The sequence below is a fragment of the Procambarus clarkii genome, chromosome 16, assembly GCF_040958095.1.
Source record: "Procambarus clarkii isolate CNS0578487 chromosome 16, FALCON_Pclarkii_2.0, whole genome shotgun sequence".
In the NCBI taxonomy this organism is placed as follows: Eukaryota; Metazoa; Arthropoda; class Malacostraca; order Decapoda; family Cambaridae; genus Procambarus; species Procambarus clarkii.
This window is the reverse complement of record NC_091165.1, coordinates 37,996,443-38,140,621: the sequence shown is the minus strand read 5'-3', so window position 1 is coordinate 38,140,621 and position 144,179 is coordinate 37,996,443. Positions and strand designations below refer to the sequence as shown.

At 45.1% G+C, this 144,179-nt stretch overlaps 3 protein-coding genes across 11 annotated transcripts in view; 2 read left to right on the top strand and 1 right to left on the bottom strand.

The window, feature by feature from the left end:
• LOC123760132 (patched domain-containing protein 3) overlaps positions 1-18,435 on the top strand; it is a 168,210-nt gene extending 149,775 nt beyond the window's left edge. For all 5 annotated transcript variants that reach the window (XM_069325462.1, XM_069325461.1, XM_045745633.2 and 2 more), the window contains 6 exons: positions 2,729-2,860; positions 10,573-10,719; positions 11,513-11,679; positions 11,891-12,103; positions 15,113-15,325; positions 15,683-18,435. In XM_069325462.1, coding sequence (XP_069181563.1) covers positions 2,729-2,860; positions 10,573-10,719; positions 11,513-11,679; positions 11,891-12,103; positions 15,113-15,325; positions 15,683-16,861 — 2,051 coding nt within the window. In that variant the 3' untranslated portion in view covers positions 16,862-18,435. The remainder of the gene's footprint in view (positions 1-2,728; positions 2,861-10,572; positions 10,720-11,512; positions 11,680-11,890; positions 12,104-15,112; positions 15,326-15,682) is intronic.
• A 19,606-nt stretch (positions 18,436-38,041) lies between these two features.
• Arpc1 (Actin-related protein 2/3 complex, subunit 1A) lies at positions 38,042-105,375 on the bottom strand. Of its 4 annotated transcripts, none has more exons than XM_045745638.2 (10): positions 105,326-105,375; positions 101,224-101,322; positions 98,199-98,350; positions 96,024-96,132; positions 90,047-90,219; positions 84,210-84,327; positions 78,596-78,774; positions 78,170-78,273; positions 44,370-44,550; positions 38,042-38,464 (listed from the first exon to the last, which is right to left on the bottom strand). In XM_045745638.2, exons 2-10 carry the CDS (start codon positions 101,288-101,290, stop codon positions 38,426-38,428), a joined length of 1,122 nt encoding a protein of 373 aa, XP_045601594.1. In that variant the 5' UTR covers positions 101,291-101,322; positions 105,326-105,375; the 3' UTR covers positions 38,042-38,425. The 4 variants fall into 4 exon arrangements, with proteins under 4 accessions (XP_045601594.1, XP_045601592.1, XP_045601595.1 ...); XM_045745636.2 differs by having other exon boundaries at positions 105,118-105,372; XM_045745639.2 differs by lacking the exon at positions 105,326-105,375 and adding an exon at positions 104,888-105,022.
• A 34,378-nt stretch (positions 105,376-139,753) lies between these two features.
• tkv (serine/threonine receptor kinase thickveins) overlaps positions 139,754-144,179 on the top strand; it is a 76,722-nt gene continuing 72,296 nt past the window's right edge. For both annotated transcript variants that reach the window (XM_045745641.2, XM_045745640.2), the window contains exon 1: positions 139,754-139,879. In XM_045745641.2, the coding sequence (XP_045601597.1) occupies positions 139,789-139,879 (91 nt within the window). In that variant the 5' untranslated portion in view covers positions 139,754-139,788. The remainder of the gene's footprint in view (positions 139,880-144,179) is intronic.

Here is a 144,179-nt window from a genome sequence, read left to right as displayed (position 1 = left end):
GTACGAGTCTATGATGCTATCTTCAGGTTATCTTGATTATTTCGGGGCTTAGCGTCCCCGCGGCCCGGTCCTCGACCTTGCCTCCTGTATGTTACACACCCCCAGGAAGCAGCCCGTAGCAGCTGTCTAACTCCCAGGTACCTATTTACTGCTAGGTAAATGGGGCATCAGAGTGAAAGAAACTGTCATTTGTTTCCACCTCTACCGGGCATCAGAACATAAGAACAAAGGTAACTGCAGAAGGCCTATTGGCCCATACGAGGCAGCTCCTATCTATAACCACCCAATCCCACTCATATACTTGTCCAACCCGCGCTTGAAACAATCGAGGGACCCTACCTCCTCCACGTTACGCGGCAATTGGTTCCACAAATCAACAACCCTGTTACTGAACCAGTATTTACCCAAGTCTTTCCTAAATCTAAACTTATCCAATTTATACCCATTGTTTCGTGTGACATTGTTCTGTCTTGTGTTGATATTTCTAATACCCTATTAATATCCCCCCTGTTATGTCCATTCATCCACTTGTGAACCTCTATCATGTCACCCCTAACTCTTCGCCTTTCCAGTGAATGCAACTTAAGCTTTGTTAATCTTTCTTCATATGAAAGATTTCTAATTTGGGGAATTAACTTAGTCATCCTACGTTGGACACGTTCAAGTGAATTTATATCCATCGAACCCGGAACCTCAGGACTACTAATCCGAAGCGCTGTCCACTCGGCTGTCGAGCCCCTACTTAGTAAGGGTGCATAAATCAGAGTCCTGGAGGCCCATCTCGGTGCTGGTTAGAACAGTACTTATAATAGTGGTAAACTGTTAAGAGAGCACAACAGTGGTGGCAGCGTCGAGGTGTAGGCGTCTGTCACTTTACCTCACTCCACTGACGATGTTAATTGTTGGTAACATTTACACGGATGTTGACCAGACCACACACTAGAAATTGAAGGGACGACGACGTTTCGACTTGAGAATGGTCCAGGACGGACCGAAACGTCGTCGTCCCTTCAATTTCTAGTGTGTGGTCTGGTCAACATACTTCAGCCACGTTATTGTGACTCATTGCCTGCATTTACACGGATCTTAGTGGAGTGTCTTTACACTGAAGACGGAGGTAGAGCACAGCTGGCAGGGGCGTCATGCCTACAAGAGGACAGTCTAGGATACCGTCTTACAACTTGGGTTATTTTGAATTAAATGTGTAAACATTTCTGATTTGTAGGCGACGAGTCACAATAACGTGGCTGAAGAATGTTGACCAGATTACACATTAGAAGGTGAAGGGACGACGACGTTTCGGTCCGTCCTGGACCATTCTCAAGTAGTTTGTGATTGTACCAGGACGGACCGAAACGTCGTAGTCCCTTCATTTTCTACTTTGTGGTCTGTCAACATTTCTGATTTATAATATGGAGTAAGACAGCTGCACTGCATCTAAGCTATAAAAAAAGGTCATTCTTTAAGAATGAAGTTTGACCAGTAGATAAAAAGCAGCTTTTTGCTATGTAAGATGATAATGGTGTCCTAGTTAAGGCCCCTTAAGCCGCCCCTTGAGGGATGTGGCGAGCCTTGAGGGACATTTTTCTCCATTTTTAATTTCTTTATTGTGCAACCCATACCCATGCCGTGGGCGGTGGTGGAAAGGGTTAGAGGCACATGATGGGTTCAGGAACTGAACCCCAGAGTTCGTTTAGCTCAGCATGTGACAGTTTTGTGAAGCTAGTTATACAATTGTTAATGTTACATGCACATTCATGTACACAAATATATATATATATATATATATATATATATATATATATATATATATATATATATATATATATATATATATATATATATATATATAATAATATATATATAATATATATATAATCTTTGTATATCACAAGTGACTCAACAAGAGGCTCAAGTCACTATACAAGGCAATTTACATTTATGAATCACAAAGTTACTAGTCTTGCTCCACACCCACCCAACTGGGCAGCAGCTGTTGTACTGGCCGCATCTACAGTAAGCAAATATTGGATACTTGGCTAAGATTCCTGACAGTACATCATTATGAATGAAGTACTTACACATTTCTTGGACTCCATTGATGGCGTTAACTCTGAATTCCGCGATTTTTTCCCATTATATAATAGTGAAGGAAGTGTCTGTAAAAGCTGCCACAGTTCCTTAACCACTTGGCAGTTGTTACACTTCAACCATCACATTATTAATGTGTAATATTGTGTGCACGCAACCTGTCCTCTTAAAAAGAACGTCGCTTTTGGCCGTTTGCCCGTATGGCCGAATATGGACGTAATTTGAAACTGAAAAAAAAATGAAAATAAATTTGGGATTTTTTTTTTCAATAACGGTTAGTTAAGGGTCCTCTGATAGGTTAGGTGGGCAGGAAATTCTCATAAAGTTTCAAAACGTTAATGGAAAGTTGCCTCTTCTAACCTTACCGAGTAAGCCGGACGACTCAAACAGAAAACGGAACAGTACGTCACTTTTGTGAGTCGATTTCATTTCAAATTACGTCCAAATTTGGCCATAGCGCGCATAAGAGCCAAAAGTGACGTTATTTTTAAGACGGGTTGATGCACGAGACTTGAAGAAAAAATTCCTTGTATTAAGACATGTACTTGTGAACGCCCCTCTTGTAGAAACACAAATTGTACTGTAGTGTTCTAACCAACTGTGAGTGAGTGGCGACTGACATTACCTATATTTACAGGGACTGCCGTCTTAGTGACCTATGCCTGGCACATTACCTTCTTCGGAGGCTGCTTGGCCTTGTCCGGCTACATGGAGAAGGAACAACGCCACGGACTCACTTGCCGCAAGATCAAGCCCAAGTCTGAAACAAGTCAGTGAACCTTTCAGTAGCATCTTAAGACTTTCAGTAGCATCTTAAGACTTTCAGTAGCATCTTAAGACTTTCAGTAGCATCTTAAGACTTTATTCCTCCCCCCTCGAGTTTTGACACTTATGTTACATAGTAAATGTTGAATAAGCAAGCCTATTTACCAAACCATTATTTACCCAGGTCTTTTATGCATCTTGTCTAATTTGTATTCATTGTTAGGTATTGTTCCTTGTATATTTAGTACTTGGATCTTCTTTATTATACCTTTTCATCCCTTTGCATATTTGAGCCATGGCAATTGTTCTTCACCATTATAGAAATGTAAATGAATCTTAATGTGTGTAAGCTTCTAATCCCCCAGGATTACATTGTCCACCTACTCCCTACAAGCCTACAGGGGATTACATTGTCCACCTACTCCCTACAGGCCTACAGGGGATTACATTGTCCACCTACTCCCTACAAGCCTACAGGGGATTACATTGTCCACCTACTCCCTACAGGCCTACAGGGGATTACATTGTCCACCTACTCCCTACAGGCCTACAGGGGATTACATTGTCCACCTACTCCCTACAAGCCTACAGGGGATTACATTGTCCACCTACTCCCTACAGGCCTACAGGGGATTACATTGTCCACCTACTCCCTACAGGCCTACAGGGGATTACATTGTCCACCTACTCCCTACAGGCCTACAGGGGATTACATTGTCCACCTACTCCCTACAGGCCTACAGGGGATTACATTGTCCACCTACTCCCTACAGGCCTACAGGGGATTACATTGTCCACCTACTCCCTACAGGCCTACAGGGGATTACATTGTCCACCTACTCCCTACAGGCCTACAGGGGATTACATTGTCCACCTACTCCCTACAGGCCTACAGGGGATTACATTGTCCACCTACTCCCTACAGGCCTACAGTGGATTACATTGTCCACCTACAGGCCTACAGGGGATTACATTGTCCACCTACTCCCTACAGGCCTACAGGGGATTACATTGTCCACCTACTCCCTACAGGCCTACAGGGGATTACATTGTCCACCTACAGGCCTACAGGGGATTACATTATCCACCTACAGGCCTACAGGGGATTACATTGTCCACCTACTCCCTACAGGCCTACAGGGGATTACATTGTCCACCTACTCCCTACAGGGGATTACATTGTCCACCTACTCCCTACAGGCCTACAGGGGATTACATTGTCCACCTACTCCCTACAGGCCTACAGGGGATTACATTGTCCACCTACTCCCTACAGGCCTACAGGGGATTACATTTGTACACCTATTCCCTACAGGGGATTAAATGTCCCCCTTTTCCTTGCAGGGGATTAAATGTGTCCACTTACTCCTTGCAGGAGATTACATTGGTTCACCTGCTCCTTGCAGTAGATTACATTTGTTCACCTTCTCCTTACATTTTCCAAAATATGTCCATTCTATAGGAAGGTGTTCAAAACTAAGCTGTATAATACAATCGCAGCCTAACTAGAAGAAAGGAAATTCCTACAAGACCATGTGAATGACCTTTTTAAAATGCACGAAAGATTTTCAAATGCAGTTTAACGCTGAAAACTGTAGGGAACCTGAACTGTGGTTCCTATATGGTAAATATACTATATGGTTCCTATATGGTAAATATAGTTGCCATATATGAGCTGGACAATGAGGGGAAATCTGAAAGTAACGATGAATAGAGATTTTATTGGAAAATACAAATGCATAAATGTAGGTAATAAATTAAGTACAATATTGGGGTGTGTTTCTAGAGTCATTTGTAATAAGACTTGTATCGGTCTTGAGGTTTATCTCGCCCTTGTTAGTGTTTAGATCATGCAGTTAACTCTTGGTCTTGGTGACAGATGGACACGTGGTGTACACGTGCACAGGAGGGTGATGTGTACACGTACACAGGAGGGTGATGTGTACACGTGCACAGGAGGGTGATGTGTACACGTGCACAGGAGGGTGATGTGTACACGTGCACAGGAGGGTGATGTGTACACGTGCACAGGAGGGTGATGTGTACACGTGCACAGGAGGGTGATGTGTACACGTGCACAGGAGGGTGATGTGTACACGTGCACAGGAGGGTGATGTGTACACGTGCACAGGAGGGTGATGTGTACACGTGCACAGGAGGGTGATGTGTACACGTGCACAGGAGGGTGATGTGTACACGTGCACAGGAGGGTGATGTGTACACGTGCACAGGAGGGTGATGTGTACACGTGCACAGGAGGGTGATGTGTACACGTGCACAGGAGGGTGATGTGTACACGTGCACAGGAGGGTGATGTGTACACGTGCACAGGAGGGTGATGTGTACACGTGCACAGGAGGGTGATGTGTACACGTGCACAGGAGGGTGATGTGTACACGTGCACAGGAGGGTGATGTGTACACGTGCACAGGAGGGTGATGTGTACACGTGCACAGGAGGGTGATGTGTACACGTGCACAGGAGGGTGATGTGTACACGTACACAGGAGGGTGATGTGTACACGTACACAGGAGGGTGATGTGTACACGTACACAGGAGGGTGATGTGCACACGTACACAGGAGGGTGATGTGCACATGTTGTCACGTGGGGGGTGGGCCGGGGCTCTGCTAGCACTCGGCTGCTAGGGGCTCAAAAGGCCGAGTACTCAGCCCCTCCGACTCCCGGGATTCACTGGAGTCTCCTTGGTCACACAGGAGAGGACCAACAATGCCCACCTCCGCAGGTCTTTGCTTCCACCACAAAAGGAGGTGCCACTGCAGGCGATGAGTCACAATAACGTGGCTGAAGTATGTTGACCAGACCACACACATGAGGTGCCACTGATTCACCCTGGAAGCCCTTCAGTCAAACACGGGGAAACTGCTGTTAACAGTTCCGGCCTAGACCCGTGGAGGAGTGAAGGAAGACTCAGGCTTACCTTATAACAATAACCTCCCTGAGTCTTGCCTGCCAGACAAAAAGGTTGCAGGAACTCCTTTCCCGCCTGTCTTCTCTATCTTCTTAACAAGGTCGCCAGCTGGGTTATTATATCTGCACCCCAGCAATGCAGTTCAGTGGGTGTATTATATATTGTTTGTAGCCAGAAGATTGCTACTCCCATAGATCTGCTACTAGACTATTGGCCCAGGGTACTCTCCCAGGAAGTCTGTGTGGCTTTACCTCTCTATAGCCACCACGTTAATAGTTGCCACCATTCAGGCACCGATACTGATCGGAGGGCTAAGGGTACACTTTTATGTAAGTCTGTGCTGTCTTTACCACACTCCAGGCAATAAGAACTTCTATAGAGAACGTTGTGTTCCCTAGGTGGTACTATGATAACCTTCGTGTATGCTCATAGAGAAATATCATAATGGAGGCACACTTAAACACAATGATAAAATGTGTGAATTTACTGACGGCAATTACATTTAACACACATACAATCACAAGTAATACATGAATATGGAAATAAGGATAATAAGTCTGGAGATCGTCAGCCTCTTCTTCCACGACCTCCAACACTCCTTCAACTGGGCAGAAAGACAGGAGTCCCCCACTCTCTCACAGGAGGGCCTCTTCACCACGTCGGCGCCTCTCCTTCACTGTCCTGCCATCCATACACATTGTCCCCTCTGACAGTCCTGGACACAAGCTGCCTTGCAGCCTATTCTACTACTAAAGTATTAATGTCCTATTGCCACATACATAAATATTGTGGCCTAACTAGCCTACTCACACAAGGGGTAATGGGAGGGAAAATGATCTACCTTACATTCCTGGCTCACGACGCCTGTCCCTCGATGGTGTGAGGTTCCCACGCTTCCCGAGTCGATCCTCGATGATCCAGGAACGTTCCACAGGTCCTCAGGTGTCGTGGAGCCTTCGCGTCGTCGCCGTTCCAATCCCTGAGATTCAGCTACCCCAATCCTGGTTCATCGATGGGCGCTGAGCTAATCACTATTTTCCCACACTCGCCCCTTCCACAAGGCGTTGCTCCTTGTCCTAGGCACGGTGTCGTCCTTCCAAAATCCTCAGTGGATGTGACCCGGTCACAGCTAGGCTTGCCCGCCACACCTTTCCAGGCCCTCAACGCCTAGCGTCGTCGCCGAATATTTTCCAAGTTTGGCACTCTTTCGCTCAATAAACTTGGTTCCTTTTTGCTTCCCAGAAGCGCGGGGTCTCCAATACGTCAGATGAGCTGCGATAGCCTGCACTAATCCACTAAGAATGGCTTGTAGAGCCTCTAATCCTTGAGAGCTGACCAAGGTGCGTCCGCTCGCTTCCAAGGTCAAGTCAACTCTGACGTTGGCGCCGCCCGGGGCACTCGGTGACGTCACGGCGGGCCCTGATTGGTCGCCCTCGACCTAAGTCGGCCAATCCGCGATCGGCTAGTGTCCCTTCCAAAAGGTCATATCTGCATGAGGGGATACTCTTTCATTTTATATCAGGGCGCCAATTTCCCCTTATTTACAACTTATAATGTAACGTTCTCCCTTAACTGGCAGCTGGTCTGGTCGCCACATATATCATTAGACTCCCTGAACCTCAGAGAATCAATAGGGAGAGCTGATATGACTCTTTAAGCCGGCAAACGAAAGAAATAGGAGAGGGCACCATAACAATGTATACACAGTAGGGTGACAAAGGAACAAGTAACCCACTATGAAGGAGGATTAAAAACGCTTAATTTACATAATACAAAAAGGAAGAGTGTGTAGTAATATGAATTTACTAGAGGCTATTATTTCTACCGACCTTGACAGGGACAGGCAGCCGGCAGCTTGTCAATGGTCTCCATCTTCAAGTCCTGAGGATTTCCTCAAAGTGGATTTTGAACTGAAGTACTTGTAATGTCTTGGTATTTACGGCTCCGGCGGGTAGGCGGTTCCGTGGGTTCACAACCTGTGGGTGAAAAAGCGTGTCTTGTTTTCTGTCCAACATTGTGGCTTGTGGAGCTTGTAGCTGTTGCTCCTTGTTTGGGTTACATCTGAGCACTTATAGAAGTTGTTTGGAATTATATCCTTCAACTTGTTCAGTATGTTAAAGGTGTTGAGGAGATCAGCCTTGTCATGTCTGGTTTGCTGTGGTGGTAGTGTGGGCCTTCGGCCGTGTCTGGAATTAGAGGTTGTTTAGTACTTGGATTTCTGTCGCTGTTGTATGTTCTTCACAGAAAATAATGTTCTTTTGAAAGCGAGGTGTTCTTGCTTGTATGCAGTAGTCCAGGTGGGGGAGGGGGGGGGGGACACCACAGACTTGACAGTTGAATAACCATTTCCTATGATCTGAAGTCAATGATTTGTTTGTCTAAATGTTTGATTCGCCATTTATCCTGCAGCTTCCACTTGTGCAATGTTCGGACGGGTAGATCAACACTCCTAAATTTTGTAATGAGTGTGCTGTGCTGTGTGGTGGTGTGCTGTGTGGTGGTGTGCTGTGTGGTGGTGTGCTGTGTGGTGGTGTGCTGTGTGGTGGTGTGCTGTGTGGTGGTGTGCTGTGTGGTGCTGTGGTGGTGGTGTTATGATAGTTGCAATGTGTGTAGTTATGCCCTACATGCAAGGTCTTGCATTTTTCAATATTGAAAAGTATTTGCCAGTCTTCTGACCATTCGTGGAGTTAATGTAGATCTCTTGGTAAGGCCTCGGTATTTGGTTTTCCTACTTTACCATAGATCTTGGTGTCCTCTGCAAGTTTGATGATGTGGTTTGCGATATTCTTAGCTGTTTTTGATGTAGATGACAAACTAAGGGTTGTGGCCCCCAAGATGTAGCCTTGAGGTGCTCCACTCGTCACATTATCCACTCGTATTCCATTTAGAACAACCTTTTGCTTTCGTTGTTTTAACCACTGTTTTAGCCATTGCAGTTTTTTACAATTTTTTCCGTGTTTGTAATTTCTTTGCCAGCCTTTTTATGTGGTACCTTGCCAAATGTTTTAGCAAAATCCATATTTACTATATCTACCGGAAGTTCTTTCTCTAAGTAGCTGGTTACCGTTTCCAAAAAATGTGAGCAGGTTTGTAAGGCGGGATTTATTTTAACAAACCAATGTTGCGTTGATTTTACAAGATTGAGATTTTGGACGATTCCTTCCCTTGGGACTCTCACCATGAGCTTGCAGATGTGTGATGTCAAGCTGATCGCACCGTAGTCTTCTGCCGAGTTGTTTCTACCTTGTTTGAAAATGGGTTTAATACTTGCATATTTCCAATTAATGGGAACTATCCCCAAGTCGAGAGAGTTTCTGAAAAGCAGTTTCAGCTGTAGACAGTTCCTCTGCCAGTTCCTTTGACTTTGGATTGAATTCCATCCATAGCTGGGCCTTTTGAGTCTGCCTATGGTCGTCTTGATTATGTCGCAAGTTGTGGGTATAATATCCCTTAATTAGTTAACTTTTTTTCTAGTGTGAAGACTAATGTGAAATATTCCTTGAGTGTGTTTACTGCCCCTTTATCGTCCATTATAACTTGGTTAGTCTCATCATTTAAGGGTCCTATAGAGCCATTTGTTTTGGTTTTACTTCTTGTATAGGCATAGAACGACTTTGGATTTTAGTTTTTGGAAGTTTTCTTGCGTAGTTTCGTCTGGCTGTTCTGATTTCCTGGGTGGCAGAGTTGAGTCCTTTATATATATATCATCAATGATGTCCATCATAGATTTACACCTTTCCCAGAGGGTCTGCTTAGTTGTCAATGCTCTTCTTACTACCCGTGTCATCCATCTAGTTCCCTTTCTTTTCTTTCTCTGTTATAGCGGACATTATTGAAAGAGTTCAATAATGAGCTTGAAATTTTTGTTCCCAGGCCAGGATTATATATTGGCTCCCTCCTGATTGTTTTTTTCAGTTGCTCTTTCCTTGAGAGTCTCCTGGAGGGTGATCTAGAAATTCAACACTGCTGCCATACAGCAAGTGGACGAAGGAAAGGACTTAGACGTTTTGATCCCCAAGTCATTGAGAGTTGCCGGACAAGTGGGAGCTGCAGTTCAAATACACATGCCAACCACGCTCTAGTAGTAATAGTCAAATTGAACCTTCAACGTAATGGAAAAGGTAGCAGGCGCACCCACATTTGGACTCGTGTCCAAGCCTGGAGATCGCCTCTTCAAATGAACGCGTCTGTTTTGGAGAAAGTTCAACACCGGGAGACAAAAATGATTCCAGAACCAAGTGAGCATTCATACCAGTAACAGTTGAAGGCCGCAAGGGCTAACCACACCAGGAACCAGACATGATGGGACTGACCTCAAAGAAACTTGATATACTGAACAAGTCGGAGGATATTAATCCAGATCACTTCTATAAAATGTCACAAGTAACACACACAAGGAGTAATGGCTTTAAGCTCAACAAGCCACAATGTACGTTGGAAAACTCCTATTTTTTCACTCTTATTAATAAACCTATGGAACTGCCTACCCGCAGAAGTCACAAGTACAAACACATCACTTTAGCTCAAAATACACTTTGGACAAAAACCCGAGAACAGAGATCGTTTGACAAGTCACAGGCTTCCTGCCCGTATAGTTCACTCAAGATAGTGGCGCTCAGGTAAATCCAGGTAATCACTGTTCATGATACTGGATTTGTATCATTTACACAGAAAAACTTGCACTAAAGTATAATATTAGTACATATTATCTTTCAGATTATCTTTCGAATGTATAAAAGAACTGTACAGAATGCAGTGTTGCTAACTGTTGCTTCTGCCCCGTAGTGGACGAGGGCTGCTGTTACCGCACCTTCTGCACGGGCGGCGTGAGCGCGACCGACCCCTGGAACCCTGAGGACAACCAGAACCACGCCCTCATGGTCTTCTTCAGAGACTACGTCGCGCGCTTCCTCAACATCCCCGCCATCAAAGGTGACCACCTGCTGCTGCTGCTGCCTTTGGCACCTGTACACGACAATGGTAGCATTCACACAGGGATCACCATAGCCTGGTATATCGGTGGAGACATTCACAAGGGTCTTGATGAGGGTTCGAACCTGAGCGTTGAGCGTTCCCAGACGAGCTCTAGTACAGTGGACTAGAGCGCGTCTGGGGACATCCAGGGCATAAGTTCGAATCCTCTCTCAAGGTCATTGTGTATTTATTATAGGATTGTTGTCTACAGGATTTAGGGCCTTCCCAATAACTTTATAGGTTAAATTGTACAGTATACTGCATGTGTGTGTATTACACTTTAGTTTATACGTCGTATACCACTTGTGGAGGTTTGTAGTAAGTCACACAAGGTAACACCTAGGAGCTTAAGCATGACGAGCACAGGAATATCCTCTTGATCACATACTTCAAATTAGGGAGATGCCCAATTACACCAATTTCTTGGTATAATTGGGCATTAATATTTAAAAAAAAACTATTTGTCGTACATTAGGCCATTACTCTTAAAAAAAAAAGTATACTATGTATGCAGTATGTTATATCTAAACTATTTCGACCTGGCTGTAGAGTAATTTTGATTCACTTCGAAAGGTAGGTAGTCAGTAAGACATTAGAGGTGTAGAGTACATGTACAGTGATTTAAGTGTTTGGACTAAATAAGATTGTTTTTTTTTTTAGGGATAATGTGTCTAAAGTTATATTTTGACAATTTGAGGCCGAGGTTGGAGAAGGAATGTTTATAACATAAGGTTGCTTCTGTGTTTGTTAGCTCTGGTGATCATGGTGTTTGTGGTGTACCTTATGGTGGCGTGCTGGGGCTGCACCATGGTCAAGGAGGGACTCGAACGCCGCAGATTATCACGTGACGACTCCTACTCCGTTGAATTCTACGATAGCGAAGACAAATATTTCCGGGATTACCCATATAGGATTCAGGTGAGTAAAACCTTTCAAGATCACCGTCTGGCAACAGTCTCTCTTGTACCACCTTCATACTAAGAAATAACTTGCAGAAAGCTTTGAAAATTGTCTTGACAATAATCTGTTGATTACCTTATACAGCACTGGTAATTTTATAATGCAATATATGTAATTAAGATGAGGTGCGGCTCGTATCCTTGTGTAATGTTAGGAATGTTGTCCGTAGGTGGCCATAACTGGCGACGTGGACTACAGCGACCCCGTCACCCAGAAGGAGCTCATGGCCCTACACAAGCAGTTTGAAGGCTTATCATTCAGCGGTGGACCCCTCTACACGGAGTCTTGGCTCAGGGCGTGGCTTGGCTTCCTTGAGAGAAACCAAGACTACTTAGGAATAAATATCACAAATGAAGAAGAATTCTGTTCACATCTAAAAGAGGTAAGTAACTTGTTCAACAAGTTATGACATTGCAGACGATGAGTCACAGTAACGTGGTTGAAGATATGACCACCAAACATCAGAAGATGAGGCGAATTGTCAGGGAGAAAGAGACAAGCCATTACAACTATATAGCACTGAGAAGGGATCAGGATAAGGATTTGGGATGGGACGGGGGAAAGAAATGGTGCCCAATCACTTGGACGGTCGAGGGATTGAAAGCCGACTTGCACGACGCGAGACCGTCGCTCTACCGTCCAGCCCAAGTGATTGGGCCAGAAGATAAGACGACGACGTAGTTTTGGTCGTTCCTAGACCATTATAAGGTTGATTGTAACAATGGTTGTGGTGTGACAGGTGATGGTCCATGTAGCGGGCGGGGAGAGATGAACACTAGTTCATCCAGTCTTCAATTTTTCCCATTCTGCTGAATAAGACGCCAGTTAAGGGATTTGAATAATTCGCAGAGGTTCACAGATAATTAATTTGTAGAAACTCTTAATAATGATTAAATCCTTGAGTACTAAATTGTTGTCCGGTATCTTCAAGAGTACTTGGTGGTGACAGGTGTGAAGGGGAAGGATGTGGGTGGATGTGTTGGCTGTAGTTTGACTTCTTCTAAATCTTCAGGAGTAAATTGTTACTTTTACTGTTTCCATATGCTTCATAGTTCCCTTTAGGTACGTTCCCTTTGTAATAGGGTGACCACTTAAATTTTTTTATCAGGTATAAAGGTCTTCTATATTACAGCAAAAAAAAAAACTTTTTTTTCATAGGGAAAGACATATATTTGTTGGAGACAGGAAGCCTGTTAACCTTAGAGGTTCCTGCAAGGCTGGTCAGGTGGTCATCCATTTAGGTACTGGCCAGACTACATTGTGCATTTGAGGCTTCAGGAGAATGACCCCCACTTAAAGCCCAACAAGGTCACGAGAGTAAATATGAGAGTAGGAATGTCGAGCTACTGAGGTGCCCCTCCAGAGTACTGTTGTATTAAATTGTATTTAATACTGTACTCATCTCTGAGCACGTCTCTGTAGCTCTCCAAGCTTTACTGCTCTTGGTACAAATGGAACTAAATGTGCACAATTTTAAAAGAACGAGTATGCGCCTTAAAAAGTGGCAGCTCCTAGACACACGGGCTGAAGCAAGGTATTCCAAACGCAGTACATCGCCAATGAGGATGTGGAATGTCGAGGAAATGCCCGGCAACGTTAATTCTATTGGAGCTCTTTGGGTTAGGAATATGGGCAGGTGGTGAGCCGTAGGTTGGCAAAGGTTTGTCTCCCGGTGAAAAATTTGTGAAAGAGGCATCGTACATGGTGTTTGGGTGTGAGGGTTAACAAATGGGCTCAAGAACTGAAAACTCCAAAATAGCCTGTAAATAACATTTCAGGGTTATAAACCCATGGAACTGCCTACCCGCCAAAGGCATAACTGCCAGTATGACCTCATAGACACGGCTAGCGAGTGTGACCATCGGGTACATTCAGATAGCAGTGAATGGCCTGTCCACAAGGTGTAGAGGGGGACAGAGCACACCTTGGCTAGAATAGGGTCCCTACAGAATCTCTCAAACTCGTTCTTAGCCAAGATTAAGAGTGGAGGCACCAACTAAAATACTGATCCCCGGGCTCAAACAAGGTCCCCCCAGGCTCAAACAAGGTCCCCCTGGGCTCAAACACTACCTGGCACGGAACATGCAGCTTACCCACGTAGCTCCCTGATGCCAAAACTAAGACGACGGCTGCTATAAATGTGACACTAAAGGACAGCCACAATAACAGGGAGAGAATAAAGCATGGAAAACCAGATCCTTGGACTATACCTGCTGCTACGGGAAGTCTGCCGGATGAAAGTGATCGAATCTCTCCAAATTGCCTGAATGTTACCTGATTAGAGAGATGCTGGGGAATGAGAATTGTAAATGAAAACTGAACGGCATCCACAGGCATATATGTGAGCAATGTTGTTAGGAACGAGGCAGCACTTCTCAAGATCCATGATAGTAATGATAACGAGAGCAGATAACGTTACAGTATAGTAAGACTGGCATTTGTGACAGTGTAGAAACTTGTATGGGATAATATTAGTGCTTCAGAATGATCAGGGTGGTGTACCTGGCACCCAGACCTTGCTGGGTGTAGTTAAACCTTAAACAACGGGGGCTAGATTCACGAAAGCACTTACGCAAGCACTTACGAAAGTGTACATCTTTCCTCAATCTTTGACGGCTTTCGTCACATTTATTAAACAGTTTACAAGCATGAAAACTTCCCATTCAATTGTTGTTATTGTTATGAACAGCCTCCTGGTGCTTCGGAGCTCATTAACTGTTTAATAATTGGAAACAAAGCCGCTAAAGATTGAGAAAAGATGAACAGATTCGTAAGTGTTTGCGTAAGTGCTTTCGTGAATCTGACCCCTGGATCAGTGCATTGGTTTCAAACTTGAATCGACATGAAAATTACCCCAAGTAAACATAACATTGAGGGAGATGGTAGATGGAAGGAGAGAGAGAGAGACTGTAGAGTACTGAAGGAGACTGTACGGACACGTGTAGGTGGGTCTGACACGAGGCAGGGAATTGTCAGGGAAAAGCGCCAAGCCATTACGACTATATAGCACTGGGAAGGGGTTAGGATAAGGATTTGGGATGGGACGGCGGGAAGGAATGGTGCCTAACCACTTGTGGACGATCAGGGTTTGAACACCGACCTGCATGAAGCGAGACCGTCGCTCTACCGTCCACCTCAACTGGTTGGAGACTGACAAGAGTCACAGTATAAAATGAACAAATGTGCTCGCAATATAAATATTATCATTTATCAACAATAACAAAGCTTTCATAATTTATATATTGGATTTAAGAAGAGTATAAAATTGAAGATGTTTATACTGTTACTTTTATACTACTGTAGTACTGTGCAGATGACTTGTTTTATTTGACTTTTATAAACATTCCTCAGACGTAAATATTGTCCTAATAATTTTTTGTTTTGTTTACAGCTGTACCTATCAGGCCCAGCCAATCCATTCGCTCAGGACGTCAGATTTAATGAAAACAATACTCGCATTTTAGCGTCCAGGTTCATTGTCCAGACTTATAAGATACTGGATGCCAACGCCGACAAGGACATGATGGAAGCATTCCGTAAAGTCGCTGCGGATTCAAAATTCAACGTTACAGTCTTCAATCCATTTTTCATCTATTTTGATCAGGTTAGTGCAACGGCGTTTGTTTACATTTGCTAGTAAAAATGAATTACATGAATAGTCGGTATCATGTGTCTATATCGTTACCTTGAGGTGAGGTGATTTCGGGGCTTAGCGACCCCGCGGTCCGGTCGTCGACCAGGTCTCGAACTAAATTGAAATTGAAATGAGTTTATTGAGGTAAAATGCACACAAAGGGATGAGGTAGCTCAAGCTATTCTCACCCCGTTCAGTACATCGTGTTAATACATACATAGACACACATCACAAACAATAAACATTACCAAACATTGAGAGATAAACATATACATTTCCTCCTTTACACAAGTAACAGCGTGAACTAAACATTTTTCTTGTTTACAGTACGTGTTGGTGAGGACGACGAGCATACAAGCCATCTGTCTGGCTGCCGGCATCATGATGATAGTCTCCCTCATATTTATACCAAACCCTTTGTGTTCTCTCTGGGTCGCCTTCTCTATTGTCTCGATAGAAATAGGTGTTGTGGGTTATATGACGTTGTGGGGAGTTAATCTAGATTCTATTTCGATGATAAATCTAATCATGTGTATTGGTTTTAGTGTTGACTTCTCGGCTCACATATCATATGCCTATTTGGCAGCTAAAGTGGACACCCCAGACGAGCGGGTGCAGGAGTGCCTGTATGCTCTTGGTGTGCCCATAATACAAGGTGGCCTCTCCACTATTTTAGGCATTACGGCACTAATTTTAGCTCCTTCCTATATATTCATCACTTTCTTCAAGACTGTGTTTCTTGTAATCTTTTTTGGAGCTTTGCATGGAATCTTACTTTTGCCAGTTCTTCTTTCGCTCCTTGGTCCCGGGTCTTGCAGTAAAAAGAAAGAGAGAGAGAGTCCACCTCCATCTAAGACTCATGGCCACCCATTCTTCGTTCATGGCCAAGAAATTTCTCCTGCAGGACACATCGATGCCAACAGTCTAAAGATTCCACGGCCACATAGTTTAACTTCCGCACACAATGGTGCAGTAGCTTCACAAGTGGCACCCGTTGTATTGGCCCGCTCGGCATCGTATCTTACTAAAGGCGCTAATTCCATGTTAGCATCCAGTAAAGAGGATGGCAATAGTCTAGAAAAAGACTTAGGTCTTGGAACTTCAGGTGAAGAGTCAAGTGAATCAAGCCTGAGTAAGGGAGTTACAACACGGCGCGGAGGTTCAGATATTGTTACTAGTGCTGTAGGACGTCACGGACTTCCTATTCGAGAAGTGTACAGTAATAACGGTTACATTAGCGATGACATGGAAGCTGAAGAACGGCGAGCACAGGAACGTCGTGTTGATAGATATGGTGAGTGGGAAGATCCACGTCAAAGTTATAATGTGCAACGTTCATCTGCCGATTATTCGCCTGCTCAACAAGGCTCTTCTCGTGCACTTGACCAAGAACAGCCCCGCCACTCCAGCTCTCGAGAGAGGAGTGCGCACCAAAATGGCTCGGTAGTTCAATATGGTCTACGTACATCTTCAGAACCCAGGGGACGATACCGTGATCGAAAATAACAGTGTCGCGCTTAGGTGACTGTGTGCCATGGCCAAGTGTACAGTGTACATAGTTTAGTGTGAATGGATAGGCCCAGCACAGCTAGTCACTGGGCAGAGCCTTCCCTTTTCCTCTTCCCAGGGTACCATATAACCCCGTGGGTATGTGCCATTCCATCCACGTCATGACTGCCAGTATCCTCCAGTCCTCTTGTTTTCATCCTTTATTCCTCTTAGTGGATGTAATCATTTAGAAATTGTTATATGCAGGGGGAGTTGCTGAAAGGAGCTTGGCAGTGTTTTAGACCAATTTTTACTGCAATTTTTTTACAATTTTACAAACATTTGTTGATCTATCATTGTGTTTGGTTTGTTTTAATTTAAAAATAGACCACATCTAACAATTGTCTTTAATTTTAAAATAAAAACAAAATTGAGGATGATGGACTGAACATTTGTGTTGGCAGTGTCAGTACACAAGGAAAAAATTAATGAAATGCCAAAAAAGTTCGTCTTGGGGATTAAAAAAAAATTCTTCAGACTAAAAAATGTGAATGTTGTGTGAACGTTTTGATAAATGTGTGTAGTGTAGTGCCTGAAAGTTGGTTAAGTATTGTGATTGGATATTTGTTTAATTATGTAAATGAGTTCCTCATTGATATCCTCACTGAAGATTATCTACTTAATTATACATTTCCATTTTTATTTCATTATCTTCAAAGTATTTTTCAAAGAGGATTTGGGCACTGGCAAGCTCCAGCTGGCTAAGGCTCGAAACCATCCCAAGTTTTTAGTGCATTATAAAGTAAACTGTATCAGTTACCACGCATGTGGCCGATTACATTACTGTGCTGTCAAAATTACTGTTCTATAGACAGAATTCCTCTTAAGAACGATCGTTTTTTCACTTTTGCAAGTTTTTTTAACTGGAGCAAATGTAATTTAAATATTTTGATACTCTTATTTTATCAATGTTTTGTTTTTAGCTTTAAGATCATCAATAATGAATAGACTTGTTTTGATACTGTAAAATTATGAAATATGGTTCAGTTGTGTCAATGAACAGCCAAGTTGCACAGTTCATCTCTGTGCTTCCATGTTGTGCAGCGAGGCTGGTATGGACACAACTGTTGCCCAGGCATGATTGCTGCTTCATAGTGGCGAACATGCAAGTACAAAGTACTGATCACGGTAATAGAAATTCAGTGAAATTATGAAATTCTTATGCAATATTAAATATTGACTATATTGCTTTAAATATTAAATGGCAATATGGCAGAATTAATTTTTTGCTATTAAAAATGTACAGGATGTAATCTTTTGTTCATCTAAATATTGGTTTACTCAAACATATGTGAAAAGAGCACAAAATTTAATTTTTAAAACAATTTTTTTAATACTGTGATAATGTTTTCAAGTTTCGCTAGGTTTGTATTTATTTCCATCTGAAACTCTTCAGATATTACACCAAAATTTTGTAAAATGTTAAAATTAAATGAACGGTATCCTCACCAAATTCAGTATTACTGTATTAAACTTTTCTACATTTTTCATGTAGTATTAATATCGCTAATAAAATAAAATGTCGAAGAATTGCTGGAATCTCGTAACCCCATTTTCAAGTTTGTCCTGTAGTGGTTATCGCCATGATCATGTATATTTCCTATTTCACTTGCTCGATTCACCGTGGCAAAGGAATTGAGCAGCTAAAAATCGATCTTGTGTACATAGATCATGAGGCGTCTAGTATCGTCATTAATGAGACAAAAAAAATTATCAAAAGAAGGCACCAAGCCGGGGATACTGTGTAGCACCATCAAATGTGCGGGATATTAAAAAGGCGCTAAATATCGTTAAGGATGCCATTACGAGAACAAAAGCGCATAAGGCAAACGATATCAAAGGTATCAGATTCACCTAGGATTCTATCGAGGGACAAGTGACCGCGAGGGACGGTCAGGAAGCACATCCTGGAAGCCAGGACATTCAACAAGGATATGCACGACTGTAAGGAACAATGCTGTTTAGACAATAAGGCGCAGGGAGGCACTCCATTAAGTGTCCGTGAGTTAAGCGTGTATGCCCAATACATGACCTTGCTAGAGCCGTTTCTCACCGCCGGTTACGGTGGTAGGAGGAAGGCCATGGGGACACGCTACCCTTAACAGCACAGTTTACCAGTAACAGAAGACCAACGACCCTACCAACGGGCAAGGATGGAGGAATTAAGAACTGAGTGGGAGTCGGAATACGGAATACCTTTATGGGAGATGGAACAGCTGCCGATAGCTTCCTTACCTTATTTGTTAAACATATAGTTCAGGGATTTATTGAACAATCGACTACAGAAGGTGATTCGGTGCTTTTAAAATGTTAAGCTAACCTACATACGTAAATACATAGATACACAGATTTACGTATCCCCATTAAGTGTTCCATCCCCTACATAGTGTTCAATGTGTCTTTTACATAGTGCCATTAATGTGCATTTACAAAGTGTCATTAATGTGCCATAAAAAGTATCACCGTGGATACTAAAAGAGGCAGTGCAGGCCCTCAGCGTGCCTCTGGCAAGGATCTTTAATGAATCACTTGTCGGGAGAATTGCCCAGTTGCTGGAAGAGGGTAAATGTACCAATTTTCAAGAAAGGCAGTAGGGAGGAGGCACTTAACTAAAGATCTGTATCATTGACAAGCATCCCCTGTGAAATACTTGAAAGAATATTTAGTCTACGACCGGTTGCACACCTGGAGAACGTTAGGTTTGTGAACAAACATCAACATGGGTTCTGGAAAGGGAAATCGTGCCTAACAAACCTTCTGGAATTCTATGATAAAATAACGAGGATAAGACAGGACAGAGAAGGTTGGGCAGACTGCATATTTCTGGACTGCCAAAAAGCCTTTGATACAGTACTGCACATGAGACTGCTGTTCAAACTCGAGAGGCAGGTGGGGGTGGGAGGAAAGGCCCCAGCATGGATAAGGAACTACCTAACAGGAAGGAGCCAAAGAGATACGGTAAGGTGCGAGAAGTCGGACTGGCTAACAGTAATGAGTGGAGTACCTCAAGGATCGGTGCTGAGACCAATGCTATTTCTAGTATATATTAACGACATGTATACAGGAGTAGAGTCCTACATGTCGATGTTCGCGGATGACGCAAAGTTGATGAGAAGAGTTGTGACGGATGAGGATTGCAGGATCCTCCAAGAGGACCTGAACAGGTTGCAGAGATGGTCAGAGAAATGGCTACTGGAGTTCAATACGAGCAAATGTAAAGTTATGGAAATGGGATGTATTTAACTAGCAGTAAAATAGGTACCTGGGTGTTAGTCAGCTGTCACGGGCTGCTTCCTGGGGGTGGAGGCCTGGTCGAGGACCGGGCCGCGGGGACACTAAAGCCCCGAAATCATCTTAAGACGATAGCCTAGCATTTTAAAAGCTCTACAATCACCTTCTGTGGTTGATTGTTCGATAAACCCCTGAACTATATGTTTAACAAATCTCTAACCCTGTCCATGGAGGACAGAAGAAAATGTATATATGCTGGTTAGCATTTTTAATGTGTGGCCACGTCTGTGGTAGAAAATAATAATAAAAACTGCTTCTGAGTTAGAGTTATAACAAGTTTTAGATATAGAGAATTTGAAGCCATGATTGGTGGCCCAGGACGACACGGCATCAATAGCAAGTTGAAGTAAGTAATTATCAAAAGAAGGCACCAAACCGGGAAGGCTATGTAGCACCATCAAATACGCAAAATAATCAGAGGGCGCTAAATATCACCAAGGATGCCAATACGAGAACAAAAACGCATAAGGCGAACGATATCAAAAGTATCCGAGTCACCAAGAATTCTATCGAGGGACAGGTGACCGCGAGGGGCGGTCGGAAAGCAAGACATACGCTCGTCCTGGAAGTCAGGACATTCAAGAAGGACATGCACGACCGTAAGAGGGACAATGCAACTAGGACAATAAGGAGCAGGGCGGCGCTCCATCAAGTGACCATGGGTTAAGCGAGTATGGCCAATACGCAACCTCGCCAGAGCTGTTTCCCACCGCCGGTTACGGTGGAAGGAGGACTGCCACGAGGAAACACAACATTTAAGAGTACGTAGCTTGTTACCAGTAACAGACAACCAAGAAGCCTGCCAACGGGTAAGGACTGAGGAATGGATAACCGGGTAAAAGTCGGAATACGGAATGCCCTTACGAGAGATGGGACAAGAGCGGACAGCTTCCTTGGCGGCAGCATCCGCACGCTCATTTAAAGACACACCAATATGGCTGGGAACCCAACAAAACTCAACCGACTTAAATTTACTATGAACGAGAAACAGCCAATGCTGGACCTCGACAACCACTGGATGAACTGGATTAAAGGACCCGAGAGCCATGAGGGCACTACGAGAGTCAACAACAACTACAAAGGAAGACTGACAACGAGAAAGTAGGAGACGAAGAGCATAGAGAATAGCATAAAGTTCCGCTGTAAAGATGCTAGTCTCCGGAGGCAAGCGACACATATAAGTGCGATCAGGAAAAACAACAGAGTAGCCAACACCGTCCGCTGACTTAGACCCATCGGTGAAGACAGAAACGGAGCGGGAGTGAGAAGAAAAGTGCTCGAGGAAAAGGCGTTTGAGAACTGTAGGAGGGGTAAAAGCTTTAGTGATGCGAGTCAAGGATGTACAAAACCGCGGAAGAGGGACCCTCCACGGGGGCAAAGAAGGAACAACACGAGGAGAAACATCAGAAATACGAACGGAAAGAGAATCCTGCAGGCGAGATAACCGGACAGAAAGAGGGAGGTGGTGAAGAGGAACAGGAACCGCAGGAGGGGTAAAAGTTAAAGCACGACAGAGACGAGAGGAAGGATGTTGCAAGGACCGCGCAAGATACCGAAGACAGTAGCGATCACGGCGGTCCTGGAGAGACAGGAAGCCAGTGTCAACATACAAGCTAAGGACGGGAGTCGAACGAAAGGCACCAGAACTGAGGCGCAACCCAGTATGGTGCAAAGCATCAAGACGGCGAAGAGTAGAAGGAGAAGCAGACGAGTAAGCAGGGCAACCATAATCGAGCTTAGACAGGACGAGAGAGGAATGTAAAGCAAGGAGAGTGCGCCTATCTGCCCCCCAAGAAGTATGGGACAAGACCCGAAGGAGGGTAAGGGACTTAGAGCACTCAACACGGAGGTAAGAGATATGGGGAGACCAAGACAAACGAGTGTCAAGGAATAACCCCAAAAGCTTCGCGGAATCTTTGTATTCAAGGGGATGACCATAAAGTGACAAAGAGGGACGAAGAACAACCCGTTTCCGCGTAAAAGTCATGGCACAAGTCTTAGAAGTAGAGAACTTGAAGCCATGACCTGTGGCCCAAGACGACACGGCATCAATCGCAAGTTGAAGCCGGCGTTGAAGGAGAGGCGAATCATCACCCTGACAACAAAGGGTAAGATCATCGACATAGAGAGCGGAGAAGACACCAGAAGGAAGAGAGGAAAGAAGACCATTGAGGGACCAGAAAAAGAGTAGTGCTCAGAACACTACCCTGGGGCACACCTTCGTATTGCTGAAAAGGGGGAGAGAGAGCGGTACCAAGGCGCACCCGAAAGGAACGACGAGAGAGGAAGCTGCGGAGAAAGAGAGGGAGATGACCACGAAGGCCAAAAGAATGAAGTTGAGATAGGATATGATAACGCCAAGTGGTGTCGTAAGCCTTTTCTAGGTCAAAAAGGACGGCAACAACGGAGGTCTTCGCAGCAAAAGCAGTACGTATATAGACCTCCAAGTTCACCAGGACATCTGTCGTGCTGCGGCACTTGCGGAAACCAAATTGAGAAGGGGAGAGGAGGTGATGGTGTTCCAGGAACCACATCAGACGAACGTTAACCATACGTTCAAAGAGTTTGCAGACACAACTTGTGAGAGCAATAGGGCGAAAGTCCTTAGGGGAAGTACCCAGAGACCCTGGTTTGCGAACAGGGAGGACAACGGCATCGAGCCAGTCCTCAGGGACTGACGACGACTCCCAGATCCGATTATACAGACTCAGTAAATACTGAGACGTGCTCGGAGGGAGATGGCGAAGCATCTCATAATGAATACCATCGGAGCCCGCCGCCGTAGAACCGCAGAGGGCCAGGGCAGAACGAAGTTCAGAGAGAGAGAAGGGATCATTATAGGGAAGCTGAAGATGAGTGCAGAAATCTAAAGGACGAGACTCAAGGACAGGTTTACGAAGAAGGAAAGATTGGGGAAGATGAAGGCCAGAGCTAACAGAAGAAAAGTGGGAACCCAGTTCGGAAGCGACCTGCAACGGGTCCGCCACAAGAGTATCATGGAGGTGAAGGACCGGTGAAACATCGGGAACGAACTTACCCGCTATCTTGCGGATACGCTTCCAGATCTGGGCCAGAGGGGTTTCGGACGTAATTGTCGAGACATAAGAAGCCCAACATTCACGTTTAGCCGTACGGATGGCCCTACGGGCCACCGCACTCGCTTTCCGAAAGAAAAGAAAAGAATCGGTCGTCTGCCTACGGCGGTGCTTCTTCCAGGCTGCACGCTTACAGCGGACAGCCCGAGCACAGTCCGCATTCCACCAGGGAACGCACTTCCGTGGACCCCGAGAGGAAGAGCGAGGAATAGAGCGGAGGGCAGCGTCGAAGACAGTGTCATGAAAAAGGAGGAGAGCGCGAGAGAGGGGCAGAAGGGAGAGGTCAGAGAGAGTAGCACTGAGGGAAAACAGGGTCCAGTCCGCCTTAGCAAACTGCCATCTAGGGAAAGAGAGGGAAGGGCGAAAAGAGAAAAAGGAAACAAGGATGGGGAAATGATCACTTCCATGGAGGTCATCAAGAACCTGCCATGTGAAATCTAAGTAAAGAGAAGAAGAGCAGAGAGAAAGATCAAGACAAGAAAGGGTGCGAGTTCGAGAGTCCAAATGAGTGGGCTCACCAGAATTCAGAAGAGACAGGGAAGAAGAGAGGAGAAACGGCTCAAGGAGGCGACCCCGGGTATTCGTCAGAACGTCACCCCAAAGAGAATGACGACAATTGAAGTCACCCAGCAGGAGCACAGGCTCCGGCAAGGAGTCTAGGAGGTGTTTCAAATCAGGAAGAGAGAGCGGGACACTCGGGGGGAGATAAATGGAACAAACTGTGTACCATTTCCCCACAAAGATACGAGCAGCAGAACAATGGAGAGGCGAAGGAAAAAGTAAAGGAACAAAGGGAACATCAGCCCGAATCAAGAGAGCAGAAGAATTAGAAGCCCCAGCAATGGCTGGGGGGGGGGAGAGAAAGGAATAGCCACGAAAACGACCAGGACGAGCACCAAGCATCGGCTCCTGGAGACAGACACAAAGGGGCGAAAACCGCGAAACCAGAAGTTGGAGTTCGAGGAAATTGGCGTAATAACCTCGAACGTTCCATTGAAGAATGGACAACGACGAGAAGAGAAAGGACAAAAACAGAGAACAAGGAAGAAACAAAGGCGAAAGACCAACAGAGCACGTTAAAGAATATCAGGGTCGGGATCAGGGTCAGCAAAGTCAGGGTTAGGGGGCATGGGTAAACTGAGCAAAGACGGAGGGAAGGAAACGGGAGAACAGATCAGAGGTGGGCGGGCAGGGTCCGGAGGAGGAGGAGGAGGAGGAGGAGACAACGGAGAGGAGCAGTCAAGGACAGCAGCAGGAAGAGGGGGAGTAGAAAGAGAGGAGAGCACCCCAGCAAGAGCAGCAACCGAAAGGGAAGCAGGGGCCAAAGAAACCTCCATAGCAGGAACAGGGGGCGCAAGCACTGAAACGGGAGTGGAAGGAGCAACAGAGCCAGAAGGAGGAGCTGAGGAAGAAAGCGAAGCCTTCTTACCCGCCGGGGAAGAGGAAGGAGAGGAGCCAGGCTTACGCTTCTGACTTAAAGAGACCGGTGTCCCAGCAACTACGTACCGGGCAACGGATTCCAGTGTCTCAACAGGAGAAGCCGAACGAGAGCACACACGACGGCCGTTAGGAGAGCGATGGACATCCGCCCGCACCGACAGGCGGCGGGGAGAGCCGATAGATGGAGGAAGAGGATGGGAAGGAGGATCGGAGGGGGACGAGGAAGGAGACACAGAAGACACGACAGACCGGGTAGAAGGAAGGGGAACCCCAGACAGAGGACCAGGAGGAGGATCCTTCGGGAGAGAACCCAAAGGGACAGAGGAGGGGGCAGTGGGCGCATCAGGGTCCAAGGCCTGGAAACGGTTGTGAGTCTGAGGAAGGCGGGAAGGACGAGGAGAGGAAGAGCGCAACACGCGAGCATAAGAGATATTAGCATAAGGCGGGAGCCGGCGAACCTGGCGCCTCGCCTCAGGAAAAGATAAACGCTCCCGGTGCTTCAAGTTGAGGACGGCTGCCTCAAGCTTGTAATGGACACACGCACGGGAGAAGGTAGGATGGGCCTCACCGCAGTTGAGGCAACGAGCCTGGGGAGAAGCGCACTCCGACTTAGAGTGACCTTCGCCACCACACAAAGGACAGAGAGAGACAGTCCCGGAGCAGCGGAGGGCACCATGCCCAAACCTCCAGCACTTGTTGCAGAGCCGAGGAGAAGGAATGTACTCCTGGACAGAGCACCTGGCACCAGCAAGAATGACAGAGGGTGGAAGGGTCCTACCATCAAAGGTAATCTTCACAACCCGGAGGGGTTGACGGCGACTACCACGAGGGGGACGAGTAAACGTGTCCACCTGGAGAATAGAATGGCCCTGGGCAGCGAGGATATGTCGAATATCGTCGTGGCAGTCGCGTAGGTCCCGAACACCGGTCGCAACATGGGGCGGGAGCAAAATAGTGCCAACACTGGCATTCAACTGGACGTTCTTCGAGACCCGAACGGGGGTCTCGCCAAGGCAGGATAAGGCAGCCAAGCGGGAAGCAGCATCCTGAGAAGGAGCAGCAACGACACGCGTACCGAGACGAGTGGGGTTAAAAGTAATGGAGGCATCCACGGAATCAATGAGATGTCGATGAAGGGAGAAATCGTCAGGAGGCGCAGAATCAAGAGGGAGGAGATCAAAATATTTGGCCCACGAAGCGGGACCAAACAAGGCTTGATAGGTAGCAGAACTGGAAGGAATCGAGCGAGGGCGGCCGTGACGAGAACGGCGGTGAGAACCCCCAGAGAGAGAGGGGTTAAAAGGCGCAGTAGTAACAACGAGAGAAGGAGCCGCGCCAGGGGACGAGGTAGTCACCACTGGGGGCTTGGGGCTCGACCCAACCACAGAGGAGGGAGGGGAGCCAGGGGAAGGAGTCAGAGAGGCCAAAGGAGGAGCAAGGTCGGGGCCCAATGCAGCGGAGGCTACAGAGCCCGGTCTTCCAATACGGACCGACTCGGGGGCTTGGTCGCCCACCCCACGAGCCTGAGAAGGTAAACCAGAAGAAGCCGAAGCAGGGGTAATCATCTTGACGAAAGAAGAATTCACTCACGAATGTGCCCCCACACCCACCATGGAGCCACAATTAGAGGCAGGACACCCAACAAGAAGCTATCGCCGATCTTGTCGGGGCCTCCTAGGGGTGCGTCGTGAGTATACGCCCCACAAACGCCACCTTAAGAAACCGACAGTCCGTCGAGATCGGGTTCAGTGACGAAGTGGGGATTGACAATAAAAGGTTCCCCTCGCTCTCGACGTCGGGTACTGCAGTTCTACGGGTGCAAGAGTATGCCTCCTCAAGCACCCGGGCGTCAAAATAGAAGAAGTCCAAGGGAAGAACCAGAACGAGCAAAAGGTCGGCAGGAAACGGCAAGCAGATAGGAGAAGAGGGGGGAGAAAAACGAAACAGAAGGAAAAGGAAAAGATGCCCAGCAGAATTGGAGAGGACGGCAGCAGGAGCACAAGGCTAGAAAAGGACAGGACTGTCCCAAGGAGCATCACACTCCGGCAGCCGCCCACCAAGCCCCCACACGGCGACAACGAGCTGAGCGGGGAGGGGGTAGCAAGTTGAAGCCGCCGTTGAAGGAAAGGCCAGTCATCACCTTGACAGCAATGAGTAAGATCGTCGACATAGAGAGCTGAGAAAATGCCAGAAGGAAGGGAGAAAAGAAAACCATTGAGGACTACCAGGAAAAAAAATAGTGCTCAGAACACCTAGGGGTATACCTTCGTATTGCTGAAAAAGAGACAGGGGGGGGGGGGGGGGTACCAAGTCTCATTCTAAAGAAGCGACTAGAGACGAAGCTTTGTAGGAAGAGAGAGATTACCACGAAGGCCAAAAGAACGGAGTTGGGACATAATATGGTATCTCCAGGTGGTGTCATATGCCTTTTCCGGGTTAAAAAAAAAAAGAGAGCAACAACGGAGGTCTTGGCAGCACAGGCAGTACGAATATAAACCTCCAAGTTCACGAGGACATCAGTCGTGCTGCGACACTTGCGAAAGCCAAATTGAGAAGGGAAGAGATAACATTCCACTAACCAGATAACATTCCACTAACCACATCAGACGGACATTGACTATACGTTTAAAAAAAATTGCAGACGCAACTTGTGAGGGCAGTGGAGCGGAAGTCTTTGGCGATGACCTTAGAGAACCAGGTTTCCGAATAGGAAGAGCAACCGTCTCAAGCCAGTCTTCATGCAGGGACTAACGATGAGTCTCAGATATGGTTATAAATATTCAGTAAATACTTTACTCAAACGTGGAAAGAGGAAGATGGCAAAGCATCTCATAATGAATGTCATCTGAGACTTTTTTTTTGGGGGGAGGGGGAGTAAAGAGGAAGGAGAGGCATAGGTGAAGGGAAGTATAGAAGTGGGAAATACAGTGAGAGGTATGAAAGCAGGCGGGCTGTCCGCCTTGCTGACACGATGTGTGGGTGTTGGCAGCTAAGCTAAGCTGGCTCCCTCTTGTCAGGGAGCTGTGAGTGTGTGAGAGGTTCTTCACGTGTTTCACCATATATGGATGTCCATAGATGAATACTGTGTAGCATTCATATATACACACTCCGATACTTCCACACACGTTATTCTGTTTAAGGCTCTTTATTTTATTATTATTATTTATCGAGTTGCCATACATATTATTTATCGAGTTGTTCATACATACACATATATGAACTGTTCATATATATACATATATAACTCATCTGGGGATTATATACTATGGGGCGGGGTTTTCGTCCAGAGAATCGAGGCTCTTGGGCCACCAGCTGTGGGAGCGGGGCGTCTCATCTTGGAGTAATCTTTCAAACATTGGGTCCTCTAACATTTCGATGGTGTTCCATACCCTGATGGCTTGGTGCTGCAGTCTGATGTTTAGTGGCTGTATGTTCAGGAGCTCGTGGAGCTCCTGGATTGTCTGATCATATGGTGGATGGTGTTTTGCTGCTCTCCTTAGCGCCTTATTTTGTACTGCTTGCAGTTTCTGCATGTTAGTTTTCTTTATGGTGTGTAGTGGTACTGGGGGATATTCTAGATGCGGCCGAACTAGAGCCTTATATAGGTGGATCTGAATGTTAGTACTGAGGCTTCGGAATCTTCTCAGTTTTCCTAATGCTGCTTTGGCTTTGTTTAGTCGGTCCCTTACATGAATTTGTATCCCTGTTCTATTTATCATAAGTCCCAGTATTCTGCCTACCTCCGCATATTGGATCGGCTGGTTATCAAGGATGATGGGGTCCGGATTTCTTTTCGCAATGTGTATTATTTGGAACTTTTGTTTGTTGGTGCTAATTTTCCATTGCTTCTCAAAGTTGTTTATGAGTTCAATTGCTGCCTTGGTCTTGTCGGCTAGTAGCGGCTTTGATGGGCCCGGTTGGCATATTATTTGGGTAACATCATCAGCGTATGTGATGTATTCTCCATGTTGGGGTTGGGGTAGGTCAGCTGTATATATGTTGAATAGAGTGGGGGAGAGGCAGCTTCCTTGTGGTACTCCACTTTTCAGTTCTATTACGTCACCCAAGTAGCTGCCGATATTAAGCCTAGCAGTTCTATTGTCTATAAAGCTGCAGAGAGTAGCAGTAAATCTCTCAGGAAGCCCTAGTTCAGATATGTTATATTTTAGGCCTGTGTGCCACACTTTGTCGAAGGCTTTCGAGACGTCCCTAAGCACTATATTACACTGATCTTTTTTTCGATCTGAGACCGCTGCCGTAGACCCGCAGAGGGCCAGGAGAGAAGAAGGCAACAATGAGGGGCAGTCAAGGGAGGGTGGGTGACCGACAGAAACAGCAGTGCGCACTGCATCAGGGACAGTACCAGAGGCAGAATCTAGGGCTATGGAAACTGACATAGTTAGATCAGCCGACTCCGCTACAGAGACTGGAGGAGAGGCAGACACCAAGATGGAAGAGGAAATTGGGTAGGGACTGAAGCCTTCTTACATGCTGGAGAAAAAGAGGGAGAGGAACCAGGTTTCCATTTCTGAGACAAGAATGCCATGTAGCATTAGCAATGTACTGTGCAACAGCCTCAAGCGGAGAGATTAAACAAGAATGGACAACACGAAGATGACTGTGATGGCCTAGATGGACAGTTGTGTGGAGGGCCAGGGACGAGGACGTTCCTGGCCCCTGGATAGAGAGGATGTGAATAAGAAGAAAGATGGAGTTGAAAAGTGGAGGAGGGCACAGAGGAAAGCAGAGGAGGAAGTAGAGAAGTGGCATTAATCTGGTGGGAAGGTTAATAATACCAGTCGGTGATCCATGAGGAACAATTGTAGCCAGAGATAGGAGAGGAGTGGAAGAAGTTGAGCTGGTAGAAGCGTTAGGGTTTAAGGATTGGAAACGGTTGCGGAACTGAGGACGGGGAGAAGGGTGGGGAAAGAATAGTGATGCAACACACGAACACAAGTAATGTTAAGAGAAAGAATCAAGATGGCGGACCTAGCATTGAGCCTCGGGGAAAGATATATGATCGTGATGCTTCAAAGCGAGGATGGCCTATTCGGACTTATAATCCATGCACGTGGGAAAAGGCAGAGTGGGCCTCACCCCAGTTGATGCAGCGAGCTTGAAAAGAAGAGAAGTCAGCATAAGAATACCCAACATCACCACACAAGAGACATCTCACTGGAGTGCACCTTGAAGAGGCACGACCAAATTCAAACACCTTGCAGAAGCATGGAGATGGTTTGTACTCCTAAACGGAGCCTCTGGCACCACAACCTGTCCTCTTTAAAATGACGTCGCTTTTGGCCGTTTGCCCGTATGGCCGAAAGTGGACGTAATTTGAAAATGAAAAAATAAAATGAAAATAAATTTGGGATTTTTGTTTTCAACAACAGTAAGAGTCCTCTGGTAAGTTAGGTGGGCAGGAAATTCTCAAAGTTTCAAATTTTTATGAAAAATGTTAATGGAAAGTTTCCTCTCCTAACCTTTCCGAGTAGGCTGGACGACTCAAACAGAAAACGGGACAGTACGTCACTTTTGTGAGTCGATTTAATTTCAAATTACGTCCACTTTTGGCCATAGCGCGCATACGAGCGAAAAGTGACGTTATTTTTAAAGACGGGTTGGGCACCAATGAGAATGACGGAAGACAGAAGGCTCCTACCATATAAAGTGATCTTAACAACTAGAGGAGGTTGACACCAATGACCACGTGGAAGACAGAGTGAACGTGCCAATCTGGAGTATAGAAAAGTCACGAGGATATATTTAATATCCTTATGGCAGTCTCTGAGGTCTGTATCTTCAGTTGTTATATGGTGTAGAAGAATGACTATGTCAATGCTGGCATTCAACAGGGTATTTTTGGTCACCAGAACTGGCGTCTCATAAGATAGACAAAATAGCTAGGTAGACAGCTGCCTCCTGAGAAGGGGCCACAACTACACATGTTTTATTTATATTTTATTTATTTATATTCAAGAAGGTACATTGGGGGCTAAGAGAGTACATAACAGTGAAGATTTTACATTCTTGTAAAGCCACTAGCATGCATAGCATTTTGGGCAGGTCCTTAATCTAACATAATTTTAAGTAGGTAATTTCCAGCAAAATTGATAAAAAATGTTTACAGGTCTGTTCCCGTCTGGGTGGAGTTAAATGTAACATGAGAATCTACAGTGTCAATAAGATGCTTATGGATGTGTATGCCCATTGTGGCAAAGATCAAAATACTTGGGCCACATAGCAGAGCCAAACACATCCCGGAACGAACAAATCCACAAGGGATGAGGGTTCGAAGTTCGAACCGAGCTCTTCAACAGAAAACAAGGAAACTAGTATGACGTCATACGTCACCGCGCCGCTGTCTGCGCAGCTCCCCCCTCCCCGGGAGGGGGACGGGGGAGCCCCAGACCTCCCACGCCGGCTATCCACCCATCAGTTCTGAGGCTGGATGTCAAAACACGCGAAAAACGCCGACCGGAGGGAGGGAGGGTTGCCGGGGAGCCTCCGGGTCTCACCCAGAAAATGGCGTTTCATTACATTGAACACTGGTTTTCTGGGGGGAGCTCCGTCGGCTCCCCGGAGCTAACTACCCACAGAGGAAGGTCTAAAGGGACAAAACCGGGAGGCGGACACCACGCACCCCCCAAGGAGGCGAGAAAACCGGCAGCAAACGCCAACCCAAGGCGCCACAGCCCCGAAAATCCCGGGAACAATACGAGAACCACGAGCAGCAAGGCCCCTGCACGAACACCAAAAATCCATGCCCGAAAGACTGCAAGGCCACGTCGCCCAGACGGCAGCGAGAGCAGCGAAGCCACGAACGCCACAGGCATGAGGGAAGAACACAGGCAGCGTAGCCGCAAGAACACGGCTGACCACCCGGGACACTATCACCCGCGAACCGGGAAGAACAGAACTGGATCAACGCAAAACGCGCTCCGGACCCAAACGCCGTGGCACGCAAACAACAGCGGAGGGCCGCCACTGAACACAAAAACGACACACCCCCGGCCCGACCAACAAAGCACCAACAAACCCTGGACCCCTCCAGAATGCAGCAGCCCCACCCCGCGCCAGAAAAGATGGAGACTGCTGCCATCAAACAACCAAAACGCTAAAACCGAAGGAGCAAGAAAACACAGCGACTCGACCCCCAGAGGCAAAGGCCCAAAGGAAAGAGCCGACGAAAAAACACACCGGAACCGAAGGGGCACTACCAACCGAGGAGAAGACAGAGCACGCTGACCACAGACCAGGATGGTGCAAGCGGCGCACGAACAGGCCGGAGGTGAAACGACGCACAAGACAGCTGACTAACGGTGCAGAAGCAACACCAAGACCGAAAGCAAGCTGAAGCGGCTCCGCCTGCGCCGCACGAAAAGAGGCGACAGTATGTGGCAAGACGACGGCCTCCAACCCCCCACTAGAAAACCAAGCCGAGAGGAAACCAAGCGAACAAGAGTATTAACCACCTAAGAAGGGACAGGAAAAGGAAGGACCGCCAAAATACCCCATACTGCCGCCAAGAGAAGCACGCAGGTGGGACACTTACCACGAAGCCACCCGACCACCAACCGGAGGCGAGACCGCGAGGCAGAACATAAGCAGCCCCGACAAGGCCCCCCCCCGAGCCCAGGAAAAGGCGGAGCCGCGAGAAGATCTCGGGCGCGACCACCGAAACCCAGGCGGCACAAGGAGATGGAACGTCTGCCGAACAGAAAAACTCCCCAAAGCATGCAAGCCCGCCAGGAGTTCAGAAACGACAGGTCCGACGCGAGACATCGCAAGACCCCCCCCCCCCCCCCCCCCAAAAAAAAAAAAAAAAAAAAACCGGCAGGGCAAGCTAGGAAAACCAAAGAAGGCGGAAGGGTCGCCGCCAGAACAGGACCCGAACCAAGGGGCACGAACAACTGCAATAGACCGAGACAAAGAAGCACATCACAGGACACAGGCTGACCAACGCCTAATAACACACGCAGAACATCCCTGCTGCAGAGGAGGCAGGAAGAAAGAGCAGAAGCACAAAAAAAAACCAGGAGAACAACCAGGGGTGGACAATCAGGCAGGGACAAAATCCCCACGCAATCCCCAGGCACAAAACGGCAGCAAAGTGCCACTCCACAACCGGACACAGGAACAAGGACACGCCACCGTGAAACACGGTACCAATGCACATGTGCAGCAGCCGCAACAGGCACCGCTGCAACATACAACATGTAAATAGCAACTCCCCTCTGCAAAGGCAGAGAACGGAGCAGGCCGACCCCAGACAGGGCCAACGGAGACAGGGCCAACGGAGACACGACAAAAGCCCTGCAGGTTCAGAAACCTGCACCAGGCGACCGACGGCGGAGAAAACCCCGCTCGATACCTGCTGGATGAAGTACTGGGAGCTCTTTTACACCTGAAGCCCGGCCCAAGGTCAGGCCAGACCGGCCAGAGGATGGCCCACCAGGCAGCTGCTAGGAGCAGTCCACCGGCCCACATACCCCCACAACCAGGACGGGCCGGAACTGCCATATGAAAACAGGCCAGTGCGCCCTGGAAGCCCACGGACGAACCAGCAAGAAGGCTTATGCTCGCAAGTAGGTCGTGTAACAAGCACAGACCACTGATGGTAATACAGTGTTCCCCAAAAGTGCCAACAGCACCACTGCACTCCACTGGTACTATCTCGCAAGTTCTACCAGATAGGCGGGACCCAAGAGCCAAAGCTCAAATCCTGCAAGCACAGCCAGGAGCCTTACCAGGTGAGTACAGAACCAACCCTACAACCCCCACACCTCACAACATTAAAAAGGGAGGGTCCCCTGAATGACTCCAGCATGGGTTGGACATGCACATGAGGGGGACAGGAAGGGGTGATAAAGGGACAGTCACTGGTGTGCGAACGGTCTCAGTCGTACAAAAATATACCTAAATAAAGACAGGTATATAAACACCGCCGCATCCAGCGCCCGGCCAAAAGACGCCAGCCGCAGAAACTCACCTGGCGAATGGTGGCACGAACTTGACACGACTCAACCGTGCCCAGAAGAACTTGGGAGCACCGCCAGGTGAAGACGCCAGAGCCGGATCCTGCCGGACCCGCAGGAGAACAGGGAGAGGCGAAGGAGGCGGTCCACACCCATGACAGGGAAAACCGCGGTGTCCTCCCCACAACTGGGAACCAGGACACCCCCGGCGCGAAGGGGCACATACCGCAGCCAGGGAGAAGAACGAGAGGCGAAGCACTGTAGCAAAAAAGGGCGCAAAACCCCAGCACTGAAACACCGCCCAGACCAAAACAAACTCCACGGCGCATGCGCATAACACGCTGGCCGAACCGCACACCCTCCCTGCGGGAAGGCGCCAGCCAGGACTACTGTACGAGAAAAGGAGCCAAAAGAGGAAGCAGGAACAAGAAAACCGGCCAAAGAAGCAAAGAGCCCAAAAAGGAACCCAACCAGGCGACAAGTAGCCCAACCGGGCGACAAGTAGCCCAACCGGGCGACAAGTAGCCCAACAGGGCGACAAGTAGCCCAACAGGGCGACAAGTAGCCCAACAGGGCGACAAGTACGAGGAGCCGACAGACGTTCCAATAATGCGGGAAGTAGCGAAAAACCTCCCCGTACCCTCGAGAACACAGAAGCCAACACTAGTCCCGAAGGCACACGAAGGCGCAGGCGCACCCGAGATCAGAAGTCACGCAGAACCCCATCGAACGGGGAAACATGACAAAAACACCGTCCCAAAAAGGGGGGGGGGAGGAAACATCCACCCACCACAGGACGGAACCAACCGACTCAAAGGCCAAGGAACCGAGCCCGGGGAGGGGCCGACGTCCAACAGCACGTACGGCGAGTGGGGAGGAAAGACCCCACTCCGCGTAACCACAAGCCCCGCCTAGAGGGGGATAAAAACCCCCACGGGGTCTAACGGGGCCAAGGCCCCCCCCCCCCAAGTCAGCCCCGGGAACCTACACGACAGGCCCCTGGGCCGAGCCGTTCCCCCAAAGCCCCGGCCGTACCAGAAAACCGGGGCAGCCGTGAAAACACTAAGGAAGGGAGCCCACTGGCAGACTCATACAACACGGCTGGAGGAACAAGCCCAAATGCCCCCGTCACTACCCCGGAAGGGGAATTCCCCGAGACTGCCCGAGTCTCAACACCACCAAAAACCCCGCCCCGAACCTACAGACGGTAAGGAACCGGATGCAGGCAGGAAGGGTGAACCAGGGGAAAGACAAGGGGGCGTGGATGGAACCGAAGCAACCAACACCCCCAAGTCCCAAAACGAACTACAACGGGGCAGCCCCAGGGCTCCCGGGGAGGAAACCACGAGAACGTTGCCACCACCAAGGCTCAAGTGCAACGCCCCTGCTGCCCGCACCTGCTTTGTTAGCACAACTGGGTAACCGAGCCACAACGAGCAACCAAACTCGCAGGACTCCGGGTCGAAGGTGTCACCGACCCCACAGGCAGCAGACGGAGGCAAAACAGAGTCACCCAGAGACAAAAGGTGAGAGCAACCCTCAAACTCGCTGGAAGCGAGGGGGGGGGGGACTCTGGGGTCACATCCATCGGACCCGCGCGCCCCCAGGGGTTTCCCAGGGTCCCGAGCGTTTACTTTAAGAGGACTCGCGCTCAGGTAATCCCAGGCAGGGTACTGCTAACCGGCACCCAAAGCTACCAAACAACTTTCTAAGAGCTGAACCCCCGGGACGTGTACACTCACGGGGACCTAGCAGGGGTACCACCAGAAAATACTCAGAACACAAGGGACACAAGGGGCAAAAACGAAGGCAGACCCCCCCACCAGGTAGATAAACAAAAAGAAAAAGAAAACCCCGCAAGAGGACAGCGTACCCAAGCGGAACAGAGCCGGCCGCTATGATTGGTAAAGACAAGCTGCACAGTACCCCGCGCCCCACCAGTGCAAACACTGCCCCTTACTCTAAGGCGAACAAGGGAGACAGAACACCCGAGCACACAAAGAGCGGCCGAAAACCAAGCAGTAAACGGCCAAGCAGGGAAAGGACCCAAGGAACTTGTGGAAGGTGGCCCCAAGGGCAGTACTTACAGGGCACCTAGGGAAGGGAACCCTAGGCGCATGCAGCCCGAGTACTGGAGAATCACTCCCGGCTCACGCACCACCTAGAAAACAGACACCACACTCTAGGTACAGTGCTGAAACAACCACTGGAGCCGGAGCACATAACCATTGCCTATAGCATCAGCCGAAGAACTGATGGGTGGATAGCCGGCGTGGGAGGTCTGGGGCTCCCCCTTCCCCCTCCCGGGGAGGGGGGAGCTGCGCAGACAGCGGCGCGGTGACGTATGACGTCATACTAGTTTCCTTGTTTTCTGTTGAAGAGTTCTATCCACTAGTTCGGCTTAGGTAGCAATTTTCACCAGAATAGGGGTTTGTTTTGGAATGCTTACCTTTCTGGATGCTTGACCCGGTCGATGGCAGACAGAATGCTTCCAACCACACGGGGGTTTCTATAGGCCATTGCTCCCCTTGCCTCTCTGAGGGGGCCAGGTTCTGGCTCGTGGTCCCCGGTAGGCCCTAGAACTCCATACACATGACTGATGCCAAAGTCTGACATTAGTATATCAGCCGGTAAAGCTCCGGGGAGCCGACGGGGCTCCTCCCAGAAAAGCACAACATTTATCATAAAATAGCATTAAGCAGGCAAGTGCCCTCCAGTTGAAGCTGAAGGGCACGACACAAACTTGTCTGTTAACCCAGGCACTGTGCACTGTTTACACGCGACAATTCTGTGCTGCATGAAAGCATTTCCAAGCTTTGTTTTCTAATATTGTTAAAATGTGTTCACTGATCATGGGAAAGCAAAAATAAATTCAATATCATACTTGGACTATAGTGACATGAAGAAATGTTGCGATGAGGTCACGTATAGCTTGGTGCTCGTGGAGCCATTGTCCCAGGCTGGTCAAGCAAGCCATTTAAGCAACAAGGATTGCAGCGAAGATTTATTTTTTAATTTATATTTGACTCATACATTTTTTTTATTTTTTTTTTTTTTGCACAGATCTTGTGCATTATGTAATAATGTGTACTGATCTGCTAGAGTACAGAGCATTGATACACACAAATATATGCATGCCACTAGTATATGCACCAGTATAGTTTATTTCACACACATCTTCACCAGTACTGTATAAGGGAAAATGTTAGTAGCACCTACATCTGTATCATCAAATGTAGGTATTTGTGGAACAAAGTCAGTACAGTACCATCATTCTACAGGAGTACACCCCCATCCTGCTAGAGGAACCACCACCACCTACACTACCACAGGCATGAATCTCAACTCCAACAAAACTACATTGGCTTGGAGATGAAGATGTTCTAATATGCACAGGGTAGGCATGAAAAGTTGAACTTGAGGTGTATCTTCCCTCAGTTTTCCCATGTGACATCACACAGCATTTCCCTGTGCCAGTTGAAAGGAGGGACCAAAGAGCCGAAGTTCAAGCCCCGCAAGCCCAATGAGGTGAGTACGGCGTCATTTAGCAGGGTTAGGTGCTGACACAGTAACCACTGCCTAGTAACAACACGAAATCCACTACGATTGTCCACAGCACAGCTATTAGTATCGAGATCCTGTTCACTAAATCCAGAAAATGAGTCTTCAGGAGCAGCACATGGCACAGCTGCTGTAATAATCCACTGTAGGAGTGGAGGAGTTGTTGGCCGGGGCAGCGGTGGTTGTGGAGTAGGCCTCGCCTTCGAAATGCTCACTGGTTCATCAGTTTCACTTGTATCTGATTTTTGTGTTAAATCCCTACCACAATCAGGATCATCGACATCACATTCAAGCAGTTCTTGGCGAACTTCCTCCTCTGTGAGTGATGCCGTGGTGCAAACTATATGGTGACACTCTTACCCAAAGGTTAGTGCATCACACATGATTGCTGAATACAAACTGGAGCCTACCTGCTAACATGAGGAAGCCCACAATTTTGTTCAAGATGGTGGCTGTTTGCTGGAGGCCTGAAGCATCGCATGGATGCCCCGTTTATTGTGAGCAAGTTTCAAATCTTATGCTAGACCTAAAGAGTACCCTAGTTGTGGTGCGCAGTTGAAGGGTTAAGCCGAAGAATGGTTGGGTGGGGTGGGGGTAGGGACTGTACAGTTCTTCTGATAATCTAGCCTCCAAGGTATATCATGCAGAAATAAAGTAACCTAAAAAGAAAATTAGCAAAGCCTTGTGAACCCTTGTCAATTGGGATGCCTTATAAGTAGTGCACAGAATGCCAATGTTGTATTAATTTAGTTTTTAAGGAAAATAAAACGATGGTCTTTCCTCTTTTTTTTATTTGTTTTTTATTATTTTGGAATGCCTCTGTGAACTCTCTTAAATATTGGAAGATTAATTAATCAATATATCCAGTGTTCAACTGCTTGGAATCAGCGATAATATAACTTTCCAAATTAATCATTGTGGGAAAATTCTAAAACAAAGTGTACAATAAATTGCCAACAACAATGAACTGTAAAAATAGAACAAACATACGGACAAATCTTTAGAAATCACAAAAGAAATTCATCAAAGGATAAGATCAAAATAAAAATAGGTTTCAACATCAAACTTTCTTTGTGCACCATTTGTAGTTTTCAGACACGGAAATATTTTAACCAACAAAAGATATTAATGCACGTTAATATGGCACATGAAGTAGTGGCTTAGCTCAGGCGGAGGTCTGACACTGACTGCTCCAGTGACTGCAAAAAAAAAAAGAGAACAAACAATTTAGTACAATTAGGGAAGACTTAATTAATGTGTGATAACCATAGTTCCTCACCTATGACTTAAAACAATACCGTGGTGTGTGATGTCTTTAATGTTCTCCTTAAGCTAAATACAGTATTTTACTGTATATCCTTAAACTATCAGTAAACTGTAAGTGACAAAAATTAGTCTGGCAAGTGGGAAACCTCTTAAGATTATACTTAAATGTGGCATAAATGTACTAAATTTTAACTACACAAGTAAACCTGGATGGGTATCTAGTGACCAAGATAATGACATTTAACAGCAAGTGTTATCAAGATAAACATACAGCAAAGAAACATTGTTTATAGTAAAAGCTTGTCGTTGTTTAGCGATGTTCTTCACATCCGTGTTGATAACCCCCTGCCCAGCTTCACAGGTGTCTCAAGAACACTCCTCTCTGTATGAATGACTTGGTGCATGTGATGATGACATACATACTGTAGGTGTATTCTAGCTGTATGTAGTATGAACTTATGTTTGAATATACAGTATGGAAGTTGAAAATACTGGATACAAATGTAATAAGTTATTATTGATCCATTTCACTTTAGATGGAAAAGCAGGTACTAGTAATGTACAGTAGACAATTTTCTTTTTAACAAAACCTTGAGCCTAATAAAAGTAGAAAATGACGTACAGAAATTATAATGTTGTAAAAGAAATCACCAAAAATATAAAACAAAGCAAATTATACTTCACACTTAAATGAAAGAATATGTATACAAATGTATATGCTTGACTTCAATACTTTTATTATTGAATAAATAATTCTGCATTCCAAAATTTCTTATTTTGGTAAAATTCCACGTTTTATCGTTCTTGTTAACTTGCATTTTTAATTTAGCACTAAAAACCAGTGTTGAATGTAATGAAATGACTCTTTTTCTGGTAGAGCCCCAGTGGCTTCCTGAAGTTACCTCACTGAGCCGCCTCCTCACTACTGCCTCACATCAAAAATTTCACATCAGAAACTGAGTGTCCAAATGAGCCACAGAGACATTAGAAATAATTTTTTCAGTGTCAGAGTAGTTGACAAATGGAATGTATTAGGAAGTGATGTGGTGGAGGCTGACTCCATACACGGTTTCAAGTGTAGATATGATACAGCCCAATAGGTTTAGGAACCTGTACTTCAGTTGATTGACAGTTGAGAGGCAGGACCAAAGAGCCAAAGCTCAACCCCAGCAAGCATAACTAGGTAAGTACATCAGTCACAGGAGTTCTGTTTGCCCTACTGGAGACCAGAGCCAGAATCTGGCGACCCCCTCAGAGAGCCACAAGGAGCACTTCAAGAGTTCTGTGGTGGCTGCCCATGTAACAAGGGCAAGCACCCTGTGAGACCCTTATATGAAAACTCCAACTGCCTCTATCCACAATCTCTTAGATGAATGAAAGACCTTTGCATTGCTGCTAGCGAGGCACCTTCCTTAGGAAGCTGGCCTCTCTGAGAAAGCCACCAATTCCACCAAGGAAGGCAACCCTGGCTGAGCAGAAGCAACACCAGTGAAAACCTAGAAATGATCACTCTATGCAGAAGCAGTTTTAGGTGAACAGTTCATCAGTCCACAAAAGAAGTAAGGTATAAACATGCATCATGAAGCAAATACTAAATTACAGAACAAATACACATGCAAACGACCCCCCATAGGACAAAAAACAGTGTCCAGGACAGTCAATACTTATTTCAAAAACTGGGATTAAATGAATGCTAACCTCGAAGCCTGTGTGTGTGGCACGCCAGGCTAAATGACTGATGTGTCAAGGCAAGGGAATCGAGAAGGAATGGGCACAGTTCTTTGGTGATGCACAGGTAACCTAGTGAGTGAAGTGCTTCACAACCAGGCGTGTTCATTTCAGGAGTTCGTCTCATTTTCTATGCTTTGTATACTTTGTTGATTGTATATTTTGGCTTGCCCACCTTTCTGGTGATCTTTTCTTGAGGTTAGAGTGTTCTAGTATACACCTGCACCTTGTGACTTTGTAGAGGGAGACAGGTTTTGGCCTCTGGTCCCGATAAGCTTACAATGCCTTGCACGGATCTGGGGCCAGATTCACGAAGCAGTTATGCAATACTTACGAACGTGTACATCTTTCCTCAATCTTTGACGGCTTTGGTTACATTTATTAAAGAATTTACAATCGTGAAAACTTCCCAATCAACTGTTGTTATTGTTATAAACAGCCTCCTGGTGCTTCGGAGCTCATTAACTGTTTAATAATTGTAAACAAAGCTGCCAAAGATTGAGGAAAGATGTACAGGTTCGTAAGTGTTTGGGTAACTGCTTCGTGAATTGATTGAACTGGGTGGAGCTATCTAGGTTGCTAGGTTCAGGAGCCACTATCGGAACTCTACCAGAGAATTTAACATAATACAATAGATGGAAATTTTTTTATTCCTAAGTCAATTCAAAGATATTTAATACAGTACTAGATAGGTAACTTTACCTGTCTTGTTGCCTATTCTATAAAAGTAAAGGCATAACAAATTGGTAATATTAATAAACATTGTTTCTGCCCAAATATTTGTGCAAACATTTTGATGATATTATTTGCATTATCAATCTACCCAGTTATTGGAGCACTATTATTATGCAATACTACAATTATTATTTCCTTTTATATATGACTGGCCAATCATTAGCAGACATTTACATGTGGAGGAAACCAAAACACCTCCAGCTGTTTATAGGCATTGCAACCCGTTCTCGCACGTGCTTACCGTCAATATTGGCTTATTTAATAAGTGCATATGTGACATACTAATTGATTGTGAATATTTTAGTTTACCTTGAAAAGCTTCATAGAAAACACCGACCTCACCTAACCTTCTTAGTATGTTAAGATAAGCATCTTATTGCTTCTTATTTACAAGTATTACTTAACCTATCAACGGTATAGGTTAAGTAATAATTGTAATTATTACTTAAATAATTGTAATCAATAATTGTAATCAACGGTATAGGTTAAGTAATAATTGTAATTAAGAAGCAATAAGATGCTTATCTTAACATACTAAGAAGGTTAGGTGAGGTCGGTGTTTTCTATGAAGCTTTTCAAGGTAAACTAAAATATTAACAATCAATTAATATGCCACATATGCACTTATTAAATAAGCCAATATTGAATATAAGCAAAGTGCGAGAACGGGTTGAGGCATTACAAGGTTGGTTAACCCTCAAACCGCTAGGGGCCCAAATGGAATTCACACCCACAGGCGCAACAAAAAAAAAAATACAAAATATTCTTTCGTCTTATAGAAGTGTTCATTTTTGTTCCCTGATCACGGAAAAAATAACAAAAAAATCGTAGGTGGCACATTTTAGCCACAATAGGGTAGGGAAGTGTGGCAAAAAAGGGGCGTTGGCAGGGCCTTCGCCAGACGAGGTCTACTCCGCCCGAGCTGTCAGACGGCAGTTGCCACAAATATATTATTACCTAATTATTTCAATGTCTCTGATTGATTTTTTCTTAGTTTTTTTGCAGTAATATTATTCCATACTGTGAATTATGGTATATTTATATTATAAAATGTGTGAACCATCGCTGTACTCAAAATTATGGTGTGCATATTAGTGATTCAATTATTATGTTCATAAAACAATAAACAAATAGTTTTGCTGTTGTTACACTATATACACAGGTTATATATAAGTATTTGCATGTTTTGTACACCATAACGAACTACTAAGTTGGTCTTGTGAGTCAAAAAGCAACGAGGAGTGATCACCAAACACCAGCGAGCCACTCACTGCCACTCCCTCCCTCAACACCACCTCACTCGCCCTCATTCACCTCCCACAATACTCTTTCTGTATTTATTCACTATACACAGACGTTATATATACGTATTTACATGTTTTGTTCACCATAACTGTACATCTAAGCTTGTATGGTGAGTAAAGGCCATAAGACGTAGCTACTCACACAGTCAGCTGATCGGTGGCCGCCCTCAAGGCCAGACGCACTAATATTTGTCCTCCAACAATATTATTTGTGGTGTTATTACGCTATATACACACATTATATATAAGTATCTACCTGTTTTACTCACCACACCTGAACAAATAAGCTGGTATGGTGCCCAAAGATCATAGTGGCCATCAGTAAACAACATGCCAAGTCGTGCAGACGACGCTCCTCCCTCACCAAAATGGCAGCTCCCAACCTACTCCTCTCGCTGTTATCTCACAAATATCACCACAATCCTGCTATTATCAAAATCCTGGTCAGTTTTATCACAGTCAGGGGGATTCAGTAATACTATCACTGCTAAATAATAGCAGTATCATTTATATTATGGTATTTGTAGGCGATGCTGTGGGCACAAGCTGAACAGCGGTGCTGTGAGCTCGTGCTGCGTACACCAGCCTTGGTGGCTTGCTCAATACTGACGCTGTAACACCCAAGAATGTTGGCCTGGATATTTTTTCTAGGTGGCATCTGGCAACTATCGGTCGTGGCTGTACTATAGCTGCCCCTATCCCAGGTGGGGCGTTTAAATTATAGCGCTAGACACGAAATCATATACAGTATAAATGATGTGCGCAGTTTCGGTTTTGTCACTGATATCATTTATATATGATATGCGCGGTTTGAGGGTTAACTTGCTGCTCAGCAGAAAAAATATATTTATCATTATTATATAGAAATATACAGTATTATGCTATCCTTTTTCTTGTTATCTTATGACAGAGGATAATAGTGTATTGGGAAATAAGTTGAGAACATTTACATGTAAAACAAAAATTATATGTTAATAAATAGCATTACAAAATTGAAAATGTGTGAAAATATTCCTGATTTCCATTGTGGGTTGAGAATATATTGTACAGACTTCCACTAGGAAAGCATATATATACTAATTATAGTGAATATTAATGTCTACTTTACATACATGTACATACTTGTACTCATAACAACATACGAATATGTAATGAAGCTACAGAGGCAAACTGGCCTATGCTAAGCAGCTCCTATTTTCCATAACCAAACTCATTGGATATGTCTAATCTTCACGTGAAACAATCTAGTGACCCCACATCTAGTACGTGATTTGATTTTTTACACAAGTCAACTACCCTTATTGTGTACACACGATCCATTGTTTTTACTGTAAGCTTATCCAATTGGTGTACTGGTATATTATTTTGTGTTCTATTATCCACTGATATATTTAACATCCTATTAACATCCACTCTGTTATTACCTTCACGCATCTGTATACTGCAATCACGTCACCCTTTACCTCTGTTTTTTTATATGCAAATAAACCTTTCTTAATCTCTCTTTATTACAAAACATTAGAATAGTAAAATCTGCCGAAAGCATATTGACCCATACCTGGCAGCTCTTAACTTATATCCAACCACACTGCCACACTTGGGCTGGACGGTAGAGCGACGGTCTCGCTTCATGCAGGTCGGCGTTCAATTCCCAACTGTCCAAGTGCTTGGGTACCATTCATTCCCCCCGTCCCATCCCAAATCCTTATCCTGACCCCCCCTTCCAAGTGCTATATAGTGGTAATGGCTTGGTGCTTTCTCATGATAGTTCCCATCCCCTTCTTGTGTATTTGCTGTACCTATAGTTGAAACAATCATGCGACCTTACATGTAGTATAGCCCCCTGACAACGTGTTCTGTAAATCTATAACCATGTTTCCAAACCGGTATTTTATCAGGCCTTCCCTGAATGTAAACTTAGCTAATTAGAAAATAATGAATCTTACTGCGTTGGAAAAAATTTGTGAAACTTCTAATTACACCTTACAAGCCCAGTTAAACAATACTTAACCAATGTATTAGAGCAATAGAACAACAGTCTACTGTATTATTAAAACCCTCAGCCACCAACCTTAAAGTTCCATATAACCAGCTGTGAATCTGCTCCGCATGTTGAGATGGCAGTACAGCCGGATTTGTCGCCTGTGTGTATGGCGATGCCCGTGATGGTGTTCTGGTGAACAGTAGCCAGTGTTGTGTCCGACTGATCTGAGCGTGCGGTGCGGTCAAGAGACTGGAACTTCTTCATAGCACTGCAATCAAAATGTATTATGTCTTTAATCTCAAATTCAAGCAATGTAAAAATTATATTGATAAAATAATATTTACAGCTCAAAACAAATCTGATCCAAAGATTTTATAATTTATAATTAGAAATGAATCTAACCATATGAAGATTAATTTAAATTAGCATTTAGCCAGCCATCAAATCCAGAGAGAATTAAAGTTATAAATAGTTAATATTCTAATTAATCCAGCATTTAATTTTTATTGCTCAGATTTTTTAACTTTATACCAAGAAATCTATTTCTTCTTAATTAATAAAACTGTTGTCTCAGCTTAGCAACAAAAGACCAATACAAAATCTACACCAGGTGAAGTAATTCATTTCATGCAAAGATATAAAATGGAATCTTGAGTAGTACAAGTTATTCTTCTATTTAAAAATGTTCAACAGGGATTTATATTCATAAAGTGAAAATGTCACAAAGTGTTGGAACAAGTGTTTAATGTATTTAATAAGTTGGTTATGAAAATCAGATGCAAGATGGAGTACTCTACACCAGCTGTTGTCACACAAGAGCAGCCAAATTAATTTAAAGGACAGATGTTCCAAATTTACTACAGTCTCTTAGGGGCTGGGAAACAAAAAATATTGACTAAAAATAGAATATTTAAAAAAAAAAGTCCAGTAAAATTGGGTGTTATGTGGCATCATAGTCGTGAGAAGTAATCATAGTCGTGGATGCAACATCACAGTTGCATCGTTCTTATACACACTGCCCTACATGTCTAAGAGGAAGATGAAGGAACGGCCACCTCATGCCGTTCACCTCATCAGCACAAGTGATGCTGCCCCTCGCAGCATCCCACACCCATCCCATCCCTCCCCCTCCTCCTGCACACTGCTCCCTCACTACCACAATGGGGAGTAGACTAGATGAGGGCCTATCATACATAAGCAAGAAAGTTAATGAAATATATTAGTTTTTTACCACTAACACAAGCACTACTGCAATGCATGTTTAAATATACAGTAGTGACATTCATCTGAACACAAGTAAATATGCAATACAGATGATAAAAAAGACAATGGCAATCAATTCATACCCTGTGAAATGTTGTAAATATATATTATACTATTAGTTTTATGTACGTACAAAGTACATCTGTGAATGTATTTGTTTTCATAATTTTTCTTAACTTCATTTCAAAACATATTGACCTACAACTTTCACATTTTAGTATACGAATGCCCAGCATTATTAAAACATACACATAAATAAATAAATTAGAACTACCATATTCAGTGTCGATAACTTTACCTTGAATTATCTCAAAAAAAAAAAAAAAAAAAAAAAAAAAAAAAAAAAAAAAAAAAAAAAAAAAAACAGAATTTCAACTTTGAGTCAGCTTCAAAAAATCTAGTTTCTGACCAATTCTCACCATTTTTACATATACTAGTAGTGTGCACAACTGTCTGCTTTACATTCCCCATAGATTGGATTTGTTCATAAACCCTAAACGTTTGGAGTTATAATTATTTTTTTCAAAATTTGGCGCATATTTCAAATGCCATATTGACGATTTTTTTTTTTACAGTAAACTATACGGAAAACCTATACAGTACAGTATTCTAAATCTATGAAAATGAGGATCATATGCTTTTCTGAGAACATAATAATACCAAATGAACAATTGGTGATATTTTATATTTTTGAAGCTGACTTCAAATTCTGGATTTTTCGAGATTCAATTTTATAATTATTTTTGATTCTCTTGTTTTTCCATGTTACGTTGTTGATCATTTAGACAAAGTTTGAGCATTTGCCTAGTAGATTATGCACAAAAAATTTGAAACTGTTTGAGCAACTTTGAGAAAATCGTTTCCCGGCCCCTAAATGTTTATTGCACATATGAAGTATTGAAAATAATGCAACATCCTTTCCTTGTGGGCCCCTACCCACTCCCTAAGCTTAACTCTGGACCATTGAGAAATACTGAGCAATACTCTCTGAAGTGAGTATTGAGCAGTACAGGACAGCACAAGTGATTTGAAAAGTACAACCATTGTGATGAGATCCTGAGATTTGAAGGTTATTGTATTCCATCCTATCATTTTTCTGGCTGATGCTATACAGTAGCACAGTATTTGCTTGGTTATGCTCCCTTAACGTTAGGTTGTCAGACATCATTATTCCCAGATATTCTTTTGGCCCCTTTTGACACATTGTGTTAAATCCTGGGATTTGAACATTTTCATAATCCTATCATTTTCTTGGCTAAAGCTATATTTGCTTGGTTATGTTCACTAAATGTCAGGTTGTTACACATTGTAACTAGAGAAATATGAGCCTTGGAACAGGGAAGAAAGGAGAAAGAGTCAACTAAAAAGGTGTCCACAGATGCAGAACTGGGAGCACGCAGATAGCGCCGAAGAACCACCACTAGACACAACAAATGATGCACCCCCTCTCTCCCTTGCTGGACCACCAAGCATCAATCACCAAAGGACCCCTCCAGAAACCAGCTGGTTTTTTGGCCAGAATAAAAGAAGGTTGCAGACGAACAAACTGGCCACTTGGGCTGAAAGTCTCCAGAGAAGAGCATAAATCTCCCTAACTCTGCAGCTAGAGGTCAGAGCCTACAAAAACACAGCTTTGAGAAAAATATCCGACAGAAGGGGAAATTGTGAATGTGGAGAAGAAAGAAACGCCAAGACCTTGTCAAGAGACCAAGATGGCTCAGAGCAGCATGAGCTGACTGAAGGTGAAAAATCACACAAGACAACTTGTGGGACAGCAATGAAGTCATAGTGATGCCAAACACAAGCAACAGAGGCTCTGCTAATGCCAAACAATGAGAAGCAATAGCATTAGGCATAAGATGCTGATCTTATGAACATCCACGACAAGGAGGACCGCTTCAAGCAACAGTCTGTTGGACCAAGCTCTCAATAGTCAAGCCTGGGCCCCAGGCCGGGCTTATGGAGTAGAACTCTCAGAACCCCATCCAGGTACAAGAACAGGACAACCTGAATGGATACTGAAGGAAAATAATGAATAGGCACAAAGAAGCACCAGGCAACTTCATACCACCGCTGTGAAGATACGCAAGTTGGACACCAACAACCCAGCCATCTGCTTGCCACACAGATGGAGATAAACCTGCATCAGAAACACTAGACATGTAGAGCAGAGGAGAAATTCGAATGAGTGAGATACATTGCCAGGATGATCTACTGATAGAGGCAGAGCTGCAAAAAAATGCCCAGGTTTGGACAGAAGAGCCAAGAGAGCCAGAAACCAAGGCCGAGTCGACTGCCAAGGGCCCAGAGGGATCATCCTCCCCGAGTACAACTCTAGTCTGGACAACACTTGGAGAAAAAACTGAATGTGGAAAAAGAGGTATATGCACCCCCCAACTTGATCAGTCCAAGTGAAAGGTATCCACCTTGAGAGCCTCCCGATCAGGAAATAAGAACATAAGAACAAAGGTAACCGCAGAAGGCCTATTGGCCCATACTAGGCAGCTCCTATATATAACCACCCAAATCTCAAATGAAGCCATGTTAGAGGGAAGATGCCAGTTCCATGCCAAAACAAAGTTCACCTTGGGGGTGACCAAATGCCTTAATTACCCAGAAGAAGGACATGTGTTGATGGTCCACTGTGTGGAAATGGGGCGGAAGAGAGAGAACGTGTTCCCCAAGAACACTGGACATCCGCACATGAGCTGTACAGAAAACCAAACCCTGAGATTCCAGAAGCCAAGCTACACAAAACGTTCAGCTCCAAGGGGAAAGGGCTGAAGCAAACCTCCACAGTTCAGGAAATGAACAGCTGGGTAGATGTCAGAAAGGAACCAGAGAGCAGAGCCTGGAAGAAACTGAATCCTTAGTAGGACCTAACACACGGCCACAAATTCAGCACCATGCTGTTCGCCCGATAGAGCGGCCCCGGCCACTAACCCTGGAAGGCCTAGCAAGTGCTGGTCACGAAGCCTCACCCCAGAAGCAGCTGTCTGTAAACACATCAAGTGAATGGGGGAAGATGGCACCACAGGACTGAACCCTGAAAAGTCCAAAGAAGCAGCAGATGAAGCAAGAGCTGATTAAAGGCAGGTGAGGCTTGAACCCAATGGTCTTGGCAGCAGCAAAAGGACAGAACCAGAGGAACCAGTACAGCACCCAGAGCTACATCCTGTCCAGGGGGTTCAGACAGGGATTGCCAGGCAAAATTCAGGCTCTTGCACAACTACTTGATCTACCAACAAGTCGCCCAGGGTTGATCAACACCAGATGGTGAAGCTGCTACAGGTGGAGCAGAGCCACAGGGGGCAGTGACAGAGATGCTGACCCAGAGTCCCAACATGGCCCAGCCAAGTTCAAACCTGGAGCAGATCCAACTGGAACTTCCACCAGATTACCAGGAACCTGAACCTAGTATGATGGGGAAGAACCAGATCCCTGGGCCCCCATACTGACTGGAGACCCAAACCAGCCAGTCGTCGAGGTAAGCAAACATATGAACCTTCAAAAGATGGAGCCAGGTCACCACTACCTCATGCTAACCTGGTAAAAATGTGGGGAGCCAGATTCAAGCCAAAGGGCAGAACCTTGAAGTGGTAAGCTTGACGACCTGCGATGAAACCTAACCCGTCCCTGAAAGTTAGATCAACTGGGATGTGCCAATATGCATCTTTGAGGTCCAGACGACACCATCCAAGAATCCTCTAAGACCATGGCAAACTTAAGCAAAGGCAGTCATGCAAAAGGTCTGACAGTGAATGAAGCTGTTCAAATCTGACAGCTTGAGTATGTACGGTATTGGAGTTCCACAGAGTCCCACTTTGAAACCAGGAACAACCAGAACACCCACCGAATACATGAGGTCCTTTCAACTATGCCCAAGCCCAACCACACTGCAATGATCTGCTGTAGTTGTGGGGGAGGACTTCTGATCCATGAGCCCTGGCTCATGGAGAGAGGAGAGAGACTCATGGAGAGAGACTGACTAATTCCACCAAAAGCCAACGGAAGATGACCCAAAAGAGTAGTGGGACGGGAGTTGGGAAAATTAGCTCCCCCCCTCCCCATGGCAACGACAAAGGGGTGAACTATGAAAGAACAAACTTGAATGACAATCGGCGCCATCCTTCTGTGATGCACAATGGCACCGACAAGCAGAAGAGTTAACAGCAAAGGGAAAAGCAGTGGCTTGGGCATCTGGCTCCACCAAGGACCTACCCCAACCAACAGCAGGCAAGGGCCCAACCTTATTGGACCTATCTCAACAGTGGGCCACAACCAGGTCCTAGTGGTATGCCTGCAAAATGTAACAAAGAGAGTACCCCAGAAATGTCATCACTGCTGTTATAATGGAAGGGGACTCTCCTTCCAAGCACTAACACCTCTTCTTCTCCCCCTCCAAGGTGAAACCAAGGTGAGACTCCATCTGGGCCAACTGCTTTGTTGCTAGTTAGCTCCTAGAGTATTTTGTCTACTTCACCTCTAGACAATTCTATGTGTTTTATGTTGTTCTCTGAAATCTGCATTGTGTCTGGTTCTCTGAAAACCTCCTTTTGCACAAAGACACTTTAGAACTGTTTAGTGTTTCACACATTTTCCCTTCATCTTTGTGAATCTGTTTCCCACTCTCAACCTCTGAATTTTATCCTTTACCTACAATTTGCTTTTAATAAATTTATAAAATAGACTTGGTTCTGTCTTACATTTGTCCACTATCCTTTTCTCAAAGTTTTCTCCGTCTCTCTCCTCACTGACGTGCTATTATTTCTTGCTTGTCCGAATTACAGGTACAGTATGTTTGAATGTTAGGCCTCTTCCTATAATAAACCCATTTTTTGTGTTTAATTACCTAAGTGTAGTTACAGGATGAGAGCTACCCTCGTGGTATCCCGTCTTCCTAGAACTCTGTCGTGTAATGCTTTGAAACTACTGATGGTTTTGGCCTCCACCACCACCTCACTTAGCTTGTTCCAACCATCTACCACTCTGTTTGCAAAAAAAAAAAAAAAAAAAAAAAAAAAAAAAAAACTTTCTAATATTTTTTTGGCACCTTTGTTTCCATAGCTTGAATCTCTGTGCATGTTTACTCACCTATTTGTTCTCACCTATTTGTGCTTGTGGGGGTTGAGCTCTGGCTCTTTGGTCCCGCCTCTCAATTGTCACTCAACTGGTGTACAGGTTCCTGAGCCTATTGGGCTCTATCATACCTACACTTGAAACTGTGTATGGAGTCAGCCTCCACCACATCACTGCCTAATGCATTCCATTTGTCAACCACTTTGATACTAAAAAAGTTCTTTCTAATATCTCTGTGGCTCATTTGGGCACTCAGTTTCCACCTGTCCCCTAGTGCATGTGCCCCTTGTGTTAAATAGCCTGTCTTTATCTACCCTGTCAATTCCTCTGAGAATCTTGTACATGGTGATCATGTCCCCCCCCCCCTGACTCTTCTGTCTTCCAGCAACGTGGAAGTGTGTATTTGTGTCTGTGTGAACATGTGCATGCAAACCTTTCTGAATCATTAGGAACAAATTACTACAGTATAGCCAAAAGGAAGGAATTATCAGGGATAGAAAGCGCCAAACCATTACGGCTAGATAGCACTTGGAAGGGGTCAGGATAAGGATTTGGGATGGGACGGGGGAAAGAAATGGTGCCCAACCACTTGTGGACGGTCGGGGATTGAACGCCGATCTGCATGAAGCAAGACTGTCGCTCTACCGTCCACCCCAAGTGGTTGGGCCAGTATAGCCAAAAGTACATGAAAATTCATTGCCAGGTTTGTCCAACATGAAATTAGACTAAATTTGTAGAAAATTCAACCATTTCCATCAAAATCCTTAAATTTACTCTACTAGTTTTGGTTTGTCACTGGTGAGTGCAGATGGTCGATTAGTTAATATATATATTTCTTGTATTAATTGGTATAGTATTGTATTAACTTTAAGCTAATTACCAGAACAACATTCACACTACAGACTGCTGGAAATGGAAGTGGAAACACGTGTAAAGTGATGAATAAATTCGACAGAGTAAATATAATAACAGATCACCATGGTGGGTGGGTCACTGTGCCGGGTGACACACTACTGCAACAACTTTAACATTACCTTATTTTATTCAAGGAAATTGTCCTGAGGTAACAGCATTATTACAAAATTTAGTATAGTACAGCAGTTGAGATGGATATTCTCTAGTCAAGATGCTTCAAGAAGACAGGAGTAGAAATGCATCTTCTTAAAAGTGAAGATGCTTCAAGAAGACAGAGATGAAATGCATTTTCTCAAAAGTAAAGATGCTACGAGAAGACAGTAGTTGAAATGCATCTTCTCAAAAGTCAAGATGTTTCAAGAAGACAGTAGTTGAAAAGTTGAAATGCATCTTCTCAACAGTGAAGATGCTATGAGAAGACAGTAGTTGAAATGCATCTTCTCAAAAGTCAAGATACTTCAAGAAGAACATAAGGTTAAGGCTCCTTCTTGGGACCAGTACAGTACCAGCTTATAGAGAATATAGTTGATAAAACAGGCATCACTTTTATCAGGGAAGTTACTTTGGACTGGAAAAATAAGTCAGATGAAATCTAAGTATAAACAAGAATCAGGCAGATAAAATCTTGCAACATTGACAAACAGGTATGCAAAGAAAGCTTTAATTAATTCACCAATTATCAAGTCAAACAGTTAATTTGAATACCATTTCTAGCTACAATCAAATAAAAAATATAAATTCCATTCATTATAACAGTGTCTTGACAAAGTCACCTCATTTCTCATACTATAGGAACAAATGAAGTCAAACCACTGATTACAGCTTATAGAATACAACATTTAATCAAACAAATAACAATAACCACTGCCTCCCACATGAACAATCAGCCTCTAATGTGGCTTCTCGTCCACACAAGCTAATTTTTTTTGTGTTTAATTATACTGTACAAGTATAATTACCCAAGTGTGTTACAGGACATAACCTCAGATCATCATGTCCATACTCTTTGTCATTTATGAAAGAGAATGTCTAGACACTTGAGGCTAATCTCGCCCAATTTTTCAAGATGATACATGGGTGGTATGGGAGTTTCATAGACCAACTGGGGTCGGACTAGTGACCCGCTTAACCCTTCGACTGCGCACGTCAACCGGGGTCGTTTTACCTGTGGTGCATGTGTCAATCAGGGTTCAGTTTTAGGTCTAGCATAGGACTGATGTAGGATAACTCCTGAGAGAACATGAGGCTCACATCCACTTCCTCAGGTCGCTAGTAAACAGATGCACACAGACAGCATCACTTATTGATGGTGAAATAAATATCTGCAATGATTTATCAATGATAGTGTCATAGTAGTCCCTGACAGTGATAAAGATTATGTACAAGGTTCAGATATCAGTGAACCTGATGCTGGTTACAATGTTGCTAAGTGTGACAGCACACAGCCGGGGTTTGGCACCCTTATGCCTCCTGCAATGAGGACCTCAAGTTCCTTTACAAAATAAACACATGAAAAACGATTAATATTCCGGATTTAGTGACCAGGATTCTTATAATAATAGAAGTGTTTTGGCTAAAGATAAAGATGTGTGTGTAATATATTGGGCGACACTGTGCTGTCAGGTGTCATTGGCAACTGGAGAGCACTGTGGCTATGCTCTTCATGAATCAACGCTTACGAGGTTATCACACTCACCAGAAGTGCTTAGTGGTTCACAATGATGCATAAATGTGCAGTTATATATGTAACCTGTGAATACAGTGTGATAATAGCAAAAACTGTGTGTTTTATTGTTCTAATATTATATTGTGGTGCGCATCTTAGTTACACGAACATAGCTGTTTATATTGATGTTCTATACGTTCTGTCATCTGTCATATAAATAACTTTATTGACAGCTTAATGCATCATTCCACTTGATAAACACCATAATAAAAACAATAAAAAACCAGCATTGAATGTAATGAAATGCCATTTTCTGGGCGAGACCCGGTGGCTCCCCAGAGCTATCTAGGCTGATATGTATATCATTAGACTTTGGCATCAGTCAGTGTGAATGGAGTTCTAGGCATCAAGGGACCATGAGCCAGAAACTGGCCCCCTCAGAAAGGCACGAAGAGCAATGGCCCATAGAAATGCACATGGGATTAGGAGCATTCTATGTCTGCCATCGACCAGGCCAGGCACCCAGAAAGGTAACAGGGACGAAGGGAACCAGGTCAACCCAAAGCGCATCCTGGGCCACAGAGGCCACAGCACAAAGGCAACGGCCGAGAGCCACAACTGGGCACAAGAAGATGCACCCCCGGCCAACCAACCAAGAATCAACAATCCCAGGGACCCCTCCGGAAAACAGCCGTTCCAACCTCACCAGAAAAGAAGAAACGACTGCAAACGAATAAACCAATCACCAGAACCCAAAGGAGCAGAAACCACAGAGAAACAAACCTGAACTGAAGGGGCCAGAACAAAGAGGGGGAGAGAGAAAAAGAGCACCCTGTCCAAGACCAGGACGGCTCAGGCGGCGCAAGAGCAGGCCGGAGGTGAAACAATGCCTGAGACAGCTGGCAAAATGGTGCAGAAGGAACATCAAAACCGAAACCAAACCGTAATCGAGTGGCTCTGCCAGCGCCACACGAGACAAGGCGACAGCATGCGGCAAGATAACGGTCCTGAACCTCCACGAGAGAAGGACAAGACCATTTCAACAAAAAGCACAGTAGAACTACGAAGAGACAAAAATAAAAGGAAGGACCGCCAGGAACCCCATACCGGCACCGAGACGAAGCATGCTGGTGGGATACCATCGACTAAGCCACCTGATCATCAAACAGATGGTGATTGATTCGAGTCAAAAGTACCGGATGCGAAGACTCGAGAAGACCGAACCAGCCCCGTATCGGGACCTGACCGGGCATCGGAAAGAGGCGGAGTCGTGGGAAAAACCCCAGGACAACCCCTTGGTGCGGACACCAAGCAAGCAGCACCTGAAACCAAGGCCGTCAGGGAACCAGATGGAACGACCACCAGGACACCAGGAACCCGAACCTGGCAAGCCGGGAAAGAACCAACCCGGACGAGCAGACACACCCCGTCCGGGAGGAACCCATCCGGGACCCCCTAAAAGACCAACAAGTCTGATAACGGATGACAACGAGAAGAGGCCACTTGCAGAAACTGCCCAACTGCAGACCCCGCAAACAGCAAGGACAAAATGGCGATGAAAACCTAAGAGCCAGAGCCCAGGCAGAGGCCAACGAGGAAGCGAGCACCACGAGCCGACACGCGAGATGTGAAGCGAAAACAGTGATACTGCATCCCACAGGATTGGTGCAACAAGCTCCAGCAGGCCAGAATGACACACACCCCGCCGATTAACCCTTAAACCGCTAACTGTTAAATAGCTGATGTCCCCAGGGCGCTCAAGGAAAAAAAATTCTGAAAAATTATTTTTTCTTGTGATATTGTTAATTAGCCTTCAGGAAGCACAAAAATCCAAATAAAAATTCTCTAGCTCCTGTGGTTTAGCTGTAGTGGCCTGGAAGGGAAGGGAACTATCAGCAGAAGCGCCAAGCCATTACAACTATATAGCACTGGGAAGGGGTCAAGATTAAGATTTGGGATGGGATGGAGGGAAGGAATGGTGCCCAACCACTTGGACGGTTGTCGAGGAGAGGAGGAGAGGGAAGAGGGGGGAGTGTAGAGAGAGGGACGAGGGGGAGGGAAGAAGAGGAGGGAAGAGGGAGAGGGGAGGGGAAGAGAGACCCATACAGAGCCTGACACCCCCATTTAGTACTGCATACAATGTTGATACTTTCCATTGTGTTGGGATACACAAACTTCACATTTCATGTATTCCATCCATCTACCACAGTGCTTGCAAAAGAAAATATTCCTGTGAGTTTCTTTGTAATGTGTATTTAGTACTGTACATCCTGCTTGATGGGTTCTGGGGGTTCTTCTACTCCCGAAGCCTGGCCTGAGGCTAGGCTTGACTTGTGAGAGCTTGGTCCACCAGGCTGTTGCTTGGAGAGGCCCGCAGGCCCGCATATCCACCACAGCCCGGTTGGTCCGGCACTCCTTGGAGAAAATGATCGAATTTTCTCTTGAAGATGTCCACTGTGGGAAATTTTTACCCACCATATCTAATAATCATCTAAGAAATGTATAATTTCTATATCATATCTAAATCATATCAAAATCATATCTAAATCGTATCAAAATCATATTAGAATCATTAAAGATTCATTTTATAGTTTGATCCTGGATGACAATGGCACCATGAACACGTACGCAACAGGGGCCCTTTTGATGCCTACGTGACTTTGTACATGATCTTTCAAGGATCCAGAAGCTTCTAGAAGGACTTCTTAATTAAAAAACTATTGGAACATTGATTCAACATCCGGTAGGATTAAAAATCAAATCCTTAATAAGAAACAGTGGTACTTTCAAATACTACTTATAATCTTTATATCCTATATCTAATTATATTATAATCACATCTTATCTTAATCATAAGTCTAGACTGTAAAAATAATCAATCAATATTCATTGAAGGCTACCGTGCTCAGAGAGCATGGCAGGGCGATGGGGGGAGTGAAGCGCCCACCGACAAAGCCCGAGGCACTCCGCGTTTGTTTACAAATGAGTGAACAAGTGACTGATCCTTAGCGAACATTACCAGCTCAAGGACTCCTTATCTAATATTTTTTATCGCCAGTGAATACTCTCTAGAACTGGGGGAGTACCTGGACAATATCTACAAGGAAAATCCTGGAACATTACATAAAATAAGAGTGTATAGTGGAGATCACGGTGACACGGTTTCCTCCACCTTCATTCTTTATCTTTATCAACTCATTCTTCTGCAACAGCAGGGACAATCACGTAGCAACGCTACCAGATCATCATACAGCAACGCTGTAGCAAAATATCGTGCCTAAACTCGACAAGAGAGTTAATCAGTCTGGCAAACTTGTCAGACAGGCACCCCGACTGGCAGAGAAGTATATTGAAGGTTATTTGGTGTATGATTGGCCAATTGTATGCTTGTGTAACTTTAATATCCTATAAATCTGTCTGTTGGTTAAAAAGCGAGGCTAAGCCTCACATTTCAGTAAGTTTATTAAAATTGTAGTGTAGCTGTGAATCTTATCCAAGCACTGAACCTCATGAGTGTCCATTGTGCCAGAAAAGAATTCAGCCTCAATAAGTAAAAACCTCACAAGTGTCCATAGTTTTGGAAAAGATTCAGTCAAGCTAACTGTATCATATAAATTGAATATGTCTGCATATATATTTGAATATATAAATTAAGTTATCAATTGCTTGCTTAGTTATTTTTAAGTTATCATATAAGTTCATTTAATTGAATATAATATCTAGTACTTAGTTAAGTGTTTAGACTACATTTAAGGTCATTTATTATACTTTTACAATTTAATTTGTTGTTTATAGTATAAGAATCTATTGGCTGTAAGTTATGGTGCTAGGTTAGACTATGTATGTTTAAATCCCTGATTTAAACAGAGCCAGTGTTCAGTCAGATAACTGAATTTATGAAATCTTATCCTTGTATAAAATACAAGCTGATGTGAGATCCCTGTCTACAGGTGGACTGGAACTTCTATCAACAAGTCATTCACCCCACCTGTCCCTTACAGCCCACAGTTTGTCATTAGGAAAAGAGGATCTAGGATTTACAACCCTAGCTAGAGATTTTAGTTGAATTAATTTGCAGACAGTAAATTTTTAATTTAGTTCAGTACAAGTCCCTGGTAGTCTCCTCTTATATCAATCCCAACAGGTTTTTCCCACATTAATGGTCCTTCGAACCTAGATAATAATGGTCTTTTGTACCTAGATATTTATGATCATTCGTTTACCGAATATTTCAATGCCAAATACATAAGAAACTTCTTGATTTTGCATTGGAATAATTCTTACATATTCTAGCCTAACCTAGCTATCAGCCAATATTTATCATAGCTATATATCTAAGTAAACATATTGTTTGCAGTGGCTTAAGCCACCATATCCATTAACTAGTAAGCATTCATAGTATTCATAGCATACTGATATTGTTTTGTGTTAAGAAACAACAGTACTTAAGTATATCAGTGTCACAGACACAACTGCATCTTAATCATAAATTACAAATTATCTACCTCATTGTGGTAACATTACATATATATTTAAGTGTAATATCTAGCATTATCTCTAATCTACTGATTTTCAGAGCTGCTCATTACATAATATTCTTTAAAAAAGTGTTATCATCACTGTAAGAGCATTTCATTACAATCTATCTATAATCAACTATATCATACCCTATATTACAGGTAAAACCAGTAGACATTCTACTGTATTTTATCTAACTATTATTATGGTAACAGATTTTGTAATAACTTTGCAAAAATAGTGCCATTTACTATTTTTAAAAAAATTATTACAAGATTTACCAACTTGGTGCATTCGTGCATTCGGGTCACAAATCAAATTATTACAGTACTTTTGATAATGAACACCTGCTACAACCAGATTCCAGGGAGGAAATGAAGGACGATCTTTGGAATCATTACCTAAGTAGACAGGAAAGCTCATTTATCAAAATACATTAACATCATACATATTTATCAGAAAAAAGAGAAAAATCTCGGAATCTCCAAAACTCGGAAAAGGTCAAAATGGCTGACAGTGTTCCACCAGCAGCTGAAACAGGAAATAGGAGGACACTTAATGGTCTGCAAAATCACCTAACTCAACTGATTGACAAATGTCAAAAGTTGGCTAGGCAACCATCTCCTGATTTAATAATTCTGAATACCAGAGTAAAAGCAGCTGTGGATAAGTATGAACAAATCAAACGCCATGCAGAGATTTATCTAACAGAAATGGCTAATGCAGATTTAACCCGAAAGGAACTTCAGGAAATTGTCGTTGAAATGACAATGTATGAAGATAAAATCCAAGATCAACTTGATCCTTTAATCAAACAAATATCTCAAGCAGGAACCCAATCCAATGTGAGCTCATCCACTCAACAGAGCAATGCAACTATCACACATATAGCCGCAGAGCTCCCAAAGGTACAATTACCATATTTTGAGGGCAAGGATGAAGACGATTGGGATACCTTCTGGAGACACTTTGATTCTATAATAAATTCCAAGCCCTCTCTCAAAAAGGCGACAAAGTTTCAATATTTGCAAGGCCAGTTACGGGGAGAGGCAAGGCAGGTCATTGCTAATTTGTCATTAACAGATGATGATTACGACCATGCCTTACAGTTGTTACAAGATAACTACAGTGATAAGGAGACTGCAATTGCACGTCTCTCATACAAATTATTGGATTTACCCTCTCCAAATAAAAGTTATGAGTCACTACAATCATTTCGATTGTCTATAGAATCAATCATCAAAGCCCTCAGTACAAAAGTACCTGTAGGTGATGCAGAGTGGCTTATAAAGTTAATCATTCAAAGGAAACTTCCAAATGAGGTCATAGACAGCCTATGCACTCATTATAACACCAACATCTTATCACAAAGCCAAATCATTGATGGACTTCGAGCTTACGTACAAAGATTACGAAGCCGAGGAAAACTTAGATCTCAAGAAAAAATCCCCAAAGGTGAATCCACGGACAAAAGCAAAAATGTCCAGAATGGCAGTCAAAAATCAAGGCAACAAAACTCCTCTTCTGCAAAGTGGAAACAGAATAATGTTGGCTCTTATGCTATATCCCCCACAGTTAACAGAACTGTAGGAAACCAAGCTCCTAAGACAGATAAGACAAAAGGAGCTACAAGTGCCCCAAAATGTTTATTCTGTCAAGAAGCACATACCATTTATCAATGCACAGTTTATGTAGGCCGTGCCAGTCGAATCGATCGACTGAAATCTCTGAACAGGTGCATCCGTTGTCTACGGAAGCACGATACTAGTGAGTGTATCACTCAATTGCAGAACTGCCAATATTGTCATAAAAGTGTACATCACACAGCACTCTGTAGTGATATTAACACTCAATCCAGATCACAGACTTCCAATAATCAACCTGCATCTCAGGCAAAGCCCAAAGATGATAATACCACAACAGCCGTACAATTCTGTACAGTAATGAGCAATGTCAACGACTTGGATACAGAAATTGTTACAACAGCCATATTGCCTACTGCACAGCTAGAACTATGCAATCAAGGAATTTGTATTCCAACTAGAGGCTTTTTTGATCAAGGGTCACAGAAAACCTTTATCAGTAAAAAGATGGCAGAAGATTTACAACTTAAATCTTCAAAGCAAGTATCTACCTCCTTATCAGGGTTTTTTACTAATTCTGGTCGTAGAACCTTTCCAGTAGTAAAACTCAATGTCTGTCTAGGTACATCCCAAAGGACAGTAGAAGCCATAGTAGTTGATAAAATTCCTACTGAAATGGAAGTGACTGGTCTGACAGCCACAATTAAATTCCTAAAAGAAAAAGGAATCCAATTAGCAGATCCTCTACTTGATTCTGACTACATAGGGGATATCGGAATCCTGATTGGAGCTGACTACTATCATCGATTCATTCTGGGATCAGAAGAATCTATGGGTATGAATATACTCAAATCAGCAGGAGGCATATTGATGACAGGACCTATACTAGATCTTGAACCTTCAACTCCTGAAAAATCACATCATACAGAAACTGTAATAGTGGCATGACTAGGCAAAGAACAGTCACCACTTAAAATCCCCCACATGATTGATGATGGATTGGAATCTGTACCTCAATTGTGGGAACTTGATGCCATAGGAATAATTCCTGAACAACCAAGTCCTGATGATGTCTGTGCATACAATCAGTACTTAGAAACAGTACAGTACCATGATGGACAGTACTGGGTAAGGCTACCATGGAAAATCAACCATAAAACCTTACCTACCAATTATTACATGGCTTATAGTCAATTTAAATCTCAATTAGCAAAGCTAAGAAAAAGGCCTGAGCATTTAAAACTCTATCATGAGATTATTGCTCAACAATTAAAGAATAAATTCATCGAAGTCGTGAAACATGACAATACGCAAATAGGCCATTTTTTACCACACATGGCTGTAATGAGAGAATCAAAAACGACTCCTTTACGGATAGTTTTTAATTGTAGCTCTAAATCTGGACCCCAAGGAACCAGTCTAAATGATTGTTTGCAAACAGGTCCAAGTCTAACTCAGAAATTGTATGACATACTGTTGAAGTTTAGACTTAACAAATATGCGTGTTCAGCAGATATAAGTAAGGCCTTTCTAAGAGTTGGCTTACAGGAAGAAGATAGAGACTTCACTAAGTTTCTATGGGTAGAGAACCCAGAAGATGTCAATAGTCCTGTAGTGACTTTCAGATTCTCTTCAGTTCTTTTCGGCGCGACAAGCAGTCCATTTCTATTGCAAGCAACTCTAGATACTCATCTGAAGAAATCATCAAGTCCCTGTAAGACTGAAATCAGTCAAAATCTATATGTAGATAATTTTCAAGGGACAGTTAACAGTACTACTGAACTGTTACAATTATATCAAGAGGCCAACAAGGAGCTACAAGGTGCCAACATGCCACTACAATCTTGGGCCTCTAATAATGCAACATTGAATAATCAAATAGCAAGAGATTACCCTGAATATCACGTACCAGAATCACAAAAGGTGTTAGGTATGGATTGGGATTTAATCTCGGACACAATATCGATCAAATCTGTGCCAGTAAATTACAACATCACTACAAAAAGGGATTTGCTTTCACAAGTTAGCAAAGTATTCGACCCACTTGGTCTACTAAATCCTTTGACTATCAAGTGGCGTTTATTGGTGCAACAAGCATGGAAGGCTAAGGTTGGTTGGGATGATCCACTACCAATCCAGTTACAAAAAGCTTGGATGGAAGTGGCTCAAGAACAAACTTTAGTTGAAAAGATAATCTTTCCGAGACACATAGTCGAGGAAAATGAGGAAGTATCACTACATGTATTCGCAGACTCGTCAGCCAAAGCTTTTGGAGCTTGTGCTTACTTAGTGACTTCTAATCAATCATATCTTATCACCTCTAAGGCCAGAGTCGCTCCATTAAAAAAGAGGACTTTGCCTCAGATGGAACTAACAGCACTGTTAACTGGCACACGCTTAGCAGTGCATATCAAACAAGTCTTGTCTAACATGAACATCAAAGATGTCATTATATGGTCTGACAATGAAGCTGTCTTACAATGGGTACGAAACGACAACTGTCCAACTCCATATGTAAAAAATCGCGTCTCGGAAATTAAAGAAATTTCCGCAGGCTTTCAATTGTTGCATGTACCAACAAAGGATAATCCAGCTGATCTCTTATCAAGAGGTATGACATTTAAACAGTTTGCAAAGGCAGATATTTGGTTTCATGGGCCTCGATGGTTAGTGAATGGTAGTTGGCCTGAACAAAAGCCACACGTCATTACGACACAAACCATAACTACCACCAGGCAGCAAGCTCAAATATCAGTCTTGGATTGTACTCGTTACTCCTCGCTCATCAAATTAATCAATGTAACACTGAACGTGTTTCATTATCTCAGGAAAAAAGGTATAAAATACACTTTTCCTGATGCACTTATCTATTGGGTAAGACAAGCCCAGAGAGAAACTTATGGGAATAACGATGAAAATCTTCCACATAAGTTAAAACACAATCTCGGTCTGTGGATAGACCAAGAAAATCACAACATTCTGCGTTGTGGAGGGAGACTTAAACACGCAGATATCAATCTAGATACCGTGCATCCATGGCTTTTACCAAAAAATCATTGGATCACAAGGTTGATTGTGTTGCATACACATCAACAAATCATCAAACATGGAGGAGTGTTAGACACACTCACACAAATCAGACAGCAGTACTGGATTCCTCAGGGAAGACAGTCAGTCAAATCAATCTTGAAGAATTGCATGATATGCCGAAGGTACGATGCAAGAACTTGCTCTTATCCAGGGCCACCACCCCTACCAAAGGAACGAGTGGTCCATCTACAACCTTTCGAAACGTCAGGAGTAGATTATACAGGAGCAATATATCTAACAGGGACTGCAGATAAGCAACCTATCAAGGCATACATCTGTCTGTTCACCTGTGCTACCACCAGGGCAGTACATCTAGAGGTAACACCCGATATGACTGCTCAATCATTTATTCAAGCTTTCCGCAGATTCGCAGCACGCCGATCATGCCCCAAGCTGATGATTTCAGATAACGGAGCAAACTTGGTAGCTGGAGAAGCATGTCTACGGGAAATCTGTTCCCATCCTGCAGTTACTTCCACACTGGAACAGCGTCATTGCAGATGGAAATTTATCCCTCCGAGAGCCCCATGGCACGGAGGATTTTATGAACGGTTAATAGGAACTGTAAAAAGATCCTTGAGAAAATCTCTACACCGTCAGAAAATCAATCTTCAAGAGCTCCAGACAGTAATCACGGAAATAGAATCAAAGGTGAATAACCGGCCGTTGACTTACTTGTCTGAGGATCCTACTCAACATGAGCCATTAAGTCCTGCCCACCTAATGTATGGAAGACTTCTGACTCCAGTACCATCTCTAGTGGATGATGAGATCAGAGATCCCTCATATGTGGGTCAGAGCGAGTTGGTTCAGGGGTATAAACATCTGTCCAGCATAATCCAAAAATGGAATGATGTTTGGACAAAAGAATATCTTACATCTCTACGAGAACATCACTATGGGGCCAATGTCCCCCATAATATAGCTAATCTCCAACCTGGCGATATTGTCTTGGTAGACAGTGATGGCCCTAGGGCTGACTGGCCATTAGGTAAAGTTGTCTCAGTCCATCCAGATAGTCAGGGGATTTTGAGAATAGTCAAAATCCTGTCCAAAGGAACAACTTCCCTGAAGACATTGGACAAACTCATCCACATGGAATCAGTGAGCCAGCTGCAGTTAGATCCTGAGAGACCTCAAGACACTCTAACTCCACAAGACCCACTGACTCCTAACAGACACAATCGTCCACAACGGACAGCAGCAGAAAAGTGCAAGCAAAATCTGCACTTGTATTATCAATCCAATGGAGAGTAAATAAATACATATGGTTACTATTGTCCTAAGTATTGGACTCTGTGCCAGTTCTCTCCCTCTGGAAGATGTGGGAAATTTTTACCCACCATATCTAATAATCATCTAAGAAATGTATAATTTCTATATCATATCTAAATCATATCAAAATCATATCTAAATCGTATCAAAATCATATTAGAATCATTAAAGATTCATTTTATAGTTTGATCCTGGATGACAATGGCACCATGAACACGTACGCAACAGGGGCCCTTTTGATGCCTACGTGACTTTGTACATGATCTTTCAAGGATCCAGAAGCTTCTAGAAGGACTTCTTAATTAAAAAACTATTGGAACATTGATTCAACATCCGGTAGGATTAAAAATCAAATCCTTAATAAGAAACAGTGGTACTTTCAAATACTACTTATAATCTTTATATCCTATATCTAATTATATTATAATCACATCTTATCTTAATCATAAGTCTAGACTGTAAAAATAATCAATCAATATTCATTGAAGGCTACCGTGCTCAGAGAGCATGGCAGGGCGATGGGGGGAGTGAAGCGCCCACCGACAAAGCCCGAGGCACTCCGCGTTTGTTTACAAATGAGTGAACAAGTGACTGATCCTTAGCGAACATTACCAGCTCAAGGACTCCTTATCTAATATTTTTTATCGCCAGTGAATACTCTCTAGAACTGGGGGAGTACCTGGACAATATCTACAAGGAAAATCCTGGAACATTACATAAAATAAGAGTGTATAGTGGAGATCACGGTGACACGGTTTCCTCCACCTTCATTCTTTATCTTTATCAACTCATTCTTCTGCAACAGCAGGGACAATCACGTAGCAACGCTACCAGATCATCATACAGCAACGCTGTAGCAAAATATCGTGCCTAAACTCGACAAGAGAGTTAATCAGTCTGGCAAACTTGTCAGACAGGCACCCCGACTGGCAGAGAAGTATATTGAAGGTTATTTGGTGTATGATTGGCCAATTGTATGCTTGTGTAACTTTAATATCCTATAAATCTGTCTGTTGGTTAAAAAGCGAGGCTAAGCCTCACATTTCAGTAAGTTTATTAAAATTGTAGTGTAGCTGTGAATCTTATCCAAGCACTGAACCTCATGAGTGTCCATTGTGCCAGAAAAGAATTCAGCCTCAATAAGTAAAAACCTCACAAGTGTCCATAGTTTTGGAAAAGATTCAGTCAAGCTAACTGTATCATATAAATTGAATATGTCTGCATATATATTTGAATATATAAATTAAGTTATCAATTGCTTGCTTAGTTATTTTTAAGTTATCATATAAGTTCATTTAATTGAATATAATATCTAGTACTTAGTTAAGTGTTTAGACTACATTTAAGGTCATTTATTATACTTTTACAATTTAATTTGTTGTTTATAGTATAAGAATCTATTGGCTGTAAGTTATGGTGCTAGGTTAGACTATGTATGTTTAAATCCCTGATTTAAACAGAGCCAGTGTTCAGTCAGATAACTGAATTTATCAAATCTTATCCTTGTATAAAATACAAGCTGATGTGAGATCCCTGTCTACAGGTGGACTGGAACTTCTATCAACAAGTCATTCACCCCACCTGTCCCTTACAGCCCACAGTTTGTCATTAGGAAAAGAGGATCTAGGATTTACAACCCTAGCTAGAGATTTTAGTTGAATTAATTTGCAGACAGTAAATTTTTAATTTAGTTCAGTACAAGTCCCTGGTAGTCTCCTCTTATATCAATCCCAACAGGTTTTTCCCACATCCACAGTTGTTCCGGCAATATTTCTTATGCTAGCTGGATGGACGTTGAACAACCGCAGACCTCTGATGTTTATACAGTGTTCTCTGATTGTGCCTATGGCACCTCTACTCTTCACTGGTTCTATCCTGCATTTTCTTCCATACTGTTCACTCCAGTATGTTGTTATTTTACTGTAGATTTGGTACTTGGCCCAATTGGCATCAGGTGATTATATATCACCCCTTTTTACTTCTGTTTGCCAGTTTTCGAATATTTGACATTTTCGCATTCTTCTTTCATAGCCTTTGAATTTAGGTATGTGATCTAATTTGTCTTGGAGACTTTTCTGGGAGTGTCCCCTCAGTACAGTAGCTCCCCCAGTGCTATAACCTAGAAGCATCCAAGTCTTGGGAAGCACACCAGGACTACACCAGGACGAGTATCTACCGGAGACGTGGGCACCTCTTGCCCTGGTGCACAAATGTCCAGGCACCATTTGTTAGCCTGGACATCTACGCTAACAAATGGTAAGCTGGTGAGGGTGACTGGTGGAATGTGGTGGTGTTTGTTTATTAGTGCTGCTATACTGTATATTGTAATGTATACCTGAAGTGTAACTGGAGTTGGTTCAGGGAGTTCATCTACTCCCCAAGCCCTGCCTGAGGCCAGACTTGAATTGTGATAACCTGGTCCAGTAGGCTGATGCTTGAAGCGGTCCACAGGTCCACATATCCACTATGACCCCATTGGTGTGGCAATTCTTGCAGGAAAATGATAATTTTATCTTGAACATTCCTACTTATGTTTGTTGGAAGGATTTGGAATAGCTATGGACCTCTGATGTTTGTAGTGCTCTCTGATTGTATCTATGGCACCTCTACACTTCAGTGGGTCTATTTGTTACGAACCCGGATCCAGCGTCCGAGCCTGGAGCAGTGACAACCACGCCATCTGTGGGTCAGCTCCCGAAACCCCCGCCAAACGGACGACGACACCTAGTGAGGACAGCGTGTACTGGCCTCGAGGACCAGTTTCCAGTCTGGTTCAGCGCTCAACACCGCCGCTCCTGACCTCTGGTGAGGTGGTGCTCCGACGACAGCGCCATCTATGGACTGGATACGTCAGGTGTTTGTGTCTGAGCCTGTAAGTGTGGTGTTTTAGTGTCCCTGTTATTGATGACGTGTCTGCTTACAGAGCCGACCTGGGACCACTGTGTTGAAGGTGGAGTCAGTCTATCCGAGGCAGCCAGTCTCCATACTGTGAAGTTTGCTGCAGCTGTTGTGACGTCGTCCCCCCCGGAAGAACACTGTGGTGTGTTAAGCCTGCCAGTGGAGTGGCAGTGAAAGGATTTACCCGGGACCGACGGTTGGAGACGATAATCCACTGGGGTATTGAGGACAGGAGGGTGATTGGTGATATCACACGAGACTCCTGTCTAGGGCGTACCTCTTATATCGTTCGTGGAGTGGCCGTACCAGCCTTGGTGGCTCAGTACCTGCCAGCAGACCTGCTGGACGTGTGGTTGACGGCCTCCACGACGGTGCCCCCAGTGGACCTGTGTTTTGGCTGACCTGTGGCCAGGGTAGGCTCGGCATTCTCAGAAGACACGTCTTGAGGCCACGAAGAAAGCACCGCGGACTCAGCACCTAGCTTCTTGATCAAGAGTCTTCAGCAGAAGACTAGATTGTGCACGATCCCCTTGTAAAGTGTTAATACCCCTCCCCCTTGTGTACTCTTTTATTCTATATATTTAATCGGTGATGGTGAACATTATATTATATTAAGTTCTTAGCTTTCTTTCCCTACTCCCTTTAAGTTACTTGCGTCATGGATCTCATCCCTTGATAGCCACTACTGGCTCGGGAACGGATACATATATCTTCCTCTAACAACATCAGAGCAAGAACCCCGTTGCGTCCCGAGAGGGCCGTAACATAATTGGCATCCCCAGCGGGATCCGTCCCCTTGTTAAGTATGTTTGACAGGGGTGGTGAAGTGGCGTAATCCCTGTAAATAATTCCCCCTGTGTGTGACGATTGTGACGTTATACGTCCTGTGCGGTGCTCAGAGTAACTAAGTGCGATATTGTGCAGTGCGGTGCTCGCTGTGATTAAGCGATTAAGTGCAATATTGACTAGTGCGGTGCTCGGTGATTCAGTGCAATATTGTAGAGCGAAGTGTTCGCTTGGACTCAGTGCAATATTGGGTAGTGTGGTGCCCGAAGTGATTACGTGCAATATTGGCAAGTGCAGTGTTTGGTGCGATAAAGTGCAATATTGGCGTAGAACAGTGCTCGGTGTGTTATGTGCTAACATGTAAGCAGTGTGTTAAGTGCAAAGTGTTCCATCTGTGACAATGGCAGACAAAGCTACCATCGATGATCTGGACGAGGTTCAGGCTTTTCTGAACAGAGAGGACTGTCTTGCCAGATTAAAATATCTGAGCAAACCAGAGCTTGTACTAGTGAGCGCCTACCTGGAGATCAAGATCCGTGCCAGTGATTCCCGTGTGGAAATATTGTCCAAGGTTCACCGGCACTTGAAGGCAGAAGAGAAACAGGAAGGCGAGACTCCTAGTACAAAGGAAAGTGCAGACATAGCTTCCACGGAAAAGGAAGATAAGGGCAGCGACGTTGACAGTGATGCAGGCGAGCTTAATATCAGCTTCCTAACAGTCAAGATGCGTGCCCTAGAGATCAATCGTGAAATAGAATGGAAGAAATTAGAAATGGAAAGAGAGAGACAAGATAAAGAATTAGAGATGAGGCGTTTAGAATTAGAAAGAGAAGAAAGAAGAGAAGAACGAGAAAGAGAAGAAAAAGAAAGACAGAGACAACATGAACTAGAAGTATTACGATTAGGCGCTGGACAGAGACAAACTGGAGCAAGCGGTTTCGATCCGGTAAGGAATATCAAAATGGTCCCCAAATTCAACGAGAGAGAAGTTTCGAAGTTCTTCGCAGCCTTCGAGAAAGTCGCTGCCTCTTTGGAGTGGCCAAGGGAGAATTGGGCCATCATGATACAGTCAGTCCTGACTGGGAAGGCCCAAATCGCCTACTCTACGTTATCCCTTGACGACTCCGGCGATTACGATATGGTGAAGAAAGTAGTGCTCATGGCGTACCAATTGGTACCTGAGGCGTACAGGCAGAAGTTCAGAAACCTGAAGAAGACCTCAGAGCACACTTTCACCGAATTCGCCACGATCAAGGAGCGACTTTTCCAGGAATGGTGTGCCTCTCGGAAGGTGGAGACCAGGGAAGACCTCGAACAGCTGATTCTGCTCGAGGACTTCAAGGATTGTTTGTCTGGAGACCTCAAGACGTACTTAGAGGAACAGCAGGTGGAGACCTTGAGTGCAGCAGCCACTATGGCTGAAGAGTATATCCTGACTCATAGGCCGTCTGCTAAGTACGTCCCGAGGAATTACCAGCGCCGGTTTGACAGACCTCACGACGAAGAAGAAGAAAGACCCGTCCCACAAAGTGCTAAGAAGACTCCCCCAAGTAGCCCTCGAAGAACAAGTCCTAGTAGTCCGAAACACCGTAGTCCGAGGAGGAACATGGTGTGCTGGACTTGTGGGCAAAAGGGGCATATAGCTGCTAGGTGCCGAGGCAGAAGAGGTGGCAGCGCACGTAGGGAGGTGATGATGATGAGCTGTGTTACACCACCAGTAGGAAACCAGTCTACGACGACGCAGGAAGGACCAAGTTTGTTGGCCCCTCACACTTCAACCGGGTATGTAACGAGTGATCATACTGGTAGATCAATTGTAGTGCTCAGAGATAGTGGAGCAGCCCAGTCCCTGATCGTGAAGAGCTCGTTACCCGAGGGAGTAAGTGTGGACGGGAGACGAGAGGTTGTCCTGGTTGGGTTTCCAAGGACGCAGTACATCGCCCCCTTAGTGCCAGTACATCTCGACTCGCCTTATTTTAGCGGCACATGTGCGTTGGCAGTAGTCGATACCCTCCCTGTGGCTGGGATTGACGTGGTACTAGCCAATGACTTGGTGACCGATTGGATCACCAATCATCCCAAGGTTGCGGACGAGTCTACCAGAACAGCACGGTCTGAGGTAACAGGCAATGGTAATGTCCAGGTAAAGACAGACCCGGATTTAAACATATTTAATTTGTTTTCTCACCCGCAGATCGACGATATTCTAGCAGAGACTTCTAATTCTTCTCTCGACGAGGAACATGAGGTTAAGAAGGCAGAGGTACCGGAGCTAGAAGAGAGGCCTCGTGTGCAGGCACCCACGGATACCAACGAGTCTGGAGCGAAGGCGGATGTGTGCTTGCGGTATGGCAAGTTACAGCATGTAGTGAACCAGTCAGAGATTCCCCAGACGTCAGAGGTATGTGGGGTGTGTTCAAAAGGTCTAGTGCCCTCTTCGGTCCAAGCCAAGCTTGTGGATGTTGCTGGCTATGGACATGACAAGTTCAGGAAGCTTATCCCTCAGATGACCAAATGTTTCCTAGCAGTATTTTGTTTGATTCTCGTATGTGTTCTCGTTTGTGCTCTCGGTGAGGACCGGTGGACGACCCGACGAATGATGGCTCCCTTGAACATCGTGACGAGGTCCCAGGGATTGGAGATTTGTACTGCAAGGGTTGCAGTTGAAGAAGGGACCTGGGAGGTAATAGATGATACAGGAGGTACGACATGTGATAATATGAGTGACTGTTTCCGACAGGTTGACACCCCCCGCGTGACAGCTGAGCCTCAACACAGCGTTATGCGGAACGTTGGTCGACCTGACGGTGGCAGAGTGAATGCCATCTGCGACGTACAAGCAGCCCTGTTGGGACTAGGTGTGAACCTAGTAGGGTATGCTGTAAATATTGACTTACCCACTGTCGCGATCACTCTGAATTATCAGACCCCTGTATTCCAGGTTCCTGTCTCCCTGAAGGACCATCGGACCGGCACCAGAAATGCCGTCTGTGGTCAGCCATCATCGGTGCCACGACATAAGGAAGTGTCGAGTCACCCCAAATCGTGTCGAAACCAATCCTTACTTGGGAGATGTGAGATGAAGCCCCTGTTTGCCATCACAGAGGAGGCATGGAAGGTTACGCCAGGCAGGACATCGCCTTCAATCTTAAAGTTCCCGTTGTGCCGGAATTGCCCAGTAGGACAGTTTTGTGGACGAGACAGCCTCGTCATTCCAGATTATAAAGCATGTGAGTCCATTTGGAGCAGTGTCGCCGTACTAATTTGGTTTGTGTTTCTTTTTATAGAACCCCAAACCAAATTCTTTTTGGTGGGGAGGTGTTACGAACCCGGATCCAGCGTCCGAGCCTGGAGCAGTGACAACCACGCCATCTGTGGGTCAGCTCCCGAAACCCCCGCCAAACGGACGACGACACCTAGTGAGGACAGCGTGTACTGGCCTAGAGGACCAGTTTCCAGTCTGGTTCAGCGCTCAACACCGCCGCTCCTGACCTCTGGTGAGGTGGTGCTCCGACGACAGCGCCATCTATGGACTGGATACGTCAGGTGTTTGTGTCTGAGCCTGTAAGTGTGGTGTTTTAGTGTCCCTGTTATTGATGACGTGTCTGCTTACAGAGCCGACCTGGGACCACTGTGTTGAAGGTGGAGTCAGTCTATCCGAGGCAGCCAGTCTCCATACTGTGAAGTTTGCTGCAGCTGTTGTGACGTCGTCCCCCCCGGAAGAACACTGTGGTGTGTTAAGCCTGCCAGTGGAGTGGCAGTGAAAGGATTTACCCGGGACCGACGGTTGGAGACGATAATCCACTGGGGTATTGAGGACAGGAGGGTGATTGGTGATATCACACGAGACTCCTGTCTAGGGCGTACCTCTTATATCGTTCGTGGAGTGGCCGTACCAGCCTTGGTGGCTCAGTACCTGCCAGCAGACCTGCTGGACGTGTGGTTGACGGCCTCCACGACGGTGCCCCCAGTGGACCTGTGTTTTGGCTGACCTGTGGCCAGGGTAGGCTCGGCATTCTCAGAAGACACGTCTTGAGGCCACGAAGAAAGCACCGCGGACTCAGCACCTAGCTTCTTGATCAAGAGTCTTCAGCAGAAGACTAGATTGTGCACGATCCCCTTGTAAAGTGTTAATACCCCTCCCCCTTGTGTACTCTTTTATTCTATATATTTAATCGGTGATGGTGAACATTATATTATATTAAGTTCTTAGCTTTCTTTCCCTACTCCCTTTAAGTTACTTGCGTCATGGATCTCATCCCTTGATAGCCACTACTGGCTCGGGAACGGATACATATATCTTCCTCTAACAACATCAGAGCAAGAACCCCGTTGCGTCCCGAGAGGGCCGTAACACTATTATATCAGATTAATGCTCACTTGAGAATTGATAAAGGGCTACATTTATGCAAAAGTATGAGTTAAGTAATAGCCACCCAAAAGAATATAAAGTGGATTCAATAAAAATAAAACCTTTGCACTTGCAAAGTTAAGGGACATGTATAATTACTGCAAAGTCCTCCATAAAGTGAATAACATTAAGGTAATCAGTGGTTTGACAAGACACTAAATTCAAGTAGTGACTTTACTGAGAATGTGGGAGATAAGGTGGTCAATAAACACTAGTTAAGATGCCTCACATACACACTACCATCACTTACATCTTGGCTTGGACAACCACTATAACAATATCTTGGCCATTTGACAATACTGATAGTGATGTCAAACTGTTTATTCAACTGTGTACGTTATGCAAAGCCTTCTCTCTACAGGTGGTAATAACCATGTGTAGCTTAGCCAGCAAACTAAACACAACATCTCTACCAATCTTAATCTGCCCAAACAATACTCTTTCATCCACACAACATATACAGTATAATATACAGTAATTTAGAAACTGGACTTTTCTATCTGGTTGTGACTAAGTGAGCTGGTTATTTACAATTAGCTTACCAATCTCTTACCTTTCAATCGGATTCACTTCTCTGAACATTAAGGAAAAATTCAAGAGCTCAGTATACATGTTTTGTTAATTACAGTACAAGTAGAAAAAACAATGTGAAATTTTGTTTTATGCAACAAATAATTAGTTTATAATTAATCAGCAAAAACAAGAAACCATCTGTCCAATTTCTTATAAAAGAATAACCAATTTTTTATAAAAAATATAACCCCAGGATTGACTGACAATGCCATATAAATTTGCCTAAACATAAATAGAAAAAGACAAGCATTGAACGTAATGAAACGCCAATTTCTAGGTGAGCCCTGGTGGCTCCCTGAAGCTACTATCTCGAATGTAGGTACCAACTACTAGGTGCCATCAGTTGCGGAGTTCTTTGGCCTACGGTGACCCAGAGCCAGAACCCGGTCCCCTCACAGAGGCGAAGGAAGCTGTTGCATTTATACACTGTATTAAGTTATTCATTTATGCCACCACTGAGGAAGGCACCCAGAAAGTCAGCGAATCGAAATGAACCACATCTGGCTGCCTCCAAGACCTGCAGGCATGAAACCAGCCATAGAACTTCCAAAAATATGTAAACAAATGATTGAAAACCTTATAAGCCAAGCACCTGTTCTTTTGCTTCCCCCCCAAACCCCATTGTTTGGGGGGAGGAGGGAACCAGGCCACAGCTCACAGGCCACTTTACCTGCTTGATGGGATTCTGGAAATTCTTCTACTCCTCAAGCCCAGCCCAAGGCCAGGCTAGACTTGTGAGAGCTTGGTCCACCAGGCTGTTACTTGGAGCGGCCCGCAGGCCCACATACCCACCACAGCGCAGTTGGTGTGGCAATCCTTGAAGAAAACTATCTAGTTTCCTCTTGAAGATGTCCACGGTTGTTCCGGCAATATTTCTTATACTCGCTGGGAGGATGTTGAACAGCCGCAGACCTCTGATATTTATACAGTGTTCTCTGTTTGTGCCTATGGCACCTCTGCTCTTCACTGGCTCTATTCTGCATTTTCTTCCATATCGTTCACTCCAGTATGTTGTTATTTTACTGTGTAGATTTGGGACCTGGCCCTCCAGTATTTTCCATGTCTATATTATTTGATATCTCTCTCATCTCCTTTCTAGTGAGTATATTTGCAGAGCTCTGAGACAATCCCAATAATTTATGTGCTTTATCTCGTCAATGTTTGCAGTAAATGTTCTCTGTACAGTATTCCTTCTATTAGGGAATACATATATAGACTATATGTAGACTCTATAGACTCGACAGGACAGCACAAGTGATTTGAATAGCCATGCCACTCAAGCGAGCGGGACCAGCAAAACAGCGCCAAGGAACAGGAGAAAATAAAGGAAGGTCTGTTAGCCAGGAAGACTCCGGAACCTTGCAACACACCCAACAGGGTAAGAGGATCTGAAAACAAAGGTTGGGTCTAACTGGGCCATGCAAGACTCAAAAATGCCCCATGACCTCTGAAAGGAGAACCCGTGTGCAAGGAAACCTCCAGAAGGACGACCTGGCATACCCAAAGCCCAAAAGCAAACACAGGTGAACTGAGGAAAAAGCTGCACGCAAGCCAACTCATACAGGTAAGGGGGTAAGAAAACTTTACTCTGTGTACCAAAGATGTTAGGAACCACAGTGTCAAAGGGGACCATGGCCCCAACTCCGACACTCCCCAAGCTTGGAAATTGCAATGGAGGGCCCTGGGGCAGAGCCATCGTCCACACGCACTGCCCAGAAAGACCAGCAGAGTCAAGGGAAGAGGCCTCGAAGGACGAGGCCAACTGAAAAAAAATGCCCAGAAGCCTCGGCAGGACCAAGAGGCTCAACTGCCTTCCCACCCAAATCTGAAGGGGCAACCCCTAAAGCCACCCAAGCAAAACCCCATTCCAAACCTGAAACAACCAGAAGGTTGTTTCAGGTTTGGGGTGGGGTTTGAACAACCTTGAAGGTTGTTCAAGGTTGTCTCGGGACCAGAAGCGATGTTGGAGGACAGGAAGGAGAGCGAACCATGCCAAAAGAAGGAAAGAGGTGGTGCGGTCAGAGCCAAGGTCAAGGAGACCAACACCTTCAAGACCAGGACACAAAAAACTACCTGGGGCAGCTCTAGGGCTTCCAAATGGGCATATAACCTAGACTGCTGTAACAAAGAACCTAAAACGAAGAGCAGTCACTGCCTGATAGGCTCAAGCATCAACATGAAGGCCAATAAGGAGAGTAACCTGATGGAAACCACATCCCACTGGACAGAGCAAAGGTGTCACCGACTCAACAAAACGAAACTGCTCGAAACGCTTTGCGTAATAGTGGCTTTAGGCATTGTATGTACTAGCTCTATCTATAAATCCATCAATGTTTGTATCTCACCTTGTATGTATGTACTTTACCTGAATAAACATTTGATTTGAACAAGCAGCAAGACAGAGGCAGGCAGAATGAATGTTGCCTTGTGGCTCAGACAAAGCACAACCCTCCTCTCGCCAGAAGCGAGGACAGGGTCGAGGGCACCCCAGAGGCCCCCCCCTAACTCGCTGGGAATTACCAGGACCTAAAGGGTACAATCCAAGCAAGATAACCAGGTACTAGGATGCAACACCAGTACTCTTTAAAGTTCCAGGTAAATTAACCCAGTCTGGCTAAGACAGCTGGAAAAACCCTACCTTGGTGTGCTGAAGTGCAGCATGCGTGTAACCAGTGTACCTCACCAGCCAAGGCACTCCAATCGAGAAAAAGACGGAAGCGAAAAACCCAAGGCTCACTCCAACGTGAAGGCTACCGTAAGTGAAGTGGACCCCTAAAGGAATGCCACCTGAACTCTCTAGGGAAAAATACCCTGGCAACGTAAGGGAAGCACTACGGAATGTCCCAGGAAGGTAACCATGAATACATGCAGCTCCAAGTGCACTAAACTCTTGGCTCACATGCACAAAAATGCAAGGAACAACCACCAAGGCAAAAGAAAACCCAAGGAAGACACTGGGGCTACAGCAACTGTGTTAGGCACGGCACACATCAGAGGATCACTGAAGGTATAGTGCCTGTGAGTCATGGCCATGCTACCTCTTCCCCCCCCCCCCCCCTCATTTGGGGGAAGGTGGTGTGAATGAGTGAGTGCTATCTTATAACGTTTTTTATAATTTGCTTACATTGTTTGGGAAGTTCTATGGCCAGATTTGAGCCTCCAAGTCTGGGAGGTAGCCAGATTTAGTTTGTTTTGACTCGCTAACTTTCTCGGTGGTGGTATAAATAATTTACGGTAATACTGTATATAAATGACACAGCTCCCTTCGCTTCTGTCAGGTGACCAGAGAACTCCATGACTGATGGCACCAAGTAGTTGGCACCTACATTGGAGATGGTAACTTCAGGGAGCCACAATGGGCTCCCACCAGAAAAATAAATTATTTATATAAAAAGCATAAACCATACTATTAAATACCCATGCACACACTCTCCCGCTTATTAGACCCAGGCAGATAAATCAAACCAAATACACTGAGATACGTAAGCCTGAGTCTGTTCATGAGCCTAACAAACGGAAGTGGTTGAGAAAGCAACCGAGAGAGCCTGGCTTAGAAATAGGGCATCAAATAAAATTAAATACTCTGTCCTATGCAGGTACTTCAGTTGTTCCCTTTTAGTCAAGGATTCCCTGAGCATGCTTTTAGTAGCTTAGACTACAACTGCAGCTTGCCTATAACTCAGACTATTATGGTGGCCAGTGTTGCTATCTGGTGGTGCTGCAGAGTGGTCAGATGGGGTGGCAGCCTCACTTGGTCAAGAACTCAACGGATTCTTACCCATTTTACCTACTGTTGTCACGCACATTGCAAACACCTATGGCATAATACACTAAAAATGGTATACCAAAGTTAAATTGCCCCACATTTATTTTGTATTAATGTTATACATTACTCCAGTCCTGTCTCCCTGTCAGATATTGGACATTTGTAACTACTTCAAGAGACTGCCCCTACCAGTCAGAGCCCTGCTCAGTTGTACAGTCCAACATAAGTGTGCATGTTTCAAGTCAATACAATGAGAAATACAAACTTTTCTCACAATCAAGAAATAAACAAGTAACTACTGAAATACAATATACAAATACTGTAGCTGCCACGGGGGTCAAACGATTCAGTTTCAACAGACAGCAAAACTTCTTTACTCAAACTTAAGCAAATATATATCAATATAATCAAGCAGTGTCCAGATGTTTAACACTATCGGTCGCTTTGGACATCGATCACATCCATTTTTTTTCTCTCGAGTCCTAGCCGTGGACAGGACTCGCGTCCACTACAAAAATATTTGTATAAAATTCATTTTTTATCCGATTGACCTCGGGATAATTTCAAAATAAGCGCCTTTAAAATGTGCACAATTTGATACCAAAATGAAAGATGTAACACGAACCTTGATGTCAGAACACTTGAAAGATTATAAATATGTTTTTGGGTCTAAATTGTAAATTTTAAAATATTTGTTAAAATTCTATTTATTGTGCTATTATTATGGGACTAGTTTTAAAATGCACTCCTTTATATTGTGAATAATTTGATACCAAAATGAACGATGTAACATGAAAATTTATGTCAGAACACTGGAAATATATAAATAATTTTGATGATGAGCGTCCAAAATTAAAATATGTTAAAATTCCAGTTAATGCTCTATTATTATGGGACTAGTTTTAAAATGCGCGCCTTTATTTTGCGAACAATTTGATACCAAAATGAGCGATGTAACATGAAAATTGATGTTATCAAACTGAACGAGTATACACATTAGGTTGTGGTGTGCAAATTGGTGCTCGTTCACGGGTAACTTTAGGCTTTGCTGCGGGGAGTCTTGCCAGGCTTTTGGACATTATATGCATATACATCTGCAGGGAATTTAATTGCGAACACAATGATACCAAAACAAACGATGTAGCACAAGAATTAAGGTGAGAAAACTGAAACGAGTATACACATTAAGGCGTTGCCGCACACTCGCCCGCACCATTGGCCCCATGACGTCAATGTCTGCGGTGCGCGGGTGGCGCTGGCGATAGTGTTAATAAAACTCCTTAGAAACATGAACAACATGGAGCAACTTAAAAAGAAACACTGAATTGAAATCTGGCAAACAGGCACCTTTCTTTAACCATCATTCTTAATACTTTAAGGTCTCAAGCAATTCCCAATGACATATTCAGGGTAACTAACAGGAAATGATATTTCAAATCTACGATAGATTGTATCTCTACCAGGGGAATCTAATGAAGGCTGACATTGCCTAATGATATGTCCATAAAGAGAGGACATGTCATCATGATAATTAGGAGTGGTGTTGAGTGAGGTGATGAAGAGACCTGAAAGGACACCAAAAGGAAGATGGAAACACAGGATAGTAAATATGAGAGTGGTATTGAGTAGGGTGATGAAGAGACCTGAAAGGACACCAAAGGGAAGATGGAAACACAGGAAGGTAAACATGAGAGTAGTGTGCCATGAAAGATTGAGGCAAGAAACTCTGCTGGATGGTGAGGTGCAGCACTCTGCTCAGCATACTTGATTTACAACTGAACGCTCCCAGGTTCTATTACTGGGCAAGAAGTAACATGTGCGCAAAGTTTTTTTCATCTCATGCCTCTGTTCACCCTGCAGTAAATAGATACCTGGAAATTTGGCAACTATTTTGGCTTCTGTCCTGGGACTGCTGTTGGTCAAGAGGGACCTTGATAAGCCAAAAAAAAGGCTTCCTGTCCCTGATAATGGGATGCCATATTACTGCATAAGCAAAATAAAGGTAAGTCCAAGAAAATTAAACAAAATAATATACAGTATGACAAAAAAGCAGTGTCGGCATACCTCAGACTGCCAGTTTCCTTTCTTTGGGCCACGTCAAGCTTGGTGACAAACGTCAGCTTCCCGGTGTCATCCACGGAGTACAGCATAGGACAACATCCATGACCCTGAAAAATTCATGTAATGTGCATTGCAAAAATGCAGGTGTTTGAGGTACAGAATTTTGAACTGAATAAAAATTTCTCTCATTTCTTTTATTAGAAGAATCTTTACTTTGTAATGACAATGAGTAACTTACCAGCAAAATAACCATAGGCCTTATTTAACAAAAAAAATTCTACAAAAAAAAGACAGCAAATCATTTAAAAATCAAAAAATATTAAAACCAAAGCTGATTAATAAGTTGACATCAATTATGAGTCAATGTAATAGACATGAGTAAGATTACAATGATTCTACTGTATCTGGTCGAGTGTTGACAGTACTTACCACAGCAACCAGAGAGTTGAGCGAGACCCATGTCACAGAAGTAAAGGGTAAATACTCAGTTTTCAGCTGGGATTTAGCCATTTCCTTGCCAGCATCAGCCACAGTGAGGCTAGAATCATGGCCAACCCAACAAACACGGTTACCATCACCAGAAAAACTCACACTGTGCACCCATCCACCTAACCACAAATAAATATATGTTACTTGTTATACCTCAAAAATTTACTATAAAGATTCTTTAAAAACTGGACAGCCTGGAGCTATCTTTAATATTAGATACTTTCAGTAAATACAGCAGATCAAACATGAATTAAAAAGAAGCTACACTAAAAACAGTAAAAAAATTTACATTTAATGAAAAACTAAATTTCAGGAAAAAACCAGCATTGAATGTAATGAAAGGCCAATTTTTGAGTGAGCCCCAGTAGCTCCCTGAAGCTATCTCACTGAGATGACCCCAACTACTAGATCATATCAGGTGTGGAGATGAGATGGGTCTTCCAGGGACCAGAGCCCTGGGGCCAAATTCACGAAGCAGTTACGCAAGCACTTACGAACCTGTACATCTTTTCTCAAACTTTGGCGGCTTTGTTTACAATTATTAAACAGTTAATGAGCTCCGAAGCACCAGGAGGCTGTTTATAACAATAACGACAATTGAGTGAGAAGTTTCCATGCTTGTAAACTGTTTAATAATCGTAACCAAAGCCGTCCAAGGTTGAGGAAAGATGTATAGGTTCGTAAGTACTTGCGTAACTGCTTCGTGAATCTGGCCCCTGGCCCCTGGTTTCCTGACCCTCTCAATGAGGTGCAGGAAGCAAGAGACACTGTCACCTCACTAGGGAAGGCACCCAGAAAGGCAGCAAACCAATACAGACCACTGCTGGGTTCAAAGAGACCAAAGCCTCACAACCCATCGAACAAATTCCCCCAACCAAGTAAGCAAACAATTGAAAATTTCTCAAAACAAGCATGCACTCATTTGCCTCGTCCCTTCCACTTGTTTGGGGGAGGGAGGGGAGGGGAGCTAGAGCTTATGCTATCCTCTGGCTCAAGCCTCAGTTTCTAAACAAATGAATTCAGAGCAACCCCAACTGACGACCTGGAAAGGAAGGGATGGGGGGAAACCAGGGAGTCACCGGGGCTCACCCATAAATTGGCATTTTATTACATTCAATGCTGATTTTCTGGGGGAAGGGGGAGCCCCCTTGTTGCTCCCTGAAGCTAACTACTCACAGAGAAGAAAACAAAGGGACTCACAAGGGGAAAAAGGAGGAACTGCAGGCAGTCAGCAAAAAGATGAGACACCAGGCCAAGAGACCTGGTGTCTCATCTTTTCATCATCTCATCTCATCATCTTGTCTCATCGACGAGACAAGCGTGGTGTCTCGTCACGCTTGTATTTCTCTGGACACCGGTCCAGAGAAATACAAGCGTGACGAGGCCCAGGAGCATTAACCAAGGTACCAGGCTACTAGTACCTTGTTCAAATGCCAGAACCCTCTCATGCCTGAATATCAACCCAGGGCATATTGGCTAAATCAGTTGCAAGAATGAAATATTTACAAACAGCATGGGCATGAGGATAGACCACAGGTTGGCTAGACGATGCCACTGCGGACAACCTGAGAAACATGAGCCTTGGAACGAGGAACCAAGGAAACAGAATCGACTCAAAAAGGATCCATCAGGAAATGCAGGAGATACTTAAAACTGATCCTGAAGAGTTACCGATGGAGGGACTCATGAGAAAGGAAACATTCAGGTCAGTTCCAATAGGTACAAAAAAACCCTCTCCTTGGAGCAAAATTCCATCATCTGAAGTGACGAAGACCCACATGAGGTCTACGGGAATCGAAGAGCCTCTACTTGACTTCCCCCCCATGCCCTGGGAACCAACCAGGAAGGTCCTGGGTCAGAGCATGTGTCCTCGTCCACTGCCTGGGGTAGAAAAGTGGAGTCCAGGGGAGAGGTTACAGAAGAAGGGGCTGGCTGGAAATAAACCTCAAATCCTCGGCAAAATCACCAGGCTCAACTGCCTCTGTGCCTGAATTGGAAGGAACCATTTCCAGACGTGGCTGAGCCACATTCCAAGCTAAACCCCTGCCCCAACCCGGAAACCCTCAGACGCTTCGAGGCCGGAAGCAGGAGGGAAAGAAGAAAGGCAGGATGAACTAAGCCAGAAGGGTAAGGAAGTGGTGGTGCAGATGGAGCTAAGGTAGGGTTCACCAACACCTCCAGTTCCGAGTCCCTAAACACAAGACAAGCCAACTCCGAGGCATCCAACCGAGCACACAAACTTAGATCACTGCACGCAGCAAAATGAACCCGCAAAGCAGTAGCCACCAGACATGCACTAACTTCATTAGGAGGGTCAGATTAAAAGAGCCAAATGGGAAGCACAACACTCACAGGACTCAGGGTCACAGGTGTCTCTGACCCAACAGATGGCATGAGGGAGGCAGAATGAATGATCGTTATCCCATGGCACAGATGACGAGCAACCCTCAAATTTGCACGAGGCAAGAATTGGTTTGGAGGAATACCCTAAAGCCCGACGGATCCACAGGGGATTTCCAGGGCCTGAAAGGTAAACCTAGTACTGAGATACTACACCAGACCTAAAAGTGAGCCAACACAGCCTAGGTTACATGGCTGTGAAGGGTGACCTCAGCGAACCATACATAGAAGCTTGCAAGCCACCAGTGCACTCCACCAGCCAATGCCTGCTCCCAACCCAGGTCAAAACAGGAAGGCGCTCTAAGGAAGCAACCCCACAAACACACCAGGGAAAAGAACCCTGTCAGTGCAGGGGCAACGCTAGAGAGCACTCAGGGAAGGGAACACCTGAGTTCATGCAGTTCTAAGCACACCAAAAGTTAGGCTCATGCTACACACAGTTTACAAAACGAAGTACAGAGGACCAAGTCCAGAGAAGCATCCTGGAGTCCTAGTGTAGATGTCTGGAATGCATCACATCCACTTGGGTACTGAGGGCTTGGGCCAATGGACAGCATGAGTCATGGTCATTCCCCTTCTTCCCCATATGAATAGCAGGTGTGGGGCAAGCGAGCGCACACAGATTTAACAAAACTTTATATTATTTGTTTACATTGTTACCTACGGAGGGTTCTGGGAGTTCTTCTACTCCCCGAACCCGGCCCGAGGCCAGGCTCAATAGGGGAGTTTGTCTGGCAGGTTGTAAGACTTTGGTACCTCCAAACCCAGCAGTGGTCTGTATTGGTTTGCTGACTTTCTGGGTGCCTTCCCTAGTGAGGTGGTGGAATGTTACCTGCTTCCTGAGTCTCTGTGAGAGGGCCAGGTTTTAGCTCTGGTTGCAGGTAAGACAAACTCATCTCCACAGCTGATGCATTCTAGTTGGGGCCATCTCAGCAAGATAACTCCAGGGAGCCACAAGGGGCTCCCTCAGAAATGCACCAGATCATATGACTGTGATTGAAGAATGATTTCATGGTCTCATATAATAGCATATCTCATGTTACAAATATTGTAATATATACAAATATAAGCTTTATTATTATTAAAACTAGCATAAAAGGCCTGCAAGACTGGTAAGATATAGTACAGCATATAATATCAATAACGTACAACACTATTCAAACACGACATAACTCGGGCATTCATCATTATTATATAGCCATGTTTCCAACTTCTATGGAGTTCCTGTACTTCCTGTACAGAATTTAACAACTTTCTTAACTTTGGCAGTTAACTTCCAAATTTAAGGAAGATGTATAGGAAAAGGATAAAGATATTACAGAATGACTTCAGTCCATTCACTATACATTACATGGCACCACAAAGAGCCAGAATAACCTCCCCCCCATCCCTGGTATTCAAAGGTATGCTACCAGACTATTCCCGGAAGTGAGAGGTATGATCTACGAGGAAAGGCTAAGAGAGCTGAACCTCACGTCCCAGGAAAACAGAAGAGAAAGGGGAGACGTGATAACCACCTACAAAATTCTCAGGGGAATTGACAGGGTGAACAAAGACACTCTTTAGCACGGGTGGAACACGAACAAAAGGACACAGGTGGAAACTTAGTACCCAAATGAGCCAAAGAAACATTAGAAATAATTTGTTCAGTGTCAGAGTAGTTAACAAATGGACTGCATTAAGCAGTGATGTGGTGGAGGCTGACTCCATACACAGTTTCAAATGTAGATTTGATAGGGCCCAGTAAGCTCAAGAATTTGTACACCAGTTGATTGACAGTTGAGAGGCGGGACCAAAGAGCCAAAGCTCAACCCTTGCAAGCAAAACTGAGTGAGTACAGCTAGGTGAGTACACAACAATCTACAGCAGCCCCCTTGTAAAGCTCCTTGTGAGCTTTATAGAATGGATCCATTCACCCACTTGGCCGAACACTTGTTGGGCGAGGTGGAGGATGTGCTGATTTGCTTAGAAATCAGGCCCAGAGATCCTGTGGGAAAGTTGTCCATTATTTGATAGGTGAAAATTAGTGAAGTTAACCAACAGGACATATTAGGGTATGAATTGTGACACTTAATATGGCTCCAATTCCATTTTAATGATATTTACTGATGTTTTGGCCCCCAGCCAAAGGTCCAAATAGAGGAATCAAGGATTCGAGATAAACCCAAGGTGAAGCTCTCCCCTCCGATGACCAGGTCTCTCAGGGGCAAAGTTCTGAAAACACCGGAGAAGATAAATCTGACTCTGCAACAACAGTGCTATTGGACACCCAGGGAAATAAGCCCTGAGCTCATTCAGCCCAAATCACAACCAAAGGCAAGCAAACACAACAAACCAGAGAGAAAACACATATGGCAAGCTTACACTAAAATAAAGGAAGACAACAAGAACAAGAAAATGGCCCCTGCAGGAGGAACAAAGTCCAAGGATGAGGAGCACTTAGCTTAAAGCATTAGGGCTTGCCCACCACTGGCAAAGGCACTACGGGCTCGCCATAGCCCGTGCTACTTGGAACTTTGTTCCAGGTAGCAAATCTTTAACAACAACAACACCACTGGCAGACCAGTGTACTACAGGTGCAACCTTCCACTTTAACATCCAGCAACACAACTGGCTGGTTAGGAGAGCCAGTTGCAGGCTAGAGATAGGCTGCCTGGTGGAGGTAATCAGTACTAATGAGTTTTGAGCTAGTTTCAGCGACTCCCTTATTCTGTGTAAATCATTTACAGAGTTATTTGACACTTTCAAGGCTTCATTTCCTGTGAACCCTACAGTTACCTGTAAAGCTCTGCCAACTTTTTGGAGGCTTTTTCCGGTTGGGTGGTGAACTGCCACCCACTTCCTGTGCCTCTGTGAGGGGGGGGGGGGGCCCAGGTACTAGCTCTAGGCCCCAGTAGTCCAAATACAACCTCCATGACTGTTGTGACTGAGTATGGAGCCTTCTTGGAGCCTTGGAGCCACCAAGATAACTTCAGGGAGCCACTAGGGGACTCCCCCAAGAAATCTGACTTTTCTAAATATTTTAAAGTTATAGAAATATCTATATAGATATTATAGAAAAAAAATTCTACAATAAGTGTTAAATTTACTTGTGAAAATCCTAGAGATTTTCAATTAGAGATAGGTTAAATCCTAGAGATAAAATCCTACTTACCTCCTCCAGTAGAATTAGAAAACTCCGTCATTAATTGGCCTAGAGGCATCTTTGCTCCCCAGGGCGTTGGTGTTGGTTTTGGCTCAATATCTTTAATCCATGCCGAAAATATACGCACCTGTCGGAGAATAAACACATTAAAATGTCTAGAATATATAGAATATATAGTCTAGAATAGAATATACATAGATATATATCTCTCTATATATCTAATGCCTCGCTCTATTCATAAGTACCCCAATAGCAGACTGAGGCAGTTCATCAAGGCTACTAGCATAGACTGGTCCACTTTCTCTGACACTTCCATAAAACCATTCTTTGTGTACACCCTCACCAAACCATTCTTTGTGTACACCCTCACCAAACCATTCTCTATACACACCCTCACCAAACCATTCTCTATACACACCCTCACCAAACCATTCTCTATAGACACCCTCACCAAACCATTCTCTGTAGACACCCTCACCAAACCATTCTCAATACACACCCTCACCAAACCATCCTCTATACACATCCTCACCAAACCATTCACTATACACACCCTCACCAAACCATTCTCTATAGACATCCTCACCAAACCATTCTCTATAGACACCCCTCACCAAACCATTCTCTATAGACACCCCTCACCAAACCATTCACTATACACACCCTCACCAAACCATTCTCTATAGACATCCTCACCAAACCATTCTCTATAGACACCCCTCACCAAACCATTCTCTATAGACACCCCTCACCAAACCATTCACTATACACACCCTCACCAAACCATTCTCTATAGACATCCTCACCAAACCATTCTCTATAGACACCCCTCACCAAACCATTCTCTATAGACACCCCTCACCAAACCATTCTCTATACACACCCTCACCAAACCATCCTCTATACACATCCTCACCAAACCATCCTCTATACACATCCTCACCAAACCATTCTCTATACACATAACTTCCTTGGCAGCACTCAGTAGCTCCCTGGGGTTTAAAGCTTTGGCGCCACATTGCTTCCCATCCAAATCGGATGTCTGGTCTATTGAAAACCAGGACCATAATGAATCACTGCAAAGCAGATGAGGTGGAGCCAGACTACAGAGCCTGGAGGAAGGCAAAAGCACTACAAGGCATGCCAAAATGACAAACTCGTGAAAAATAGTGTGCGTCCAAGGTAACAAAAAAGTCACATAGAGAGGCTTGACAAGCAAATGCTGCTCACAAAGCCTAAACCAGGGCCAAGCCATACAGAAATAGATTAAGTGCTAGAGAGAGATCACAAGAACAATACACGAAAAGCCCTGAGATGAAACTGGTAAACCAGAAGCCGTTGAAGGGCCCATGAAGCATGCAACTGAGTCCCAGCAGTGAGAAAAGGGATGAAACCAGAAAAACTACTAGAGAGCCCAAGGTCAAACCCTGCTCAGAAGATAAACTACATCAACTCAAAGATGAGACAACTGGCTGCAACCTGTGACTCAAAGCCACACAAGAGCTGCTGGGACCAGGAACATTCACCAAATACCGAGCGCCAAGGACCCTGTTCAGCCTCAAAAACCCCCATGCCCGAATCTCAGCCAAAGACATGTTCCCAAATGCGGCAGCCAAAGCAGCATACCTAAGAACATCATGGACATGAGGGTAGACTGCAAGCTGGCGATATTTAATAATCCTGCGGATGACCTGAGACACCCGAGCCCTGGTACAGGGAAAGAGGAAAAACAGGTCAACTTAAAGCGTGTCCATAGCCACAGAAACCGAGGCGAGCAGGTAACGGTGCAGAGCCGCAATCGGGCACAACACATGATGCACTTCCAGCCTGACTAACCAAGCATCAAGAAACCAAGGGCTCCTCCGGAAGCCCATCGTCTCGTTCTGTGGCAGAAAAGGAGGAGACGGCCGCATCCGAACAAAACGGCCACCAGGATTGCAAGAGCAAAACATCTGTGTGGGAGGAGAGCATGAAGCTCACCGACCCGACCCCCAGAGGCCAATGCCAACAGAAACAGAGCCTTCTGTAAACATTCTTGAACCGAAAGGGTCACCCCAAACTGAGGAGAAGAGAGAAAGAAGAGCCCCGGTCCAAGGACCAAGGCAGCTCAGGTGGCACATGAGCAGGCCAGAAGTGAAACAAAACATGAGAAAACATACGGAACGGGAAGAAAGGGACAGCCACCCTGAACGCAAGCTAGAGTGGCTCCGCCAGTGCCGCACGATAAGAGGCAACAGAATTCGGCAGAAAATGCCGGTCCTGAAAGAGCCAAGAAAGAAAGGACAAGACAACCCGCACAGAAAGAGAAGACAACGGACAAAGAGAAAGGAAATGGCAAAAAGAACGCCAAGAAACTACATACAGTCGCCGAGACGACGACTGCAGGTGGGACACCTTCAATGAAGTCTCCTGACCACCACACAAGTGGTGATACACCTGCGTCAAAAATACCAGACATGAAGAGCAGAGGAGTAGATGGAAAGAGCCTTATACCGGACTGGCCACCACGGGGCCACAAGGAGGACACTCCTGCAGGAAGACTCCAACCAAGTCAGAACCCGAAGCAACAGCTGGACCGGGGGGAAGAGGTACAGGTAAATCCCAATGCAACCAGCCCTACCAAAAATTGTTCACCCCAATGACTCAGCGGCCGGGTAAGGGCGCCACATATCTCAGGAGATGCCGGAACCACGCCGGCACGAAGAGGTCCACCTCCAGGGAGCCTGTGCGACCGGCAGAGCAACTGAAGGAGTCGACGTTGATTGTCCATGCCGTGGGCAGGGGGAGGAACCGGGACAGGTCGTCCGTAAGGACATCGGACACACCCCAGATGTGAACTGCAGGGATAGCTAAACCCCGAGAACCAGCAGATGAGTCACTCGAAGCGTCTAACCCCAAAGAGTCAAGTACAAAAGAGTACGCCCGCAGTTCAGACAATGAACCACCGGAGCACAGTCCGAAGGGAGCCTGATTGTAGAGCTCTGAGCGACCCAGACCCAACGCAGCGAAAGCCAGACCACCATAAACTCTTGCACCATGCTGAGAGCCTGACAGAAGGACAGAGCCCACCGCCCCAGGCTGGCCTAGTGAGTACTGGTCACAAAACCCTAGCCGAGAGCTGAGGTATCCGTTAACACAACGAGCGAGGGCTCGGGAAGGCGCCAAGCCACTGAACCACAAAAAAAAAAAACAGAAAGGAAGCCCACGGGGATAGAACCAGGCAGCTGTGAGAGAGGCGGAAGGGATGCCCTCGAAGGAACCAGACAGGCACTGAAGCCAAACTCAAACCGGTGGGTAAACTAGCACAGAGAAATTCAGACTTCAATACAGCTGCTCGAGCAAATGCCAAGTGACCCTGGACCCCCCCTCCCCCCAGGAACAGCAGGAGGTGGGACTGCAGCTGCAGCAATGCTGCAGGAGGGAGACAGAAGCGGTCCGAGAGTCCCACACAAGGCCCAGCCAGGTCCGAACCTGGGACGGAAACCAAATGGGACTTCCTCCAGTTCACCCTAACCTCCACAAAGAAAACCCTGAGAAGAAGAAAACCTTTGGAATGAAACCGAAGAAGCCAAAGGAACCCAGAAATGAACCCGAGGGAAAGCCCAAACCACCAGATTTGCTGGCGGAAAATGCACCACGGAAAGGAAGGGCCTGACACATGACCCTGACAGAACCCCTCGGGAAAACGGCAAAAAAGCAAACTGAAAACCTATGGCCGAAGGTGTGGGAGCCAGCAGAACATACAGGGCACAGACTCTGGGCCCAAAATCAGGGCCCCTGAAGACAAACACAGACAGAAAATACATGATTGCACGAAAAGACCAATAACCAACTGGTCCCATGGAACATACAGGGCAGGAAGCCCTGAAAGAAAGAACAAAACAGAGACAGCAATGGGAGGATAAAAAAAACTCCAGACGGAGGCAAAAAAAAATGCCCCAAAACATGAACTCACATGCCCAGCAGTCACATGTAAACAAACAAGCCGCAGCACCACCCTGGTAGCAAGGCAGGGAAGAGCCCATGGTAAAGCAAAATGGCCACCAAAACAAAAATAGAAGCGTCCGACATAAGGGAGCCCAAATCACGCCAATAAATGGGGAAAAACCAAAGCAGATGGGACGGAGGGACAAAAATAAAACCCACCCAGAAGGCACAAGGCCAAAGCAGGGACAAACAGCCCTAGAACTGCTAATGGGCTCCCCTCCCCCCACAACCCCGGGAACCCCCAACAGAGGCCCCGGGGGCAGAGCCACCTTCCACGCCCATTACCCTACAAGAAAGGCAGAGTCCAAGGGAAAGGCAACAAGAAGGGGGCCTGCTGGTAAGGCCCAGAAGCCTCGGTGGGAGGAGCAGGCTCAAAGGCTTCCATCTCTGCACGAAAGCTCCGAAACCCCAGCTGGCACCAAGGGAGGGGTAAATGCCGAGTAGCAGGAACCCCTTACTGAAGTGAAGGCATGAAAGCTCTAGGAAGGGCAACCCTATAACCCAAGGGTTGTATTTAGAGGATGCTTAGGGAAAGCAGTCCTAAGTACATGCAGTTCCAGTACACTACGTTATTCCTGGCCAACATGCCACAAACAGCGGGAAATACCACAAGGGCACAAAATCCTGCAGGAAACTGAGGCCAGAGTTGACAAGCACCCCAGAGCGCTTCAGCCTGCGAACCGAGGAGCTGGGCAGCCTGTGTAGGGGCCTGGGGCTCCCCCCTCCCCCTCCCCTGAGTGGACAAGCAATGCGGCGGCAGTGGTTAATGTTTGCTTGTTTTCCTAGTTTTCTTTTGGGAGTTCTGTTTCTCTGATCGGTCTTGTTTTTTTGGCAATTTCCTACCATGTGTGGTAGGAAAAAGCCCCAGTCGATGGCGGACAACGAATACCCCAAATACAAGGGGGGTTTCCCTAGGCCATTGCTCCCTGCGCCTCTCTAAGGGGGCCAGGCTTTCTCTCATGGTCCCCGGTAGGCAGAACTCCACTGACTGAAGCCCCAGATTAATATAGCGTATATCAGTCCTATATAGCTCCAGGGAGCTGAAGGGGCTCCCCACAGAAAAACTACTTTAGTTTGTTTCATCATACATTTATTGAAATATATTTTTAATGTGTTTTTTTGTACCCTCAACTCTTACCACCTTTAAGATCCACTGTATAGTTGTTTATATTTTGGGCAAGAGAATTGCTATACAGGATGTGAAACTTGTATTTCTGGATGTGATGTTTTGTGTTGCCACATCAGGCCACCAGGGCTGCACACCCGGCGGTGGCGCACCACCATAGCACTCTGGTTCTGTTGTCATCTACTCATTGCATATAGCTGACAGGGGGATGAAAGTTTAACATTCCTTTCAAATGTCTTCATTTTCATTTATATAATAAATAAATGTTTCTTAGAGGTAACACAGTCGTTAAATAATGTATGACATATTAGGCGTGGGTTATGTATGCTGGGTAAGGTGGCGAGATGTGAGCTTCCTTCATAACTGTCAACGTATCGTAAGCAATTTATCAAAGTTTGTGATAACAGACCGTGATAACTCAGCTAGTTTTCAATATTTTATTATTAGCAACGATTTATGTGCCTAGAGAACTTAGCCAGTACGCTCATCGGGCTCCCTAGCCTATGGCGCTCGGTCTCACATCCGTACTATGGCCACATTAGATGCAGGGCAATTTTTTTTATACATTTAAAAATAAAAAACATGCATCTTATACACTAACAAATATGGTATGTTAGGTAGGTAGCTTGCAAAGATACGAAGGGGTACCTCCCAGAAAAAAAAATTAAAAAGAATATTGTACAAAACTTTTAATGTAATATACTGTACAGTACAGTACATACAAAATTTCTACCTTAAAATCAGCAGCTCCTGCAGCTAGAAGAATGTTATTGGGATGCCAGTCCAAAGTAGTGATGGTGGACCGGATGGGCTTCTTGATGTGTTTAGATACCCACCAGTTATTTTCCTGCTCAAAGTAACACACCGATATCAGCCGTGCTCCTGATCCTACAGCAAATTTGTTTTCTGCGGAATGTTAAATCTTTTAACTCGCTCAAAACATGGCAAGGAAAAAACAGACAAATATATAAGTTCTGCACATTTCTATTCACATCTAGCAACCTATTACTTCTTTATTTGCACAAATGTTTAACCCACCAACTTTCCCCAGTAACAATAACGACAAACTGAAACTGGCAAAATTTGTAACTTTTTTCAGATACAGCACCATTAATCAATTCTCTGGGCTGCTGTGACCCATACCACCAAGATTGCACTACTACCCATTAGCTACTCTGGAGCATGCATTTTAATTTTTGCCCTTAAACCCTTCCACCGAGTGACATGACTGGGGTTGATCTCGGTAACTCTCCGTAACCTGCACATCACAGCTGGGGCATTTTTAAAGTACAGAATAAGATTTAAAATCCCACAGGTACACGGAGCTCACATCTGCATCATCAGGTCTCCAGTAAACAGATTCCATCTTATAAAAATAAAATGTGAAGACCACTAGGGGCCTGGCGGTTGAGTAGCCAGCGCTCAGAATTCACATTTCTAAGGTTCTGGGTTCGATCCCCGGTGGAGGCGGAAACAAATGGGCAGGGTTTCTTTCATCCTGATGCTCCTGTTCCCCTAGCTGTAAATTATGGTACCTGGGAGTTAGATAGCTGCTACGGGCTGCTTCCTGAGGATGTGTAAAAAAAAGAAGGCCTGGTCGAGGACCGGGCCGCGGGAACGTTAAGCTCCGAAATCATCTCAAGATAACCCCTCCTGGATGTGAGAGCCTCAGTGCCATACTAAGAGGGCATCCTGAATAGTGCATACTGCAGCAGCTGACTCCATTGACATACACCTTGTACTCATAGCCCAAGGCGATAATCTCATAGATCTGGACTGGAATAAGAATTATGTACAATAATCAGTTATCAGTTAACCCATTGCTGGTTATGATGTTCAGAGCACAAGACAAACATCCATAGCGCACATAGAATACTCAGGGCTTAGGACCAGGATTTCGATAATAGCAGTGACGGGGCTAGAGTTAGCAATGTGCAAAGTATATTGGAAGGTATTTTGCTGTCAGGTGGCATCAGCAACTGAAAAGCATGTGGTGCCATGTTATGCTTTGATTATCAGATTACCACACCCACCAAAATTGCTTGTTGTTCTGTTATGGTGCATATGTAGATACTGTAGTAACATACAATGTATGTAACATACAGTGTAATAAAAGCAAAAACAATATGTTTTACTGTTCTAAGGATATAATATCGTGTGCACATTAGTGACATGAATTTATCATTATGTAACAGTGTTTAACATGTTTTGTGATGCAAGTACTGTAACATTAAGAGCCCATTGCATCATTGCACTTAAAAAACAGCGTTGAATGTACTGTAATGAAATGCCACTTTCTGGGTGAGCTCTGGAGGCTTCCTGAAGCAATGGGGCTAATATGCGATACATTAGACTAGGGCTTTAGTCAATGGAGTTCTGCCTACCAGGAACATGGAGCCAGAACCTGGCCCCACTCAGAGAGGCACAGGGAGCAATGGCCCTGGAAACCCCCCTAGTTGGGGGTTTCCCTTATCTGCCATCGACCAGGGTTAGGCACCCAGAACAGTAGGCATAACAAAACAGACCCCACACGGTAAGAAAATTGCAACCAAAAACCGAACAGAGAGGCAGAACTCCCTCCAATCCCAAGGAAACAAACAAATGTCACACTATCGCCATGTCGCTCGTCCTTGCAGCCCCCCCCCCCCTTTTGAGGGGGAGAGGGAGTCCCAGACCCTCCCTTGCTGGCAACCCAGCCACTCCAGTTTGGAGGCCAAGTATCAACCACGTGAAAACCACCGACTGGAGGGAGGGAGGGTTGCCAGGGGGGGCTCCGGGGCTCACCCAGAAAATGGCATTTTATTACACTCAATGGTGGTTTTCTGTGGGAAGCCCCCTTTGGCTTCCTGGAGCTACATAACCAAAGATAGGGAAAAGAGGGACTTACCCGGGAGGTGGCCGCAAAACACTCCTCGACGCGAAGTCGAGATAACTGGCTGCAACCTGTGGCCCAAAACAACACAAGAACGCCCAAGCCCAGGAATGTTAACCAAATATCGGGCAGCCAGGACCCTGTTCGACCTCCAAAGTCCTTATGCCCGAATATCAGCCCAAGACATGTTGCCAAAAACAGCAGCCAACGCACCAAACTTCCTAACATCATGGGCACGAGGATAGACCGCAAGCTGGTTAGACTTAATAACTCTGTGGACAACCTGGGAGACCCGAGCCCTGGAACAGGGAAGGAGGGAAACCAGATCAACCCAAAGCGCATCCCCATCCACAGAAGCCGAAGCGCACAAGTAATGGCGAAGAGCCGCAACCGGACACAAGACATGATGCACCCCCAACCCCCTGACCTGACCAAGCATCAAGAACCCAAGGACCCCTCCAGAAAGCAGCCATCTCATTCTTCGCCAGAAAAAAAGGCGAAGGCTGCAACCGAACAAACTGACTACCAGGACTGAAGGAGCAGAAACCCCTGCGCCGGAGAAGAGCACGAAACTCACCGACCCAACACCCAGAGGCTAAAGCCAACAGAAACAGAGCCTTGGAAAAACAATCTTGAGCTGAAAAGGCCACCTCGAATCAAAGAGAAGAAAGATAGGAGAGCATCCTGTCCAAGGACCAGGATGGCTCAGGCGACGCATGAGCAGGCCGAAGGTGATATAAAGCACGAGAAAGCTTACGGAACAGGACAGAAGCAACATCCACCCCGAAGCAAGCTGAAATCCAGAGCATCCCAGACCCTGCCTTAATCGACTGAGCTACGACATGGAAAAGGAGTTGAAACCGAAGTTCTACTGAAATTACTGGATCCTGCAGCCTCCGAGGTTTCAACTCCTTTTCCATGTCGTAGCTCCGTCGATTAAGGCAGCGTCTGGGATGCTCTCGGACGCAGGTTCGAATCCTCGTCACAGCCTTTGTGGATTTGTTCAAGCTTGCTATATCGTCCTCATCGGTGCTGTATCACTAGCATCTAACCCTTGTGATAGGTCCTTATTGTGCCTAGCTTCATCAATATCATGACCCTTATGTTCTTCAAACAATAAGGTGTGAATTTCACCGACAGAGAGCGATTTTTCAACACCGCGTCAGACAGGTTTTTAGAGCCAGAGGTGCGTGCGCCACCCATGGTTGTTCACTTGGAACTGAGCCAGCCAGCAGTCCTAGGAATATTTTCCAAGATGGCTTCCTCTTACTGGAGGTCCCAAGAGTCCACTTCATACACAACCTACCGTGCGTATTTTGAATGGGTAGAAATATTAAAAAGGTGTTTTCTCGGTTGGTGCAGTTTCCCACCGACTGAGTTTTCTCGGTTGGCACAGCACAATGGTTAAGACGCTTAAACTTGCCCCCCCTCCCCCCAGGTAAACCTGCAGAACGGTAGAAATTTCTCAAGCGTGCGAGTCCGACGGAACCCATGCCACGCCCCAAACAAAAAGAATGGGCAGTCTGCCAGCCAGGAAGACTCCAGAACCTCCAAACACACCCAATGCAGGGAAGAAGAACCGAACTCAAATGAGGATGTCTCCATCACGGAGACAGAAGCTGGGTCTCGCAGGAGGTACGCAGCAAGAACCTCCCGAACCTCCTTAGGTGATATTTGAGAGGCAGAAAACCTCTGGAAAGACAGAGAAGAGGAACCCAAGGAAGCCCAGAACCAAACCTGGAAAAGAGTCGACCCCTAATCATACTCGTACAGGGAAGGGAGGGGGGGTTAAGAAAGCCCTTCCCCCCCTGCAACAGCAAGCCCCACAATGATGGCACCAACACCCAAGCGGGGTCAAAGGTGGCCCAAAGCCCCCCAGGTCAACTCCTCCCCAGCCCCAGGATCCCCCAAATTGGGACCCGGGGCAGAGCCGTCCTCCATACCTTCTACCCCTGCAGAAAAGGCAGTGTCCAGGGAAAAGGCTGAAAAAAAGGGGGGGCCTGCTGGTGGGACCCAGAAACCTTGGAAGGAGGAACCAGCTCAAATGCCTCCATCCCCAACATGAACGGGGCAGCCCCCGAAGCTGCTCAAGTCTCATTACCAACTAAACCCTGCCCCGACCCTGAAACCCTTAGACATTTGAGAGTTGGAAGTAGGGGGGGAGGTGCAGGATGAACAACAGGGAAGGACCAGGGAGCATGGACTGAACCAGAGTCAAAGCGACTAACGTCCCCAGATTCGGCTCCCTATAACCAAAGCAGGGCAGCCGCGGGGCATCTGGGTGGGAAACCAACCTTGCGCTTTGCAGCAACCTAAACCTAGCATGCAATGCAGATGATGCCTGTACCATAATAGTAATGTCATCAGAATAGTACTTAAGAACAAGCAGAGAACACAACTTTTAAGACTCCAGGTCAAAGGTGTCGTTGACCCAACGGGCAGCATAACGGAGGCAAAAGTGGTGACTGTCACCCTGAGACAAGGGCAGACAGCAACCTTCAAACCTTCACGAGGCAGGCTGGAACTCGGGCCCTGATAGTGTTTTCCAGGGCCCTTAGGCTGACTGCTACGAGAAGCCCGGGCCAGGTGTTCCTAACCGGTTAAGACCCAAAGCTGACAAAGGGGGCATGGGGAGATCAAATTTCTGAAACCCCTGTAACATGTACAATCACAGGGGCCTAGCAAAGGGCCACCAATATATTATAAGTGGAACTATAGCCACACCAGGCAGACCCCCCAGGCAAGGAAAACAAAAACTAAAGAAAACCCTGCAAAAGTACGTCCCCAAAGGATACAGGAACCGGCCGCTGTGTAGGTAGACAGGTTGCACAACACCTTGATGCCCCAACCAGCATGATACCAATCCCTACCCAAGGCCAAACAAGGGCCATGAAGCCCAAGCTGGCCCCAAGGGCGAGGTAAGTGCCAAGCAGCAAAAACCCCTACGGAATTGGTTCTTGAACGCATTAGGAAAGAAAACCCTAACATGCAAAGGTTATGGTTTTAGGGAAGGCATCCTTACCTAAGCACTCACAGGGCACTTAGGGAAGGATGCCCTTAAGCGCATACAGCACTGGTACTCTTGAGGACACCTGGCCACCACACACAACAACATCGCAGAGGACACCACAAAGGTCGACACTGCTTGGAAAGCGGGGCCAGAGAAGACGTCTGCCCCGGTTCGCATTAGCTAATGAACTAGAGTGGCTGGGTCGCTGGCATGGGAGGGGAGGGGGGGGCGGCGGCTGTGCAGACGAGCAACGCAGCAATGTAGTGTGACATTTGCTTGTTTCCCTGGGATTGGAGGGAGTTCTGCCTCTCTGTTCTGTTTTTGGTTGCAATTTTCTTACCATGTGGGGTCTGTTTTGTTATGCCTACCATTCTGGGAACGGTAGGTATAACATCCCATTCAAGTCTACTGGCACTATTGCTTTAGTAGCTTTTCTGGGTACTGGGTATTGCCTTGGCACTGTTGCTTACACCTAGAAGTTGCTTGTTTTGGTACATTCTTCCTTTCTGGTAGAAAACCCCTAGCCACAGGGGGGTTTCCAGGGCCACTGCTCCCTGCGCCTCTCTGAGGGGGCCAGGTTCTGGCTCATGGTCCCCGGTATACTGAACTCCATTGACTAATGTCCCGGTTTAATGATTCGCAAATTAGCCCAGGGAGCCGAAGGGGCTCCCCACAGAAAAATGTTATATTTTTGTATATTATCCTGTACAGTGTTATCAGTCAATGCTATAATCTTGGGCTATACACAATACATATTTTTCTCATACAAAGCTGTACAGCAAAAATGTAAAATATATGTTTTCTTTAACAACAATAATAAATACTGACCATTTGGGGACCACTTGACACATGTGGCAGCTCGGTTGATACGTAGAAGTACAAGGGTAGGACTCCACTTGCCATCAGTTCCACATGTCCACACATAAGCATTTCGGTCCTACAAAAACACAAATAACAACTTGTAATTTCTGCATTATAGTCCTAGAAGTTTTATAATCACACCTATCTTTAAGATATATTGCAATGAAATACTATGAACTAACATATCCAACAGTCACTGGTACAAACCAAGCACTGAATATAATGAAGTGCCTATTTCTGGTGGGTTCCCTCTGTATGTTCCTGAGCTACCCATCTGCAGTTCTCAAAACCCTAGTACCACACCTGGCCCTAATGACTCATTACTGCCTACCAGACACCACCACTACTACCAGGATCTGGCCCCTCCCCTCCCCCTCAATATAGGCATAAGGAAGAGAGGATGCTTGATCAACCACATTACCATCAGAAAGGTAGACCACACCAAAACAAGTACAGTGGTACCTCGGAATGCGAGTGTCCCTGTATGCGAGTTTTTCGGAAGACGAGCAGGATTTCCTCAGAAAATATGTCTCGGAAGGCGAGGGTTACCTCGGAACGCGAGTTTGTTCATACATGTACAGGCCGACTGGCGCGTGGTGGCATGGCGATCGCGCCTCAGTTTACCAGTGTCTCGTGTCCAGTGACTATCCCACCTGAATTCTTCACAAGGATTTACAGTTTTTTATCGGTTTTTTGGCCATTTGAGCATAAAAGTTGCCATTATATATCTTGCCATGGGTCTCAAGAAAGCCATTGGTAAGGTTCAACCTAAGAAAATAGCTGTGAGTAGAGGCAGTAGAGGATGTCCCTTCTTGATTAAGAAAATGTGTGAAGTATGGGAAGAACTGCAAAGTTTTGTTGAAAAAACTCACCCAGATAAAGCTGTAGCAGGCCGTTGCATTGACCTTTTAAATGATAATGTGATGTCTTACTACAGACAAGTGTTAAAATGTAGGGAAAAACAAGTGTCATTAAACAAATTCTTAGTAAAACAAGCAAGTCCTAGTGGTATGCAGGCAAAATGTGCCAGTGTGTGCATACCAGTGAAGTCCTCACTGCCTGATGTGATAATGGAAGGGGACTCCCCTTCCAAACAGTAACTCCTCTCTTCCTCCCACCTCCTCACCATCTTCCATACGCCTACAGCATTCAACAGCAAGGTAAGTAATAGCTTGAACATAGTTTTGTAGGTTTATTTAGATGAATTAGGTATAAAAATTTAGTTTGATGTGGGGTTTTTGGGGTAGTCAGGAACGGATTAATTCATTTCCCTTTATTTCTTATGGGGAAATTAGCTTCGGAATGCGAGTTTTCGGAATACGAGGCGTCTCCAGGAACCAATTAAACTCTTAAACTGAGGTATGCCTGTACCTGCTAGCACAACATTTGCCACCCTGATTCAAACTATTTACACTCTCACTGTTAAGGTCCAGCAACTAGCTAGTTCCACACCCTTATCACCCGACGACAACCCAATGACAACCCATAAGGTTGTCAACCTGATGACAACCCACCCTTTTGGCAACCCAAAAGGCAGGGTCAGCTATCCCTGTTATTCACGCACTTGGTGTGCTACAGTATGGTCCTCATGTCTCGCAGTTTCGCAGCTCTCTGTCAGAGAATGGTGTGAGTTTTGCACATATTCCCAGGTACCTGGCCTACCTAATATGTTACTTATTGAATGTCGGTAGTTACCCCTCAGGACTTACTTTGGGGACTGTCTTGCTATCCCTTTCAAGTCTGCTGGCACTATTACTTTCGTAGGTTTTCTGGGTACTGGGTATTTCCTTGGCATTGTTGCTTGCACCTAGCAGTTGCTTCTTTTGGTACATTCTACCTTCCTGGTGGTTTCCACTTTGGTAATGTCATGGATCAAGTATCCCCCTTCCCCTATGCCTTTATTGAGGGGGCCAGATTCTGGTGCAGGTATTCCATAGTTGCTTGTCACTCATTAGAGCTTGTGAGGTACTAGAGTTTACAGGATTCCAGGTGGGTAGCTCAGGGATAAAAAGGAAACCTCTCACTCCTCCCCCTTCCCTCCCCTAAAAAAAATATTTGTGTGCTTTAGTTTCATACATTTGTTCAACTCTAACTGGTCAAGATGGAGTTAAAGCCAAGAAAAGCAGTCAACAACTGGCTTACCGCTCCACAGGTCACAATTCGGTTGGTAGTAGGAGCCCAGTCAATTCCAGTGACACGCAGGTCATGGCCTTGAAGTGTCTCTTGCAGCTTCCACTCTGATCCACACCGACCATATATGTTCACTTCGTTATTGTTGAGGCTTAGAGCAACTTCTGAAGTATAGAGAAAGCTAGTCTAATTAGAAGAAAACAAATTTAAGCTGTTGTTTACAGAGAAATAAAATAAAATTATGAAAATATCATTTACGGTAAGATATGTAAAATATATTAGATGTACAATGGGTCCTTGCTCTTCTGAACCTTGCTCTATAGTATTCCTGGATGGTCCGAACAGTTTATGTTCGGTGCATGTTATTCTGTAGAACAAACAAATATTGGTTTAAATGAGTATTGTTGGCCAAAAACCACTGACAAGCCCAGCTGTGGGACGCAGTTGTATCAACAGCCAGCCTAATCCAATTGTAAACTTGTACAGTAAATCTTTCAACCCTTAACCACTGCACTGCTCCAAACAACAAATGTCGTTTTGAGAGTTGTGCGTTTTTTTTTAATTAGGCTATATTTTAATGTTTTTTAATGTTTTCATCAGTGTTTGTTTTTTGAAATGAAAATAGTCGAGTTTGAAAACATTTTGACATTAACATCATAATCTGTTTGACATCTGAACATATATAAAAATAACAAAAATATGTCCTTAACAATTGTACTATGAAGTTTTTGCCAAAAACAGGTGTGCAGTGCAGGGGTTAAAGGTTAGTTATCATCATTTACCAATTTAAGTTATTTCAAAGTTTTTATACAAATGATCTAAATACTGCACTACACAATCGAGTGATCCCGTGTCTATGATGTTACTGTACTTGGTAATTTGTTCCCAAGGATAGCCACCATGTTTTGAACTAGCATTTACCCAAGTCTTTCCTGAATCTAAACTTATCCAATCCAATTTTGTATGTTTATAGTTCACCTATATGCATGTAATGACTTGACCAAGAACCAGGAAAAAACTCTATCATTATGAATTGATTACTATATGATGTGGCTACCATCTAATAATAGCCTGAGATAATCATTAAACCATAATTTGGCATTTCCTGCTGGTGTTTGAATCTATTTCTGGACAACATTACCGGATAGAATAACAGTAAAGGGATTGGGTTGCTAGATACTTTCTTAGAGCTGTGCCTGGAATAGGTTTAATGCAAGGCTGTGAAACTAGTGGCCTGCCACTCTTCAACACGCAGCCCACAACTCACTTGCTGCTTCAATCACCCCCCAGATGTTAAGAGTCCTATCTTGAGATTCTTCAGATGATTTTGGGGCTTTTTTTTAGTGTCCCCTCGGCCCGGTCCTCGACCAGGCCTCCTGAATATATATATTAGAATATTTAAGTGTTTTTGTTTGTTAGGTGCCTGTATGTCCCATAGCATAAAATGTGAATAAGAAATCATTTCCAGTAGAAATCAATTATATGTAGTTTTAAGTATGTACAGTATACCGCTGAACCAGGTTTATGTGTGTTTCAGACGTGACAGCTCTCAACTTTTGCTGAGGCAGGTGGTGTCACTGTCACCAGCCAAGCCATTATTTGAAGCAGTTATAACATCATAATAATCAGAAGCACTTTTCAGCTTTATTTACTTTTTTCTCTTTCTTTTTTTACATGAGCCTATAATCATGTTACCAAAGACATTAATGAAGAGCTTCGGGTTGTACAGGAAAAGTGATTGAGTTTTCATGGTTAATATCACAAAACACTTAAATTACTTGTACACAAACATGAAAGAATGTAATAAATTTATTTACCTGAATTTACCTGAGAGCCACCATCTCACTACCTGCTTGATGGGGTTCTGAGTGTTGTTTTACTTCCCAAGCCCGGCCCGAGGCCAGGCTTGACTTGTGAGAGATTGGTCCACCAGGCTGTTGCTTGGAGCAGCCCGCAGACTCACATATCCACCGCAGCCCGGTTGGTCCGGCACTTCCTGAAGAAAACTATCTAGTTTTCTCTTGAAGATGTCCACTAGAGGCCTTGATGAGGACATGAAGTCAGTTGCTTGTCAAAGGTCCCCCAATTGGTGCTGAGGATTTAATCCAGCTGGATTTTGAATGGCAGCAATGTTCTGGTATTTACAGCTTCAGTGGGTAGGCAGTTGCATGGGTTTATAACCCTACGGGTGAAAAAGCATCTCCTGTTTTCTGTCCCGCATTGACTTGAGCCTGAAACCATTGCTCCTTGTATGTGTTACATCTGACTTTTTGAAGGAATTGCTTGGATCAACATCCTCCGAACTGTTCTGTATTTTAAAAGTTTTCCTGGTTCTTGGTCAAGTCATTACATGCATATAAGTGTATTATAAACATACAAAATTGGATTGGATAAGTTGAGATTCAGGAAAGACTCAGTAAAGATTCAGTAAATGCTACTTTAAAGATGGGATCAGCTCTGTCATGTCCAGTTTGTAGTGTAGTTAATCCTGTGGCCCTCTACCATTTCTGGTATAAGTCGGCTTAGTTCTGGGACACTTTTTGTCGCCCGGTGTTGAACTTTCTCCAAAGCAGCTATGTCCTTCAGAAGATGAGGTCTCCGTGCAGATGACAGACAGTAAAGTGAATTGAAAGGGATGCCAGTTATCAATTTATGACTTTTTATTTCTTATTTTTTTTTTTGCAGGGATATTCAATTTTTAAATTGATAACACTTGCCACAAAACTAAAATTCAAAAGGTTACATTATGCAAAATTAACCCTTAAACTGCACACCACAACAAGGGTTGTTTTAGGCCTATCATAAAAAAAACTCCCATACATACATGGGGCTCACATTTGCTTCCCCAAGGCCTCCAGTAACCCATGATTTAACCTGATGATAGGATGTCCTTAGGGGCATTTTGCCATACAAGACAAGACATTTAAAAAATGACAAAAGTTATTTGTATCAAAAAATAGAAATACTGTACAGTAATGTACTTATAATAATAAAATGTGATACAAGTTATATTATAAGTTATAGAGCGAGTACTTACGGGTTCGGTCAGTATTCCAGGCATGGCAGGTGATAGGCACAAGACCGAACTGAAACACTTCTGTCATGATGTGTCACTTGGAGCAGGTACACTGCAACACTGATGAAAACATCCTCCAATTATTATATGTACTGGTATTTATATATTAATCACTCATCATCAAATCTACGTCAACACAGACTTCCGAAAAATTGTAAATTAAATAAATCATGAAAGATTATAGAAGTTACATATCTAAGTACAAATCAGATGTCTAGTTTATGAATCAACACTTTTCTTGCCTATTCACTCTCCTATAACCCTTAAAGTGCTCAATACATTGAAGGGATGATCTCGCTAATTATCCTAAAGCTACACGGCACACTCAAAGAGATGTTTTAAAGATTGTATTGACATGATATGTTTGCTGATCATCACAAGCTACTATGAGAGAGATATGACGCTAAAGATGACTGTCATGCCCTTCAAGATGACCTGGACAAAACAAATGTATGGAGCAACATTTGGCTGATCTAATTTAATGTGAATAAATACAACATTATGAAATGTGGAACAGGAAATAAAAAGTCACACACAAGTCACATCTTTTTGGCATTTCTGGCAAAAGCCCAAAATGCTTTGTATAACAGTGACTTCATTAGTATGTGTCACTCCTGTCCCTATAATTCTACATTACTCTTGTATTCTTAGTACACACATTCTTTTGAACAAACATTATCATTATCAAAGAACTCTGATAAAGAAAAAAAACATATGGGCAGTCCTTGATAGAAAGCTGTCATCTGAGGAATACATTGTGCAAGAAGCCTAGGCTACTCTTTCAAACTTCAGAATCACTATTAACTACATGGATGGCAATATTTTGAAGAATTTTGTCACAACCTGTTTGAGACCAAAACTGGAGTATACAGCGGTTATATGGAGCCTGTATCTCAAGAAGTGCATAAATAAACTGAAAAAATGAAGACATTCAACTAAATGGCTTTCAGAACTGAAAATCAAGAGCTATAAGGAGAGGCTAGAGATATTAAAGTACCAAAGCTAGAAGATAGAAGAAAAAGAGGCGATACAAATATTGCACTTTAAACAAAATATTAACAAAAATCAATATAAATAACAAAGAAGAATTCTTGAAACATACATCTTCAAGACCAAGAGATCATGAAGATCATGGACCAAAAAGACCAGCTAAGGAAACAAAGCTGCCATAAACAAATTTGAAAGTTCTCTTTTGCAAGCAGAGTGGTAGAGGGTTGGAACAGTGAGAAGATGGTGGAGGCCAAAACCATCAGTAGCTTTAAGGGGTCATATGACAGCGTACCTGGATGATGAGACATGAGGAGCACAGACATATTTATATTTATCCTGTGACAACACTTACGTAATGACGTGCACGTCACATCCAGAGATGTATTAAGGCACCATGTAAGATTTCAAACCTCCGCAAATACACAGGGCTCATATCCGCTACCTCAGGCCTCTGGTAAACAGATACCAGCTTTGAAAACATATGTGGGCACCACTTCTGGGTGTGAGGGGCTTCAATACTAAGTCAGCAACTATGAGCAATGCATGCAGCAGTAACTTATGTTAGCAGCAGTAACATCACCGCCACGCAGCTCATGCCTACAGCATCACATAACAATGATGAAAGGAATGCTATAGTGCTTTTAATTCAGAAGGGGGCCCCACCTTCAGTAGCAAATGACACAGGGACACCCAGGGACTGGAATACAATTAATATCAAAAGAGAATTTGATAAAATACCTCCAAAGGATACATGATCAACCAGGCTGTGATTCACATATCAGGCTGCAACCAGCTACATCCAAAATCCTGGTTGCCCAGACCATTAACCAGAGGCCTGATCAGAGACTGGGCCTCGGGAATGTTCATCTTCGGGACCATTGCAAGGTAACCCCGCGGATCAAATCCTTATCTACCCCCACTAATGCCAGTATGTGTATACTGAAGTACACCGGACAACAAAAATCACTCCAGAACTAAGTCAACTTACGTATCAGGAACGGTTGAGAGCCATAAGGCTAACAACACTACAAACCAGGCATGACAGGGTGGATCTTATTGAAATGCTTTTAAAATACTGAACATATTGGAGGATGTTAATCCGGAAAATTTCTTCAAAAGTTCATGTGTCACACAAACAAGGAGTAACAGTTTTAAGCTCAACAAGCCACAATGTAGGAATCAGAACAGGAGATGCTTTATCAATCACAGGGTTATTAACCCAAGGAACCGTCTACCCGCCGAAGCCGTTAATGCCAAAACTCTGGTGGGTTTTAAAGTACAGCTGAAAAAGATCAAGTCAGATGGGGGGACCTTCGACAAGCCGCCGGTTTCCTGTCCTCATCGAAGCCAATAGTGTTAGTGGCTCTCAGGTAAACTCTCAGGTAAACTCGGGTTTTAATGTGGTCAACACTTGCCTGTAATCATTAAATTTATATTATCAATATAACAGGGTATGTCCTATGCTGTTACGGTTTTATCTGGAAATAAGGTTTATATATATGGTAAGAACACTCTTAGCTGGGTACTTGACATTATTAAGTAATTGTTATATTTACTACAGTACTATATATAGAAATCTTATCTTTTTAATTTTATTACCTTAATATTTTTCTTTATTTGCCATTTCATGTCTCCTCTTTTTCAAGCATTGTTATTAAATTTAGGTCTCTTAAATAAAAAGCTTCATAATTAACTGTTATTATATAAGGCAGATTACTATAAACTGTCACCTGTCTGTTTTATGTAATGCACAGACAGATGTAAAGTATACCTGTTGACCAGTAGGCTCCACACGAGCTTACTGGCCAACAGATATACTGGTACTTTATTCCTTACTGGCCAATAGGTGTACTTTATTCCTTACTGGCCAATAGGTATACTTTATTCCTGAACATAATTTTGAGGTAAAATAATCTATCTGTAGACCAGGAGCATCGAGAAGTGAGGTAAACCTCTTGGTGAACATGTAAACTGATTATGTCGACATACATCAGGTGATATAAAATTAATGTGATTGGACTTTTGTCCAGCTGAACCAGCAATATGATTGACTAAACGACAAGATGAAAAATTTTCCCATCAATCTGACTGGTCAAATGAATTATAGCAGTGACTATCAAGAAGCAGGTGAACCAGAACCAAATCCCCGAATACCTTCGTACCAACACCTCCCCGACTCGTGTGTTGGGGTCGTCTTACACAACATCTTAAAGCCTCCATGACACACTGATTTAAGAAGATATACACGATGCTTAGGGTCGTCTTACACAACGTCTTAAAACCTCCATGACACACTGATTTAAGAAGATATACACGATGCTTAGGGTCGTCTTACACAACGTCTTAAAGCCTCCATGACGCACTGATTTAAGAAGAAATACACGATGCTTAGTGAATCTACATCCTGGTGGCCAGGCACCAGTCACCTTACCTTAACAAAACATATGGAATTTGCTAGAGCCTTAATCAAGATACACATTAATGATGGTGGAGCTTAGGTAAATATATCAAAGTCTTAGGATTAAAATCTGTGAACCCTAAGCTGTACGAAATGGTAAATATCCACTCTTTAAAATCATTTAATAAGAATCACAGGGAATACAAAAATTGTCTGAGAAGCCTTGCTGGACACCACCTCGCAAAATCCAGTAAAAACACAGAATATAATCCACAGATGTAGAGAAAAAGAAATACGGTGAGGCGAGGAGCATTGAGAGCCTCGCCGGATGTGCGGCCCCGCCTCTCTCTCTTATCTCCTGGCCCTCCTCTCACCTCCTATAACACTCTCCAACATCTCTCACGCCCACCAACCGCCCCTACGGCACCCACTCACCCCCTACGGCACCCATACCAACCCCTACTTACCTATATATCGAGGGGATATTAGCGGACTCTGGTCAGTCTACGCTAACACCTGGAGCCTATGACAACACGCCGTGTCCGGACCCCTGCACGCGGCTTCCAACACTCCCCCTATCATGGCCTGCCTCCGCCCGCTACATCTCTCCGCTACACAAAAATACAGAGTTAACGGCATCAATTATTATAATAATATAGGACAGAAATAGCTTACAGCGCGAGAAGCTTGGAACACTCCGAGGGCTGGCTCTTAGTTGCAGGGAATGAGACAAGGGCGGGACCCCCGCAGGGCCGAGTGGAGGGCCGTCCACACCCTTATCAGTACACGGGGTGACTGTCCACACCCTTATCAGTACACGGGGTGACTGTCCACACCCTTATCAGTACACGGGGTGACTGTCCACACCCTTATCAGTATACGGGGTGACTGTCCACACCCTTATCAGTACACGGGGTGACTGTCCACACCCTTATCAGTACACTGGGTGACTGTCCACACCCTTATCAGTACACGGGGTGACTGTCCACACCCTTATCAGTACACGGGGTGACTGTCCACACCCTTATCAGTATACGGGGTGACTGTCCACAGCCTTATCAGTACACGGGGTGACTGTCCACACCCTTATCAGTACACGGGGTGACTGTCCACGCCCTTATCAGTACACGGGGTGACTGTCCACACCCTTATCAGTACACGGGGTGACTGTCCACACCCTTATCAGTACACGGGGTGACTGTCCACTCCCTTATCAGTACACGGGGTGACTGTCCACACCCTTATCAGTACACGGGGTGACTGTCCACACCCTTATCAGTACACTGGGTGACTGTCCACACCCTTATCAGTACACGGGGTGACTGTCCACACCCTTATCAGTACACGGGGTGACTGTCCACACCCTTATCAGTATACGGGGTGACTGTCCACAGCCTTATCAGTACACGGGGTGACTGTCCACACCCTTATCAGTACACGGGGTGACTGTCCACGCCCTTATCAGTACACGGGGTGACTGTCCACACCCTTATCAGTACACGGGGTGACTGTCCACACCCTTATCAGTACACGGGGTGACTGTCCACTCCCTTATCAGTACACGGGGTGACTGTCCACACCCTTATCAGTACACGCGGTGACTATCCACTCCCTTATCAGTACACGGGGTGACTCCACTCCCTTATCAGTACACGGAGTGACTGTCCACACCCTTATCAGTACACGGGGTGACTGTCCACACCCTTAACAGTACACGGGGTGACCGTCCACGGCCTTATCAGTACACGGAGTGACCGTCCACGCCCTTATCAGTGCACGAGGTGACCGTCCACGGCCTTATCGGTACACGGAGTGACCGTCCACGGCCTTATCAGTACACGGAGTGACCGTCCACGGCCTTATCAGTACACGGAGTGACCGTCCACGCCCTTATCAGTATACGGGCTGACCGTCCACGCCCTTATCAGTGCACGGGGTGACCGTCCACGCCCTTATCAGTACACGGGGTGACCGTCCACGCCCTTATCAGTACACGGGGTGACCGTCCACACCCTTATCAGTACACGGGGTGACCGTCCACACCCTTATCAGTACACGGGCTGACTGTCCACACCCTTATCAGTACACGGGGTGACTGTCCACACCCTTATCAGTACACGGGGTGACTGTCCACACCCTTATCAGTACACGGGGTGACTGTCCACACCCTTATCAGTACACGGGGTGACTATCCACACCCTTATCAGTACACGGGGTGACTGTCCACACCCTTATCAGTACACGGGGTGACTGGACCACCCTGCCACCCAGAGCGACTTAATATTCAAAGACTTCAGTAAGGGAGCAGAGTGGTGTCTTGAATTGGAGTTTGTTATTGTTCTAATTGGTGATTTATGTTGGGTAGTTAGTGGTCGGAAGGAATTTTGGGTTGTAGATCCCCAGGCACAGATATCTTAGGTGAGATATGAATAAATGGGAGAATAATATAGAATTGAGGCAGGCTGAGGTATGTTGTATCTGATCTTTGAGAGAAGGCCTACTGTTTTATAGACTTTCTTGTTATTTTTGTACATGGTAATGGAAGTTCAGCTTGTAGTCATTGTGATAACCAAGGAATTTACCTTCTATTCTGTATATTATTTGGGAAGTGTTAATTCTTAGGTTAATATGATCGGGGGACTTGTTACCAAACAATATTCCATTTCCAAACTATGATCTCCTCTCACTATATTACGCACTAATCTATCCTTATGTTACATACGGTATCTGTGCATGGGGCTCAACCTCTGCAAACTACCTGAAGCCCATCATCACCCAAGACAAATCTGCTATCAGAGCAGACAAACTCTACTTTCAGACAACACTCAGCCCCCCCCCCCTGTTGAAATCTCTAAACATGTAAAACATCAATGCTTTGTACTCTCATAAACCCAATGTGCCTTCTTGTATACATGTATATGTAAATAAATAAATAAATAAATGTGTAAAATGTTTTGTCAACGTTCAGGTTAAGTTTGTTGGCAATCAGCCAATGAGGAACTTTTTCTTAGTTCAGTATTCAATGTGTCATTTAGAATAAGTGGGTTAGCATTGAAGAAAATGAAAGTTATGTCATTAGCAAATAGAATTGGCTTCAAGTGTTGAGTGGCATTAGGAAGATCATTGATGTAAATGAGAAAGAGGAGCGGACCAAGAATACTAGGCTATGGAACGCCAGTGTTTATTGGCAAGGGTGGGAGAGATAGCATCATTCACAGAAATATACTGCAGGGTTATCTTAACAGCATTATGGGCCCCTGGGCACACCAGTGTGCTGGGGCCCCTACGACCAGGGTTATCTTAACAGCACTATGGGCCCCTGGGCACACCAGTGTGCTGGGGCCCCTACGACCAGGGTTATCTTAACAGCACTATGGGCCCCTGGGCACACCAGTGTGCTGGGGCCCCTACGACCAGGGTTATCTTAACAGCATTATGGGCCCCTGGGCACACCAGTGTGCTGGGGCCCCTACGACAACCACTCACGGGAATAAAATGTAAATGGTCGATAATATTAAACATATATATAAATATATATATATATATATATGTATATATATATATATATATATATATATATATATATATATATATATATATATATATATATAATGAAATGATGTATATATTATTGGCACATCAACAAAACTGATGCTTAATCATACTCCTCTACAGATATACCATTGATGGTATATCTGCTGAAACTGGATGATTGCTGGCAGGAGTGGATGCTGACGTGGATGCTATATATGAAGAAATGGTATGAGTGGCTGTCGTTGCACTGTGTTGAGCCACAATGTTAATTTTGGAAGATGTCCTGTTTTCTCCTCCTCCTCTACAGCTCTCTTTCCCTTCTCTGCTCCGCTCAAAACATTACGTAAGAAATGATGTTACAAAACATCATATCTGCTGAAAGGGTTATTCACCTGGAAATACATATCTGAAATATTTAGTATTCAGTCACACACCAGGATGTAGGGTTTTATTAGCCCAAAACGCTATGCGTGTTAGTGGCTTTACAAGAATGTAAACACATCAATGTTATGTATTCTCATGAACACAATGTACCTTCTTGTATATAAATAAATAAATAAATAAATAAATAAATAAAATTCTGCTTCCATAATGAACATATCCTATGCTCGTGTGGCCCCTATGCTCGTGTGGCCCCTATGCTCGTGTGGCCCCTATGCTCGTGGGACCCCTATGCTCGTGGGACCCCTATGCTCGTGGGACCCCTATGTTCGTGGGACCCCTATGCTCGTGGGACCCCTATGCTCGTGTGGCCCCTATGCTGGTGGGACCCCTATGCTCGTGTGGCCCCTATGCTCGTGGGACCCCTATGCTCGTGTGGCCCCTATGCTCGTGGGACCCCTATGCTCGTGGGACCCCTATGCTCGTGGGACCAATATGCTCGTGTGGCCCCTATGCTCGTGTGGCCCCTATGCTCGTGGGACCCCTATGCTCGTGTGGCCCCTATGCTCGTGGGACCCATATGCTCGTGGGACCCTTATGCTCGTGTGGCCCCTATGCTCGTGTGGCCCCTATGCTCGTGGGACCCCTATGCTCGTGTGGCCCCTATGCTCGTGGGACACCTATGCTCGTGTGGCCCCTATGCTCGTGGGACCCCTATGCTCGTGGGACCCCTATGATCGTGGGACCCCTATGCTCGTGTGGCCCCTATGCTCGTGGGACCCCTATGCTCGTGTGGCCCCTATGCTCGTGTGGTCCCTATGCTCGTGGGACCCCTATGCTCGTGGGACCCCTATGCTCGTGTGACCCCTATGCTCGTGGGACCCCTATGCTCGTGTGGCCCCTATGCTCGTGGGACCCCTATGCTCGTGTGGCCCCTATGCTCGTGTGGCCCCTATGCTCGTGTGGCCCCTATGCTCGTGGGACCCCTATGCTCGTGGGACCCCTATGCTCGTGTGGCCCCTATGCTCGTGTGGTCCCTATGCTCGTGGGACCCCTATGCTCGTGGGACCCCTATGCCCGTGTGACCCCTATGCTCGTGGGACCCCTATGCTCGTGTGGCCCCTATGCTCGTGGGACCCCTATGCTCGTGTGGCCCCTATGCTCGTGTGGCCCCTATGCTCGTGGGACCCCTATGCTCGTGTGGCCCCTATGCTCGTGGGACCCCTATGCTCATGTGGCCCCTATGCTCGTGTGGCCCCTATGCTCGTGGGACCCCTATGCTCGTGTGGCCCCTATGCTCGTGGGACCCCTATGCTCGTGAGGCCCCTATGCTCGTGGGGCCCCTATGCTCGTGGGGCCCCTATGCTGGTGGGGGCCCCTATGCTCGTGGGGCTCCTATGCTCGTGGGGCCCCTATGCTGGTGGGGCCCCTATGCTCGTGGGGCCCCTATGCTCGTGGGGCCCCCTATGCTGGTGGGGCCCCTATGCTCGTGGGGCCCCTATGCTCGTGGGACCCCTATGCTCGTGGGGCCCCTATGCTTGTGTGGCCCCTATGCTCGTGGGACCCTATGGTGGTGGGGCCCCTTTGCTCGTGGGGCCCCCTATGCTCGTGGGGCCCCTATGCTCGTGTGGCCCCTATGCTCGTTGGGCCCTATGCTGGTGGGGCCCCTATGCTCGTGGGACCCCTATGCTCGTGTGGCCCCTATGCTCGTGGGACCCCTATGCTCGGGGGGCCCCTATGCTCGTGGGGCCCCTATGCTCGTGTGGCCCCTATGCTCGTGGGACCCCTATGCTCGTGTGGCCCCTATGCTCGTGTGGCCCCTATGCTCGTGGGACCCCTATGCTCGTGTGGCCCCTATGCTCGTGTGGCCCCTATGCTCGTGTGGCCCCTATGCTCGTGGGACCCCTATGCTCGTGTGGCCCCTATGCTCGTGGGACCCCTATGCTCATGTGGCCCCTATGCTCGTGTGGCCCCTATGCTCGTGTGGCCCCTATACTCGTGGGACCCCTATGCTCGTGTGGCCCCTATGCTCGTGGGACCCCTATGCTCGTGAGGCCCCTATGCTCGTGGGGCCCCTATGCTCGTGGGGCCCCTATGCTGGTGGGGGCCCCTATGCTCGTGGGGCTCCTATGCTCGTGGGGCCCCTATGCTCGTGGGGCCCCTATACTCGTGGGGCCCCTATGCTCGTGGGGCCCCCTATGCTAGTGGGGCCCCTATGCTCGTGGGGCCCCTATGCTCGTGGGACCCCTATGCTCGTGGGGCCCCTATGCTTGTGTGGCCCCTATGCTCGTGGGACCCTACGCTGGTGGGGCCCCTATGCTCGTGGGGCCCCCTATGCTCGTGGGGCCCCTATGCTCGTGTGGCCCCTATGCTCGTTGGGCCCTATGCTGGTGGGGCCCCTATGCTCGTGGGACCCCTATGCTCGTGTGGCCCCTATGCTCGTGGGACCCCTATGCTCGTGGGGCCCCTATGCTCGTGGGACCCCTATGCTCGTGGGGCCCCCTATGCTCGTGTGGCCCCTATGCTCGTGTGGCCCCTATGCTCGTGGGACCCCTATGCTCGTGTGGCCCCTATGCTCGTGGGGCCCCTATGCTCGTGAGGCCCCTATGCTCGTGGGGCCCCTATGCTCGTGTGGCCCCTATGCTCGTGGGACCCCTATGCTCGTGTGGCCCCTATGCTCGTGTGGCCCCTATGCTCGTGGGACCCCTATGCTCGTGTGGCCCCCTATGCTCGTGGGGCCCCTATGCTGGTGGGGCCCCCGGGCAAGTGCCCATCGGGTCCATGTGGTAAGACGACTCTGTCTCTGAGGTAAGATTGTGAGTATTGAAGGCTCCATTGTGACCTCTGACTCCATTGTGTTGGGGGTTATTGTGGTTAACTGTTAGATTAAGGACCTGCCCGAAACGCTGCGCGTACTAGTGGCTTTAAAGCCACTTTGTAAATCTTGTAAATTTACAAGATTGTAAATACTATGCTATGTATTCTCACTAACCCAATGTACCTTCTTGTATATAAATAAATAAATGAATAAAACTGTCAAAAGCCTTCCCTAGGTCAACAAATAAGCCAATGAGGTACTCATTCTTGTCAAGCGTTGCATTTATAAAATTAAGCGTACTAATTAGAGCATCGTTTGTGCATTTATGGGGTCTGAAGCCATACTGAAGCCAAGTATGTTATGTTTATTTGGTTGAAGTAAAATCGTTAGTACGTTGGTCTGTCAAATGTTTTGGAACAGGTGAGGAGGATTGTTAGTAGTCTAAAGTTGTTGATTTCGGGACAGCTTCCCTGGAAACACAAACCGTAACTGACCCTATTTTCCGCTTGTTACAACTTGTAATAAAGTTGTTACATCTTGGCTTAACGTGTTTTTGACGTATTAGAACATTGTTACAACTTGTTATATTGGTTCTTATAACTTGTTAGGAGGTGTTATATCTTGTTCGAACGTTGTAGCAACGTCGTAGTTTCGCTGTGTGTTTGGCGGGAATTGTCTCCTAAGATTTCCCAACGTCAAGAAACTGTCGTATTAAAGTGCCCTTATCCTAACCTACCAGAGGACCCAAAACAGAAAACGGGACAGTATGTCAATTTCGCGAGCCGCTTCCAATCTCTAGTACGACAATTTTTTACGTTAGGTAAAGTATACGTCAAAATGCGACGTGCCATTAGACCGGGCCTTAAGAATTTCGAGATTCCTTTTATTTACAGGTGTTGACCATGAAGAATCAAGACGCCCAAGTTGTCTACGATCATGTGATCGCTCAGGCCGTCACACCTCTCATGCAGGCTACACATTCTCGTAGTAATTCTGATGATATATCATGATGATATGTTTAGGTTGATACGACGTCGTGTGATTCATCAGGAAGTGTCTTCCTTTCCACTTCTCAAAACTGACCAGCTCACGCTCGGAGAGTCTGTCATTTTGGCTGCTTTCCGTTCCCCAGATTATGGTGTAAGAGCCTCTGACATCAGGCGCGACGTCTCTCCTGTCTGACAGAAAGGCCTGAAGTCACCTCTGTGTCAGCAACCCGTCCTCTTAAAAAGAACGTCACTTTTGGCTGGTATGCGCACTATGGCCAAATTTGGACGTAATTTGAAATGAAATCGACTCACAAAAGTGACGTTCTGTTCCGTTTTCTAGGTGTCAGAGGGGTGAATTCAGGCCTTCCTGTCAAACGCGAGTGACGTCGCCTGGTACGGTTAGTAAGAGACCGCTACGGTAACCGCAGGAGACGTTTACCAGTATAAGAAGAGCAAAGCGTTTCTATTACGAGAATAGATTCAAAGAAGCGAAAGGCAACATGAAAAGCACACGGAGAGCCAACTCTAACACCCAAGGAGCTAAACAACATTCACATAATAAGATAAAAATCTCCAAAGATGGTTATACACCTGCAACAGATCTTGAAACAGCAACTAAATTTAATAGGTTCTTTTCATCGATTGGTGCTAATCTTGCCCGAAAAATCCCAGAGACTCAGACACATGTTACCACATATCTTTCAGGCAGCTACCCAAACTCTCTTCTCCTCTCACCAGTCAGCCCTACAGATGTTGTGTCCATCATACACTCACTAAAAACCAAAGCTGGAAACATTAGTGAAATACCATCGATGGTATACAAGAGAGCCTCCCATGCCCTTGCACCACCCATAGCTCTGCTGTTCAATAAATCCCTAGAGTGTCATACCTTCCCTGATATCCTTAAAAAAGCAGGAGTAACGCCAGTTTATAAAGGAGGTAACACGGCAGACATAAATAATTACAGACCCATATCGAATCTACCTATATTATCAAAAATATTTGAAAAATTATTTACAAACAGCTCTACTCCTATCTCCTAAAATTCAATATACTAAGTCCCTGTCAGTTTGGCTTCCGCTTCCAAAAGAGTATCAATGATGCTATTGTTAGTCTGCTTCACTTGATCTACTTAGCCCTTGACAAAAATGAGTTTCCGATTGGCCTTTCTCATTGACCTGAGAAAGGCCTTTGATACTGTGAACCATAACTACCTCTTACGTAAACTCCACCATTATGGAGTTCGTGGCCTTGCTCTTTACTATATCCGATCCTATCTTAGTGACAGACACCAATATGTAGCCATCAATGATATAACCTCTCCCACTCTACCACTAACCGTAGGGGTGCCACAGGGCAGCATCCTAGGACCCCCTCCTGTTTCTTATATACATAAATGATCTGCCTAATGTCTCTAACATGCTTAAACCTATATTGTTTGCTGATGACATTACTCTCATCTACTCTGACCCCAACCCATTCATGTTAAATAATGTTGTAAACAATGAATTAAAAAAAGTCCACTTGTGGATGTCAACCAACAAACTCACACTAAACATAAAAAAGACCTACTATATCTTATTTGGAAACAAATCAACAAATGCAATTCAGCTTCAGATAGATAATGTAAACATTAGCAATAAAAATGATGGAAAGTTCCTTGGCCTATACTTAGACAATAGACTCAACTTCAGCACCCACATACAACACATAACTAAGAAAGTCTCTAAAACAGTTGGTATACTCTCCAAAATCAGATATTATGTACCCTACTCTGCTCTCCTCTCTATTATGCACTTATCTATCCCTATCTTACTTATGGTATCTGTGCCTGGGGTTCAACCTCCTGCCCGAAACGCATTGCGTAATAGTGGCTCTGCCCGAAACGCATTGCGTAATAGTGGCTCTGCCCGAAACGCATTGCGTAATAGTGGCTCTGCCCGAAACGCATTGCGTAATAGTGGCTTTAGGCATTGTATGTACTATAGCTCTATCTATATATCGATCCATTAATGTGACATTACTTGTATGTATGTACCTTACCTGAATAAACATTTATATTTATTTATTTATAAACTACCTCAAGCCCATCATCACCTAGCAAACATACTGCTATCAGGACAATAACTAACTCTGCTTTCAGACAACACGCAGCTCCCTTGTTCAAATCCATAAACATGCTAAACATAAATTCACTTCATACATTCTCTTGTGTAAATTACGTTTATAAAACCCTTTTTCTAAGTGCAAACCCTGTTCTGGTTTTACATCTGGACAGATGTAATAGAACACATGCCCACCACACCAGAAATAAATATATCTTTGATATCCCCAGAGTCAAACTTAATCTATGTAAACACTCCACGCAAATAAAGGAACCTAGTCTATGGAACTCACTCCCTAATGATTTGAAAAGCTGTCCAACTTTTGCCTGATTCAAAAATAAAACCAAAAAGTACCTAATTTCATCTTCATAGTTTTCTACCATGGGCTTTATCTTCACACTGTCTCTAGTGCTACTCAATCCTCCAATATTTGTACCTAAGCCATATTACTTTACCATTGTATTCTTAGATATCATCTGATATCATGGTTGTTGTATTGAGTGCATATTCTACTGCATTTTTCCTTGAAACTTTTCCTTGAAATGGTCCTCGTATTGTGCTTTAGTGAACAATGTATAACCCTGAAATGCTATCCTCAAGTACCTAGTGATCCTTGTTTCATAATTGTGTATTGTTATTATTGTGTATTATTCTGTTCTGCTTTTGTGTCAAAATTTCTTCAAATTACCTGTGAACATTTTTTGTCAATTTTTCTGTAATTATTCTACTTAAAATTATCTTTACCTGTAAAGAAAAGTTGTAAAATACCTAATTTTACTGTTAATTTATAAAAAAAATCTGTTAGTTTAAGGACTTGCCGGAAACGCTATGCGTGCTAGTGGCTTTACAAGAATGTTAATTCAACTTATTTTCTATATTCTCTGTTAACCCCAATGTAATTTCTTGTATATAAATAAATAACTTGGGGGTTAGAAATAGCCTAAGCTACTCTATCCCTTTGAGATGTATTTCTTCCTTGTCTCAATAAACATACTTGAACTTGAATAAATAAATAAATAAATAAATAAATAAATAAATAATCTATACTCTATATGGTCTCGTAGTTCAGTTGGCTTCGTTCTTGACTCATAATCTGGGATACCGGGCGGGGTACAAGTGGTTAGTCATGTTTCCTTTCACGCAATGCCTCTGTTTACCTAGCAGTAATCCGGAGTTAGGCAATTGTTGTGGGGTTGCAGCTTGAGAAGGGATAGTAGTTCATCTTATTGTGAGGACGATACTAGCCTAATGAGTATCTTGTGAGTGATAGCTTTTTATGCACCATATACTCGTGCTGTTAGTGGTAGTATAGTGATATATCATGATTATACTGTGAGCGGTCAGCCCGTCCTCCTAAGGTTTCTCAACGTCAAGAAAATGGTCAATTTAAAGTGGTCTCTCCTAACCTACGAGAGGACCCAAAACAGAAAACGGGACAGTACGTCACTTTCGGCAGCTGCTTCCATTTTCTAGTACGACTATTTTTAGCTTTATGTATTCAGACTTACCCACGACGATTTTCGTATAGGGGAACGGGGGAGCAGATGGGATGGGACGGAGGAGTAGGGACGACGGCACTAGCGCGGGCACCACCGGTTACCTCTCCTCTATTTACAAACACACACATATATATGCGAAGAAACTTGAATGGTCCCCAAGCCAATATGCTTGGGGAACTTGCCTAAAACGGCTTCCTACACCAGTTACTCCATCTATCATCATTCTATTACACAGGAAGAACCGCACGTCTATGGGTCATCCAATAATGTTAGCAGACTTCTAGATACCTTACCACTACACCACAGTCTCCGTGGTGTAGTGGTAAGACACTCGCCTGGCGTTCCGCGAGCGCTATGTCATGGGTTCGTATCCTGGCCGGGGAGGATTTACTGGGCGCAATTCCTTAACTGTAGCCTCTGTTTAACGCAACAGTAAAATGTGTACTTGGATGAAAAAACGATTCTTCGCGGCAGGGGATCGTATTCCAGGGACCATAGGATTAAGGACTTGCCCGAAACGCTACGCGTACTAGTGGCTGTACAAGAATGTAACAACTCTTGTATATATCTCAAAAAAAAAAAAAAAAAAAAAAAAAAAAAAAAAAAAAAAAAAAAAGATGTTACCACTGCTAGGTTTAGGCTCGGCTACAAGTACCTCTGGCCGTTTGTAACATCTGCTGATGTAGGATTTGACTAAATGTAAACTCTGTCAGCAGAACTCTAGAAACAAGGGAGTTAAGCTTTAGGCTGCACAATGAAACTGCTATAAACAATTTTATAACTGCTGCTGATAATGTCAACTGGGAGTCCGAGTTAGGTAACATAGGGGACATCAACCTAGCAGTGCAATCCTTTCTACAAACAACTCTTAGCCTTTATAACACCCACTGTCCTAGGCTTACAAAACAAGTCACAAGCAAAAGGCTTAACAATCCTTGGCTTACAAAGGGAATACTGAAATCCATTAACAAAAAACACGACCTTGAGAAGAAGTATAGGTTAGGAATTGTCTCCAAAGAATTCTCAAAGAATTACTCATTATTGCTATCTAAGATAATTAGACGAGCCAAAACTAATTACTACGAAGATAAATTTACTCAAATAAAGAGCAACATTAAACAAACTTGGAGCACAATTTCACAAATATTGGGATCAAAAAAATCTTTAAATAACAAACCGACTCTCCTGTCTAATAACGATGGTCAGCTTTCAGCCTCTGATTCTGCTATTGAGTTTAATAGGTTCTTCTCTTCCATTGGTTCATCCCTTGCAAATGATATTCCATCTTCCAGTACTGACATTAAGGACTATCTTACAGGTAACTATCCACAGTCTCTGTACCTAAAGCCTATTAACTCCACTGTCGTCAATGAGATAATCCTTTCCCTTAAAACCAAGTCTGGTGCCCTTGAGGAGATACCAACTTTAATTTACAAAAAAGCCTCCAGATCTTTAGCCCCTGCTATTGCTTTGCTCTTCAACAAGTCACTTGAACTCCAAACCTTTCCAGATATTCTAAAAAAAGCGAGAGTAACGCCTGTCCACAAATGTGGTGACCCCACAGATGTTAACAACTACAGACCTATATCAATCCTGCCAAACTTGTCAAAAATTTTTGAAAAACTTATATACAAGCAGCTTTACTCATATCTAGCCAAACTCAATATACTTAGCCCTTGCCAATATGGCTTCAGACCCAAAAAAAGCACTAACGATGCACTTATTAGTATGCTTAACTCGATTCATACAGCTCTTGATAAAAAGGAGTTCCCTGTTGGGTTATTTGTGGACCTGCGTAAAGCTTTTGATACTGTCAACCACCATAACCTTCTTCTTAAATTACATCATTATGGAGTCAGAGGACACTCCCTACAATACCTCGAGTCCTACCTTACTGACAGGCTCCAATATGTTTCTGTGAATAATACAATTTCTCCCACCCTACCCAACAACATTGGTGTTCCTCAGGGCAGCATACTTGGCCCTCTCCTCTTTCTCATCTACATTAATGACCTTCCAAATGCCTCCCAACACCTCAAACCAATTCTATTTGCTGACGACACAACCTTCATTTACTCCAGTCCTGACCCTCTTGCTCTAAATGCCACAGTAAATACTGAGCTAAATAAAGTCCATCTTTGGCTAACTGCCAACAAACTCACCCTTAACATTGACAAAACCTTCTATATTCTGTTTGGCAATAAATCCTCTAGTCTTATAAATCTCAAAATAAACAATACCCAAATTTGTAACAAATTAGATGGCAAATTCCTTGGCATTCTCATTGACCACAAGCTGAATTTCCAGGGACACATTCTAAATATATCAAAAAAAGTTTCAAAAACTGTGGGCATTCTTTCTAAGATCAGATATTATGTACCACGCCCTGCCCTGGTGACTCTCTATTACTCCCTTATCTATCCTTATCTCAACTATGGTATTTGTGCTTGGGGTTCTACTACCCAAAATCACTTACGTCCTCTAATTACCCAACACAAAGCCGCTATTAGAACAATATCCAACTCTGGCCCCAGACATCACTCGGTACCCCTACTCAAATCTCTTAATATGTTAGATATTAAGTCACTGCACATTCTCTCATGTGTATTATACATATATAAAACGCTAAACTATAATGCCAATCCTGATCTTAAAAGCTTCATAGAAGGTTGTAACAGAACCCATGAGCACCACACCAGAAATAAATACAGTTTTGATATTCCTAGAGTACGTCTTAATCAAACTAGAAATGCTCTGCAAATCAAGGGGCCCAGAATGTGGAATGACCTTCCCAACCATGTTAAAGACTGTACCTCTCTCAACCAGTTTAAGATAAAAACTAAACACTACCTAATAAATTCCCTGTAATCTACCTCACTCCTCTATTGTCAACCCATGTCTGTTATTTTCTTTTTTTTTTTTAATCAGCACTGTTTGTCAACCTATTGTATTTGTGCTGCTTTTTCAGTCATGTTCCCCCTTTTTTTTTATCTTTATTTGTATTTGTTCTCAACATCTTTTATTCTTTATGCTCAATTAGTATTAAGTTCTAGATATTAATGTTTTCTTGCCCGAAACGCATTGCGTAATAGTGGCTTTAGGCATTGTATGTACTAGCTCTATCTATATATCAATCCATTAATGTAACATCACTTGTATGTATATACCTTACCTGAATAAACATCTGAATCTGAATCTGAATCTGAACTATTCGCATACTTTGCTTCATTATATAATGGAATGTGAAAAAATCGCAGAATTTAGAGATAACACCATCAATAGTGTCCAAGAAATGTGTAAGTACTTCATTCATAATGATGTGCTGCCCGAAATCTTAGCGAAGTATCCAAAATGTGCTTACTGTAGATAATGCATGCACATGACTAAAGCTGCCGCCCAGTTGGGTGGGTGTGTAGCACATGACTGTAAAGCTGCCGCCCAGTTGGGTGGGTGTGGAGCACATGACTAAAGCTGCCGCCCAGTTGGGTGGGTGTGGAGCACATGACTGTAAAGCTGCCGCCCAGTTGGGTGGGTGTGGAGCACATGACTGTAAAGCTGCCGCCCAGTTGGGTGGGTGTGGAGCACATGACTGTAAAGCTGCCGCCCAGTTGGGTGGGTGTGGAGCACATGACAGTAAAGCTGCCGCCCAGTTGGGTGGGTGTGGAGCACATGACTGTAAAGCTGCCGCCCAGTTGGGTGGGTGTGGAGCACATGACAGTAAAGCTGCCGCCCAGTTGGGTGGGTGTGGAGCACATGACAGTAAAGCTGCCGCCCAGTTGGGTGGGTGTGGAGCACATGACAGTAAAGCTGCCGCCCAGTTGGGTGGGTGTGGAGCACATGACTGTAAAGCTGCCGCCCAGTTGGGTGGGTGTGGAGCACATGACAGTAAAGCTGCCGCCCAGTTGGGTGGGTGTGGAGCACATGACAGTAAAGCTGCCGCCCAGTTGGGTGGGTGTGTAGCACATGACTGTAAAGCTGCCGCCCAGTTGGGTGGGTGTGGAGCACATGACTGTAAAGTTGCCGCCCAGTTGGGTGGGTGTGGAGCACATGACTGTAAAGCTGCCGCCCAGTTGGGTGGGTGTGGAGCACATGACAGTAAAGCTGCCGCCCAGTTGGGTGGGTGTGGAGCACATGACTGTAAAGCTGCCGCCCAGTTGGGTGGGTGTGGAGCACATGACTGTAAAGCTGCCGCCCAGTTGGGTGGGTGTGGAGCACATGACTGTAAAGCTGCCGCCCAGTTGGGTGGGTGTGGAGCACATGACTGTAAAGCTGCCGCCCAGTTGGGTGGGTGTGGAGCACATGACAGTAAAGCTGCCGCCCAGTTGGGTGGGTGTGGAGCACATGACTGTAAAGCTGCCGCCCAGTTGGGTGGGTGTGGAGCACATGACTGTAAAGCTGCCGCCCAGTTGGGTGGGTGTAGAGCACATGACTGTAAAGCTGCCGCCCAGTTGGGTGGGTGTGTAGCACATGACTGTAAAGCTGCCGCCCAGTTGGGTGGGTGTGGAGCACATGACTGTAAAGCTGCCGCCCAGTTGGGTGGGTGTGGAGCACATGACTGTAAAGCTGCCGCCCAGTTGGGTGGGTGTGGAGCACATGACAGTAAAGCTGCCGCCCAGTTGGGTGGGTGTGGAGCACATGACTGTAAAGCTGCCGCCCAGTTGGGTGGGTGTGGAGCACATGACTGTAAAGCTGCCGCCCAGTTGGGTGGGTGTGGAGCACATGACTGTAAAGCTGCCGCCCAGTTGGGTGGGTGTAGAGCACATGACTGTAAAGCTGCCGCCCAGTTGGGTGGGTGTGCAGCACATGACTGTAAAGCTGCCGCCCAGTTGGGTGGGTGTGGAGCACATGACTGTAAAGCTGCCGCCCAGTTGGGTGGGTGTGGAGCACATGACTGTAAAGCTGCCGCCCAGTTGGGTGGGTGTGGAGCAAGACTAGTAACTGTGTGACTCACCATAGATGTAAAGTGCCTTGTATAGTGACTGTTGTGAGCCTCTTGTTGATCACTTGTGACACAAAAGATTATTGATTTGTGTGGGTGATTAAATATGTATGTGTATGTATATATGTATACGTATATATATATGTACATGTATGCATGAATATGTGTACATGTATTGTGACGATAATCTCCTTCAAGAGATTGAGCCTGCTCTTCCCTCCACAATTACGTCGTTGTGGTTATATAAAACTACTATGGAAGAAATGTCCAACAACGACAACAACACCAGCAAGGCTTGCCAGAGCGCAAAACGTTGCAGCCAGAGACACCTGTTCGGACTCAAACCGCCAAACTACCCGTTGATCGCTACCGGCCCCGCTGATTGGTCGCCGGTCTGGCTGCACCTGCACTCGCCCCCCCATACTACTTGATGTCTGGGGTCGCCACGACCTCAGACCTCAGAATGTTCAGTGCTTTCGTGGTCATCACTCCTCCCAGCTAGACGTTAGCGTGTACTGAGAGAGGTGATAGCTTAAAGCCAATATTCCAGCACCTCCCATTTAATTTTGTGTTGCACTTCTTGTTATTTTGCCTTAACGTAACTTTTCATTGTGTCATTTAAGTATTCTTATTATTTTGATTGATTGATTTTATTATAAGAATTTGTTTGTGCATTTTATTCATGTTTTGATTTATTTAACGTAATTAAAATTTCATTGTTAAAGTTTACTTGTGTTTTGTGTGTCTTCTCCTTACCTTACCACAGACGAAGTTCCAGTTTTTTCTTTTTTTTTATAACTATGTGACGAGGCCATACCCCTAGCCTTAAACAGCCGAACACCAACGCGTTACCGTCACAGTATATATAACATTAATAATTTTGTAACTAGCGTCAAAAGATTGTTATTTGCTTAGCTAAACGAACTAGAGGGTTCAGTTCCTGCACCCATTATGTGCCTCTGTAATCCTTTACACCACCGCCCACGGGATGGGTATGGGGTGCATAATAAAGAAAGAATTGAATTGGCTTCCAACATTTTTGTACAGTAAGTATGGTCTAGGTGGTATAGTACTTGTCCTATTGGAGCTTTGGCTATCTGGGTTCGAATCCTTCAGTGGTGAGGAGTTTTAGGTTACATACATACATTTACTAAGAACTCTAATTGACCCAGGCAGGGTCGCGTGCGGGTCACACACACACACACACACACACACACACACACACACACACACACACACACACACACACACACACACACACACACACACACACACACACACATATATATATATATATATATATATATATATATATATATATATATATATATATATATGTCGTACTTAGTAGCCAGAACGCACTTCTGAGCCTACTATGCAAAGCCCGATTTGCCTAATAAGCCAAGTTTTCATGAATTTATATATTTTCTCTAATTTTTTTCTTATGAAATGATAAAGCTACCCATTTTATTATGTATGAGGTCAATTTTTTTTATTGGAGTTGAAATTAACGTAGATATATGACCGAACCTAACCAACCCTACCTAACCTAACCTATCCTATCTTTATAGGTTAGGTTAGGTAGCTGAAAAAGTTAGGTTAGGTTTGGTTAGGTAGGTTAGGTAGTCGTAAAAACATTAATTCATGAAAACTTGGCTTATTAGGCAAATCGGGACTTGCATAGTAGGCTGAGAAGTGCGTTCTGGCTACTAGGTACGACATATATATATATATATATATATATATATATATATATATATATATATATATATATATATATATATATATATATATATATATATGTCGTACCTAGTAGCCAGAACGCACTTCTCAGCCTACTATGCAAGTCCCGATTTGCCTAATAAGCCAAGTTTTCATGAATTAATGTTTTTACGACTACCTAACCTACCTAACCAAACCTAACCTAACTTTTTCAGCTACCTAACCTAACCTAACCTATAAAGATAGGATAGGTTAGGTTAGGTAGGGTTGGTTAGGTTCGGTCATATATCTACGTTAATTTCAACTCCAATAAAAAAAATTGACCTCATACATAATAAAATGGGTAGCTTTATCATTTCATAAGAAAAAAATTAGAGAAAATATATAAATTCATGAAAACTTGGCTTATTAGGCAAATCGGGCTTTGCATAGTAGGCTCAGAAGTGCGTTCTGGCTACTAAGTACGACATATATATATATATATATATATATATATATATATATATATATATATATATATATATATATATATATATATATATATATATATATATATATATATATATATATATATATATATATATATGTTGTTAAATTTGACGGAAAAAGTAAGATTAATAATTCTAACACGAATTTTCTCAATATTTCTTATGTTTCTTTTTACTGTCGATATTAATTGAAAAATCAATTCTCCAAAATTCCTTTTTATTTCTAGTCTGATGCGACGCTTGAACGCGTTTCGTAATAACTTATTACATTTTCAAAGACTTTAGTTTACACACACACACAACTGTAACCTGAAAACACTAAACAGAGTTTTACTTATGCTAATACTAAACAGCTTGTCTTATATACTAGCACTTGGGTGAGGTGATATGTTACAACAGTTTTGGATGAGGTGAACAAACTTTTGACCAACACAAGACAGAACACGGAACAGTGGGTATTAATTGGATGAATGAGAGGGAAGAATGGAAGTAACTGCAAAGGGCCTATTGGCCCATACTTCCTCTTGGTACTTCTATATTGGTACGGAGTCTTGAAGTGGGTAGAATATAGTTGTGCATTAATTGGCTGTTGATTGCTGGTATTGACTTTTTGATGTGTAGTGCCTCGCAGATGTTGAGCCGCCTGCTATCGCTGTATCTATCGATGATTTCTGTGTTGTTTGTTAAGACTTCTCTGGTACTGGTCTTTTTCTCTGGTGATGGTCTGGTTGTGGGAAGAGATTATAAGTTCCTTAATGGAGCCCTGTTGCTTATGCATCGTTAATCGCCTGGAAAGAGATGTTGTCGTCTTGCCTATATACTGAGTTCTTTGGGGCTTACAGTCCCCAAGTGGGCATTTGAAGGCATAGACGACGTTGGTCTCCTTTAAGGCATTCTGCTTTGTGTCTGGAGAGTTTCTCATGAGTAGGCTGGCCGTTTTCTTGGTTTTATAGTAAATCGTCAATTGTATCTTCTGGTTTTTGTATTCTGAGAATGCATTTTTATTAGTATTGGGAAATCTATAGATACCTCCAATAGTCAAGGGAAGATTTAAGGGATTTAATCGAGAACTGAGCCAAGGTATATTCACAGTAGTCGTCTTTATCAGTAATGACACTAGTGCAAACGAAGGTATTTTGGTAATAGATGGCTGTGTCACCTTTTTTTTATTAGACTTGCAGTTATGAATAGCTTTATAACCGGCTAAGTTGTAAAGTTGGGTATGGTGTTTACTTAGCCATTTATTTATTTATTTTTTGCCCCGAGGGGCGAGTTTATTGGGCAGCGCCACTCATCCTGTGAGTGGACATACCGCCAAAGCAGCATGTACAACACTCCCCAACAGGAAGAAAACCCGCTGGGTTGTTCATCCTGTCACTGTTTCTGTTAAAATAAAGCCTAATGGAATTTCACTTTGATATATATCACGTTAATATGATATATGTGTGATTATTATTATTATCTAGTAAATGTAAATGCAGGAAATCCATGTGTAAAATTCATGTGTACTGATTATGAGAGCATTTCCTCCGTGGATGTCCTTCTGTGAATCTCATTCCTCTTGACCCTTGACCTTCCGTCCCATTGCTCTACCAGATTTTATTTCTGTGAATTGCTTATCTTAGTTGACCTTTTGTGTAAGTGTGAGGGGGAGGGTGGTGAGGCCGGCCAGAACAAGGTGTGTCTGTCCTGCTGTGGTCTAGGGACGTAACCGGAAGGTTTTGTCCAAGTTGGCGCGGTTCTAGTGTCAGGATGAACAATCCAGCGGGTTTTCTTCCAATTGGGGAATGTTGTACATGCTGCTATGGCGGTATGTCCACTCACAAGATGAGTGGCGCTGCCCAATAAACTCGCCCCTCGGGGCAAAATTTAAATTTAAAATTGGCGCGCTCCTTCACAACGACGCTCTCTTGTCCGCCTCCCCGCCCCTGACTCCCGTCCTCACCTTCCTTGTGGGTGACGCAGCTATGTTGTCACTTCCCTGTGGCGTTGAGCTTTGCCTCAAGACGAAGCTTGGGCTGATCTCTAATTTGCTTCTTGGGTGGAAAGGGAGGGATTAAAACTGGAAAGGGTGTAACCTCCCACGATGCAGGAAAGTGCTGTTCAACGCCTTAAGCCATATTGATGCTCTGTCCACAGAGCATTCTCTCTCTCAAATCATATACACTGATGGTTCCCTACACCGCACCACAGGTGCAGCTGGAAGTGCAGTTGTTCTGACAATGGGCGATGGCTTGTACTTTGAGTGGGGAGTCCGTATAAACAACTGGGCCTCTACCCTTCAGACTGAACTATTTGCCTTGCTCCTTGCACTGATATGTGTACAAGTCTCCAAACTCGATACATTAATTGTAAGTGCCTCCTTATCATCCTTAAATGCTCTCAACCCTTTAAGACATAACTGTAACATGCTCGTGTCCGAAGCTAGACACAAATACAACAAAATTATTAAGGATGGTAACAGAGTCCATTTCATGTGGTCTCCATCTCATGTTGGCCTCCGAATGCATGATAGAGCTGATAAGTTAGCCAAAGAAACTGCCTTTAAAGGAGCCGTTGAGTGTAACCTTGGATTGTCAATGAGCAATCTGAGAGCAGCAGTACACCGAGAACTTCAACAAGACCTTGTAGATCTGAGGCAAAGTGAAATTGACACCAGTAATTCCATCTATCATCATACTATCATGCAAGAGGAGCCACACATCTATGGATCATCCAATAAAATCAGCAGACTTCTAGATGTTACTACTGCTCGGCCTAGACTCGGTTACAAGTATCTCTGGGAATTCTCATTATCTGCCGATGTAGACCTGACCAAATGTAAACTGTGTCAACAAAATTATTCGCACACCCTCCGTCACTATGTGATGGAGTGCGAAAAGATACGTGAATTTAGAGACAATTCTATAACCAATGTTCCAGTGATGTGTCAATATTTCATTCAAAATGACCTGCTACCAGAAATTTTAGCCAAATATCCCCAGTTTGCTAACTGTAGGTAGTAACTGAGTGATTGTAACCTATCCACCGCTGCCCACTGGATGGGGGGCGGTGTGCAGGACAAACATATCAATTTTGACACTAGCTCTCTGTGAGATTTTTTTCTACGCCTACCTCCCTTAGGAGGTGGACTACAAGTTTAAAGTCTGCTCACGGCAGTTAAGCATGAGTCCAATAGAAAAAGGAAAAGCGGGAGCAAACCGCCAGGCCTCCACCACCAGGGGTGAAAACCTGTCCACAATAGGCCGCTGGCTCCTCCTAGTTAAACAGGACGTTAAAACTAATAAAGGGTAACCGACGGGTTCTCACAATCAAATATTTATATTTGATGTGGCGCTATGAATTGGAATTCGAATTCCCAAGAACAGCTGTCATATCCAATATCACATCAACATTTAATCGTAATATGCAGAAATATGGTGGAATAATATGGTTGAAGGGTTGACATCAAAGACGTTTTCTATAACATAACAATTTATTAATAACAAGAGACTAACTACTACATTACCGAGTTTACGTTACGTTAATGTCCCTCCAGTGGCACGATAACAAACAGCTAAATAGCAACCCTTGCTGTGAGGCTGCATACTGAACTAACCTGAACACAGGTGTGCCCACTGATAACGCAATATTGCAAATCAAAGAAAAATATCACAGACTAAGTTACACCACAGCGAATGGTTACGTTATTGTACATCAAGTGGCATTTGCAACACAGCTATTCAACAGCCCCTCGAGAAGTGACAGCAGGCTCCATCTTGCTGACACTTCAGGCTGACGACATGAACTAACTGAACAAATGAAGGATATCCACTGAAGACACAAGCATGCAATCAATAGTGTCTCGGTTTCCCTGACAGCTACTATAATCACAAACTTAGGGGTCCTCCGGCCCCCCAGGAGAGACCCACGTAACTAGGCGGGTAGTCCAACAGCGACCCCCCCTATCACAACCCAGTGTGAACACTCTTTGCAACTCCCTACAAGAAGTTGCACTGTTGTAAACAGTAACAAAGACAGGCAAGGCGGGATTCTGGGACACAGCTCCACAGATCCCTAGATTACTCTATTCTCGTCACCAGACGACAACCAAAAGAAATTGCCTTAAGTGATTAATTACGTTAATTGACTGATCGCAGCAGTCAGCAAAAGGTACTACGGTAATCACAAACAATTGTCTCACACTAGACAACATCATGATGATACTCTACGTTAATCCTTAACACTTGTCTCTCTTGCTAACAATAACTCAAACTTATATTACATCACACTTGACTCCTAGCAAGTATTCAGTGAGTAATTCTTAATTAAGGTCAAACGGACCACTAATTACATCCCCATTGAGTTACGTTAACTAAGCCTACCCTAACTTGGTAGCTTCTCAACAGTCTGTGTCAAAAAATTACTAGTGAGTGTTAATTACCCTAATTAGCTCCGATCAATTAATTAACTGTCACCAGGACCGATAATTAATCATCCATAAATACGTCTCACTCCGCACTGCCTAAGCAGGTCTCATCAAACACTCTGAATTCACGGGAAAGGAGTTAATTACCCCTAATTAACAAGATGTGCCACTAATCCACTGTCCTCAGAAAGGATATGATTAATACAACGATTTATGCTAGCTCCATGACCTCGCTTTACCGAGTCATCGGAGCTCTCAGATGTTAATTACTCCACTAATTAACCTGAGCCACTAATTGCTATACCCCAGAAAGGTAATTAGTCTCGAGCAAATTACGTTAACACAAATACTGACAGACTCTTACAGATCCTCTCCCACTACGTGAATTCATGATGAGAAGGCTAATTACATAATTAGCTAGAGTGGTCAATTAGTTGTCACACGGACAGTTAATTGCTCCCGAGACGTATCTCACTCAAGCTCAACGCTGTTCTCTCTCATAACAGCCCTCACTCACTCAACAATACTAAGTGTGCACCCCTTATCCAGTTAATTCCCCAATTAAACTCACTGAATCCTTAAGTCCTCAACACAACTTAAAGAAACAAAGTAACCCCAGTGTTACATAGGTCACACTACAATGGCATGCAACAACACAAATGCCCACATACGGTTGCGGCTACTGCAACTCGTTAATTACTGTGCCCACACAATAATGACACACGGTTGTGCAACACACAAGAGTATACCAATATTACTGCCCCCCCTTATCTTGCAACCGTTGCAAAGGACTACTGTGAACACACTCTTACCTCAGCAAGGCAATTAACCCATCAATTGCCTGCTCTCATTAAGTACTGTAAATTCCCCTGAATAATCCTAGAGGTCCCTTAAACCCTTAACACAGCTTTCAGGGCAGCAATATCGTATAAACTGATAACAATACTGCACAAACCTGCAACATAATGATGCTGTCAGCATACCCCACATGCTAATGACATCATTAAGCAATCAGTCAGCAATCACATCTACTGACTTACCACACAACAGTACATAAAGCATGCAAATGAACACATAGAAATGGCATTCACATAATCAATGAAAATTATATCATCAGGTAAATGTAACTAACTACACAGACCTCAGGGTACCCACTGACTTCCCTGCAACCTGGCCTGCCTACCTCTAATGATTATAATTTTACATGCTGATACTCATAGCACTAATCCAGTCTGACCGATTATATAGAATCGACAACTGGATCATTTATATGGTAAATCTCTACACTGACCGGTTACATACTCGAGTCAGTCTACACACACACATATATATATATATAACTACAGTGTGGTCGTGTACAACATCTATCTCCAGGTACCGCCCTACCAGTCACCTGGACGTGCTACAGACAGCTGCTCCTCAGAGCAGCTGAGGGACAGCTGCTTTATCTCTCCTCAGAGAGATAAAGACAGAAGAGAGATAAAGAGGAAAGAAAAAGAGAACAAGAGAGAGGAGAGAGAGAGAGAAATATCTAGAGCATCTAGATCTAACAGTATTTATGTCATGGGTGACTTTAATTTTAGTGGAATAAACTGGTTGAACAAAACAGGGAATAGTGAAGCAGAAGATTTTCTAGAATTAATTGACGATTGCTTTCTTACGCAACACATTAAGGAACCAACGCGGGAAAATAATATTTTAGATTTAGTGCTAACTAACAGGGAAACACAAATTAATGACATCGAAATAGGGAGTGAGCTAGGGAACAGTGATCACAAAGTAATCAGATTTAGCATAGAATGGAATAGACCTGTAGGAGAAAATTCTGTTAAAGTGCCAGATTTTCGAAAAGCTGATTTTAATAGCCTAAGAAATTTTTTGGGTCAAATAGATTGGAAAGTCTTGGGTATGGGGTGTGGGCCGGTCTTAGAGCGAGACATGAACCCAGCGATAGGTGACGTAAAAGGGGATTTCGATGTGGATTTAAAATATAACTTATTTAAGAATATTCTAAACAAAGCACAGGAACGTAGTATACCATACAAATTGAATAGGTCGAATACTAATGACCCAAAGTGGATAACAAATAATTTAAAGAACCTTATAGGTAAAAACAGAGCTTGGTACAAAAGGATTAAGAATGGGGAAGTCAGGTTAGAACAGGAATTCATACAACTGGTTAGAAATGTTAAAAAAGAGATTAGGAAAGCAAATAGAAACTATGAAGTTCGCATAGCAGAGCAAGCAAAGACAAATCCTAAAGGTTTTTTGTCAGTTATATCGAACTAAGACTAGGGAAAGGATAGGTCCATTAAAATCTGAGACAGGTCAAATAACGGATAATGACAAGGAGATGAGTAGTATTTTTAACAATTATTTTATATCTGTATTTACTAAAGAAGAACTTAACAATATGCCTTCAGCCGAACAAGTCTATGTGGGTGGGGATGAGGACAGGTTGACTAGTTTAGCAGTTACCAGGGAGGATGTAATTAAACAATTAGAAAAACTAAAACCAAACAAATCCCCAGGGCCGGATGAAGTGTTTGCCAGGGTGCTTAAAGAATGCAAAGAGGAGCTTTCCGAGCCACTGTCTACCATATTTAATAAATCAATAGAGTCAGGCAGAGTGCCAGAGTCATGGAAGGTAGCTAATGTGGTACCAATTTTTAAGAAAGGAGATAGATCACTTACGTCAAACTATCGGCCAATTAGCCTAACGTCTATTGTGGGAAAGTTACTCGAATCAATAATTGCAAATACAATTCGTCTCCATCTTGAAAAACATAAATTAATAAATGAGTCGCAACATGGTTTTACAAATGGCCGTTCATGTTTAACAAATTTGCTAACTTTTTATTCCAGCATAGTTGAGACAGTTGATAGTGGTAAGGGTTGTGATGTTGTGTACCTTGACTTTAGCAAAGCTTTTGATACAGTGCCACATGAAAGACTAATTAACAAAATAGAGGCTCATGGTATTGGGGGTGCTATATTAACTTGGATTAGGGCATGGCTATTCCAAAGGAAACAGAGAGTTAGTATAAATGGGGTTAAGTCAGAGTGGGATAATGTTGTTAGTGGAGTACCTCAGGGCTCTGTCCTGGGACCTCTGTTGTTTATAATATATATAAATGATTTAGATTCAGGTTTGAGTAGCAACATTTGCAAATTTGCCGATGATACGAAAATCGGTAGGGAAATTAATTCGGAGGAGGACTCACTATCACTTCAAGTTGATCTAGATAGGGTTTTGAAATGGTCGAAGGATTGGCAAATGCAGTTTAATGCTGATAAATGTAAAGTTCTGAGGCTAGGAAATGATGATAGAGTTACAAGATACGAGCTAGATGGTGTTGAGATTGCGAAGTCGGATTGCGAAAGGGATCTGGGAGTTATGATTAGTTTAGAATTTAAAACAAAAGGATCAATGCATGAATGTTCGTAATAAGGCGAATAGGACACTGGGATTTATTAATCGAAGCGTTAGTAACAAGACACCTGGTGTGGTTCTTAAGCTATATCTTGCTCTGGTTAGGCCCCATTTAGATTATGCAGTTCAGTTTTGGTCGCCGTATTATAGAATGGATATAAATTCACTTGAACGTGTCCAACGTAGGATGACTAAGTTAATTCCCCAAATTAGAAATCTTTCATATGAAGAAAGATTAACAAAGCTTAAGTTGCATTCACTGGAAAGGCGAAGAGTTAGGGGTGACATGATAGAGGTTTACAAGTGGATGAATGGACATAACAGGGGGGATATTAATAGGGTATTAAAAATATCAACACAAGACAGAACACGAAACAATGGGTATAAATTGGATAAGTTTAGATTTAGGAAAGACTTGGGTAAATACTGGTTCAGTAACAGGGTTGTTGATTTGTGGAACCAATTGCCGCGTAACGTGGTGGAGGTGGTGTCCCTCGATTGTTTCAAGCGCGGGTTGGACAAGTATATGAGTGGGATTGGGTGGTTATAGAATAGGAGCTGCCTCGTATGGGCCAATAGGCCTTCTGCAGTTACCTTTATTCTTATGTTCTTAAAGAGAGAGAGAGAAGAGAAAGAGAGAGGAGAGAGAGAAGATAGAGTGGCGGACAACGGCGGCGGTGGTGGACAGTGGCGGCGGTGGTGGACAGTGGCGGCGGTGGCGGACAGTAGCGGCGGTGGTAGACAGTGGCGGCGGTGGGTCTCGTAGACAGTAGCGGCGGTGGTAGACAGTGGCGGCGGTGGGTCTCGTAGACAGTAGCGGCGGTGGCGGGGGTGGTAGACAGTAGCGGCGGTGGCGGGGGTGGGAGACAGTAGCGGCGGTGGCGGGGGTGGTAGACAGTAGCACAAAACATAAATTAATAATTGAGTCGCAACATGGTTTTATAAATGGCCGTTCATGTTTAACAAATTTGTTATCTTTTTATTCTAGCATTGTTGAGGCAGTTGATAGTGGTAAGGATTGCGATGTTGTATACCTTGACTTTAGCAAAGCTTTTGATACAGTGCCACATGAAAGACTGATTAAAAAAATAGAGTCTCATGGTATTGGGGGTGCTATATTAAGCTGGATTAGGGCATGGCTATACCAAAGGAAACAGAGAGTTAGTATAAATGGAATCAAGTCAGAGTGGGAAAATGTTGTAAGTGGAGTGCCTCAAGGCTCTGTCCTGGGACCTCTGTTGTTTATAATATATATAAATGTTTTAGATTCAGGTTTGAGTAGCAACATTTGCAAATTTGCCGATGATACGAAAATCGGTAGGGAAATTAATTCGGAGGAGGACTCACTATCACTTCAAGTTGATCTAGATAGGGTTTTGAAATGGTCAAAGGATTGGCAGATGCAGTTTAATGCTGATAAATGTAAAGTTCTGAGGTTAGGTAATGATGATAGAGTTACAAGATACGAGCTAGATGGTGTTGTGATTGCGAAGTCGGATTGCGAAAGGGATCTGGGAGTTATGATTAGTAAGAATTTAAAACAAAAGGATCAATGCATAAATGTTCGTAATAAGGCAAATCGGACACTTGGATTTATTAATCGCAGCGTTAGTAACAAGACACCTGGTGTGGTTCTCAAGCTATATCTTGCTCTAGTTAGGCCCCATTTAGATTATGCAGTTCAGTTTTGGTCGCCATATTATAGAATGGATATAAATTCACTTGAACGTGTCCAGCGTAGGATGACTAAGTTAATTCCCCAAATTAGAAATCTTTCATATGAAGAAAGATTAACAAAGCTTAAGTTGCATTCACTGGAAAGGCGAAGAGTTAGGGGTGACATGATAGAGGTTTACAAGTGGATGAATGGACATAACCGGGGGGATATTAATAGGGTATTAAAAGTATCAACACAGGGCAGAACACGAAACAATGGATATAAATTGGATAAGTTTAGATTTAGGAAAGACTTGGGTAAATACTGGTTCAGTAACAGGGTTGTTGATTTGTGGAACCAATTGCCGCGTAACATTGTGGAGGTGGGGTCCCTCGATTGTTTCAAGCGCGGGTTGGACAAGTATATGAGTGGGATTGGGTGGTTATAGAATAGGAGCTGCCTCGTATGGGCCAATAGGCCTTCTGCAGTTACCTTTGTTCTTATGTTCTTATGTTCTTAGCGGCGGTGGCGGGGGTGGTAGACAGTAGCGGCGGTGGCGGGGGTGGTAGACAGTAGCGGCGGTGGTAGACAGTGGCGGCGGGCGGCCACCAGTTGCACTAACATCGCACATCATAAAAGTATTTGAGAGAGTGATTAGGAGTCAGGTCACCAACTTCATGGAGACCAATGACCTCCACAACCCAGGCCAACATGGATTTCGAGCGGGAAGATCGTGCCTCTCACAGCTACTTGAGCACTACGACAAAGTCACTGCGGCATTAGAAGAAAAATAGAATGCTGATGTGATATACACGGACAAAGGCTTTCGACAAATGTGACCATGGCGTGACAGCACACAAAATGAAGTCAATGGGAATAACCGGTAAAGTAGGACGCTGGATACTCAGTTTTCTGTCAAACAGGACTCAGCGAGTAACTGTCAACCATATAAAATTTAGTTCAAGTGCAGTTAAAAGCTCTGTACCTCAGGGTACAGTCCTTGCACCGCTGCTTTTCCTTATTCTCATATCAGATATAGACAAAAATACAAGTCACAGCTTCGTATCATCCTTTGCAGATGACACAAAAATCAGTATGAAAATTATCTCGGCTGAAGACATTGAAAAACTTCAAGCTGATATTAATAAAGTTTTTGACTGGGCATCAGAAAATAACATGATGTTTAACAGTGATAAATTCCAGGTACGGTAAAAATGAGGACCTTAAACATAATACAGAGTACAAAACACAATCAAATGTACCCATAGTAGGAAAACAGCATGTAAAGGATTTGGGAATAATAATGTCTAGAATAGACCTAAAACGTTGATAAAGCGAGAGGGGCTATTCAGTAAATTCAATTTTAATAATAAAAGGATAGACTGGGAGATAATAAACAGGGAACTTACAAACATTCCATGGGAAACTGTTCTAAGTAATACAAGTCCTACGGAAGGAATAGAAAAACTGACTTCGGAAGCGTATCAAGTCTGTCTGAAACATGTTCCTTTGAGGAAAGCCAGAAAGATATCCAACGTAGAAAGAGAACGCAGACGACACTATAAACGAAGGAAAAAAATAACGGAACTGCTTATGCAGACACGAATTTCCCGTCAAAGAAGGAATAATTTAAATAGGGGGAGGGTCAGTACTGGTGGAGGGTCAGTACTGGTGGAGGGTCAGTACAGGGGGAGGGTCAGTACTGGTGGAGGGTCAGTACTGGTGGAGGGTCAGTACAGGGGGAGGGTCAGTACTGGTGGAGGGTCAGTACTGGTGGAGGGTCAGTACAGGGGGAGGGTCAGTACTGGTGGAGGGTCAGTACTGGTGGAGGGTCAGTACAGGGGGAGGGTCAGTACTGGTGGAGGGTCAGTGCTGGTGGAGGGTCAGTACAGGGGGAGGGTCAGTACTGGTGGAGGGTCAGTACTGGTGGAGGGTCAGTACAGGGGGAGGGTCAGTACTGGTGGAGGGTCAGTACTGGTGGAGGGTCAGTACTGGTGGAGGGTCAGTACAGGGGGAGGGTCAGTACTGGTGGAGGGTCAGTACAGGGGGAGGGTCAGTACTGGTGGAGGGTCAGTACAGGGGGAGGGTCAGTACTGGTGGAGGGTCAGTACAGGGGGAGGGTCAGTACTGGTGGAGGGTCAGTACTGGTGGAGGGTCAGTACTGGTGGAGGGTCAGTACTGGTGGAGGGTCAGTACTGGTGGAGGGTCAGTACAGGGGGAGGGTCAGTACTGGTGGAGGGTCAGTACTGGTGGAGGGTCAGTACAGGGGGAGGGTCAGTACTGGTGGAGGGTCAGTACTGGTGGAGGGTCAGTACAGGGGGAGGGTCAGTACTGGTGGAGGGTCAGTACTGGTGGAGGGTCAGTACAGGGGGAGGGTCAGTACTGGTGGAGGGTCAGTACTGGTGGAGGGTCAGTACAGGGGGAGGGTCAGTACTGGTGGAGGGTCAGTACTGGTGGAGGGTCAGTACAGGGGGAGGGTCAGTACTGGTGGAGGGTCAGTACTGGTGGAGGGTCAGTACTGGTGGAGGGTCAGTACTGGTGGAGGGTCAGTACAGGGGGAGGGTCAGTACTGGTGGAGGGTCAGTACAGGGGGAGGGTCAGTACTGGTGGAGGGTCAGTACAGGGGGAGGGTCAGTACTGGTGGAGGGTCAGTACAGGGGGAGGGTCAGTACTGGTGGAGGGTCAGTACTGGTGGAGGGTCAGTACTGGTGGAGGGTCAGTACTGGTGGAGGGTCAGTACTGGTGGAGGGTCAGTACAGGGGGAGGGTCAGTACTGGTGGAGGGTCAGTACTGGTGGAGGGTCAGTACAGGGGGAGGGTCACTACAGGTGGAGGGTCAGTACAGGTGGAGGGTCACTACAGGGGGAGGGTCAGTACTGGTGGAGGGTCAGTACAGGGGGAGGGTCAGTACTGGTGGAGGGTCAGTACTGGTGGAGGGTCAGTACAGGGGGAGGGTCAGTACAGGTGGAGGGTCAGTACAGGTGGAGGGTCAGTACGGGGGGAGGGTCAGTACTGGTGGAGGGTCAGTACAGGGGGAGGGTCAGTACAGGTGGAGGGTCACTACAGGTGGAGGGTCACTACGTGTGGAGGGTCACTACAGGTGGAGGGTCACTACGGGTGGAGGGTCACTACGGGTGGAGGGTCACTACGGGTGGAGGGTCAGTACAGGGGGAGGGTCACTTCAGGTGGAGGGTCAATACAGGTGGAGGGTCACTACAGGTGGAGGGTCAGTACAGGGGGAGGGTCAGTACTGGTGGAGGGTCAGTACAGGGGGAGGGTCAGTACAGGTGGAGGGTCACTACAGGTGGAGGGTCACTACGTGTGGAGGGTCACTACAGGTGGAGGGTCACTACGGGTGGAGGGTCACTACGGGTGGAGGGTCACTACGGGTGGAGGGTCACTACAGGGGGAGGGTCACTACGGGTGGAGGGTCACTACAGGGGGAGGGTCACTACAGGTGGAGGGTCACTACAGGGGCAGGGTCACTACAGGGGGAGGGTCAGTACAGGGGGAGGGTCAGTACAGGGGGAGGGTCAGTACAGGGGGAGGGTCACTACAGGGGGAGGGTCACTACAGGGGGAGGGTCACTACAGGGGGAGGGTCACTACAGGGGGAGGGTCACTACAGGGGCAGGGTCACTACAGGGGCAGGGTCAGTACATGGGGAGGGTCACTACAGGGGGAGGGTCAGTACAGGGGGAGGGTCACTACAGGGGGAGGGTCACTAAAGGGGGAGGGTCACTACAGGGGGAGGGTCAGTACAGGGGGAGGGTCACTACAGGTGGAGGGTCACTACGGGTGGAGGGTCACTACGGGTGGAGGGTCACTACGGGTGGAGGGTCACTACGGGTGGAGGGTCACTACGGGGGGAGGGTCACTACGGGTGGAGGGTCACTACGGGTGGAGGGTCAGTACAGGGGGAGGGTCACTACAGGTGGAGGGTCACTACGGGTGGAGGGTCACTACGGGTGGAGGGTCAGTACTGGGGGAGGGTCACTACAGGTGGAGGGTCACTACAGGTGGAGGGTCACTACAGGGGGAGGGTCACTACGGGTGGAGGGTCACTACAGGGGGAGGGTCACTACGGGTGGAGGGTCACTACAGGGGGAGGGTCACTACAGGTGGAGGGTCACTACAGGGGCAGGGTCACTACAGGGGGAGGGTCAGTACAGGGGGAGGGTCAGTACAGGGGGAGGGTCAGTACAGGGGGAGTGTCACTACAGGGGGAGGGTCACTACAGGGGGAGGGTCACTACAGGGGGAGGGTCACTACAGGGGGAGGGTCACTACAGGGGCAGGGCCACTACAGGGGCAGGGTCACTACAGGGGCAGGGTCAGTACAGGGGGAGGGTCACTACAGGGGGAGGGTCACTACAGGGGGAGGGTCACTACGGGTGGAGGGTCACTACAGGGGGAGGGTCACTACAGGGGGAGGGTCAGTACAGGGGGAGGGTCACTACAGGTGGAGGGTCAGTACAGGGGGAGGGTCACTACGGGTGGAGGGTCACTACAGGGGGAGGGTCACTACGGGTGGAGGGTCACTACGGGTGGAGGGTCACTACGGGTGGAGGGTCAGTACAGGGGGAGGGTCAGTAAAGGGGGAGGGTCACTACAGGTGGAGGGTCACTACGGGTGGAGGGTCACTACGGGTGGAGGGTCACTACAGGGGGAGGGTCACTACAGGTGGAGGGTCACTACGGGTGGAGGGTCACTACAGGGGGAGGGTCACTACGGGTGGAGGGTCACTACGGGTGGAGGGTCACTACGGGTGGAGGGTCACTACGGGAGGAGGGTCACTACGGGTGGAGGGTCACTACAGGTGGAGGGTCACTACAGGGGGAGGGTCACTACGGGTGGAGGGTCACTACGGGTGGAGGGTCACTACGGGTGGAGGGTCACTACAGGTGGAGGGTCACTACAGGGGGAGGGTCAGTACAGGTGGAGGGTCACTACGGGTGGAGGGTCACTACGGGTGGAGGGTCAGTACAGGGGGAGGGTCAGTACAGGTGGAGGGTCACTACGGGTGGAGGGTCACTACGGGTGGAGGGTCACTACAGGTGGAGGGTCAGTACAGGGGGAGGGTCACTACAGGGGGAGGGTCACTACAGGGGGAGGGTCAGTACAGGGGGAGGGTCAGTACAGGGGGAGGGTCACTACAGGGGGAGGGTCACTACAGGGGGAGGGTCACTACAGGGGGAGGGTCACTACAGGGGGAGGGTCACTACAGGTGGAGGGTCACTACAGGGGCAGGGTCACTACAGGGGGAGGGTCACTACAGGGGGAGGGTCAGTACAGGGGGAGGGTCAGTACAGGGGGAGGGTCAGTACAGGGGGAGGGTCACTACAGGGGGAGGATCACTACAGGGGGAGGGTCACTACAGGGGGAGGGTCACTACAGGGGCAGGGTCACTACAGGGGCAGGGTCAGTACAGGGGGAGGGTCACTACAGGGGGAGGGTCACTTCGGGTTTAGGGTCACTACGGGTGGAGGGTCACTACAGGGGGAGGGTCAGTACAGGGGGAGGGTCAGTACAGGGGGAGGGTCACTACAGGTGGAGGGTCACTACAGGGGGAGGGTCACTACGGGGGGAGAGTCACTACGGGTGGAGGGTCACTACGAGTGGAGGGTCAGTACAGGGGGAGGGTCACTACAGGTGGAGGGTCACTACGGGTGGAGGGTCACTACGGGTGGAGGGTCACTACGGGTGGAGGGTCACTACAGGGGGAGGGTCACTACGGGTGGAGGGTCACTACGGGTGGAGGGTCACTACAGGGGGAGGGTCACTACGGGTGGAGGGTCACTACGGGTGGAGGGTCACTACAGGTGGAGGGTCACTACAGGTGGAGGGTCACTACAGGTGGAGGGTCACTACAGGGGGAGGGTCACTACGGGGGGAGGGTCACTACGGGGGGAGGGTCACTACGGGTGGAGGGTCACTACGGGTGGAGGGTCACTACAGGTGGAGGGTCACTACAGGGGGAGGGTCACTACAGGGGGAGGGTCAGTACAGGTCGAGGGTCACTACGGGTGGAGGGTCACTACGGGTGGAGGGTCACTACAGGTGGAGGGTCAGTACAGGTGGAGGGTCACTACAGGTGGAGGGTCACTACAGGGGGAGGGTCACTACAGGGGGAGGGTCAGTACAGGGGGAGGGTCACTACAGGTGGAGGGTCACTACAGGTGGAGGGTCACTACAGGGGGAGGGTCACTACAGGTGGAGGGTCACTACAGGGGGAGGGTCAGTACAGGGGGAGGGTCAGTACAGGGGGAGGGTCACTACAGGTGGAGGGTCACTACAGGTGGAGGGTCACTACGGGTGGAGGGTCACTACAGGTGGAGGGTCACTACGGGTGGAGGGTCACTACGGGTGGAGGGTCACTACGGGTGGAGGGTCACTACAGGTGGAGGGTCACTACAGGTGGAGGGTCACTACGGGGGGAGGGTCACTACGGGGGGAGGGTCACTACGGGTGGAGGGTCACTACGGGTGGAGGGTCACTACGGGTGGAGGGTCACTACAGGGGGAGGGTCAGTACAGGGGGAGGGTCACTACGGGTGGAGGGTCACTACGAGTGGAGGGTCACTACGGGTGGAGGGTCACTATGGGTGGAGGGTCACTACTGGGGGAGGGTCACTACGGGTGGAGGGTCACTACGGGTGGAGGGTCAGTACAGGTGGAGGGTCACTACTGGGGGAGGGTCAGTACAGGGGGAGGGTCACTACTGGGGGAGGGTCAGTACAGGTGGAGGGTCAGTACAGGGGAGGGTCAGTACAGGGGGAGGGTCAGTACAGGGGGAGGGTCAGTACAGGGGGAGGGTCAGTACAGGTGGAGGGTCAGTACAGGGGGAGGGTCAGTACAGGTGGAGGGTCACTACAGGTGGAGGGTCACTACAGGTGGAGGGGCACTACAGGTGGAGGGGCACTACAGGTGGAGGGGCACTACAGGGGGAGGGTCACTACAGGTGGAGGGTCACTACAGGGGGAGGGTCACTACAGGGGGAGGGTCAGTACAGGGGGAGGGTCAGTACAGGGGCTGGGTCACTACAGGGGGAGGGTCACTACGGGTGGAGGGTCACTACAGGTGGAGGGTGGCGGAGGTGTGCTGCCGTACGACAGTTTGGGCCGCAGGCGCCCACTGCCAGGCGTGACGTCACAAGCCTCAGTGAAAAAATGGCCGCCATGGCCCCAAGTCCTGGGCGAGGAGCTGGTGAACATGGCGCCCTGGCGCTCTTACTGTGCCTGCTAGTGCTCTACAAGGAAGGTGAGACACGCATGAATGTTTCCCCGGTGGCCTGGTGTCCTTGTCTTCCCCGTGGGTGGCGGCGGGGAGGAGATAGAGGCATTGTTTACCTTTTGTTTGTGTAGTGTTGGGGCTCTGGTGGGGGAGCCTCGCGCTACCCCCACCCATATCTTATCATAATAATACTAATACTCACCAATTATTCACAAGACGGTACTGTAGGTTGGTGAGATTACATGAGATTGGTAGGTGTATATGGGTAGGAAGTTAGTGAGACTGATAGCGTGTCTAGCAGGGCCCAACACACTACGAGGACAGGCTGCCCTAGTGAGGACAGGGCACCCTACAGTAAGGGTTTACATCAAGAAATAACTCCAACCTAAGATGACAGCGGTGATGACACTGGCCAGGACATGCGTCTTGAGTACTAATATTGGGGCAGTGGGGCAGTACAAGATGCTGTGTGTGAGTTTGAAGCACAAGCTAGGAAATTATGAGGAAGAAATTAGCTCCTTTTCTGGGTGTTACTTCTAAACACTTCCGTGAGTTAGACAATTGTTTAATTCATGAGGAAGTGAGTACAGGGGGACTGTACTCACTCCCATAGAGTGAGTACACTCTACTCCATAGACTGGGGCCTTATATTTGTATGGAATGTTTAATCAGATTTACTCTGACTCTCTGGATATCAGAGATATTTATTTCTGGTGTGGTGCTCATGGGTTCTATTACATCTATGAAGAAAAAGTTTCAGATCAGGATTAGCATTTAGGAACAAGGTTTTGTACATGTAGATAGCACATGAGAATGTGTGGAGTGAGTGTGTCTGGGCAAGGTTAGCACTAATTGATGAAAAGGATCTATTGAATTCAGTTGCATATCTCAGGTGTGAGGGAGGAGTCACAGATATCTCAGGTGTGAGGGAGGGAGCTCAGATATCTCAGGTGTGAGGGAGGGAGCTCAGATATCTCAGGTGTGAGGGAGGGAGCTCAGATATCTCGGGTGTGAGGGAGGGATCACAGATATCTCGGGTGTGAGGGAGGGGTCACAGATATCTCAGGTGTGAGGGAGGGAGCTCAGATATCTCGGGTGTGAGGGAGGAGTCACAGATATCTCGGGTGTGAGGGAGGAGTCACAGATATCTCAGGTGTGAGGGAGGGGTCACAGATATCTCGGGTGTGAGGGAGGGGTCACAGATATCTCAGGTGTGAGGGAGGGGTCATAGATATCTCGGGTGTGAGGGAGGGGTCACAGATATCTCGGGTGTGAGGGAGGGAGCTCAGATATCTCGGGTGTGAGGGAGGGAGCTCAGATATCTCGGGTGTGAGGGAGGGAGCTCAGATATCTCGGGTGTGAGGGAGGGAGCTCAGATATCTCTGGTGTGAGGGAGGGAGCTCAGATATCTCGGGTGTGAGGGAGGGAGCTCAGATATCTCGGGTGTGAGGGAGGGAGCACTGATATCTCGGGTGTGAGGGAGGGAGCTCAGATATCTCAGGTGTGAGGGAGGGAGCACTGATATCTCGGGTGTGAGGGAGGGAGCACTGATATCTCAGGTGTGAGGGAGGGAGCTCAGATATATTTTGGGTGTGAGGGAGGGAGCACTGATATCTCAAGTATGAGGGAGGGAGCACTGATATCTCAGGTGTGAGGGAGGGAGCTCAGATATCTCGGGTGTGAGGGAGGGAGCACTGATATCTCAGGTGTGTGGGAGGAGCATAGATATCTCAGGTGTGTGGGAGGGAGCTTCAGTTGGATACAGGATACATGCTTCACCAGATGAATCGAATAGATATTTCCACCATTTTACTGTACCTGAATTTTCCTAAGAGCCACTAACACTAGTGGCCTCGATGAGGACAGGAAGCTGGCACCTTGTCGAAGGTCCCTCCATTTGCCTAGATGATCGTTTCTAGCTTCACTTTCAAAGTTAACAGTTTTGGCATTTACGGCTTCGGCGGGTAGGTGGTTCCATGAGTTTATAGCCCTATGGGTAAAAACGCTTGCTCCTGTTCTCAGTCCTGTGACTTGTTGAGCTTGAAACTGAATGCACGGTTATACTCTAGTTACTGTTAACTGTTGGTCAGTATCAAAAATCGAAATATAAAGGTATGAAGAGTAAAAATTTAGACTTAGTGCACATAATGTTGACTGAAGTGTGCAGAACTTGAGCATTACATAATCTGGTCTTCATAAAAACCATGCTTGCCAGTGTAAACATAATGCATCCCAACGTCCACAAATTTGATCGCACATAGCTACACCATGGTCAGTTTTTGGTAAATGTGTAGTATATTATTTGGTGGTAGTGTGTGTGTGTGTGTGTTTTATGGTGCATTAGATGGAACACCAAATATATAATATTAAGTAACAAAACAATGTTAAAAGCTGCACTCGGGGGGGGGGGGGGGGAGACTTGTGCTCTCCTGGTACGTAATTACCTGTCTTGATATGATTTTGGGGCTTAGCGTCCCTGCGGCCCAGTCCTCGACCAGGCCTCCATTTTGCTACACCCCTTCCCCCTAGGAAGCAGCCTGTAGCAGCTGTCTAACTCCCAGGTACCTATTTACTGGTAGGTGAACAGGGGCATCAGAGTGAATGAAACTGCCCATTTGTTTCCGCCTCCACCGGGGATTGAACCCGGAACCTCAGGACTATGAATCCTGAGTACTCCACTCAGTTGTCAGGCCCCAATTAGCTAAGTGTAGTTACTGGATGAGAGCTACGCTCGTGATGTCCAATCTTCCCAGCACTGTCATATACTGCTTTGAAATTACTGACAGTTTTGGCCTCCACCTTCTCACCAAACTTGTTCCAATTGTCTACCACTCTGTTTGCTAAGTGAATTTTCTTATATTTCTCTGGCATCCTTGTATAGTTATAGTTAGTTTAAATCTTGACCTCTTGTTCTTGAAGTTCCAGGTCTCGGGAATTCTGTTCTGTAAGTTTTATCGATTCCTATTATTATTCTGTACGTAGTGATCATATCGCCTCTTTTTCTTCTATCTTCTAGTTGTGGCATATTTAATGCCTCTAACCTCTCCTCGTAGCTCTTGTCCTTCAGTTCTGGGAGCCACTTAGTGGCATGTCTTTGCACCCTTTCTAGTTTGTTAATGTGCTGCTTAAGATATGGGCATCATACAACTGCTGCATATTCCAGCTTTGGTCTAACAAAAGTTGTAAACAATTTCTTAGTATTTTGCCATCAATGTACATATTTAAAAGCAATTCTGAAGTTAGAAAGTGTAGCATAGGCGCCCCACACAATGTTCTTTATGTGATCCTCAGGTGATAGTTTTCTATTTAGAACCACCCCTAGATCTTTCTTTATCAGGATTCTTTAAAGATTTCTCACTTAATTTATAGGTTGTGTTGGGTTTGTGTTCTCCTATTCCACATTCCATAACATGGCATTTATTCACATTAAATTCCATTACCCAAGTGCTGCTCCATATACTTATTTTGTCCAGGTCTTCTTGAAGGGCATGACAATCATCTAAGTTACTTATCTTCCGTATTATCTTAGCATCATCAGCAAACATGTTCATATAATTCTGTATTCCATCTGGTAGATCGTTTATATAGACAATGAACATTACCGGTGCAAGAACTGAACTCTGTGGTACTCCACTTGTGACATTTCTCCAGTCTGATACATTGCCTCTGATTACTGCCCTCATTTTTCTATGTTAGACAAATTTTCATCCGTGTTAGAAGCTTACCTGTCACCCCTTCCAATATGTTCTAGTTTTCAAAACAACCTCTTATGTGGAACTCTGTCAAAAGCCTTTTTTTTAGATCCAGATAGATGCAGTCAACCCAACCACCTTTCCTGTAAAATCCCTGTGGCTCGATCATAAAAAACGGAGTAAATTCGTTAGCCAGGATCTTCCAGATCGAAAATTATACTACCTGATGTATCTTTTTCTCCATGTGTTCTACCCATTTAGTTTTAATTATTTTTTCCAATATTTTTACTATTATACTTGTCAATGATACAGGTCTATAATTGAGGGGATCTTCCCTGCCGACACTTTTGTAAATTGGAACTACTGTATGTTAGCCTTTTTCCACACATCTGCTATGACTCCTGTACACAGGGATGCCTGAAAAATCAGAAGTGGAATGCTAAGCTCAAATGCACATTCTCTCAGAACCCATGTTGAAACTCCATCTGGGCCAACTGCTTTGTTCTTACTTTGCTCATTGAACATTTTTTCCCACTCTCTCTAGACACCTCTGTGTGCTCTGTTATTCTCTGGAATTCTTATTGTGTCTGGTTCCCTGAAGATTTCATTTTCTACAAAAACACTTTGGAACTTTT

Coding starts and splice junctions, on each gene's coding strand:
- Arpc1 (XM_045745638.2), bottom strand. CDS start 101,290: ATGACAGAAGTGTTTCAGTTCGGTCTTGTGCCTATCACCTGCCATGCC. Junction 98,351..101,223: donor CTGGAATACTGACCGAACCC/GTAAGTACTCGC, acceptor TCTATACTTCAG/AAGTTGCTCTAAGCCTCAAC. Junction 38,465..44,369: donor TGGTTATATGGAACTTTAAG/GTTGGTGGCTGA, acceptor TTTTTTTTGCAG/TCACTGGAGCAGTCAGTGTC.